At 37.8% G+C, this 108524-nt stretch overlaps 4 protein-coding genes and 1 pseudogene across 5 annotated transcripts; 2 read left to right on the top strand and 3 right to left on the bottom strand.

The window, feature by feature from the left end:
• Window positions 1–915: 915 nt before the first annotated feature.
• Window positions 916–7121, bottom strand: LOC140241347 (V-type proton ATPase subunit e 2-like). The gene is made up of 4 exons (XM_072321081.1): window positions 6947–7121; window positions 6057–6104; window positions 4694–4784; window positions 916–2795 (listed from the first exon to the last, which is right to left on the bottom strand). The coding sequence occupies exons 1-4, from the start codon at window positions 7042–7044 to the stop codon at window positions 2784–2786; spliced, it is 249 nt and encodes an 82-aa protein (XP_072177182.1). The 5' UTR covers window positions 7045–7121; the 3' UTR covers window positions 916–2783.
• A 32925-nt stretch (window positions 7122–40046) lies between these two features.
• Window positions 40047–41562, bottom strand: LOC140241803 (uncharacterized; annotated as a pseudogene).
• Window positions 41563–50829: 9267 nt separating this feature from the next.
• LOC140241542 (pyridine nucleotide-disulfide oxidoreductase domain-containing protein 2-like) lies at window positions 50830–69015 on the top strand. The gene is made up of 14 exons (XM_072321276.1): window positions 50830–51073; window positions 52572–52665; window positions 53842–53915; window positions 54554–54709; window positions 55645–55798; window positions 58270–58331; window positions 59277–59374; window positions 59685–59826; window positions 60524–60731; window positions 61894–62050; window positions 62527–62681; window positions 66426–66532; window positions 67290–67410; window positions 68850–69015. The coding sequence occupies exons 1-14, from the start codon at window positions 50891–50893 to the stop codon at window positions 68912–68914; spliced, it is 1776 nt and encodes a 591-aa protein (XP_072177377.1). The 5' UTR covers window positions 50830–50890; the 3' UTR covers window positions 68915–69015.
• Window positions 69016–74432: 5417 nt separating this feature from the next.
• Window positions 74433–80088, bottom strand: LOC140241611 (large ribosomal subunit protein uL24-like). Of its 2 annotated transcripts, none has more exons than XM_072321347.1 (4): window positions 80007–80088; window positions 77525–77697; window positions 76739–76879; window positions 74433–74755 (listed from the first exon to the last, which is right to left on the bottom strand). In XM_072321347.1, the coding sequence occupies exons 2-4, from the start codon at window positions 77690–77692 to the stop codon at window positions 74621–74623; spliced, it is 444 nt and encodes a 147-aa protein (XP_072177448.1). In that variant the 5' UTR covers window positions 77693–77697; window positions 80007–80088; the 3' UTR covers window positions 74433–74620. The 2 variants fall into 2 exon arrangements, with proteins under 2 accessions (XP_072177448.1, XP_072177447.1); XM_072321346.1 differs by having other exon boundaries at window positions 77525–77730; window positions 80007–80024.
• A 2230-nt stretch (window positions 80089–82318) lies between these two features.
• Window positions 82319–104537, top strand: LOC140241647 (short/branched chain specific acyl-CoA dehydrogenase, mitochondrial-like). The gene is made up of 9 exons (XM_072321388.1): window positions 82319–82361; window positions 87105–87335; window positions 88371–88577; window positions 90347–90517; window positions 92331–92456; window positions 94632–94724; window positions 95454–95543; window positions 99865–100102; window positions 103507–104537. Exons 1-9 carry the CDS (start codon window positions 82329–82331, stop codon window positions 103584–103586), a joined length of 1269 nt encoding a protein of 422 aa, XP_072177489.1. The 5' UTR covers window positions 82319–82328; the 3' UTR covers window positions 103587–104537.
• The last annotated feature ends 3987 nt before the right edge of the window (window positions 104538–108524 follow it).

The raw sequence follows: 108524 nt of genomic DNA, 5'->3' as shown, positions 1-108524 counted from the left end.
AACCATCTTATCAGAACCACACACAGGTTGTTCTGCCAAGCACATGAAGGTATACTTGTCAATATGAGGATGATTGCAACAACAGCAAAAATCTACAAGAATTGTAATTGCATACAATATACATACAATTATGTATTATCAAGGGGCTACTGTAGTAAAGCACAAAAACTTGTAGTTTTTGATAATACATGTATATAACTTTTATTTACCATATACAAAACATTCAAGTACATAATTAACTAGTAACATGATAACTCACAAACTGCTTTTAGACATTTGATAGAGGAATATATCACACAAATATCTATTACTGGATTTTGCAATTTCATGTAATGTCTACCATAGGATCATTCTAAATCAATTAATCTAAATCATGTTAACACACCAAATTTTAGATCTTTTGGGATGTGTCTCAAATATATGAAAGATGTCACAAAAATGCATACTACAGTGTATCGGTTGAAGGGATTTCTACTTCAATGGCAAACACAGAAGCGTCTATGCATGGAAAAGAGATGGGGCAACACATGGATGACTAGCCTCTTGACAAGGCCTCGTGTCCCAGAGGTCTTTCTTCCATACTGTGGCACGTACTTGAAAGAGACTATATAACCACTCGTGAGACAAACACCCAAGTCATGAAACTTAAAGCTATAGCATAAACTGTGTCCAACGGCACCAGTTCACATGTTGAACCTCACCATCACTGCCCTCCTCACAGCAAGCTAGTCTCTTAATTTTGTTCGTGCTGTGTAGAATAAAACTGTTACCCTTGAGGCTTTGTCAAAAGGCTATTGCCAGGCTGACCTTGCACCACTCGAATGGAGTGAGTGGATATCAGGAGGTTGGGCAATCAAAATTCTAGATTGCATTTTCTTTTTCAACACTAGTGTTTCTCTTATTCTAAACAAACTGTAGCTGCGTTACCTCCCAACATTTTATTCAGTTTCACAACCAGATATGTCTCTTTCATGTTTGACAGTCATCATGCAGTAAGACCAATCAAAGTACATGTAGTAAGATTCATCAAAGTTGATCATTGGTTGATTTCCTATGATGTAATGAACCACCATGAATAATTTACAGAATGACAGTTTTGGCAGAAAACACAGGGGAAAGAAATCACAGAACTTATTCCACATTAAACATCAGTACTGAATATTGTCATTATTATTGGGCAGTTTACTGCCATATGACGATGGAAGGACAAGACAATATTGAGATAAACATATATATTGCTAAAAAATGCAATAAACTCTGTCCAAATAGAATCTTTCACATCTCCACAAACACGGGTACCACCGTCAAAGTAAAACAGAAGGAGGGTACTATCAAAGGAAAGCAAAGAGAAAATGTTATGCCGACAAAAGTTCTTAAGCATCATCGCACTATTCCCAAAACCATATCAATCAAACTCAATAGTATTTTTCTAGCAACCATTGTATGCCCTCTGGTAATATCCCATCAATGGTGTGGGATGATAGATCAATGAGATCAGGTGAGTATCTAAATTTGTCATGCATTCTGCAAAAGATAAGAAGCACAAATGAGTAACTTGTAAAAAAGTAAACCAATGACATGTTCTCTCCTATTCTCATCATCTGTATCATTTTAGTGTGCTGTACTCAATCTGGGGCATGTCAGAAGTCCCATAAACACTTACGAAATTCCTATAACAGCTTCTAATGTACTTCTCCTGAGTGAAACAATGAAGTCTTGTAATCTGAGAACAACATATCGAGCAAATAATGCCATAAACTAAATTCCAATTTATCATGTAACTCACATAATTGCACCAAACATTTAGAGAATGTTAAGAAAAATGACACAAACATGAAATATACCAGAAATTCCAGTCAATAAAATGTTCATATGCCACAACTTGTGGAATAAAAGTATGACAAACAGAAATTGAGGAGCTGTAAAATGATGAATAAACACGCAAAGAAAGTATTTCACAAATTTGGAGGGGGGAAAGTATCAATAACTGTAAGGAATGTTCGTGTGCATTTTAATTTCACGAATTTCGCGAGTGCCAAGTTTCGCGAAATTAAAATGCACTCGAAAGTTCTCGCCTACACCATATGCTTTGAATGCCAGTGGCAGTTCGCGAAAATTTAATGCCGCAATGAAGGCCGTTGGTTCCAATTCGCGAAAAAAATTCATGTCGCGAATATATCCTGTTTTACAGTATACACTAAGCAGACATATCTCTACCGGGATATATTGATATGAGGAAGAACCCATTATTCTGATGGTTGCAGCAGCTGAACATACAAATGTGGATATGACATCTGAAGAAACCAGGTAATCATTTCCCTTTCATGGAAAGGGTTAGGGGAGGGGGGAAATAAAATTTAGTGTAACATATTCCTACTCACAGCTTAGAACATACAGCACTATAGAGAACCACAAGGGCAATAATCTATATACAAGATTGTAGTGGGTTTGGGGTGTGTTTTTTTTTTTTTCTTTTTCTCTCCTAGAACTCCTCAAACACGTCCACAGATAATCAGCTGGCTTGTCCTGGATTAAACGGCAAATCTCCATACGACGATGGCAAGGAATGGAAAGTAACACTATTGGGGAGAAGTGACTCCAAGGATCTGCCGTTTTAATGGGGTGGGCGTGGGGTTTGAAGATGACACAAGAGGCTTGCTGAAAATATGTCTCCATCTGAGTTGCAGGAAATATCCAAGGGAGGTCTGTGTGTGTGTGTGTGGACAGTTGCTGCCAGCTGGCGCGTTGATGTGGGGGCATTTCTACTCCTATTTCTCGTGTCCTCATGGTTCTCCCTGCAGGAAAGAGAGGAAAGAGAGGGAACAAGTTGGCCCATCATAACAATAATGCCTCAGGATATCATAACAAACACTCATTTCATTGGGCACATCTAGAGCCACAGTACAAGAAAAAAAAAATGCTTTCTCTTTCAAAACTCGATAATAATACCCCTCAACAGAGATAAACTGCCTTCAAATTTATAATTGTCAATAAAATAGTAATATATTGTCATTATATTCTTCTGTTAGCATTCAATCTAACAGGCTCAAACTCATAAAAGACATCACAAAGACTTTCATGTGATGGTAAATTTTAGTAGACCTACCACACTTGAAATGCCCCTGAAACCTTTATACATGTACCACTAACAAACACACAAATATGTCTGCGAATGGAACAGCATCATGTCAATTCACTAGCAATGGTTTCCTTTCACATATTGTATGACTGGCAATGAAGGTACACAAATAACAACACTAAAACAAGTGTGACAAATAAATGCTCACAAAAACATCTGCGCCCAGTGAATCACTGTGCAGGAAGCGATACTGTATCTGCAAACCTAGTCCTCTGCCTACCACAGGAAGTTACACTACTCTGTAGTGTACAACTTCCTGTTAGATTTGACTGTACAAACTCGAACACTCATATCTACTTGTAGACACACTCCAGATTTCATTCATCTAAGTAGTCATACTTCTACACAACCAGAACTGATAAATATTGACTCAGTTACACACGCTCATACAAAAGTGAACTCACTCCAGAATAAATTAAATTACATAGATTCAACTACAGTAGAATTTCTAACATCTGTGATGGAACCACAGCCGTGGCTGATGTTAGTACCGTGGTTAAATAAAATGAATGAATGAATGAATGAATGAATTAAGTGTATTTTAACAGAATATGCTTAAAAAATCAATGAATATACACAAATGCATGCAATGTGACTGCTTCAAATTCAGCAATACTGAAAAAATAGATCTGAAGATACATACGTTAGAAATTATAATGCACTTTCTTTTCTTAAAGATGTAAATAGCCTGTATTTTCAAGTCAGAGCATTTTTAATACCCTCTGTATTTGAATGCATGTAGGTCTGGTTTCACTGTATCATTTTCTATGGTGCATGAATGGTGCTAGATCACATCCTGTCATAAAATCATATCAGTCTGAAGAATTTAATAGTCAGGGATTAAAAGTGAGCGTTATTCACCATTTCCAACCTTATTTGATTAAAGGCATAATTTACCATTTGCAGATGAAAGCATTAGTGCTTTAAAATAGTTCTAAAATGTGAGTTAGGGATAGAAACAACCACTGTCAAAATTTGAATCCGTATAATCGATGTTAAGTGTTGTTAAATACACAAAATGTGAACAATAGTTATAATAGAAATGTTTCCAGACTAAACCGTATACAGTTACGGTTTACTGAGAAAAACCCTGATATCTCCTTACATTTTAGGTTTTATTGCAAATATTTCATATGGTAGGATGTTTTATGATACAACAGACCTACACATATGCATCAAATGTGTGATATCTTGAACATTTTTGAAATCACTGCTCCCAAAGGTAAACTGGACCTTTAAATTCCAACCTTATTTGATTAAATTCCAACCTTATTTGATTAAATTCCATGTTGACAGATACAAAACTGAAAGATTATTGACTTCTCCATCATAAAGATGCCCCATATCTTACAGGTAAAGATCAGGCAATGACGTGCATCGCGCATGTGTCAAGCAATAAGAACAACAAAAATCTGTGGCTGATAATTAATGCCTTTTGTTTTGGTTCTATCCCTTGCATAGTGAACAAATAATATTATGTTATGAACACTGTAACGAGGTAAAAAAAAAAAAAAAAAAAAAAAAAAAAAAAAAAAAGCAAGGCTGTGAACCTACCTCCCATTCCCACTTGATGGCTTTGATCACCTTTGTTTCTAATTCAGGTCCAATTAAGGGGTTCAGTTGCATGAGGAATGTGCATAACCACCTGTTAAAAAAAGAAAGAAATCAACATGGTCTTACACATATCAAATTGTTCTATGGCAACATTTCACACTTTAAATATACAATCTTAAAGGGATGGTATAGTGTTAGTTGAGGTGAGGATTTGGCTTTTAACTTTTTGTGAGATACTTAACGACAAACCACTTAATGACATGTTAGAGAGCATACAGTTACAAGAGGAATTCAAAGTTTATTTCATGAAAATCAATTCTGAAATGGCTGAGATATCCAAAATCAAAGTAAAACAAAGTGATCCTATTAAATAGAAGTTTGGTCCCGCCTTTTATTAGGACTGCTTTGTTTTGAATATCTCAGCCATTTCAAACCAATTTTCCTCAAATAAACTCTGAATTTCTTTTAGAATTATAATAATGTTCATTCATATTTCATAAAAGGATTCTCATTATCTCAACAACAACAAAAATCATCATAAAAAAACACTGGAAACCGGAAGCCCCATCTCAACCGAACTGAACCATCCCTTTATCGACCATAAAATTCAATTCTGTGAGCAACACATACTGTGCATACATGTATATATAGTGTACGGTGTGTTGACTCTTAATATCATTCATACAAGAATGCCGAGACTTTAGTATGGAAACCTAAAATGACAATGTTTTAGATATGCAAATGCAGGTCCTTTCCTGTTTTTCTCATCTCCTGTAAGTCTATTGAGACAGTGGGATCAACAACAATCATTTCATTGACTTGCCATTTACTATTCTGACATTCAGTTCCGGCAGTTGTTAGAAATGTTGAAAATTCTTGATTTGTGCGTCACATTGGTCTCAAGCAAGAAATATTCCCCATAGGCGGCTAACTGCTATTATTCATTTTAATATTCAATCACAAAATGCCCACATCAGGAACAATGACCCAAAATGACAAAGGTAGATTAAATTCAGTCCATGTATGATATGCTAATCTGGTCTGTGTAAACATACGTCAACAGTTTCGCATACCTTGTATGTCGACAGACATCCACCAATGAATATACAGTGATATGTATTACTATGGGCTGGCATGTCAAAAGGTACGCTCATTTGGGGTTGTTGTTGTTGTTGGGTCTGCCAAGTACCTGAGTCTGAGAGTAGTTGTACTATCCATGTAAGTTTAGTTCAGTTTTGTTTAGTGTTGGATGTGCTACGTGGGATAGTGCGATTAGTGGTAGATATCGCGTACACCCAATGCAATGCCAAGGTAGTATGTGGCAGGCATTGTCTGCAATTGTCCGTTCATTTTCTATACTTACAATAAGTAACAGCAGACGGCGGTCATCACCAACATAGTCTGGATGATTCTGGGAAAATGAAATAAGCAAATTTGATATGAAAAATCATTCCTGGTCAACTGCATTTCATATATCAGGGCTCCACACTAACTTTTATTTTTGGTGGCCCAAAGGCAAACATCCGACCTTTTTTGGTAGCCCGATCAGGCCACCAAATTCTTCATTTCTGAAATTTTGGTGACCCGACATGTGTTTTTGGTGGCCCTGGGCCACCGGGCCACTGTTAGTGTTAGTGTCGAGCCTTGCATATATTATTATAGGCCTACTACAGGTGTCTAATGTTAGACTTCTAAAAGAATTTCATCGAATTATGTAGGCACCTACCCCCCGACCCCCACTCAAGAGTCAAAGGAATAAAACCACACTTAAACCCCAACCTTTTAACTCAATTCTTACGCATGGTAAATCTGGCTAACAAGCATTTAATCATGTTAATAATGTGGATAGGATGCTTTCTTCTTTCAATTTTAGTGGGGGTGCATTGGAATTCTGGCCCATTTTCATACCGTGCGTGCTCTGTCTTTTTGCTGGTGTAAAGAAAATGACACTCTAACGTTACACTCACTGTACCTTGCAGGTATTGCTGAACACAATTCATCCATGTCAACATTAAATAATTTGATTCTTTACAAAACAACTTTTGGGCTTCCAACATATTCAAGCATCGAATTGAAGCTTGCATTCCACAATCACAAGGTTATCAGGCCAGGGAGTCATAAAGGCCTAGGGCCTACTTTCAGCAGATTTGTTAGAGAGATTCTACAGTGCACTCCCCCATTGATCACACCAGTTTGATCACTACACTACACACTGTCACTGTCAAATGGATCACCAACTCGTCTGTTACCTACCCTCTGTTTGGACCTTTCGGTATAAAGAATGGTATGATTATACCGACAATGCCCCAGAAGCCAGTCAATACAATCACTGTTATCCACGCTGCCGCCATTTTCAGGGGTTTGATGGAAATCCTGCTGCTCTCCTACACCAGCAATACGTGGGCCTTGCAGACAGTCGACTTTTAGTAGTGTTTCGACTGATTACGACACACTGCACATAGACTCTAGTCTACAAGCACTGCACTGGTTCCGTACGCGCGTATGCTACACTGGTACTATACTGCACTGAATGACGAACTCCTGTGAGAGCGTACAGTATAGTATAAGTAGCAGTAGGCCTACAGTTTTCGCGTCATGTGATACATGTACTGGCTTAGTCTTTTGTAAGTAAGGCATTTATTATTTTTTTCACTCTACATGAATTTCATATATCATTTTACAATATATCTGTACCAATTTTAATTTTTTAATATATATCATCTTATTTCTTTATCAAATTTACAATTTTATACATGAAAATTGAAAAAACGGAGGATTGAATATATTCTATTGCTTTTTCAGCATGTGACAAGGCTACAGAATGGCTGTTCTCTCGTAAATACTCAATCTTGAGTGATACACGCCATTAAAACCAAAACAACAACAACATCTTCTGAACCCCGCATCGAAAAAAAAAAGGAGGCGTAAAAATTAAAAATTATAAGTATGTATTATAGAATATAAAGAGTTTCATTGCAAAATGTATATCCATCGTCAGACAGAGCAAAATAAAACTTTTCCGGTGATGCCTCACTTGTAACATAGCAATTAGGAATACATGTATTCTAGAAGTTATGATGAAAAATATCCCATATTTTCTTATTATTTCTTTGTTTTTAGCAGCTTTAATCACAAATATCTCAACTTAACAAGAATGGAGTTAGCTCACTTAACGATAAAATTCTTCATATGTATAAATCATCTATATCCGTTTGGTATATATCCGTCGGGAATATATAGTTTCAGTGGCGGATCCAGAGGGGGGCGCAACCGGCGCACGCCCCCCCTTTATTTTTCGTAAAAAACAAAAGAAATAAAAAGAAAAACAATGAAATGAAACCCGGAAGTGGCACCAGAAACATTAGTCACGCCCCCCCTTTACAGAATTCCTGGATCCGCCCCTGTAGTTTGTTGAGGATTGAAAAGTGCTCAATGCTGTAGACACCGGGAAAGAAAAACCATCCATGCATCAAACCGATCCACCGCGCCACATGAGCACAGAAACACAACGCTTTGTCAGTCTGCCTGAGGATCGCGACAGCGTGAAACCGCCGGTAGCAAACAAGGCACCAAAACACAGGTACGCCTATATATATATATATATATATATATATATATATATATATATATATATATATATATGTATGTATATATAAGATGACGAAGTAGTAGGATGGTAATGCATTTCAGTCCAACAGTGCTATCTATTCAGACCAAATTTTCGACTCTATAGAGTCATCTTGTTTACTTTCAGAATTGTCTGAGGAAGACGAATGTATTCGTCAAAAATTTGGTCTGAATATATAGCACTGTTTGACTGAAATGCATTACCATCCTACTTCGTCATCTTTTCTGTACTGGTACCAACACGCGGACTACAAGTATCATTATATATATATATATATATATATATATATATATCAGATATATAAATATGTATATGTATATTAATGATAATAAACATCAAATAAATCCAATAAACAACAGCAAGGAATGGTTTGATCGCCCTCAAGGTGTCCGCCCGGTCCTCTACCTCCCAGCTCACACTTAGGTCTACCACTACATGGACCAAGAAGTGAAAAGGAGGGTTTATCGTCCTTCCTTATAATTCCTTCCTTCCTTCTTTCAGGCCCGATAAGTAGGATTTTATGGAGTGTTCAAATTTTGAAAAAAGAAGGACCTACACCTTTCCATAAAGGAAGAAATATGAAGAGCTTTCACCCAAAAGACGCTATAAATCCATTGAAAAGTGATGGATTTCACGCCTTTTGGAAGCAAGCTCTTCATATACATTATATTTATAAACTATATAAAAATTCTAACTGGTCTGCCGAATATCCCTCACAATCAGATTTATGAAATAAACAAGCGAGCGCGCAATCATTTAAAATTTTGTATTTTTAGCACTCAATAAGCTTAGTTGAGAGGTAAAGCCTTTTGTTCATGCGAATGGAGCGAATTAAGAAATGATAGAAGGGCGGATCTTGTTTTATCTTTCTGAAATAGCAAAATTCCATACAGTGGGAGAAGTACATGTACCAGGACATAGATAATATTTTATGTATGCATCAAAGCTGGGGCTGCGGAAGGGGGGGGGGCGGTGGTTGTAGCCCCGCGGGTCCCACTATTCCATAATGTCACTGGGATATGTACATGGGTAATATATTGCTGCACTCACTGCATATTATGATATAGTAAATGTATTATGATATAGTAAAAGTTTGTGTAATTAGATACCTACATATTATGTATAGAAATTTTGTGAACAGGACAATGATAGAGATGAAAGGCAATGTTTAGCACCTTACTGTATCTTATTACTATTATGTATGTACACGTGGAATATGTTATTCATTTGAAATATGGCTACACATCAGTGAAGGCATTAATAAGAATTGATAAGACTAAAATTGATTCAGAAAAGGGCCTTGTCGATTATAAATCGTGCACATTTTGTTGGATCATACTGATAAATTGTTTGCTTCAATTAAATTGCTCAAAATTTCTGATTCTTGTATCATGTCGAAAATTTTATGTATAAGTTGAATATTGGCTATCTAATGACAATGAACATTGATACTTTGTACATTCCGTAAACTTTATTACATTCTCGACATATTGTATATTCTTGTATGTTTCGTCATGTTTCGTCATTGACATTGTACTAAATGCTTGTATCAAAGTTTGTACGATTTTTCTTATAATATCTTTGGAACCGACATCCTAACCAAGCTTTGCTTTTTGATATTACACATCACTTATTATCATGTCCCTACACATTTGTGCATTTTTTCTTTCAAATTGACTGTTGTATTAAACTTGTTTTTTTTTTCTGAAATCAAATGGATTACAAAACTTGTATAAACTGTGGAACATGGAACGAGAATAAAAAAATACCCACAAGAGGTATTTTTTCCACTTCAATTTTCAATTCAATACAATTCATTTCCATCATCAACAAAAATAGTACATAAACGTATGAGTGAACTTGTTGGTGCATGATACTGAGCAATTTGAAAAAAAAAAAGAAATGCAAATCATGAGACATGATAATAATATTATATACATATATTCATATATATAGATAATTATACATCGGGAAAACAAAGCACACTTTGCAATAGAAACAAAGAAAAAATGAAACAATGGATAAAAATGATCTAAGAATTTGCTCAAAGGGATGCTATTCAGCTTCGGTTAAGATGGCCGGCTTCAGGCTTCCAACATTTTTGTGAGATAATGAGAAACCTCTCATGACATATGAAAGAGCTGAGATATCAAAAATATAGCTATTCTAATGAAAGGTGTGACCCACCTTTTATCGTTCTTTATCATTGATTGCATTGTTCTCCTTTGTTTTTTAGATATATCTCAGCAGCCATTTCAAAACTGATCTTCATCAAACTTTAAATTCCTCTTAGAATTGTATTATGCTTTTTCATGTTTCATAGGTGGTTTTGTAATTGTCCCACAAAATTTTTAAAGCTGAATCCCCACAACCAAATCCGTACCATCCCCCCCCCAAAAAAAAAAAAATGGTAATGCGGCTATACACTGCATGGGAGGTTGGAAAAGCACAAGGCCATGACCTCTCCTTGAGATCGCTTGAAGCATGCGATTATATAATTATTTTGATTGACGCCGAGTTTTCTTGAGCATCATAACTCAGAACCAGAATTTACTAAGCAGCAGGTAAGGATGTTGTCCATTCCTTCTTGTGCTCTTATTTCTTTCATAATGATTTTTAATTCAGAAATTATTGGCTCTTTAGCAGACTTTCTACAACTTTTTAATAGTAATTTATCATAATTCTTGTTTTAATAATCGAAAGCCGTACAACAAACATGTAAGTGTTTTGTGCTTTTAGTACAGTAAAAAGCCTTCTACCTTTATGGATGATTTTGCAATGATAAAAATGTCGTTTATACGTATAAACAAAAAAAAAGGAAAATTGTCAATTGCGTGTATGTGTGTGTTGTGTGTGTGTGTGTGTGTGTGTGTGTGTGTGTGTGTGTGTGTGTGTGTGTGTGTGTGTGTGTGTGTGTGTGTTTACCATTGACAATGGTTTAGTTAACTCCACAGAATGCTTATTACAAATTTCTGTCTTCCGTATTCTCAGCGTTAAGCATCAAGACATCTACACTGCTTCAGTATTTCTTACTGGCTGCGAGTAAAAATAGTTTAAATTTTGCATTATGAAATGATTCGCAAAAGCCAAAAGGCATAGATTTTTTCCCATGATTATATAGATGCTGTTGTAATACAAACATACTGAACTACGTGTATTATCATCTCTGAATATGATTAATGCCTCCGCCAAACAGCGTGCACTCTAGAACCGTGAGTATAGAAGGTAATGATCATCTTCACGTCCACATATTCTAATTGCAGTGAAAATTAGTATCCACAGGTGTGAATTCATGGACTGGCTAGCATCACAACACAATGATGGAGGGAAAATGTTGATCATTAGATGAATTATCTTTGTAATGCGAGTGTAATAAAATGTATACCTGAGTTATTACGAAAAATATATGTAATGTAGCATTATGAATGATCTTACAGATTCACACATAAGGAACATTGTTATTATCATACATTTGTTATTATTCATTTTCGTTTATTCAACATTTCAACATAAAATACAAATAGAAACTCATATTGTATGTTAAAGGACAAGTTCACCTTCATAGACATGTGGATTGAGTGAATGCAGCAATATTAATAGAACACATCAGCGAGAGTTTGAGGAAAATCGGACAATCCGTTTAAAAGTTATGAATTTTTGAAGTTTCTGCTTAGTCACTGCTGGATGAGAAGACTAGTACAGCTTGTGATGTCACATGTGTACAACGATATAATGAAAATATAAAGAAAACTCAAGATATTTTTACTTTTCTCGCATAATAAAAGAGCACTTGACTTCCCTCTTTCAGGAGGCAAGGGGAATAATATTACCCATAACACACGTCAGTGACGAGTCGAGGAAATGCGCACTTTTTTCAAAAAAGTAAAATTTTGTGAAATTCTCTTTATATTTTCCTTATATCGTTGTACGCATGTGACATCATACACTGTGGTAGTCGTCTCATCCAGCAGTAACTGTGCAGATACTTTAAAAAATCATAACTTTTGAACGGATTGTCCGATTTTCCCCAAACTATCACTGATGTGTTCTACTAATATTTCTGCATTCACTCAATCCACATTTATATGAAGGTGGACTTGTCCTTTAAGTGCATACCACTGGTTGCTAGGAGAAGAAAAGGCAAACTTAATCACGGAGATCCGAGCCTCAAGCATTCACATGAAATTTCAACAGGGAGAGAAACCTTCAATCCATTCAGTTAAATAAAAACATCTGAAATCTAATCCTCAAACACTCAATTTATCAAAAGTAGAAGAATTTACCATTTACATTTTACAAAAATTATGTACACGTGGCAGCATGTCATCCAACATTGAGTCGAAAAATATTTTAAACACAAATTTGCATGTTCATCTTATTGGAGTGACATTTGCTGAATTTCTTGTCACGAACAAACTTAAAACCTATAAGGAAGTCGCCTAATCGGGTGCTGTTCGTTATTCCGAATGTTCGCTATTCCGAAGGTTCATTATTCCGAAGGGTCGTTAATCCGAAACACGCAAATTTCCTATACTTAGAGGTTCGTTAATCCGAAAATGAAAAAGGGTTCGTTAATCCGAAAATTTGTGGCGTTATTCCGAAGGTTCGTTACTCCGAAGATTGGTTAATCCGAAAATGGAATTCGGAACAATGAACCTTCGGAATAACGAATCTTAGGAATAAAGAGCCTTCGGAATAACGAACCTTCGGAATAAGGAGCTGTAACCGTTTAATCTACAAGGTTTAGAAATGATTTTATGGGAAAAAATGTTACCGTAACATCATTATTCTTCGACATTGACGAAAGAAGCATGTATGTAGGGGCCTACATTGTAATTGCGAATCTGCATGACTGTGGAGCTGCATGTGCTAAATATTAAGTCAAACACTCCAAAACTGAGTGAGTTAGTTAAAGCCACAATAGTAAGTTTTCATGGTTTTCTTTCAACAAAGCTGTCACTGAATGAAAGCAAGAGTTTATTAAGCAGAGGGGTAAAGGTTGAGGCATAAATTTTCTTCAATTTTGTCTCCCTCTGCAAATGAAATGTGGAAGATCGCAGCTGCCGATCTATTAACAAACGTGTCGGGAAAAGGGAACCACGGGACTCGAACTTGTCATATGCAGTAGATGACAGATTCGAGTACCGTGGTTCCCTTTTTTTTCCCCGACATGTTTGTTAAGTTATATGGATCATCAGTTGCGATCTTACGAATTTCATTTGCAGAGGGAGACAAATTGAAGAAAATCCATACGTTAAAGTTGTTACTTGTTACTTGTTAAAATAATGGCAATGTTTTCTAATAGATCATTAACATCGACGAGTGATGAAGGTGGCACATCTAAAAATTATGTTGGTCACATGTGCTAAATTTAAAGTGAAGTGATAAAAATCTGAGGGACAAATCCACAATACCATTGCATGAATCTTATTTTTAAAATGCTGTTGCAGTAACGCATCGTTCGACATTTATATACCATCCACTATAATATGGCAACTCATTTAAATCCATTCAAATTTCGTTTGGCGCGGTTATCTTAGCCTGTTATATCATACAAGCATTTGCTTCTTTCCCCAAGTTCATAGAATTTTGCTGCACTCTTTTCTTTTCTTTTCTTTTCTTTTCTTTTCTTTGTATGATATTATGCAGTGTACCCGAGAGATGCTTGTGTGATACCTTGTACCATTTAGGTATTAAATGCAGTGAGTGTTAATGACAAATTAAATCTATGATTTAGTGTGGTGTAATTACCATAATAATCAACACACAATTCTGTATAAAAAGGGATCGTATGCTTTTGGTTGAGGCCTAACTTCTGCATGGTTTCTGACATTTTTGTTGGAATAATGAGAAACCTCTTATAGAATATGAAAGAGCGCATATAATTCCAAAAGGGTTTCAACGTCTATTTGATGAAAATTGGTTTTGAAATGGCTGAGATATCCAGAACAGAGCAATCCTGATAAAAGGTGTTATGGGACCCACCTTTTATTAGGGTTGCTTTGATTTACTTTGTTTTGGATGTCTCAGTCATTCCAAAACTGATTTTCATCTAATAAACTTCGAATTCCTATTAGAATGGTATGCACTTTATTTTCACAAGTGGTTTCAAGTGGTATCTCACAAAAAAATTAAAAGCCCAATTTTCATCTCCACCAATGCTATACCATCCCTTTAATAGATGGAGGCCATGAGGCATTCTCTATACTTTCAAATTAATCAAGCGTTTATGGCGATGCATGAACACCCGCCTTTAATTTGTGTGCGATGCGCATGATGGATTGATATTATAAATATATTGATAGAGGACACTAGTCCAAAATAGATCGTGCTGATGCGATAAGATTCTGTCACTGGACATTTTTCTAGAAAGGCCTTATTGGCCATCCTTTGGGCTTTCCTTTTGATGTTGATGCAGTTGTTGTTGTGGTTTTTAGACATAGTCTTCTTCGTAAACCTCTACAATGTATGTCATATATTTGTAAGCATTAGATACACACGTTTCCACCCTCGATGTACAGAAATAAAAAAGGTTTCTTAATCATAATCATGTTACCTTTTAGTTTTTGGTTTGAGACCTGTGGCTGCTGGTCAATTGCCCCACCAATCCCAAAAGATTTGGCCCCTCACAGTTACTGGGGGCACCCTCCTCCTTATCAAAAAAGAAAAAAAGAAAAAAAAAAAGATGCGCGTCAGCCTGACCCCTGGGAGCTGATTAATCCCCAAGCCCACCTCCCCCCCCCCCCCCCGGAGTTCATGGACCAAACTTGGTATAAAAGAACGTCCTATAAGGGTGCATAAAAGTATGTATACAAAAAATGACAGAATATCTGGTCGGGAAAAGGGTTGTCAGACTCTTTTTAACCTTTTCATGTATTTTAATCTTTTTTGTGTGTTATTTCTTATATTGTGGTAAGTGTATGCTGTAATAGTGCACACACACACACACACACACACACACACACACACACACACACATATATATATATATATATATATATATATATAAAATATATATATATATATATATATATATATATGTATATACATTTGTTCAAATATGACACCGTGTACATGCCGGTACACAAAACGTGTCACGAAATATAACGAAAGTCAATAATATACATTTCAGACTGCAATTTTTAATCAATTTTTAATTTAATCAATTTCAATTTTTTAAGCTTTATATTCATACGGCTAAAATATGAGATTTTGTCATTTCTGTATAATATTATGAAGTGAATAAGAAATTCTTAGAGCATGATATCGTCAACTTGCTCATTTGAAAATTCACAAGGCCTGGTCGAGAAATTTTTTCTGAAAAGATGTGAAAATTCAAAATGTCAAATCTTCCTTATTGCTTATCCGATTTTTGTGATTTCTTTATCTTCCTGTAGGGAATATTTTTCTTTTTCTTTTGAAGGTTATTTATTTTTATGGGTGGACTTCCTCTTTAAAAGTGACATGAATACACACGAAATGATGACTGAGAGGTATGTAAAGAAAAGAATTCATCTTTGCCAAGGTACAAGGAATAATCTTCATAACGACAGAATAAATGCTATATACAGAAGATATCAATGAACCATGAGAGTGGGGTAATTGGTTCAATATAGTATAATTGCTACAAGTTCATGTCAATATCGATATCATCACAATCTCATGATGGGTTGATGTCCCTCGGATAGGACATAAAATGTAGGTCCCGTGTAAGAGAGAGTAACAACTCATGCACGTAAAAGATCCCGCTTCATTCATTCATCGCAAAGAGCAGGGTGTTTAACCCGGTGAAGTGGTCCCACCTCACACCCAACTGGACCCCATGGAAGACCAGCTTAACGTAGCTGAATATGGGCTATCCAGCCATCTTCACAGATGGAAAATGAATAAAAAAAATAATAATAATGAATGAGAGTCTGGCGCGATAGTGAAAATTACTCGGAGTATGAAAACTGTACACCCTCTTGATCGATTTTTCAAAAAATCGCATTTGTTTTATACTGTAAACACAAACACACACACAACCCACCCGTTGCCGATTTTGGAGTTTCATTGCACTTTGATACTGAAAGCAATTTTCTTGATTGCACATTACAATGTATTGTCTCAAAACAATATTTCTCATTTACCCTCTTCCTTATATAAGTGGAGAAGTGTAGTGCAATGTTAGTTACTCTCTCTCTCTCTCTCTCTCTTTCTCACTAATTACCCAAATTCCAGGAGTAAACTGCAATTTTCGAGATGCAAGTTTTTAAACGACTTCCTATCGAAATGCTGATATGCATCATCGCCTTTCAAAGAGGTGAGTTTGTTAACTTCCTTTTCATAACTTTATTGTTAAAAAGCGAAAGAAAAAAACAACAACAAATAACTGGAAATATATGACACCAACTTTGCAATGTCAAACGTTCATTAATTTCACTGATTGAATTTGCGGTCATAATTATACAAGGCTATTTATACACCTTCCACCTTGGAAAGATGGTGTTTGCACAACTACAGACATACACACAAAGCATCTCCTTTTTGTTCTCCATATATAGCATAAATCATGTATAAATGTGTGTGTGTGTGTGTGTGTGGGTGTGTGTGTGTGTGTGTGTCTGTCTGTCTGTCTGTCTGTCTGTATCAAAATATGTAGGCCTATAACGTGTGCACTCAAAATATAGTGCATGAAGATAAATCCATAACATGAAAATGGAATAATGCATTCTAGTACTCCACAACACCATGACTTTATCTGCAACGGATCGTCTTTTGTATCAATTTTGTTTGTTCATGATACTAGTAGTCGAGTTTTTCTTTAATTCTTTTTAATCAAATTTCTTACCAAGTTCCAATGACTCTGAAGGCATGCTTATGTTAAAAAAGAATCACGTATGAGGAATAGGTATGAATGGTCTGCCATTGAATATGTGGTTTATATTGAAGGTTAGTTTTCACATCAATACCTTGGCTATAAAAGATAATAACGGTCTTCTTTACCTAGGGTAGCCTCTTCAGTTCAGTATTGACGCACTGTTCTACCTGAAGGTCCTGCCATTATTATAACCATAGCTTGTCAGGTATATAAGCCTTGGTCGAGAGGGACATTGTGGGTAAAAACATCGCGTCCAAGAACGTATTAAAGCTCTTGGCTGGAATTGAATCGGGTCCAGCAACTATCAATATTTAGCAAATACCACACATTAAATCGATTTCCTAAAATTAAAAAAACAAAACAAAATGCAAAACTCCGTTTATCACTAAACAAGCATTCTTTCAATACACATCATATCACTATTTAAACTCACTAATGTTCAACATTTTGCAAAAGTCCTTTACAAAAAAAAAATGCAAAAGTCCGTTTATCACTAAAACAAGCATTCTTACAATACACATCATTACTAACTCAATGACGTTTCACATTTTGCAAAATTCCTTTACGACGTACACGTAGATTGCTGCGCAAAAACCGGAGAAGACACATGCCGGAATGTGGCATTAGCCCATGAAGATCTTTGTCCGGTCATTTTCTCCGAGAAAACGGGAGGTCTTGTCCGGTCCATACCCAAATACATCTCACGTGACCATCCTCAGTATGACGTCACAGTTCCCGATGCAGCAAGAGGAAAGACCAACCTATACTGTGCCCATCCTGGTAAATTGTATACAGCTTGTATGCAGTACTCATACTATATACCAGAGAAAAGAATACTCACATGCATGTTTTGGGGTTGTTTTTTTTCAGAATCTTACAGTTTGTTTTTAACCCCTAATATTTTGAGGATGCTGAACACGTGAACACGAATCTGGTTTGTGCCAAATTTAGAAATGCCATCTTTAGCCATTGCCATTGCAACGAATAAGTTTCGTTGTTGCTGTTGGAAAAATGTTTTAATTATACAGTATCAGAATATAATATAGGTGGCTAAATCTATTATGTATATATATATACATATATATATATTATATATATATATATATATATATATATATATATATATATATATATATATATATATATATATATATAGGGCCCTGTATAAAGTTATCCGTTCACTAAAATAAAATCCAAGTTATTTAAGGCCATGGAATGCTCGAAAGTGGGCGTTGCATTGTTAACGCTTGGATTTAATGAAAACAACATACATTTTGATGAAAAAATGTAAAGACATAATTGAAGTATATCTCTTAATCTGAGTATTTCAGATTTATTTGTCCGAACAAAATCTCGGCCATCAATAAGTCACAGTTCCCCTATAACACGGTGGTTGCTATGTAGCAACGACTTTGTGGATATTGCTATTTGAAGAACACAAAATAGTGTTATAATAATATGTGACTCGGATAAGCAGGGGAAGAGACACCGCCACGGCGCGAGATAGAACTTGCCAACCAACTAACCCGTGCGAATCATCAGGTCTCTTATTCAGAGATATTTTTGAAAAAAAAAAAAGATATTAGTTTATTATCGAGTGAACAGTTGGCTGCAGCTTCAGAGTGTCCAACTATGATTTTAATGATTTTACTCCAAATTCAAAAGCAAGGGAAAGAGAAGTAGCGGGGGAAAAAATGTATACATTCATTGCATTGCACCATGGACGAATAAGCAAGCAACGGACAACCGGTCTGAGAAGACACAATATAATTTTTATCCAACAGTGCATTTGTGTAAATTGTGTCGTATCAACATAGACCAGTTCACAGTTCCACTTTGCGCATGAGCAGAAAAAAGGGTGTTTGTGTAACCATGAATAGCGGTTTTTGATTTCACTGAGATAAGTATCCTCGACGTTGTGATTATTGGATTGTTATCCCTAATAATGATGCTTGCTAGCACATCCACCTGACAGCAAGCCTGCTGTTTGGCACTACAATTAAAATCCATTTTATAGATCGAATATGCGCATGAGCAGAAGAAGGGTAATTTCCTACTATAGGCATGTTGGTTTAGATTGACTGAGATATGTAATTATTGTTCATGTACTAATAATCCATAATTTAGTGTGTGCTAGTACATCCACTTGACACCAACAAAGTGTTCATTAAAGCCTAGAATACGGCGGTGGGTAATAGAAACAGTTTTTTTACTGCATACACTCTTAAAATCTAATAATGAAATGGTAAATCAACATTGTAAATGTTCTTACTCGCCCTTACCTTTTGTTATGTTACATTTTCTTAACATCTTAAATGTTTGAATGACAAATTCTTTATTTTCAGCTAAGAAAAAAAGAAATGAAAATGTAAGTCCAACATTTTGAGTATTAAATCTAACATTTTGAGTGTTAATCTAACATTTACAAAATGTTCGAGGAGCGATAACATTTAAATTTTGGGATTTACCATTTTTCTTCTTTTTTTTTTTTAGAATGTATATAGGAAATGGTGCTTTACCAATTGTTGATTTAGAGGCTTCTTTGGGCACCTGAGGCATTTCATGAAGCTTTTTTTTTTTTTTTTACTGACATATACAGTTGAACCTCTATTATCCGGCCTCCCTTTATCCGGATCTCTCTATTATCCGCACGCAATCTCGCCGTGATTTTTTAATCTTTTTTTAATAATTACGGGAGGAAAGGGGGATTCCCAACGGATACATTTCTTAATAATTATTTAGGTAAATCATCCCAAGAATTTATAAAAGAAAATGATTTCATTCTTGCAAACACGAACCTCTATTTTGGGGTCTGTTACTGTGTGTAACAATGAAAAGGTTGCAGTATACACATTACTACATGTGGTACTACAATGGGCTACATCAGTACAGTGTACATGTGTATGTATATGTAGACTCTACATGTATAAAGCATTGAGTCTCCCGTATCCGGCCAAATCCCTTATCCGGACGAGCCCCGGTCCCGACTTGTCCGGATACGAGAGGTTCAACTGTATCGGTCGGACAAATTTGCTCTTAGCCAATCACATGCAAGGATTTTAAAATATCCAACCAAAATGCGTTCTCTGCAAAGTAAATTCTTTGTTTTAGCATGAATTCCATACATTGTTACGTAACCTTAATAACCTTACATGCGCTCAGTATGTCTCTTTGAAACTAGTGAATTGCCTAACCAATGAGAGAGAGAGAGAGAGAGAGGGGGGGGGGAGAGAATTAAAGGACATTTTCCGAAATGTGCACATGAGCTAATTATGAAAAGGTGTAAAGAAAAACGTTGTTGCATTCCATACAAAACAATGAGAATGATTTTTTTTTTTTGCCCTTATTCAACAAATTTTTAAACAATGTACAACAAAACACAGAGGGAATACATAGAATATTAATCCTCTACAATGATAGCTTTGAGTTACATGTAGACAAACTGTATAATCAAGACGAAAACTTTAACAATGTATAACAAAATACAACACATAACACACAAAGTGAGTACATAGAATTAATCTTTTACAGTGATAACTTTCAGATACATATGTACACAAAATAGATCAAGATGAAAAAAATATATATCTTACCACATGTATGTTTAAATTAATCAGAAATATGAAAAAAAAAGAAAAAAAAAGTATATTTGCCAAAGTGCCATGAGGTATTGACAGACCATTCTGGTCACCTGGTCCATACTCAAGTTCATTCTTCGTTTGAGCATGAATTCCATCATTGATACGTCGAGCAAGCTTATGCATTGTACCGCTATGAAAACGAGTGAAGTTCCTCATAACCAACTAAGAAAAATAGGAAGATTATTATTTAATCATTGTACTGATGTGCACATTATGAGCTGACTGTGAACTGGCTTATTGAAGCTGTCTGTGAAAAGACAGGTTTGCCCGACGAAAGATAGGGATTACTATCCATTACACATGCACGAACAGGTTGTGAGCCGAATCCCTGTTTGAATGGAGGAAACTGCTCGGAAACTTTGGAGGACTTCAGCTGCACGTGCCCAACTTTATTTCTCGGAAAGCAATGTGAGGTGTTTGGTAAGTTTACATCAGTTAATTGCAGTGGCGGTATACTAGGGCAGGTTATAATAGGGTGTACAACTTACTTCGTGTAGGTTGGTAGAATTTGTTGCAGATTGCAGAAGTGTGCGTATAATGTATGTGCATGTGTTGCATATGCTGTGATAATTTGCGTACACACACACATCTATACATATACATATATATGTATATGTATATATATATATATATATATATATATATATATATATATATATATATATATATATATATACATATATAAATATATGCATTTATACATACATATATATGTCTGTATATAATATATGTATGTATCTGTATAGAAGATATATATATGAAGAGTTTAAGTGGGAAAAAGCTTCTATTTTTGCTAATAGCCTATCGTTTTATTATTCAATGTGCTTAAAAGCAAAGAAACAACGAAATATATATGAGTACTCTGTACTGCAAAATATTTCCTGTTATGTAACGAATTCAGTGTCATTTGGAAATTTTTTATATACTTTAAAACATATGGAAATGGCGTTTATCTGTTATTGTATTTTAATAAGAATTATATTCTTCGTATACTTTTGTACATATTACAGCAATCACGATGTCCCTCTTCATAACCAAGCCTGGATGTCATGGATGACTGGCACTTACATGACAGTTAAAATGGCTGGAAATAATTCAATAAAATGCTGAAGAAAATGATGTCTTGCAAAGACCATTGTTATTCCAACTATTCAAATATGTATCTTTTCTTTACATTAGTTTTGCAGGGTGCGTATTGTTAATGGCTACTATTATTATTATTTTTGTCCCGTGTGTAATCCAGATGGTGTCTGTCCTGGGGATGCGTCGTCTCCAAACTCCTGCTATCTCTACCGCCCGGTTCGCCAGCTATGGGAGGTGGCGCGGGATGAATGCGTTGAACTGGGAGGGTATCTGGTCGCCATGGAAACGCTAAGCGAATTGTCTAGCATTCGAGAGGACGTGCTCATCTCGCACTACGGAATGACGAGTTTCCCAATGATGTGGGTAGGCCTGAATGACAGATCGTCCGAAGGGGTCTACACTTGGGAGGGAGTCGGTGGCACCTTACCCGTTTCCAGCAATATGTGGAAGTCAGGGCAGCCTTATACACCCTCTGAATCTAATCAAGACTGTATATACTTCGATGGATATGGACTGTATGATGGAAATTGCCGCTATACAAAGAGATACATCTGCGAATTTGTGTTTTGATTCCACAATGTCAGAATCTACAAAATATGGACATTCTCTTTCAACAGTCTCTGCATCGAATATATATCCCCCTCTCTCTGTTTCTCTCTGTCTCTCTCCAAGCTCTTTCTCTCATTATTTATGTGTCTCCTTGTTGTTTGCTTTTTTCTTCAGATTATTTCGCAATATCATCACCATTCCCTATCCACCAACAACAATGTCTGTTTTAGGGCATTTTTTACGGCTAACCCAAGAGGAGTTAGGAGGGGCTACACTTCCCAGTTGGTTAAGACTCTTTACTTGTGTTTCTACACGGGCTGGACAGGCAGGGGAAGATCTTATTTTCTGATAAATCTTAGCTAGATGCTGCAGCTTTGGCAGAAACAAAGTTGATAATGTCCTCTAGTGTTTGTCTATAGTTGTCCATCAATATAGGTCCCCAGCCTACGAAAAGGGGGGTCATCCCACTAGACCGACACCCACAAGTCATACAGCCCACGAGTTCGACATTGAAAAAAGGTTCATGAGTCATACAGCTCACGAGTCATACAGCCCTTGAGTTCGACACTGGGCAAATAAAGCCCATGAGTTCGACAGATACAACACGGCGTCGGTCTCGTGGGCTTTGTTGGCTTAGGTCGAACTCATGGGCTGTATGACTTGTGAGCTGTATGACTCGTGGGCTGTATGACTTGTGGGCTGTATGACTCATGGGTGTCGGTCTCGTGACGTGCACCCCGAAAAGGTGGTGTTGGATATGAAATTTCATTTCATTTCATTTCATTTCATTTCATTTCATTTCATTTCATTGAAATAACTGAAATAATCAGTTCCAGTCGGTGGAAGGAGTTGCAGTGAGTTGTCAAGATTTGGAACAGGGGGTGGGGGGAGGATTTCCTTCTCACTCTCCCCTTCCCTATCTAACGGAAGGTGGATACACTCTCGGTTAATTTTGTTGTTGAAGACAAAACTTATATTTTCCCGAACGGGAAACACTCCTTTTCATCACACCCGTACTAACTTTTATAGGGCAAGTTCACCTTCATATACATGTGAATTGAGAGAATGCAGCAACATTAACAGAACACATCAGTGAAAGTTTGAGTAAAATCGAACAATCCATACAAATGTTGTGATTTTTTTTTAAAGCTTCAGTGCTGCCATCGCTGGATGAGAAGACTACTACAGCTTGTGATGTCATATGTGACGAACAATAAAAAAAAAAATATAAAGAAAACTCAACATACTTTCACTTTTCTCTCATAATAAACGAACACTTGACTTGCCTCTTTCAGAAGACAGGGGGAATGAAATCACCCTGAACATATACGTCAGTGACAGGTCAAGGGAATATACTTAAAAAAAAAAAGAAAATCATTTTTTTTTTTTGGTGAAATTCCTTTATAGTTTCCTTATATCGTTCTATACGCATGTAACATCATCGACCGTAGACTTCTCATCCAACAGTGACTGCGCAGAAACTTGAAATATTCATAATTTTTGAACGGATTGTCCGATTTTCCTCAAACTTTCACTGATGTGTTGTGTTAATATTGCTGCAGTCACTCATTCCACATGTACGTGAAGGTGAACTTTTAACCCTCTGTGAAAATTCGAGTAACACTCTTGAGCTATGATTCTCACGTCCGACAGTAGCCTGAAAACATTTCAAACTCCTTCAGTCCAACTTTTGTAATTTTTGTGTGACGCTGCGGAGCTTCGGAAAGCCTAGTCTAACTTCGAACTCCCCTATTACGATGATTGCGATATCGATAATCGATATTGCCTGACCTTTTTTAATTTGATATGGATGTGCATTACTTTTGTACTTTTGCAAAAATGATGAATTGCTTTGTTTGTAAGCATGTTTGTGTTTTGCTTTATCTGGAGTGTACCCTTGCACATTACTTAAGTGAAATCCCAGAAGCAAACGTTTTTGTTGATTTGCACCGTAATTTTTAGTGCAACTTGATCTATTCATGGTTATTTTGTTTCCATTACTAGAAACAAAAATTGTGACACAGTTATCATGGTTTATTTGATACAACTAAAATTGTTTTATGTTGTAATGCTTGACTTTTTTACCTCTTAGTCACAGCACGTTGTTCTTGAAGCTCTTAATATCCCTTCGAATGTGGACTTGATTATCATGATTTAAAGTCGGTTAGATTGTTGTTAGATCATTAAATTCATTCTAATGTCTTTCTTAAATTTTTCGGCAAAAAAAAGTTAGTGTCGATCGAGCCTTGTATTTATGTATAATATGATATTGGATGATAATTCTGTGAACAAACCAATGATACAATTTTGGCATCATCGCTACATCTATAGGTAGATGCATAAAAAATGATAGATATCATTTTGTTTTTCTTTATAGTGGAAGGTATCTATATAGTAAGAAATACCCATCACCCATGAAGGTACCTTTCGAACAGTCGAACAGACCCGGCGTTTGGAGTGTTTCGAATGTGCCGCGTGTGTTGCTGCATGAAATGATGAAAAAGATCATTGTTGATTGACAATGACACGTGCCTCTGCACGGCAGCTATGTTCGCTATAGTAAACAAAACTATGAATTCTCGCCCGCTCACGTCATATAGGCCTATTTGCCATGCATCGTGAGTCACGTGGTGATCTAGTGCTTAATTATGACAGGCCATTATACTTTGCTATAATATGATAATGACTGGTCAAAAGCAAAATTACGTGTTAGGCAAACTGGTCACTTACGCTCTCAACCAACCATTTTGATCGGGATCTGCTCTATCATTTTACATTAGGAACATCTCATAACTTTTCTCTAGTTGTTGGTCTGATTCGATTAAAAGAAAATAATTACCTGTTTACTACTCTACAAATAATTTGTCAAACACATAGTAGAATTTGAACAAAAATGTTTTCAAAATAGTTCTGAGAACACCAATCGCAGTTATAGCAATTAAAATCTCAGTGACAATCGGGGGCACCGGAACTTTTGTTTCTCATGTGTGTGTGTGTGTGTGTGTGTGTGTGCATGTCATGCTTTTTCAAATGGAGGTTTTCCTATCCTTCTATCCCATCAGGTCACGTGGTGATGTTGATCTATATAGAAGTGAGTGACAAATTACTATATTACAATTTTTACAAATTACTATACGGATCATCGGACCATTGCTGAAACTCAGCCTGAGTGACCTTGTGTGTGTGTTTATTTGATTAATGGTGTGCGGTTTTTGTTTTTCTGTCACAAGCTGATTGCAATTACGTCGAAAGTGCTCTTCCTATAGTTATGATTGATCCATAATCATATTGTATTTCTGTCTTTGCAAATTACTGGATCGTTTCTTGTTTGTATGCTTGTATTTTGTCTTATCTGGCGTGTACCGTGCACATGACGCAGAAAATCCTAGACACCGAAATTTTTGGCGGTGTATTTTTTTTCAACATAATTTTTACTATTTTTCAGATATAAGTAGAAACAAGAAGTTTCTCGTTTGAAAACTTTGTTTTTGAAATATATAACTTCATATAAGTCAGTAACAAAATTTGCAAAAGTTCTGCAATCATACATTATTTTATTACAGTATCTTAGCATGGAAACACATTCTGGAAAGTTAGAATAATCATTGTTATGTAGTCAAAGTTGTTACATACATGTAGTCGAAGTTATATTGTTATATAGTTGAATATTAAATTGTTGTATAGCTGAAAGTTATAATAATTGTTATTGTCGGGTTACAGATTTCAGCTGGCTTAAGAGATAATAAACTTCAACTTTATATATATATATATATATATATGCTGGAAATTAATGTCATTTAACCTGAACTTGAACCTGAGAATTCCCTGTCCGTTATATTGGCATTGTTCGTGTGTGTGTGTGTGTGTGCGTGTGTGTGTGTGTGTGTATGCGTGCGTGTGTGAATTTATCCCTGATTTTGGGCATAAAGAATTTATCCAGTTGCTTCGAAACTTGCTCAGTATAATTAAAGTATGTTTTGAAATTCAGAGATGCTGCTATAACAATGACAAAAAAAAAAAGACATATTCTGCTGTAAATCTCCTCCCCTATTCTTATAGGTTAATGATTTTTTTATCACAATATATAGTTGTACATAATATACTTATGTACGTAAACCCTTATATTCATGCTCTCTTTTGGATGAGGAAGACTGGAACTCCTAGCAATTTTTTTTTTATTCTGTTATCACTTCACATATATCAGGTGTCTTACATCTATTGATAAGCGCCGATTTTTCAGTCACAGTAAAAGCTTTGATAATATATCGTTGATTCCCCAATCACTGTTTTGTGTTTATTTATGCGCATTATAGACCTACTACTGATAGTGCTGGAAATATATATTTCATTTTTTTTTTCAAATAATGTCTATTCACTATCAATCGAAGAAAAAAAATCAATTCACCTCCGTATTCGTACCGTACAAACATAGGAGAATAATTCTTTCAAAGATAAAATGAAATGATGTACATTTTCACGTTTCAATAAATGGCAATAGTACAGCAATTACCGAAGAAAAAATTTGAAGTATATTACATCTAAAATGAAACCCATCCCCAGTACAATTTTCCCTAGCTAACCTAACTGCCCTTCCGAACTATCAACATACACAATCATCCACATCATCCATCACACGCACACACACACACACACACACACACGCACACACACACACACACACACTCAATTTCGATAATCATAGCGCTTTTTCTTTGAAATGAATGAAATCGCATATACGGTCGACTTGGTTTCTTTTGATATGTGTGTGTGTGTGTGTGTGTGTGTGTGTGTGTGTTTTGTGTATGTGTTTATTTTTAACGTCTAAATCATCACATCAAAGACTCATCATAAAATCAACGCCATCTTTTTTCTTCGCATTGAGTCATATTGAATAGCGCAACCGTTCTCCCATTCTCCCTGCTATGTAAATTTGTAGCTCTCTCAACATCTCTTCGTTTCTTATTGTCTACAGAGGATCTTCACTGTTGTTCTCCATTCAAACTAATAGTTCATCTGGCAATTCGCAAAATCACTGGGAGAAATTTTCTTCAGTGTGTCAGGGATTTTGTCGTGGTGATCCATCCAAAAATCCGATTTTAAGTGAAACGCAGAACAGAACTATCTAGCATAATTGTAATGGTGCCATTTTCAAAGCTATTGAATCTCATTGTTATCGGGGCGGAGTAGTTTCAGAGGCGAGTTGGTGGCAAACAATTCGCCCTCGAGAGCTTCAAAAGTGGTAACGCGGCTCTGCCGGCCCTGAGTGAGAGGTATGTAATAATATAGCGCACATCTGGTTGAGATCGCTTGAGGAGTGCGGTACGATTTAGTTGACGTCACGTTTTCTTGTGTGTTGTAACTCAGAACCAGGATTTATCAAGCGGCAGGTAAGGATATTTTGAATTCTTTCTTTCGCTCTTCTACTCTTTATATTCATCTCAGTTCAGGAATTATTGGTTCTTAAGTATAGACTTACTGCACCGTTTCCTTTGTCGTCCCTGCTCGTATTATATTCATCCTTAATATTGCCATATTTAAGTTACGGTATTCTCGCGTGGGGAAATACATATAAAACATTCTTAGATAAATTACTTTTATTGCAAAAGAAATCACTCCGTGTTATATGTCATACTGCATTTTTGTCCCATACTGACCCACTATTTTATGAGCATAAAATATTGAAAATTAATGATTTGTATTTGTTTAATCTAGGACAATTTATGTATAATTATAATAAAAATAATCTCCCAAATATATTTGAAACAATGTTTCAAAGAAATCAATCCATTCATAATTATCCAACACGGCGATCAAATGATTTCCATTTGCCATTCATGAGAACTTTGTTGGCTCAAAACACATTTATTTACGACGGGCCAAAGTACTGGAATTCACTTCCCAGTAACATTACTACAGCTCAATCTCTGAATTCCTTTAAGAATAAATTAAAATCATTTTTATTGAAACTTTATAACATCCAACAGAGTTAGTTTCCCTTTATCATCTCAGTCAAGTCATCATTCTTTTTTACATAAGTCCTTCTATTAAACTATGTCCCTGTTTGTGTTCTAAATATAACGATGTGTTTTTTTTTTTCTCCTGCATTCTTACCAACATAACTACGTATAAAAAATGTTTTGCATTACATTCAATCCAGCTTGTATTTTATCACTTATTTTACATTATGAAATCCAGATTGCTTGCGTCCACGATGGCACATGCTGTAGTTCCCTCTTTTTTCTCCCTTTTTTCCTCTTTTTTTCCTCTTTTGCTTTCCTTTCCTTTTCTCTCTTTTTCCTCTTCCCAATCATTTTGATGTCAGTTGACATCGGTTCGTTTATTGTGTTTTATATTGATGTTTTGTGTATTTTTCTGAGGGTCCCATATCGTACAAGCTTTGCTTCTTAGTGGGACCCTCCACTTCCATCCTCATCCTTAGTTGACTTGTATTATACGCTTAATGTATTTAACAAAGATGTAATCACATCTACTTTTCATTTTCATAATTTTCTTATGTACCTTTTCAAATTTTGTTCTATATCACAAATATCCCGTGTATATGCAATGTAAATAAATTTCTTTGTTCATTTTGATGGAGGTGAAAATAAAGTTGAAAGTTGAAAAGTTGAAAGTATATAGGGTTATTATTTTATTTCTTGTAATGAAATTATTGGAAAGGTGTACAATATCCACATGAATGTTTTGTGCTTTAGCTACACTATAGGCCTTCTTCCCGGGCTGGTTACTTTTCAGTTGTAAAAATGTGCCTTATAGGAAAAACAAAAAAGAAACAAAAATAAAGCAAATTACCTTTCTCTGTGCTTGTCTTCGTCAAAGGTTTATTCGCTCCACAGAATGCGTATTATAAGTATTGTTGTTTTTAACCTATGATTAACGTTTAACACTGGACATCTAAACTTTAAAAGTGACGATTTCTATATGCTGTGAGTAAAAATAGTTTAGATTTTGCATTGATAATTTGATGAATTACGTTGATATAATTATATTCATTCCATATAAAATTTCAACAGAGAGGGAAAGACACTGAGAGAGAGAGAGAGCTTTAATTAATTCAATCTATTAAAAAAAAGAGTTACCATATTAATACAGAGTCCAACTTTATAGAACAATACTGTATCTATAACGCACACATAATCCTTATAGCAGTGACATGCGCCAAATCTGGAGTCAAATCTACAAATTAAATTTATAAAATAAATGCCCAAGATTCTTTTAACTTTCCTATTAAAAAAAAAAAAAAAACCATGACAAGTCATCATCCAACATTGACCCCCCCCAAAAAAAAAAAAAAAAAAAAAAATATATATATATATATATATATATATATATTTCATTTCATTTCATTTATTTCACCGCGGATAAAAAGCCCAATCAGCAAATATGTTATTTTTCAATGGGGCCGTGAATCAATGTACAAAAATCATATTAACATGACAAGAAATGATTTAAGTAAAAACAAACAAAAACATCGACATTTGTTGCACTACATCCACAAAAGTAAGGTTTAACATGATGATTTTCATAACACAAATCTACGCAATAATCACAGAATGAACATAGATATAACAAAGATATCACCGTCCCACCCTCCCAGATCATGTATATACCCCCCTCCAAACATCCAAAAACATTTACCATTAATGTTATACCTAAAATCCATTAAAATATCAATATAAAATTATAATCAATACTTCAAAAAATTATATATGACTTATCTGTCATGCCATTCTAAACAATTTCTTATTTTTTTTCTTGAAAATAGATATGAATCTTATACTTTTGAGATCAGTGGTTAGATTATTCCAGGCCACTGCTGCCCTGTATCCTAATCGTCTTTTCCCATAGTTTGTTTTGACTCGAGGAACACAGATGCTATATTCTGACTTCCGTGTAACATAATGAGGATTTTGAAAAATAAACCTGCGACTTATATAATCAGGAACCACCCCGTATAAAGTTTTATGCATGAAGAGTATCATTCTTTCATTAATCCTTTCTGTGACTTTATTAATCTTGAGTTGGTGGAAAAGTTGTTCAGTTGGATATCTTGTATTCACCATAAGCACAATCTTAAGTGCTCGTTTTTGTAACAGGTTTGACTGTTCAATGTACCCCTTTCCAGTGTTTCCCCAAACTCCATCACAATAATCCAAATATGATATACATATTAAGCACATGTCCTTCTTATTGGAGTCACCTTTTCTCTGAATTTTAAGTCACATAAACAAACTTAAAAAAAAATAAGGAACCTGGTTAATTTGCAAAGTTTGTATAGTGTTTTTTTTTAAAGGTTACCATGACATCACATTGTTGATAGGTGGAAGACGTATCTTGCGAATCTGCATAATAGTTCATAGTATAGTGAACTTGACACAATGTGATTAATATCAAGCCATTTCAAACACTCCAAGATTGCATGAGTTAGTTGAAGCTACAATATGATTCATGGTTTTCTTTGAACAAAGTTGTTCCTTGTTACCATGGTAATGCATAGATTGATGTCTATGAATGATGAAGCAGGAACACATACAGATTATATTGGGTCAACTCACAATGTGCCAAATTTCAAGCCAACTGCTGAAAATCTGAGTAGAATAGATAAATCCACAATATTATTGCATGGTTTTCATTTCCTAAATGACGGATGTTAATGACAAATTTATGCACTCTTTGATTTGAAGTGGTTTCATTTCACCACTCAAATTATGAACGGGTTAAGTAGGCTATGTGTATCTCGTGTGAGATTGTGAGATGTAAATATACAGATACAGTTATACATTCTAAGATATACATTCCAAACTACTTTGTTGATGTATATCACAAGTATTTATATCTCTTGTTAGAATAAATACTCGGGGCTTCTCTGAAAGTGACCTGAATGCACAATGATGACTGAAAGGTACGTCCAAAAAAATCCAGTGAATATGCCTAAATACAAAGGCACATTGCAGCTATCATTACATTTATCTTTTCTACAGAAAAAACAAACAACCTTCATACGAGACACAATAAATCAATACAGTACAAGACATCAATAAACCGTAGGAGACGGTTGGAGAAGGCATTAAGATCTCACGAATAATCGATAAATCGATGGTTAATGCCGATCGATATAATCATTGTCAATCTCACCTATCACACACACACACACACACATAAACAAACAATTTCTACATAATTATATCTCATATGATAATATTTATTTAATAAACCACGTCGTCGGCTCCTGGCGTTCCGCTTACTGAAAGTATAATTTTCTTGATTGCTAATTACCTGTAATGTCACAAACTGGTCTAATTTTCCCTCTTTCGTCCGTAAGAGGAGTGTGGTGTGATGTTAGTATTCCTCCCTCCCTTGTAATACCCAGATTCCCGGAGTATACTACAATTTCCGAGATGCCAGTTATTAAACGACTAATTCCTATCGAAATGGTGATATGCGTCCTCGCATTTCAAAGAGGTGGGTTTTTGTTTTTGTTTTTACCTTTATCATAAGTCTGTTAACAAAAGTGAGATAAATGCAATTTATATACGGCTACTAGGTTTGTGTGTGTGTTTGTGTGTGTGTGTGTGTGTGTGTGTGTGATATGCTGTGTGTGTATTTCATTAGTCATACAAACATCAATATTTCTTAATATAATGTGATTATCTGTTGTATCCACTATTAATTGAACTCCACAGTATACCAGGACTTCATATTCAACGGAATGTTGTTGTTTTTTGTGGAATTTTATTGTTTGTTTGTTTATTACAATCAAGTTTATTTTATCAAATTTTTGTTTACCAAGCCTCAATATCAGTTCATTAATTCTGCAGGCATACTTGTGTGATTTGTATATGTATATATGTATATATATATATATATATATATATATATATATATATATATAATATGTATGATATATAATATATATATATATGATATATAATATATACATACATATATATATATTTGTAATATATCAATCAAAATTTTCACATCTCTAATGTGTTTTTGCTGTTTTTGAGTTTTGTTTCTGTACTATATGCTGTAGTTATCAAGTTACATCTGTGTGCTAAAGACTGCAAGACTCTGTTTACCATTAAAATACATTATTCTAATAATACACATAGAAAAGTGTTGTTATCTCCAATACTCAGTGATGTTAAACCTCTTAACATGTGGCTGCAAAATTCATGTCCAATTTATAATATAGATTGCCGCGCAGAAACCAGAGAAGATTCATGTCGAGATGTACTATTAGGAGCTGAACACCATTGTCCAGATATTTTCTCCGAGAAAACGGGGGGGTTTTGTGCGGTCCACACCTAAGTACTTCTCACGTGATCATCCTCAATATGACGTCATAATTCCCGAAGCAGCAAGAGGAAAGACCAACTTATACTGTGCCCATCCTGGTAACTTATATTTTGTCTTCTGCATTCACACTATACGAATAAAGAATACTCACATGCATGTTTTTCTTCTTTTTTGATCTCATAATTTGAGTTTTAACCTCTATTTTGAGGGTGCTGAACAGTAATGTGGTTGGTGCCGAATCTAAAACGTTGTCTTGTAGGCCTATGCCATTGTAATGAATTATTTTGTTTGTTGGTTGGAAAACATTCTTTCTTTCATTAAAAAAAAAATCGGGAAAAGAGCACTAAAATCCCACAGTCATTCAAGGCCATACTACTCGAATGTGGCTGTTGAATAAAGTTCACGCTAGAATTACCAGAAAGCAGCATATATTGCAATTGATTGTCAAATTGCCCTATATTGACGTAGATAAGCACTGAATTTTTTATCATGGCTACTACTAAAAAAACTCTGATCAATTCAGTGCTTATTTACGTCGATGTAGGGCAATTTGTCAATCAGTTGCAATAAAAACACCTCGACGGAAGAATTTCATGAATTTGAATAAGAAGCATATAAATTATGTTTGATGAAAAAAAATGTGTGAAATTTATGATGGAAGTATAGTATTTCAGTATCAAGTTAAAATCTCATTGGCTCGTATCCATTCTTGCCCATCATGGAAACAACACGTTTCTGTACGAATAAATAACAGAAATGATCAAGACAGTGCACAGCGAAACCAAATTTTCACATTTGCTTCTTATAATAGTCTAGATTTATGTCCGAAAGGTAACGAGAACGCCTAATAGGACGGTTGCTATGGTAAATCCATGCCGGAAAGGCCGTAGTAGATTGCTTGGGTTGCACAATCAATCAAGAGTGTATAAAAGCGCTATAATTTTTGTGTTGATTTATCACTGTACTTGGAGGGGAAAAAAAGGAAATACAGGTCATCAACCGAACGAAAAGTACATTAGCCTAATGTACTTTTCGCTCGATTTGGTTTGATCTGTAGTCTTTTTTTCCTCCAAGTACAGTGATAAATTAACACAAAAGTTTTACAAAGTATACAAACAAAAAAGAGAAACAAACAAATCAAAATATATATCATCATCGAATTCGTAACAACGCTGTCATTAATAACAATATGAAAATAGCAACAACCATAAACTGTAATCGTACGTAAACAAGGGAGAAATAAGTATACGGGGCCTTGACCGTCATCGCGAGCAGCGCTTGGCGAGTGATGGAGGGGCCGTATAATAATACATTTACATTGTTTACCATTACAATCATGTAATGTACAGTACACCCGAACGAAAACGTCCGACCTAATTCACGGTATTCCGTTATTCAAAAACACGCCAGTGGAATTTCGTTGGGAGAGTGTACCGCGCGATGCATTTCCATTAAATTCGTTAAAAGCGTCCGGCGCCTTCGTTAACTTCGTTGAAAGCGTTCACGCATGACATCGTTTCCACTGAGATCGTTAAAAATCCCCGACGCTCCACAAGATGTAGATTGGACTGTCGATGAAATACACTAAAAGGGTCAAAAAGCGATTGAAAATGAGAAACGAAAACGATGTATGAGTTGGGATTTCTAACGATTTTACTATCCCTTGGGGAAAAAAAAAAATCCGTCAAAGTTCGTTAAGGCATGAATATGGTGAAATGCGTGGAAATGCTTCATAACAGCGACGCATGTTTTTATTCTCAGAATTCCATTCTGACATTACCCTTTTGGCGAATTTTTCCCCATATGTATGGGGGAATCTTAATAAGCATCATTTTCTTCAACCCTCATCTTTTTTTTTTATTTACACCGTCATTTTCATTTTTTCCATAAATCACTGTATGGGCAAGTTGATGTATCATGTCGCTTGGAATCGAGTGAAGTACCTAACCAACTGAGAAAGGTCATTTTTGTACCCGTGTGCACATGAGTTATCTCCGAACTAGCTTATTGCATTGCACCATGGACAGAGAAGTGAATTAGATATACAAATGCGACAATGCAAGAGAACCATCCCATAGTGAATCTGTGACAATTTGTCGAAATGATTAATTATCAAACGAACAGATTGTGAGCCGAATCCCTGTTTGAATGGAGGGGCCTGCTCGGAAACTCTGGAGAAATACATCTGCAGGTGCCCAATGTCCTTTGGCGGAAAGCAATGTGAAGTGGGTATGTTAACATTAATAATGTTCTTGGTAGAGTATATAAAACTTCATGTAATTATGAGGTTGGTAGAATCATTGCATATCAATTTGGGGTGTATGTATGTGTATTTTGTCCAGATGATACATATCATATACATGTATATTACGTTGACGATGATCTTACTTTTAAAAAAAAAGAGAGAGATAGTGGTATTTACTTTTTTTTTTTTTAATTCAACTCCTCATTAAATTAAGCACGATGTCCATGTTAAAAATTCAACAAGCCTTCAAAAATAATGACTGGCATGACTACACTTTCGCGGCAGTTGTGCTGACTAGCAAATACTTGTTTAGTAGGATACTAAAGAAAAATAAGTCCTGTAATGAGACCATAATTGTTATTTCCGCAGCAAATAATCGATTTTTTACTGTTTTGGTATGTATTTCCATATGTGTCAGTATTCATCGTTTTTTCATGTCTTTAGAGGCATTTCCATGTGCATGTGTTTTAACAATTTTTATCCCGTGTGTAATCTAGATCTCGTTTGCCCTGGCGATGCGTCGTCTCCAAACTCATGCTATCTCTACCGCCAGGAACCCCAGCTATGGGAGGTTGCGCGGGATGAATGCGTTGAACTGGGAGGGTATCTGGTCGCCATGGAAACGCCAAGAGAACTTACTAGCGTTCGAGAGGACGTCCTCACTTCCCACTACGGAATTAGGAATTACGTAGGGATGTGGATAGGCCTGAATGACAGATCTCGTGAAGGAGTCTACACTTGGGAGGGAACCGGTGACACCTTACCCCTCTCAAGCACTATGTGGGTGGCAGGGCAGCCTTATGCACCCCCTGGATCTAATCAAGACTGTGTATACTTCAATGGATATGGGCTGCATGATGGAGAATGTGACTATCCAAAGAGATACATGTGCGAATTTGAGTTTTGATTCCACAATGGCAGAATCAACAAAATATGGAAATTCTCTTTCAACTATCTCTGCATCGAATTCATATTACAAATCCCCCTCCATCATCTATCCATCTAGTTTCTTTCTTTTTCCTTGCGTGTCTCTCTTCTTCTTCTTGTTTGCTTTTCTTCTTCCGAAATGTTGAACATCATCGCCCATAAATCCCTCCCAGCGACAATGTCAGTTTTAGGGCCTTTTTAACGCGGAGACAGTCAATTTCCGGGTTTATATCCATGATAACCAGGCAAACATTCTTCGAAAAGATGCTTTACTCCCAATAATCCTCTCTACATAATCTACATAATCATTATGTGTATTGTTAACTGTCATGCCTTGCGATATTCTATGTATGTGCCAAAGATCCTCATCGACAGCAGCACAGCCCTGGAGAGGTGACGGTAACCCTGACCCCAAACCGTGAACTTGAACAAGTAAAAAAAAAAATTAAAAGATAATAATACATATATATATATATATACTGCAAGAAGATCTGCAAGAAAATCTAACACAAACCAGTGTCAATTTACAAGACCACACCGACGGGTGTGGAAATTATGCTGTGTTGGTGTTAAAAAGTATTCACCTGACACTTCGTGGTGTTAATTTGACACTGTATAGCTGGTGATATTTTGACATTGCGCTGGTGTTAATTCAACAATGACACTACATGGCGTTGATTTGGGAGACACGACATTTGCTCCTGCGACAATTGCTCTTATTGTTTTATTTTCTCCAAGGACTTATGATTAGGATTAGGGATATGATAGGGTTTTTATAGATTTAGTTTGAAGTGACACCCGTGTGTGTTAATGTAACACATGAGCACCGGAAATTTAACACCGGAACGGTGTTTTGTATCAAACATCCTCCTTTTTGCGGTATGATATATATATATATACATATATTCTCTGGTTGCCCGTTCGGACAACTAAATCATTAAATCTGAAATTTTGGTGGCCTGAAAATGCATGTGGTGGTCACAAACAAAAACAAACGTGATGATCTTTTTAAACTTATATAGTTGTCCGATCGGGCCACCAAAAGATAGCCATTTGTTAATTCTGGTGGCCCGACATCAAGTTTTAGTGGACCCGGGCCACCCAGCCTCCCATAGTTACCGCTAATGTCGAGCCCTGACCCCTCGTCATCTTTTATTGATTTTTGGGATTGACAAACCTTTTATCTAACTCTGATTACTACTAAAAATGTTTAGGTCTTGTTGTTGTTGCTGTTGTTGTTGGTGTTGTTATTATTATCATCATTATTATCATTGTTGTTGTTGTTAGTTGTTGTTGTTGTTGTTGTTGTTGTTGTTGTTGTTGTTGCTATTATTAATATTATCACTATCATCATCTGTAATCATTATAACCATTAGTTTTAGTAGTTATTGCAGCAGCACCAATCCGATTATTCAATTAAATCAAATTAAATTTTATTAACTTCAAACACTGTTATTGTCATCGTTGTTATCATTATGATTATCATCATCAGGTAAGATAATCGAGACTGAAATTGTATGAGGAAGTCATTTGATAAGAATGTTTATAGTAGAACTCAGCAGGTAGGATTAATTACAATTAAGGAAAACGAAAGTTTGCAGAATAGATGTGGTGAAAGCAGATGAGAGTGATAGGAGTATCAAAGGAAGAGGTTGCGCGGAATGGAGCAAGCAGTTGAGGAACAGTGGCTTGTTGTAGCAACCACTGACATTTATACATGGAGACAGTCGACAGGAATAGAGGCTCATGTGCATTAAAGGGGGGGGGGGGTACAGTTTCGGTTGAGATGGGGTCTGAGGCGTCCAACGTTTTTCGATGATGATTTCTTGAGATAATGACAAACGTCAAATGAAATAATTATGAAAGAGCATAAGAGGAATTTAAAGTTTATTTAATGAAAATTGGTTTTGAAACGGCTGAGTTATACAAAACAAAGCGATCCTAATCAAAGGTGTGATCCACCTTTTATTGGGATCAATTTGTTTTAATTTGTGTCTTTTTTCTTATTTTTGAGCCATTTCGAAACTGATTTTCGTCAAATAAACATCTAATTTCTCTTAGAATGGTATACATGTTTTTTAACATTTCATAAACTGATTTCTAAGTATCGCAAAAAGTAAAAAAGAAATGAATTCTCACCTCATCCAATACTGTACCATCCCTTTAATTCTTTTGTGTTGTTATTGTTTGATTATTGTATAATTATTTTGCTACTTATTGCATATTAAACGACAAAACTTTGCATTTCTTTTGAGGATGAACTACCTGTGTATAATTGTATTAATTGATGAACTAATATCTGGTACTTGGGTCAAAGTCTAAATGTCTGTGTTGTCACCATTATTGCTATTGTCATTATCATTTCTATCCCTGCAACACTAGCCCCCATACAGTATGTGAAGGTGGGCATACATTATCTTTGATTGACTGATCGTTTGATTCACAATGTTATTATATATATAATTCATATTATCGTCCTATTCAGGGCCTATACATACACTTAACATACACGCAGTTTGCACATAAATGATGGAATGATCATTGGCTGGTATGCCATATACATTTTATGCGTGAATCGTCCTATTCAAACCTTGACTGGCGCATATAGTAGATTTAACAGATCAGCCTACACCTATGTACCAAACATTGCACACACACACACACACACACACACACACATTATACATCAGGGCTCCATACTAACTTTTTTGTTTGGTGGCCCGATGGGGCCACCAAAATCGTCAATTTCAAATTTTTGGTGGCCCGCGAGAAAAATTTGGTGGCCCGAAAAAAAACCCCACCAATTAAACACATTAAAAGCTCTCTTTTTTTAATGAGTCAAATAATATGTTTATAAACACGTGTGTGTTCGTGTGTTAGAGTTGTAGAGCGTTACTAAATTGCATCCCTTTTTGCAATGAGTTCTTTGCATGTATGCATTCTGTGTAGTCAAATTATTCATGGTGAAGCATTAATTGTAAGAGATTTCTGCATACATGCGACTGGTTCCAAGCAGGGAGATGTTCCCACCTCCCTGTTCCAAGTCTTTACATATTTTTTTTTCCTTGCATATAGAAATTGATGTGATCATGCAGCATTAGTAAATGAAAACTATAGCTGCTATCATTTCTTCCTTGTTTGTGCATACAATGTATTTGTTTCTTTGTGCTACGAATACGAATTTCATATGATCATACGGAATTCGAGTAAAGACTACCCCCTCCCCCCCAAAAAAAACAACAAACAAACAAACAAACAAAACAAAACAAAAAAAAAAACCCGAAATGTATATGTATATGGTATATGTTTGGGTGTATTATCTTGTGTGCGTACATGTTAAGATATCCCTTGTCATTTGTCATTTGAAACAGGTACATTTTAGCCATGTCTTCATCCCAACGTACAATATTTGAAAATAATTTTGGAAATAACCCAGTCTTAGTAAACTCAAGCTTCCTTACAAAAGTACATGCATCATCGAGACTTAAAAACCAAACATGCACGCACACACACACACAAACACGCTTAGTCTTCGTCAGTTTAGATTTTTCTATCTATATCTACTGTCCAAAGCCTCCCTCCACTTTTCGCATCTCTAACTCTTGATAATTTGACCGTAACATGTCCTGGAGTCGGTCCATCTGTCACTCCCAAACACAAGATTGTATGCAAGTTGTCCATCACACTTTTGTATTTCCATCACCATCTTGTCTCTCCTTCTATTCCTCTCTCAATGTCAGGGATATATATGTTAACACGTCTTAGAAAATGATTCGCATTTACACTCTAAGTGATTATTCATACATGATGACATTTATTATACATTTTACAAACAAATGTATTCATCAGCCACCGATATACTAAATTGGAAATCTCTGTACTCAAGGTGTGAAAGGAAACGTCGTTTTATTTCTGTCTTTGCTTTTTGTTTGTGAGTGTACGTGACTTTTCAAGCCGCTAACCACGGTGGGAAAGAAATGTTGAATTAATGCGAGAACCAAACAAGCATGTTTTCTTGGACAAGCTTTTGATGGAAAACGGTGGGAAGGATTACAATAAGGAAAAATACAAGCAAGAACAAGAAAAACTATACAGTTTTATCATGGCATGAACCCTGCGTTGATTTCGGGTAGATCAGTTCCGATTTCATCAATTTCTCGCTCTCTGGTCTGTGTTGTTGGCTCGATGGTGGTGGGCATGTCCTCATCCCCTTCGGGTTTCCTGCCACCTTGACGGCCAAATGGACGACCACCGCGGTTACCATGGCGACCACCCTTGCCTGGACGTTGGAAGGGATGACCATTTCCTCCTTCGCCACGTCGCCCGCCATCCCATCCAGATTGATCACGTCGGTCACCTCGATCTGAGATGCCGTTTTCCTCTTCGGTACGACTACGTTTGCAGGGATGATGGCGACGACGAGATGGTCTACGAAATGGTGCATTCTCGATGAGAGTGTCATTGTTGTCTACTTCCCCATCATAGTCTTCGCTCTCATTACACATTGCATGGTGATTTCCATGGGGACGGAACCTGAAAGGGAAGACACTAGTACCGTTGTTATCTCCTTCTTCAGATTCCTCACTCTCATTACGTCTTCCATTGTGATGTTGATGATGGTGATGCTGATGGTGGCGCGAGTGATGCCTTCCGTGGTGACGACCAGGAAATCTTTCGTCACCGTCAGTTTCATTGGCTCTATCAGATCTCCTACCACCACCAAATGGCATCCGTGACATATCCCCTTCCGGTCCTCCTTGTCGACCTCCTTCTCGTCTTCCTCCCTGTCCAAAGAACGGTTTACCACCTCTCCGTCTGAAGTCCCCTTGTCCTCAAAACTCATCTTCTTCACCTTCCTCTACTCCTTGTCTCCCTTGGTCGTCTGAGAACTGTTCTCCTGGTCGAGAACGTCCCTCATTCCTACGACCACCATCTCGTCGTCCGCCTCCACGCTGCTCTAGATTAGCCACAGTCTGGCGGTCGCCGGGTCCTCGGCGATCCCCAGGACGATCAGAGAGTCGACCCTGCCCTCGTTTATTGTCTTGACCCCGACGACCGTTCTGTGCGCACACTGTGAAAGAAGCATTGAAAGACAGGTGTTTACCATGAAGAAATCCATGCCTGTTATTGTTATGATATTGATATTATCATTGCCCGAGTATCACTGATGGTATTAGGACAAATATCGCTGAAGAAAAAGTGCTGAAAAAGAAGTGTTGCACCTGTTATGTAGAAACATAGACACAACTTTTTAAAATCAACATCAATATCCAGCGTGAAGAGAGAGAAGTGAGAGGTATGGTGGTAAACTCCGTTGCCATATAAATTTACATCATACTTAACATTGAAATAATGTCTTTGTTTTTCTATCGAGCTGAGAATCAAACATACACCATTCTTATTATCAATTTTGAATTCCAGTGTCGCGTAATCTTTCTCCCATCCTCCTCAGATATTGAAATATCATCTAAGCTTCCTAATCTTAATGTTTGAATAGACAATAGAGAAGACATTATTATGAAAAAATAGGACTCGATGTGAAATGAAGACACTATTCTTACCTAAGGCAGTAAGTGCAGCGAGAAAGAGGACGAGCAAAGTTGATTTCCAACCCATGGTGATGAAATCCGTCTTTTTTGGTCGTTGCTTTGGAGTTTTCTGTCGTGGAAGCACGAACCCTAGAAATCTGAGGAATGCAGACAATTTGATCAACTTTTAAACTCTTTTCGCTAAAAATCGTCCCAGTCGGTGCCTGACAGTATACCAAATCCCCCGGTCTTACTCCTAATGAGTTGTCGTCCTGTTTTTATTCCACACCATATCCGACCGTGTGAGGCAGCGACTGAGACATGCGAATCCGGGGTGAAGAACAGGACTAGACGTAACAAAACAAAATAAAATGGCCTGAATTCACGACTCAACGGTGGTACAATAACTTGTCCATTGTTTAAAACCATGGACAAAGACCATGGAGCGCCAAGTGTCGCATGAAACATTTCGTTACGAAATCAGTCATTTCGTCGACGAAATGATTATTTTGTAACGAAATGGTCATTTTGTCGACGAAATGACTGATTTCGTAGCGAAATATTCCGTGCGACACTTGGCGCCCCATCAACTTTGTCCATCGACAAGATTGTACCACCATCGTCATAATCGTGAATTCGGGCCAAAAAGCGGATGCAGGCATCCATCATGCTCAACGGTTTGAAAGCCATAGGAGCACAAAACCAATAGTCTTGAGTGTATTCCACTCTGATATCAGTTATGCAAATTTCAATTTTACACCTGTTTAAGGATGATGGGATGATAATAAAAAATGAGCATTCTTCTCTTCAAATAGTCACAACTTGTACCAATGTTACATTTCAATTTCTCAAATCTTTGTTGTGTCTGTTTGTTTTTTTTTTTTATTATATAGTAGTAGTCATCTTTGTAAATCTGTTTTGCCAGATTACTTTTATCGTTTCCTTTTCTGTCGACCACACAAACATCATGAAATATAATGTTATACGTAAAGAAGAAGATAATATAAAATTTTATGTTCACCTTTGAGTGCAGTTGTATGTGTGGGGACGTGGAAGAGGATCATTAAAAAATGTCATTCAACGATTGATGAATCTCTGCTTTGTTTGCTTGCTTGTTTGTTAGGTTCTTTGTTTTACGTCTGACTGCTATCTATTGTTTTTTCTCTATTTCATTTTTCCTTTTCTCTTCATTTCCTTTGTATGATCCTACTCTTCGACACTTTAGAGGGATCGTATACAACATTTTTGGTTGACACCTAACTTCAGGTTTCTAACATTTTTTTTTTTTGTGTGTGTGCGTGTGAAATAATGAGAAACGTCTTATCAAATATGAAAGATCCTGTAATTCCAAGAGGAATTCAAAGTTTATTTGATGAAAATTGGTTCTTAAATGGCCGAGATACCCAAAACAGAGCGATCTGAATAACAGTCGGGACCCACCTCTTATTACGAGGGCTTTGTTTTACTTTGTTTTTTTTTATGTCTCAGCCATTCATCAAATAAACTTTGAATTCCTCTTAGAATGGTATGCTCTGTACTATTTCATAAGTATTTTCTTGGTATCTCGCAAAAAGTTAAAAGCCCAATCCTCACCTCAACCAATACTATACCATCCCTTTAATCATCGTGCATCGTTAGATAAAACAGACTGGTACCTGGTACCTGCCAGCAGAGATGGTCTTCCCAAGTGTAGCCCGACCAGACCCAAGTGCTGACTAACATAACAAACATGTGTTGGACCGTTATATTTCCTTACTGTCTGTGACGTAACAAGGCAGGAGGTGCCAAGGTACAACAAAAACCACAACAGTCAATGACTTACTTATAATCATTCTCATCATTTACTCCCTGGGAATGCATGGACAGAGGTCTGATCATTCTCAGCACCTATTTGACCTATGCATTATTGTTTGTTTGTTTGTTTGTTTGTCGTTGTAAATCTTTTTTAAGCTGGGAAATGGGCGTGCCTTTTTAAAAGTGAGAGATTTACTAAATCGTTATTGGAGTGATTTCTTGTCCCTGGTTAATAATTCAAATTACCGATATGAATAATGGAGTCAAACTGAGTGATGATTTTACTCTTTGCCTACTTGCAAAATAAAGTGAAAACATGACAATGATACTTCTGTTGCTACTATTACTACTACTACTACTACTACTACTACTACTACTACTACTACTACTACTACTACTACTACTACTACCACTAGCACTAGCAGTATAGCAGTAGTTATACTATAGCAGTAGTAGAAGTAGTAGTATAGTAACATAGTAACAATGATTATGATGGTGATAATGATAATAATGATAATGATGATGATGTAGATGATGATAGTAGTAATAATAATATTTCTTATCAATATCAATATCAACATCAATATCAATTGTAATAAACAAAGCAATGCAACTTACAGCTTACGCAGTGAATTATAGATGACTCGCTCCGTATACACCGTTTATAAAAACCACCAAAAGAACCTTTCAATTTACTCACTACGCAAAATACAGTTTTTTTCTTCAAGAAAATGACGTGGACTAAGCTTTATATCTTCATTTCCAATTCAATGAAAACCCTGTTGCTATTACATAGCAACAATCTATCTTTCCTTTGTTTACCTGGTCCGAGTGTTTTTTTGTTTATATTCTAGAGTCTTGTAACAATGAAGGAGTGATCTTATTTCTATTGACATCTTTCGGTATGCCTCTAACCAAAATGGCAGTTTGTTTTGTTTTGAGGGTTTTTTTTTTTTTTTTGTAGAAGAACTCAGTTACATTTCCTGAAAGGGATTTTAACCTCTTTTGTTATACAGCGTTCTGAATTATTGTGAGTTATGCATCTCGCAGTCCAAGTGTGTGACAATGACAAAAAACTTTCAAAATTCTATAAACCCTTTTGGGTATCTTTGCATGGACATATTCAAACTATACAGATGTTTTGCCATCTTGTGGTGTATAATGGAATATGCTCCATCCAAAGAAATTGATTTATGCGACAGTTACGTCTCATGTTAACTATTCATCGTCTTCTGTATCTGAACAGTAAAGAATCAAACCGATGTAAAGACAAGTGAAAGAATCGTTATACAAGAAGAATACTAACTGCTTGAGTCGATATCCACTTTAAAAAAAAAAAAAAAGGAGAAGAGGACCAGGGGCTGTGAGGAACAGATTTTCAGCCCAGCGTGAATTCGTAATAGACCATGATCCATTGTAGTTACATTATTATATCTTATACGAGCTTTAAAAGGATTGTACAGTTTCGGTTGAGACCTAACTTCAGATTTCTAACATTTTGTGGTGAGATAACGAGAAAACTTTTATGAAATACGAAAGATCATGTAATTTTACGAGGAATTCAGCGTTTATTTGATGAAAATTGGTTTTGAAATGGCTGAGATATCCAAAAAACAAAAAAAAAAAGCAATCCTAACAAAAGGTGGGACCCAGCTTTTATTACGATTGCTCTGTTTTGCTTTGTTTTTGGGTGCCTCAGCCATATCAAAACCGATTTTTATCAAATAAACTTTGAATTCCTCCCACAATGGTATCCTCTGTACTACTTCATAAGTGGTTTCCTGGGCCCCATTTCATGAAAGGTTGATATGATAGCAACTCTTGCTGGAATGACAATTGTCATAGTAACAACAAGAATCCAGCTTCCTGATTGGCTGTTGCTATTGGAAGTTGTCATTCCAGCAAGAGTTGCCATCCTAACATATTATGAAATGGGGCCCTGGTATCTCGAAAAAAGTTCAAAGCCAAATTCTCATCTCCACCAATACTAAACTATCCCTTTAAACATCACGTCACCGGAGATAATACATTGGTTAATAATGATTTAAAAATGTGAGCCACCGACCAATAGGGTTACAGCTCTGGGATCAGAGTGAATAAGCGAGAGTAACAATAGGTGTCAAAGAACTGCGCCCCTTTGATCTTCCATGGTATTTCCACAGCCATTATGAAGATGCGTGCTCTGATTGGTTGATCATGTCAAAGGAAAAGTTAAACAGCCTGCGTACACTGATGAATGGAGGGCGCTGGATCAATATGTGTGTGATACAATGCAATTTGAATGGGGGCCCACCTGGCTAACCATCAAAGAAGTTAAAACGCAGTGAGTTATTATTGTTCCCAAGTTTCTACGGATGGAGGGCCTGGAAACAAAGACAGTAATCATGAGAGCTTGAAAGAGGCTGCAGGCTTTAGAACCAGTTGTTCCGCCGAAAAAAAAAAAAAAATAGAAACAATAAAATGAACCACAGTTGGCATGACGATTAGCCCAACAACTCTCAAAACCGGCCGAAAACCGAGTTACGATGTTACGAATAAGTAATCAAATATATAATTCATAATAGTATTCGTAGATTCTTAGATAGATAACTAGCTTGGTTGATACATGTAGATAAAAGAAGAATAAATGAATATAGTAAAAATTAGCAGAATATGACCTGGGTGGATGGAGAGATAAAATACAGAATGAAGAAAACGAAAAAAAAAGTGCCCAGGATTTTCGGTGTGTGTGTTTGTTTTTATTTTTAATTCCTGGATAAACAAATTTGATAATCAAAATGGATAACTAAATACGACTATTTGGTAACAGTTTTAAACTGATAGTTATAGTAATTATAGATTATTGTTGCCATAGTCAATGCTATGGTTGTTATCATTATTACTAAGACTATACTTAATGTACTGGCAAAGAAGCTGACAATGTTGATACAATGTACTTCTATTTACTACTACTACTTATACTACTACTACTACTACTACTACTACTACTACTACTACTACTACTACTACTACTACTACTACTACTACTTCTGTAGCCAAGGATAATTGCAACTAAAAGTAACGAAATTATATTTCATTAATTGATCCACAGTCCCCAAGAAATCCTACATATCCAACAATTCAGAGATTTCTCATTCTGAAATCTTTCAAGGCTTCCATGGCGGTAGAATGTTGGGTGGTGCACCACGTATTCTTTCTTGGATATATTATGTATGTGATTCTCTTGAAAATGGCAGGAACATCCACGCTTGCCGAAATGTCGGGAGTGGGTTGGCCCTTTTGGTGCCTTCTACCACCCAAATTTCTCATTCTCTTCTATTAATGATCCGACTGTATCACATGCCGTAATTAGAATTACTCACTACGTCGAAAATACAAATTTCTACCAAAAAAAAAAAAAATGTCTAAAGATTATTTCTTGCTTGTTGACTAACGAGACCTGGCAGTGCAAATGCGTACAGATTTTGATTGTAGAATTACACATGTCATACACAATACTAGTCACAGCCAAACATAAATCCATATGTAAATCTTATGAATGAGCCACGTATTATTTTATACATTGTATCATATTATATTATAAGTTATATATTTACTTAAGAAATTTTGTTTTTGTTTTTCCTTGATGTTTTATTGATTTCATTCAAATCATTAATAAATCAACCCATTCTGGGTGTAACATGAACATAAACGGTACAAATACAATTCAAAACGCAAACAAATCCATTTGTCAATTTATTTTGCAAATCATCTCTCTTCAACATAAACAACTCGATTATATATAAATCAACCCTATACACTGACAATTTCTTCACGAGAAAGTATTGACATTTACCAAACAAATATCCTTTGAATATACTGAATCATATAACTCACACTCAGAAGGGCATATACATAAAAAAATAACAACAAATACGTTATACAAATCTAGAATGAAATCATTCGTAAAAGAAATCCAACCAACCCTTCCCCTCAACCAAAACAAAATTACATCTATCCTAATTATTAAATTCTACCAATATCTTTCATACAATTTATAACTATCCTTCTTCAACTCAAATCCCCATTCCCACCAACCCCCGATTCACCAAAGCCTACACCACACCCACAACCACAGCCACCAACCCACATACACACCCTCATACACATCACACACCAACTCACATAAACACATACACCACCCCCCATACACACAAAACGATACCACCTTCCTTCCTGATGAAACGACTTTTAAATATTGATACATAAAACATAATGGACCGTATGCAGAAAAGCAGCATTCGCCCGCACACAAGCACCGCTCCAAGTTCAATTACAAATCCGTCAGACAAAACTCATCAAACTCCTAATTGCTGATAAAAATTATATAAACTTTATGCCAACAAAAGCTTACCCCTTTCCAATAACACATTATTTAGCCTTCCCCAATGATAACTACTAAAAAGACTAAAAAAGAAAAAAAAAAACAATACTTAAGCTCCTGTTTCAGAAACATTTTCCCATTTCAGCAAATGTAATCCCAACTTATTCCTTTTCAAAGCAATTTCTTTTTCTTCATTCCGAAACCTTAGTATTCTTTTATACATTTCCTCAAAAGTAGGAATTTTCCCCTCCGATCTATAGATCTAAAATTGATATATTTCAAAATGAAAATTATTGTATTATAAAGCTTCATTTTTGGGTGCCTTCCCATTACACCAATATTACAAAGTCTATAACTTGTATGAGTGCAAAATATAGGGCAATAGGTTTGTATCAACCGAAATACAGAATGCAGTATGTTTGACATTTTAACGTAAGTCGCACAGCCAATAATTCAACTCCTGGTCACCGTTTCTTAGTAATTTTATGAAATGATCCATGTACCTTATTGTCTATCGTGCATATAATTATGGGGTCTAATGTAGTGTATTAACCAATATACACTGAATAAGTTCTTTTTGAGACCTTTGACCCAAGTTTATACAGCCAAGATGGCGTCTGATCAAGAAGTCATTTTGATGAAACAACCGTTGTAACATGGTCCATTACATACGGCTTGGATTAACCATAGTAAAGAATAGGCCTACAGTGGAAACTCAGTAGGACCTACATGTATAACAAGATCCTTGGGACCAAGACAACTTGCTCTTTGTGTCAGATATTTTGTTATATCAGTAGTCAATAAACAATACCAAACAAAGGAAATCAATTCATTGGGACTGGAGAAATAAGTTTGTTTTAGCAGGTATTTTGTTATATCATCAGATTTCTTCATAATTGAGTTTCCACTGTCATGTATTTTTGACCTTTGACCTTCATATTCACAGCCAAGATAGCATCTGATCAAAACGTTCCTGATTTGTAAAAGTATGATTCATGTAATGTGGACTGCGTGTGTCAAACATGGAGGAGATAAGGCACGGGTGTCAGACACACGCTAAAACATTTTACTTGGTTAATATTTGGGATAATACTTTGTTAACAGAGCAATAGGCTTATACAGGCCTACTCTATTTTTATTACTGTCGGCCTCCCGCGGATCTTTCCGCTTTTATTTGGTTGCGGGAGTGTATATACCGATCAGTAATTGTGTTGGTTGTTGTTGTTGAGTTGGTACTATCCTGAAAATCTCTTTTGGGATCTTCCAAAGAGGTTACCTCTTTTGGGATCTTCCAAGGGATCTTCCCTCTCACTGCACTGCACGTGCCCAGCAGGAATGGTTATATGAGACGCCGTATGAGCTTGGACAGTTGACAGTGTTTGTAAACAACACCGTCAGCCTTTACGTGATATGTTTCCAAATTCCAGTAAAACTGATGTATGTAGTACACATTGTACTACACTTGCTGGTTTATTATCTTCTAATGCCGAGGATTCTGTAAATTTTCCATCATACATATCTTTTCTGAATACAATTACAGTATTTTGATTTATTACTGGCGCTCCATACAAGTAAAGCCAACCCACTCCCCACGCTTCCCTGAGGGCCTGTGTGTATTGTTTACACTGATGATGACATGACAGGCATAGGGATGGTGCGTGTACTATATAACCAACGTTTAGTGGTGGAGAGAGCTCTAGCGCTATAGCAGCAGCGAGTGGTACGTCCAGCTAAAAACCCAAACCATACACTTCGCAGAGCTAAGGTAGGCCTATGTCCATATAGATTTTTCCCATGTCTGTCTCTTTTTCGTTAGACCATATCATCATATAATATGCCCATATCATATTAATACGTCGCACTCGTAGCAACCACGGTCAAGGAGATTCAAGAAAGGAGTGTCATTCCCTTTCAACCTTCAAGCTTGGATCGCGCTTTTAAATTTATAAACTCTAACGTTAGATCTGTTTAATAATAGTGTACTACCCTAGATCTACATCACAGTCCCATTGTTCTTCTGTAGGGCCTATATAGAGGTCTACCTGAAATGAGGAGACTCCCACAACAAGTAGATTTATTATTATTATTATTATTGTTATTTTGTATAGAAATTGTTCAATTCGGTACTTATATGCTTAAAAGGATAGTACAGTATTGGTGGAGATGAGAACTGGGCTTTTAACTTTTTGCGAGATAGCAAGAAAATACTTATGATATAGTACAGATCATACCATTTTAAGAGGAATTGAAAGTTTATTTCATGAAAATCAGGTTTGGAATGACTGAAACATCCAAAAACAAAGTAAAACAAAGCGATCGTAATAAAGTGTGGGTCCCACACTTGATTAGAATTGCTCTTTTTTGGATATCTCAGCCATTTCAAAACTAATTATCATCAAATAAACGCTGAATTCCTCATAAAATTTTAGAATTACATGCTCTTTCATATTTCATAAGAGGTCTCTCATTATCTCACCAAAAAATGTCAGAAACCTGAAATTAGGTCTCAACCAAAACTATATGATCCCTTTAAATTTACATGTAATAAGATTTTACTTACATAAATTAATTTTCATCCATTCAGTGTTACATCACTATTGAAGATTGTCCAGAAAGACATAATTTTGAGCATTGCCCAAACAAAACTGTGGTCAAGGGTGAGTGCATCAAGTCTGGAAGATATGACTGACATAACTTTGTAGAAAGCACAATTTTGAGAGACATCTCGCAAATTGCTTTATCTAGACTATCCTTTGGCTTTATCAAATAGTAAGTAGGGCCTACAGTGTAATTTGTGAGATATATACAGCCATGTAACAATAAACATCCTTTACTAACGGGTTTTACTAGCCAACAAAAAAGAATAATGAAACACTTGTCTTTACCCTACTTTAGAATCAGCAGGCTTCCCACAATGTATTCAAAGTTTATTATTGATCTACGTGGCTTGTTTTTTTTTTTTTTTTTTGTATTTATTTTTCCCTCCTGGAAGGTGTGAGAACTACAGCATGACTGCTTGGCAGATGAGTGTGAGATGGCTTGCTAGAGCTTGAGACTCGTGCCTTAGTTGTGCTTCAATAGGCATGAGACTTGGTATATTCGCTACTGCCAAGAACGTCGGCAATATACAGTAATATAATTGATATATAAACCATCAGATCATGCTGCCATGATTGCCTCTTCTCTTGACTACTTGTTTGCTTGGCCATCATTGCAAAAACAGGTGGAATTAAGGTTTGACGAAATCCAGCTTGCAGGCATGATGCTCACCACAAAGCTATGGGACCCTTTAATGAAGGGGCGTAACTCTCTCATGCGACCTCTGACCCAAGTTTCACAGCACTTTGGTTCCTCTTCTGTACGCTGCCAAAGAGGGGGTGACCCCCTCACGAAAGAGTATGACGCTATTGTCATCGGGGCGGGACACAATGGTCTTGTTGCGGTGAGTACACGTGCCCCATTCTTCACATTGTACAAATGTTGGCGTACATGGACCCAGCACACATCATCACATGCCTTATTGAACTCCTTTTTCTTTTCACTTCTTTTTTTATTCACATAATGTAATTGTCTCTTGTCCAGTACTCCTCATATGAGTGAGGTCCTCGTATCATAAATGTGAAACATTTTGTAGTGGATAAATTAATTGTCATGCATTTTGAAGTACAATCCATAACAAAGGTAAAAAGATGTGAATACGAGTATTTGCAAGGAGGTTGAAGAGATGGAGTAACAACAGAGTTATTCTCTTTGATCTATGTTCGAAGCCGCCGCTCAAAAATATTTGAAGCATGTGCCAAACAGGATCTGCCGAGCCGATACGAAGACAATTGACTCGTGTCTCATTGCATAATCACCAGCCACTTTCAAAGAAAGATATGTCTTTGTGATGGTAATTACTTTTCGCTATCCCTTCTTATAAAAGGTAGGTGGTACAGACACGAGGATGCGCGAACAGAAATTGAGGAAAAAATGCTGAAATGAAGATGAAAATTACTCGATTGGGCATATGCGGGCACTAATCTGATATATCTATCAATAAAGAATTACACTTGAAGATTATTACCTATTAGTTTCATTTGGGGAAATGAAGTCGAAAAGTGATAAAACCAGCTTTCCAGGATGGTACAGTTTTAAACATTTTCAGATAATACAGCTCTGATTTACACTTACACTGTATACGCTAATTTCTGAACGGAATTGACTTTTGTTTTACATGCTTTATTATTATTGTATTAAGTGAAATTTCATTTCATGTAATAAATACATAAGCAAAATATGGCCAACATTATGATAACGTTCAAAATGAATCTTCAGATTGCTCAGCAAGACGGCGGCTTGGAACATCGATCATCAAAGGCACAAGTGCACCTGTGGAATTCTTTTGTACATCAGAAATCTGACAACTGTTTGAATAATTACAGCCAGTTGGAACTCCATGTATAAAACCTCCTTGGTATTTGTTTGTTGTTCATGTTAATCAGTGGTAGTATATTCTGGCATCAAAAGCCAGTAAAGTGAAAACATACTATGCAAAACTCATCTTACTTTGCTCATTAGTTTAGTAATTTTTTTTAATGCAAAATTTTCTCATTTTGATTTATGTCAACTTTAATATTGAGCAATTAAGGTTTCAAGTTAATGATATGGAAGAAAATCACAGGGGAACCAGGTATGCCATGAACAAATTTCAAAGGGAATCACATTATGTGGGAGGCAATGGCTTAATAACTGCATTGTTCAAATACTTTTCTTTTTTTGACTGGGGCTATGAATTTTTTTTAAACTGTTAGCACTGAAATTCATTTTAAGTTTTCACCATGGGTAATAGAGAGGACTCGATGTTTGTGATCTTATTGTGAAACTGATCCAAGAAATGAAAGCAGTTACCGAGTCAGAGCCGATGCTAATAATTTGATTTTTTTTCTACTTCCATGCAGGCAGCATACCTGCAGAAAGCTGGGCTAGACACCCTTGTCCTGGAAAGACGCCATGTCATTGGCGGAGCGGCTGTCACCGAAGAAATTGTGCCAGGTTTGTTACCTCCTATCAGTAGTTTGTAGATGATGTCATTTCCATGGTTATGAGGTCTTGATTCATCTCAGGGAACACTACTCAAAATCAGCCACTGAAAAGTGATTTGGTAGCTGCATTGAGTGATCTAAAATTCATTATAGTTTGTATATAGCGACAGTGTGTAACATTGTATTAGCTTTCAGCCTGCATTTTCCAAAATGCAAAGAAACAGAGAGACAGACAGACAGAACCATTCTGCTACGGCAGTTACATATTGTGGTTGTGTGTCCTTTTTTTTTTTTTTTTTTTTTTAATGGGTAAGGGTATGGGTGTTGGCGATAGAGTACTGTTTACACAGTATATTTCACAAATTTTGCAAGTTAACTGATATTCATGGAATTAAAGGGTGTGTATAGTTCTGGTTGAGGTGAGGATTTAGCTTTTAACGTTTTGCGAGATATTCAGAAACCACTCTGTGAGATGTCAAAGAGTATGCAATTCTAAGGGGTATCAAAAGTTTATTTGATGAAAATCGGTTTTGAAATGGCCGAGATATCCAAAAACAATTTGAAACAAAGAGATCCTAATAAAAGGCGTTGCCTGTCACCTTTTATTATTATCACTTTTTTGGATATCTCAGCCATTTGAAAACCAATTTTCATCAAATAAATGTTGAATCCTTCTTAAAATTACATGCTCTTTCATATTTCATAAGAGGTTTCTCCTTATCTCTCTTAGGGTTGTTATAAACCTGAATCCCAACCTCACCCAGTACTGTACAGTCCCTTTAACAGGGTTGGGAAAATTGCCTTCCATTTAAGTTCATTATTGTCTATCATATCTGAGGTGAAAATTGCAACATTTCTCTTGAGAAATCATTCCATTTTGAATGCTAATTTAACCACTCGCAAAATTGTCTTACATATTCCAATTCACAAAATATTATACCATCAAAATATGTTGCATTAAAGTATATGAAGCATTATTAGAATAATGCATAATCACTTGTGAGGAGAATCCATGTTTTATTTTCATTTATGATTATTACATGTAGTCATATATGCAATGTATTTAGATTTTTTTAAGGTTTAAATGACTATGCTGATGCTGTTGCTGCTGCTGATTAAATGCAGAACTTTACCTCCAAAGGTACAAGTTGTATTGAACAAAGCTCCGTGTGTTTATCCCATGTAGGATTCAAGTTTTCAAGGTGCTCCTACTTGCTGAGTCTCCTGAGGCCTACCATAGTCAAAGATTTGGAGCTTAAGGTAAAAGATTGTTTTCAGGATGTTTGTCCATTCCATACCATTCAAAATTTAGTGTGGAAATGAGAAAGTAAAGTTTTAAAAGTGCAACTGGGAAAATTTGGACAAAATTGCATTAAAAGTAAGGAAGTTTAAATTTTACAGATTTGCCAACTTTTTCAAAAAATTGTTCTTTAATAGTTGATATGAATATGCAAGTGAGTGAGCTGATGATGTCACCACATCACAATTTTCCATTGATTGTGTAAAAGATTTAAAAAAAAATGATGGAAATTCAATGTAAAATTTATGAGTATATGGATATGGATATATGAATGTAAGTATACATGTTATGTGTCTTCATGTACCATGGTATGTAGGGTTTAGACATATGGAGGATATGATATACTCAGATATTATGCGTACGACAAGCACGCAAGGAGGACGTCCAATTCAGACGATCTTTGGGATGGGAGTGAGGGTTTTCCAATATGCAGTATGGGTTCTGTCTTATATGTAAACAGGACAGTGGAGGTGGTACTTTTTTAAGCAGGAGTAATGCATTATTGATATTTTATTCACAAGATAAACACATCACAGAGTGTAGGCAAGGAATGTGCTTATCTTCGTCACATGTGAATGGTTCTCTTCTATCTCTGTAGAAGCATGGTCTAAAGGTGTACCTGAGGCCAGAGCATGCCTTCACCCCGCTCCTGGAGGAGCCGGGGCCCAGCGGAAGACCCCGGTCCCTCCTCATGAGCCGAGATGAGGAGTTCACCAAGCAACAGATTGCCCAGTTCTCTCAGAAGGATGCGGAGGTACAGCTTTCTTGAGAGAACATACTGTACAAGCTGAAATTTTCGCGGTGGTTTTATTTTCGCGAATTTCGCGAATCGCCTTTAAACCCCGAAAATAACAACACGCGAAAATAACAACCCGTAAATAAGTAAGTTCAGTTAGACCCTCACAACCGCGAAATTAGCAACACGCGAAAATGTCCTCCAAGTAGCAATTCGCGAAAATATCTGTATGCGAAAATTTCAGCTCGTACAGTAGTTGCCAATTCTGCATGACATCACCACTCTTTTACTCTCATGTTCTTTCTTCAATCTGTATAAGATTTTGATGTTCCCATTGTATGTTCGTTTAGCAACCCCAGTGTGGTGAATGTTCAAGGTGAATATGAGTGTGATAAAAGTTTGTCACTGCAGGAGATGAATCATGCCTAGCATTTAAAAAATGATTCCCTATATCACTAAACATGTCAATTTGGAGAAGTACAAATTGTAATAGACAAATTTATGTTACTTTTATTTATTTTATTTTTTTTTTAAGGGGATGGATCAAATGACATTGGATCTCTAATGACTAGGTATGAGACTAATGTTACAATACATTACTGGTGTGTAAACAACCATCAAAGTTCCATACATACATTGTATAATTACAGTTGAGTCTTCAAATATGTAACGCTTTTTATAACTGGGTAAGTTAGGCGTAAATATTTTATGAATAGCAACGTAACATTAGGATAAAAGAAAATGTGTTATTTTATTCAGTGTCAGAAGTCAAGTTGTCTACGTTTGGCCCAGTTTGAAAGCACATTATTTTTTTTTTCCCTTCCACCATGCATTTTCAAAGATTGCATTTTCTAACAGTTGATTATGGATTGGGTGTGACTATTGCTTTACTGCTTTGTAGAAGATCAGCTGAGGTACATCATCTTGAAGGGCTCCCTCTATCTTTGTTTCAGGCTTACTTCAAATTTGACGACTACCTGAATCGGATTGCGTCAGCCATCACCCCTCTCCTTGACAACCCTCCCATTGATCTCAACCCCAGCAGCAGAGCCTCCATGAAACAAAAGATGCAGATGCTGGACACAGTCAAGTCCATTGCCAAATCAGGTTTGGGGTTTAAAACTTGCTACAATCAGTGTTCACTAATGTGTGCATCGCCTGTCATGTCCTTTTTTTTTTTTTTTTTTCTCCTACCAGTACTGATGTGTTAAACTAATCTTTTTACGAAGTAGTGATGTTTTTAAGTTATCCCGCAATTTAGTAATCCAGCAATCCCAATGGTATCACAGTGACCTTTCATGGGGGGGTGTAGGAAACCATGGCATTGTTTCACCTTGGTGCATTTGACCAACTTGTGTGAAGGCCAAGTGTAAATGGGAGATTGAAATGAATGGGCAGTGCTTTGCAAACTAGAAATGCACTCTGAGAGCACAGACCTCAGCGAAGCAGCTCATTTTCACCACTGATCTTGTTTTTCCGCAGAGATTAGTGAATTCCACCCATACGTATGCGTGCTGAAAGTCGCCCGATTTCCCTATATAGAAACCTTTTGTTACGTCATCAACTTCCAGCTGCGCGGCGTGCCTCACCTTAGCAGAAACTAGAGCATGCACATGCACTTTAGTGTGTGTATGGAAACCTAAAAAATGCGCAGCTTTAACTCCCAAGTTCATTGACCCTACCTGCCAAAATATCGAAAATCCTTCATTAAAATCCACAAAAATTGCTAGATCACTATCAATACTTGTGTCATTCTCAACCTTTCCTGTAAGTTTCATCCAAATCCGTTGACAGCTTTTTGAATTAAACTGGACAGCAAAAGAAAGTACCCACTTCTGTCAAAGGCTACACACAAAAATTCACCACTTAGAAATAAACAATTTTTGTACACAGGTATGCTGCAATATCCATTAGTAATCACATACCCAATAGCAAGTGATTATCTTTATTACAAAGAAAAAAAAAATGACATGCACAGCATCTTGGTCACTGAATCAAAAGTCACAAAATGTAACAGAATGAGCCTTACAAGCCTAGCAAGACGTGGCATAATTTTCCTGATGGAAGCTTGCTTAGACCAGAGTAAAGTACTGTACGAGCTGAAATTTTCGCGGTGGTTTTATTTTCGCGAATTTCGCGAATCGCCTTTGAATCGCGAAAATAACAACACGCGAAAATAACAGCGCGCAAATAACTAAGTTCAGTTAGACCCTCGCAACCGCGAAATTAACAACACGCGGAAATGTCCTCAAAGTAATGTCCAGTCTATAGAGCTAACTGATTTTATTCTGAGAATTAGCGTAATCAGGAAGGATAGCATCTCTAAATACAGAATACACTCATTAACATCATTTTGACAAAACAGGTGTTCACTTAATTGACATATTGGCTGTTTAAAAATGTTATCCATTCAGTGGCCATTTTTGCATGGTGGAAAGTGCTGTTGTGTGGGATTTTTGATTCATTGACCAAGATGCTGTGCATGTCAAGTTCTTCTTTGTTATGAAGACATTCACTTGCTTATGTGCATGTGATAAGTAAGGGGCATTGTAGCACACCCGTGTACAAAAATTATATATTTCTAAGGGGGTGAATTTTTGTGTGCGGCCTTTCACAGAATAGGGTACTTTCTTTTGCTGTCCAGTGTATTTTGCACACAGGCAAACAAACCAACAAATGCCAAAGAAAACATAACCTCCTCCCTTGGCAGAGGTAACAAGGGCCACATTGCTGTGGGACAAGCTGCATCAGTTAAACATTATGAATTGTGTTTTCCAGAGAAAAAAACAAAAACAAAAACAGGGCACATTTATTGTAGATTGAATGAGTGCCTTTATATGCTAGAGGTGTCACATAAGTTAATGAATGTTGAAATATGATGCCAACATGAAAAATAAATCACCCTTGCTCCTAAGGTACTACATGTAGGTGCTGTACTTGGTAGAGATGAACATATGTTTGCATTGTGAAAATTGAAGTTGAAAATCGGGTTAGGGCTGCTACTTTCAATGTGATCACATATTCTCAGACAATAATGTTGCATTTTCATTTCATATAACTTTTGTAGGATATGGCATATACTGTATCAACATTTAATGTTACATTGTATCAACCGTCAGCTGCCTGTGTTATTTGATTTTAACACTGTTTGCATTATTCAGCAAAATTATATTAATCCCCCTTTTATTAAAAAAAAAGTTCAAGTATATCTTTTCTTGATCATATCAAGTTTAGTTTGCCCTTTGCAGAGCCAATGCAGGTAAATATTCATATCAGAATTGCCAAGTATTCCTGAAAGATGAAACATCTTTTTATGCCTTGACAAGAATTTAGAAGCTTCCCTGGTTGAGGATTTTTTTTTACCTCATTGAGATGCATATATCACACAAGTATCTCCATGATTGCTTTTTGGACTCCCACAACTTTCATGTGTGACTGTTGGCAGCCCTGCTTTAACATTATTGTATCTTTCATTCACTCATAAATATGAATTTCTGCACATTTGAAATGATGCTTGTAAGATGGCTGTTGCATCAACTATGATAATGATCTTCACATTTTGAAATTTGGAATTGCAGGCAAGATTCTCGGGAGAGACATTCCTGCATTCTATGAGTTACTGACTGCACCCATGAACAAGGTAAGATCGTACTTTATTGTTCATTCACAAGATGATTGATTATTTTCAGGGTCAGAGTTCAAGTTAGTGACCCTAAGAAATAGATTTCGTCATTGTAAACCCCAGACAAAGCCAAGGATTTAGGCATACTTATTAGAATCTTTGTGGGCCAGTGACTTGTAAGAGATCCTGAGTGAGTTAGATGTGTTTAACTAACTTCTGCGATAACCCATACTGGACTTGATGTATGTGTTGCCACCTTTAATTTGTTGAATGACATACTGCCCAACAGTACCTCACATGCACAGACACTAAGACACTAATTATAGACTGCTATTTTCTCACTCTTCTGCGGAAGCCATTTGAACAGAAACAATGCATGTGATGTTATTATAGAAGTTGATCTGCTGACCTCCTAACAAGAACCTTCCTCTTGTTTGTTTGTTTTTTTAATCTCTCTCTTTCTTTGTTTAGCCACATGACATTGTTTGAGTAAGAATTAATGTTCAGCTTGTCACTCAACCCATTGCATGTCATTTTGAAGGTGATGTCCATAGATCACTAGAACTTGAATCCAAACATTCCAACCACATTTTTCCTCTGTACCTCTAGCATGTCTGCAGCCTAAAATTGACAACATGAAGCACGGGAGACCCACTTTAAGGAGATTTGAACAAAGCAAGACTAAAGCAGGACTCAATATTAACTTATTTGTCTGAAAGCCCACTTAGATCTTTAAATCTGAAATTTTGGTGGCCTGAAAAAGATATGAAGTAGCCAAAAATGAAAGCAACAGTGACAGTCCATGTTCAATCTTAGTCAATTGCCCGATCGAGTCACCAAAAGATACATTTGGTGGCCCGACATCACTTTTTAGTGGCCACAGGCCATTGGGTCACTGCTAATGTTGAGACTAAAACATAACAAAATAAAGCAAATACCTGTGTCCATTATTTGTATTGTCAGATACTGGATCGCTGGTTTGAATCTGAACCCTTAAAGGCCACCTTAGCTACAGACTCTGTGATTGGAGCCTTCTTAACCCCAGACACCCCAGGCAGTGGGTAAGTCGCCGCTCATCTAAAAAATCTCTCTATCTGTTTGCTGTGTTCTTTTGCCTACTATTTAATAGTCAAGGAATTTAATGATTCAGATGATATGAATATAGGATGATAATATAGGGTGGAAGTCACAATGTTAATGGAAATGAGCTGCTTGGCAGAGATCTTTGGAGCACTTTTCTAGTCTATGATTATCATCATAATCAGTATCTATCTATTATCACCATTATCATGCAAGAGTAGTGCTAGCGTACAAAGTGTTTATCGTCAAAGTTTAATAGCAGTTCCCTAGCTGTATCATCATTTTCTGCAGCTATGTCCTGCTGCACCATGTGATGGGAGAGGTGGATGGAGTCAAGGGGGCGTGGGCGTATGCCGAGGGGGGCATGGGCGCAGTGTCTGCCAGCATCGCCAACTCTGCCAAATCCCATGGGGCAACCATTCTGACTGACAAGGTATAGTGGATCTTGCTCTAATGCAGAATGTAATTTCAGGAGATTTTGTCAAGTTTTCCCTATCCTATGTCACTCAGTTCATGACAAGTGTCAAATCCCTTCATATTGAGTAATCCTTGTGATTGTCGAGACTAGTTTGAAAGTATCTTAGTTTGCTATTAAAGAAGTCAGTCAGATATTTGTGGAAGTGGTCCTGTTTTGTGCGGTAATTTAGGATCATTATTTTCCAGTTGCGTAATACAATATTCCAGATGATTTATGTCAAAAGAGAAGAGATTAAGTAGATTAGAATATACTGTGATGATGTGAGGTGTACTCTGTATAAATGACATGAATTTAGGGATTTAATGATGGATCAGCAATAAGATTTATGTAAAATCGGTTTATAGTTGGTGAGCCATTGGCCAAAAATAGGATTCTCAGGAAAATACCAGCATTACATATATGAGGCAATGAGCTCAAAACTTGTACTTGTACATATGGTTACACAATTATCACTGTACGTTGAAAATATGTGAAAAAAAAAATAATCCACTGCTATGCCCAATTTTAAAGAAAACCCTGCTGTTCCACTGGGTTGATTTGTAGTCTTTTTATCAAAAGTAACCTGAAATGTGGTTGCAAATTGCCCTGAAACCATGTTTCCTGAACACTAATGGTGCATTCTGCCTCTTACATTTCCGCGTTGCCATGGCAGCCTGTCAGCTCCGTCCTCGTGTCTGGAGACAACGCGGCTTGTGGAGTGGTGTTGGAGGATGGGACTGAGATCAGGAGCAAAGTGGTCCTCTCCAATGCCACGCCCAAAATCACTTTCCTGGACCTCCTTCCCTCCGGTCTCCTACCAGCAGAATTCGTCCAGCAGGTGTCGTCCTTTGACTTCAAGTCCCCTGTGACTAAGATTAATGGTAAAATAATTTTTGTGTCTCCTTCCTTTGAATAGCTCTCTTACATGTATGGTCTCCTAATCTTCATTTGTTTTATTTCTTTTTTGTTTTATGTATGTTTTCATCTTTCAGTTTCTCTGAATCTGTCCTCTCTCTCTCTCCTTCTCGATCTATCTATTTATCTATCGATCAGTCTGTCTGTTTATCTGTCTGTCTGTCTGTCTATCTTCCAATCTATCTCTATCCCTATTTCTTGGGTAAGTAAGGTCAATTATGCCTTTTGAAATGTCATGTTTGTTAAATTTTCTACAGCATGCTGTAGTTAGTATCTGCTGTAGGTCCGAAAACTTTCTGTTGTATCTTTTACCATACAGTTTGAGGAGAGGGAATGTTTTGTCTCCTCTTCCTCACAATAAAAATAATCATGTTAATTATGATTATGATCAAATTTACGGTAGTTTTTATATCATTATTATCATTCTTATTATTATCATTATTATTATTATTATTATTATTATCATCATTATTATTATTATTATTATTATTATTATTATTATTATTATTATTATTATTATTATTATTATCATCATTGTTGTTGTGGTGGTTGTTGTTGTTGTTGTTGTTGTTGTTGTTATCATCATCATCATCATCATCATCATCATCCTCAGCATGAGTATCATGTCCATTATATATAAGTTGGTCATTGCTTTTCCAGGACTGTAAGTACAAATTCAGGGGCTTTTTAATGATTGCACCCAGTCCCTGGGCAACTTTTAATGTTTTTTCCACCTCATATGCACCACTTCTAATCCTCCCTAGGGAAGATAACCCAATGGCTGCTACTTTACAAATGACATCCCACAGGGTCTCCATCAGCTCCTAGTTAGAGAATGCTGTTGTAAAATCAATATTGTGCTGCGAAACAATCCAAGGTGCTGTATTACCAGGGCATTGAACCTGTGACCTTGTGATTTCAAGTCCACTGTTTTACTGCAACACTGTACAACACCTTCCTCTCCTATTCATTAATGCTAAAGTTTTGTTTTGTGTTTTTTTTTTGTTTTTTTTTTTACGAATTCTTATATTTGGAGTTTTAGTAGAGTTTGCCCTTTTATACCTTCCACAAATGTTTACTGATATATCATTTTTGTTTGCTTTGTTTGGTTGCCCCGATGACTTTCAGTTGCCGTCGACAGACTTCCTAATTTTGCTGCCCTGCCCAACAAGAGTGACGACACTCCTGGCCCCAACCACACAGGCACCATCCATCTCAACTGTGAAAAGACGAGTCTCTTGAACGATGCCTACGATGATGCAGTTAAAGGAGAACTGCCAACCAAGTTAGTTGACACATTTCTATCTTATGTAGCACCATCCCTATAATATGAGCTTCTCACAATTTTTAACAAGTTTCATGGTGTACCTGTTTCTCAACTTTTACTTAAAAAGCCTTTATTGTTTTAATGTATGTTTTGTTTAATTGTTTATGTTTTTCCCAAAGTATCAAATTCATGCATCTATATCTCCAAGGAAGGTAATTAAAAAAAAAAAGGATATTAAGCAGGGAAATTAGTAGTAGAGAATAGAGCAGCTTACTGTGCATGACCATTTCTCTTTGTTGGTTGTGTGATGGAATGTATCACTCTCAAAATAGTATTTTGATGAATTGGACATTTCAAATTTACAAGTAATTTCTCAAAGATTAGGTAGCTGTTTCACCTCAGTGTGCCCATCTCGTGTATTCTTTGCTACAATATCACATCCATCACTAAGTCCCTCTAATCAAGTGATCTGTCTTTCCTTTTAATTCCCCCAGGCCCATGATCGAGATGTGCATCCCGTCGTCACTGGACCCCACCCTGGCGCCCCCGGGGTGTCACGTCATCTCCCTCTTCACCCAGTACACTCCTTACGAGCTCAGCGGTGGCAGGCAGTGGGACGACGCCACAAAAGACACATACTGCGACAGAGGTGAGCTAGTCCATTTGACAAGACCCCACTGGCAGCTGATGCATAAAGTCTGGGTCATGTGACCCAACATTTGTACTTGCCCTCTCCTGTATTCTGAATTTGGAGGAAAGAATTGTTATATCTTGACCATCATCAGTCCATTTTTACGGATTGTCTCTCTCGGTATCAACAGAAGGCGGAAGACACATAGGGGAAAACGAGGTGGTCACTTTTGTTTTGATAAAAATTTTAAGTTAGGTGTTTTGAATGCCCGTTCCCTACGTAATAAATCTTCGGTATTCCAAGATTTTGTTACCGATTACCGTTTAGACTTCACATGTATCTGCGAAACCTGGTTGTCCTCGTCTGATGATGCAGCTATTGCCAATCTTCGTCCGAGTAGCTATACCTTCCATCACTGTCCAAGGGTCTCCAAGCGCGGAGGCGGAGTTGGGTTTCTCTACAAGGACAATCTTCAAGTTGTCATAAACCCATCACGGAAATACACTACCTTTGAGTCAATGCATGGAACTGTTTCAAATGCACACTCCTGTGTGGACATCGTCGTTGTGTATAGACCTCCTGGAAATCATTCTTTCTCAACATTTCTCGACGAGTTCTCACAGTTTCTTGATGAGACTATGTACAGACCATCACCTCTGGTGATCACGGGGGATCTGAACATCCATTTTGACAATACTTCATCCCCAAATACGCTGAGGTTCAATGATCTCGTCAGTTGAATGGCATTTCCCAGCTCGTCTCATCTCCTACCCATGATAAGGGTCATATTCTTGATGTCATCATGGTGCGAAACTCTGATAATGTTCTCTACTCCAGCCCCAAGGTCTTTTCCAGTATCTGAGACCATTCTGCAGTTTCCTGCTTGCTCAAGTTTGTAAAGCCTTCTCGTGTTATGTCTGAATTCATCTGCCGCAATATCAAGAAAATCAACAGGACAGCATTCGCCGAGGATATTGTCAGCTGCAAATTGATGCCTTCCCCAACTGACAGTGTGGACTGCGTTGTAGAAAATTACAACTCAGCAGACTCCTCAATATACATGCTCCTGCAAAGACTCGAAAGATCAGGAAACGCACTGACTGTCCTTGGTACAACTCTGACATTGCGGCGGTGAAGCGGAAACGTAGGAGACTCGAGCGCAAATGGCTTTCCAACGGTAAAAGTGAAATTAACAGGAAATTATTGTGTGCTCAGAAGAATGTGGTAAACTCCCTGCTGAAGAAGGCCAAACGATCTTATTACGTGGGCCTCATCGAAGACTGTGGCGAAGATTCCAAACGGCTCTTCTCCGTTGCCAACCGCCATCTCAATCGAAAGCAATCTTCACCATTACCATCCCACACGGACAGTTCTGCAATGGCCGAGACTTTCATTGATTACTTTCGGAATAGGTTAGAGACTATCAGTAACAGTCTCTGTCCAGACGAATTGGCGCAGGAGCCCCTCACGACAGCTTCCCTTGAAACCCTGAAGCCCACTGATCCCGACGAGGTCCAAGCTCTTCTTCGCAGATTACCTCCCAAGTCATGTTCTTTAGATCCAGTCCCCACTGTATTGATAAAAGATTGTTCATCCATTTTCGCTCCTATTATTTCAATGATTGTGAACCTAAGTATTGATCAGTGTTACGTCCCCTCATGTTTGAAATGTGCATATATAACACCTCTTTTGAAAAAACCTTCCTTAGACCCAGATTCACTCCAAAATTACCGCCCCGTCTGTAACCTTCCATTTTTGTTTAAAATTCTTGAAAGGATTGTTTTCTCCAGACTTACAGATTATCTCTTGGTTAATAATTTATTTGATCCTTTTCAATCCGCATATCGTCCTTACCATAGCGTAGAAACCCTTCTCCTTAATGTGTCAAATTTTATTCTACAGGAAATGGATCGTGGAAATGTTACTGCTTTGATTTTACTTGATTTGTCTTCCGCCTTCGATACTGTTAACCATGCAATTTTGTTAAACACCCTCCAATCTCTTGGTGTAAAAGGTCAGGCATACGAATGGCTTAAATCTTACCTTTCATGCCATTCACAGGCAGTGTGTGTCAACAGTTGTAAATCAAATGCTATACCTCTCAAATGCGGTGTTCCACAGGGCTCTGTGGGCGGGCCCACCTTGTTTTCCATTTATCTTATTTGCCTGGGAGACGTATTGCGCCAGCACAAAATTAATTATCACATATACGCTGATGACATTCAATTTTATTTGTCTTTCAAAACTAACCAGACCGATGCCTTACATGCTTTGAGTCAGCTTGAGAATGCAATGAACGATGTTTATTCATAGCTGAACTCACATTTTTTGAAATTGAATACTGATAAATATGAGTTTTTAATGTTTGGTTCGAAGACACAATTAGGTAAACTTGACATAAATTTCTTTTCCTTTTCCGGCATGTCAATTAGTGTGTCCCAAACCTGTCGCAACCTGGGTGTAATGCTAGATTGTAATATGACTATGTCTCATCAAGTTTCTAGCATTTGTAGATCTGTAAGATACCAACTTCGCAATATCGGCTTCATTAGAAAATATTTGAACCGATCTTCTACCGAAAAATGAGTCCATGCTTTGATATCCTCTAGGCTCGATTTTGGAAACTCTGTCTTATTTAACTTACCACAAACTCAGCTCTCCATGCTACAGAGGCTTCAAAATGCGGCAGCACGCATCATTACACTATCCAAGAAGCACACTCACATCACCCCTATTTTGAGATCACTTCATTGGTTACCAGTCAAAGATCGCATTATTTTTAAGATTTTACTTCTGACTTTTCATTGCATTCAGGGCGCTGCTCCTCAGTATAACATTGACTTACTCCGTAATTACATCCCTGCTAGATCTCTACGCTCATCCAACTCCGGTTCTCCGTTCTCTGATAATTCCAAGATTCACTACAATATGGGGCACACGTGCCTTTGGCCATGCTGCTCCCACCTTATGGAATAACTTACCTTCAGCCGTAAAAAATTGTTCTTCATCAGACTCTTTTAAAAGCAGTCTAAAAACTCACTTGTTTAAAGCCTCAATTTGATTACTCATTACATGTATTTGATATTTGTATGTCTTTATCTCCTTCACTTTCTCTTCCTTCTGCACCTAGAGCACTCTGCAGAGTGGATTTGGCGCTATGTAAATCATATCAATTATTATTATTATTATTATTATTATTATTATTATTATTATTATTATTATTATTATTATTATTATTATTATTATTATTATTATTATTATTATTATTATTATTATTATTACTATTATGCGGCATTCCGTTTTTTTGTTTTTGTTTTTTTTTTTTGGGGGGGGGGGGGGAGTGTGAAGAATTAATACAGAATACCGCACTTTAAAATGTGATATTCTGAAGTTTCAACAAAGTGTTTCTAAATAGTCATGTTGATAGGTTGGAGACTGTATGCTACTCTGTCCGTAGATATCATATGATAGGTAGGACATGCTTTGGTATAGAATGACACGAGTTAGTTTGGTATTACTGGTATATGGATGGCTTGGTATGGTGTGGTATAATTTGGCTTAGTATCATATGCATTTGCATACCACAAAATGCACTTTCCATTTCATTTGGCCATAAGGTCTTTAGCAGCACATGTTTGTAAGTCAAATATCTGTAGTATTAATCTATTAAAATTGACATTTTTATGAACTTCAGTGATTACTGCTGTGAAAACAGGAGAAGAAAGGATAGCAGCTCTGATGATGACTTCTTTCCATTTGCAGTCTTTGACTCCATCGAGGCCTATGCACCCGGATTTAAGGACAGCGTCGTTGGGCGAGACATCCTCCCTCCTCCAGACCTTGAAAGAATATTTGGCCTGACAGGAGGGGTAAGAGTTCTCCTACAGAAGGCATGGTAAAACCAGGCCCGAACACCTCCCCCCCCCCCCCCACTTTTTTGCACAATACATAGGAATACAAGGGTTGTAACTGCACCCCACTTCTTTTTTTTTTTACCCCGACAGTGACAACAGAAGAAATACAGGGGAAACTCGATATAACAAGATGGTCGGGACCGAGTCGTTTTCCTAGTTATAGCCGATATCTCGTTATATGTCAGGAGGCATGGAAAAAAGCATGATATTAAGACATTAATTTGCACATGTGGGACTACCCATCACCTTTCAATCAAATTGGGACCGAGATAGTTTCCTCGTAATAACGGATATCTCGTTATAGCAGTGTTCGTTATATTGAGTTTCCCCTGTAGAATGTAGTAAGCTTTTGCCGATTGCGAGTTGTACCAGAGTGATAGGAGCGGGAAAGGCCGTTTTTGTTTGTTTGCTTGTTTGTTTGTTTGTTTGTTTTTGTGTTTGGTGGGTTTTGTTTTTGTTTTTGTTTTGTGTTTTGCTTGTCAGCTGAATAAATCTGGAAGTGTACAGTGCTGGCTCTAAAATTCACCTTTGAATTTCAACCTAATAACTATTTGTAGGCAATCGTTAACATTATAACAAATAGCCTCTCAGCGAGAATGGCTGATCATATATATAGCTAAATAATGATACAGTTTTATCAATATTGAAAAAGAGTCAATTCATTTTTGTTTCCTCTCTGGTGTGTTTGTGTGTGTCTGATGTATTCTGACAGAATATCTTCCATGGAGCCATGTCTCTGGATCAGCTCTACTTCTCTCGCCCCTTCCCCTCTTGTGGGAGCTACCGCACACCAGTCAGGGGGCTCTACCTGTGTGGCAGTGGGTCGCATCCTGGTAAGAAAGACCATCAAACTTCAGTCGCAAAGAGCATCCAAACTTTAAAGGACAAGTTCATCTTCATAAACATAAGGATTGAGAGAATGCAACAATATTAGTAGAACACATCAGTGAAAGTTTGAGGAAAATTAGAGAATCGATGCAAAAGTTATGAATTTTTAAAATTTTTGTGTTGGAACCGCTGGATGAGGAGACTACTACAGCTTGTGAGTCATATGCGTACAACAGTATAAAGAAAATGTAAAGAAAATTCAACATATTTTCACTTTTTTCGCATAATAAAAGAGCACTTGACTTGCCTCTTTCTAAAGGCAGGGGGAATAATATTACCCATAACATTTGTCGGTAACGAGTTGGGGGAATGTGTACTTTTTTCAAAAGATGAAATTTTGTGAAATTCTCTTTATATTTTCCTTATGTTGTTGTACGCATGTGACATCTAAGTTATTCACACACTGCAGTAGTCTTCTCATCCAGCGGTTACTGCACAAAAACTTCAAAAATTCATAACTTTTGAACGGATTGTCCGATTTTCCTCAAACTTTCAATGATGTGTTCTACTAATATTGCTACATTCTCTCAATCCTTATGTTTATGAAGGTAAACTTGTCCTTTAAGGGGAATTCGAGACCAGTCAAAAGTTCCATTTGTGATTTACCAAAACTGACAAAATAAGAGTGTAAAGCATTATGTTATTCCTCACTGAGCAACTGAATAATGAGCAGTAAGGTACATTAGCATTTTAGACTGGGGCACAATTGCATACATATAAAAAGAAAACTTGAAATTTCAATTCTTAAATTTCAAACTATAAGGCAAGTTGTGAGGCAATGGCATCATCAACTTATCATTTCCATATTCATGTTGACTGTTCAGGAACTGTTGTATGAACGTTCACAAAATGTCACAATCTTTCTACTTCCTAATTTGCATCCACTTTTGGTAAAATTTTTATGGTTATGTTTGTAAAATTGTATCCCTTCTTTCCAGACTCATCTTAAACTGGTTCAAAATTATCCATTTGTTGCCCATTATGTGTTGCTTGTAGCCCATTGGGCCATAGATCAAATGTTTTATCAATTTCAGATGACTTCATGCTATACACAGTGTATGGAACCAAGACATCAAGTCTAGCGTGGTATTATGCGGTTAGATCAGTACATACAAGATAGTACATCCCACATGACAAGTTCTTTCATGTCACAAACCTTTCATTCGGGATCAAGCATTTGTTCACTCAGATTATGAAATAGCATCTCCTCAAAAAAAAAAAAAAGTACTATGGTAACAAAAGCTTTTTAAGATATAAGTATCCTTTCCTAACAAATTTCTTTGGAGAAAAGATATAAGAAGATATTGATTTTATCAGGGGGAGTAATACAGATGGATCACTTGACTAATTGTAACTTGCCGTTTGATTGGTTGCCCCTGGTCAGGTGGTGGAGTGATGGGAGCTCCAGGGAAAAACGCAGCGATGGTCGTCAGGGCAGACAGAATTTGAGCCTGCAGCACCTCGTACCCATCGGTCAAAGTGAGAGAGTCATAAAAATCAATGAAATTGCGCAGATATACTTACAGTTTTAAATAAAGATAATATATATCACAGTATGCAATTATTGTGTAATGCTATATTTGTATAAGCAATCTTTCCAATACTGAAATTGCTGAAAATTGCTGTATTATTGTAAAGCATACCAAACAAAGAATAAATTGAATCAAATCGAATGGAATCGAATGAAACCAAACCAAATAGAATAGTACTCACTATGTAAATTATTGTTTAATGTCACACTGCTGAGCAGTAATGTAACTATTACATTTTGTGCAATCTGCAATGTTTGATTCAGCCAGACTGGCTGTGATTATATATGGACCAAAGAGAATATTTTCAGTAGACTTTTACTCGGGATGAAGGCAATGATGATAAGATGTATGGACAGATATCTATCATTGAAGCCAGCGAGATTAGCTGAAATTTGGACAGTGTAGGAGAACATTCTCAGGTAGTTTTCTACTCAGTATGAAAGTGATCATGAGGGAGAATATTAAATGTACAGAAATCATGTTGGCCAGCCAGATTGGCTGAAATTTGGACAACTAAGGAGACAATTTTTAGTCCATTTACAGGTCTGCCAACATCCCCACAGCCAAATCAGGGAGATTCCACACAGCAATCAAGGAGATATCTGTGTGTTACATGCATTTCAATGGGCGAAAATAATTCCCAAATCAGGGAGATTTTAATATTCTCTTATTCAGACATGAACAGATTTTGATATTTTCAGGGAGACTCCTGCAGAATCAGGGAGACTTGACAACTCTGCATTTACAGTCAAACCTGTCTATAGCGGCCACCCAAGGGAAACAAAAAAAGTGGCCGTTATAGACAGGTGGCTGCTATAGACAGGTTATCCAACTTTGTGTGCCTTGCCTCATGTACATGTATTATCGTTGTATACATCTGTAAAATTTACATGTACATGTATATACATATGCACACGTGAGTTTCATGCATTTCAGTGCCGGCGTTATCCCCGGTTGCACGGTATATGACAGTAGCATGTGTGCAGCCACGCAGAAAGCTTAACACTAGTGCATTATTATGACTGAATGAGCGATGAATGCAGCTGTGGCGATCACTGAACGTTGCCCATGAATGACTGGCACGGTTACAAACCAGAAAATCATGCTGAATTACCGGCTCAACTACGTCTCCATTGGGTCTGTGGCTGCTATAGACAGGTTAAAATCTACCACTGGAAACAAAATTTGTGGCCGCTGGCCGCGTTAAACAGGTGGCCGCTAAGGCAGGTTTGACTGTATTTTTAATCAAGACAAAGTTTATGAACGAATGTAAATCATTGCAGGCGCAGTGGAGCACCCCAATTATCTTGCAGAAATCCATCGGCAGCCGAGCCTCATTTGCATAAAGTGAACAATATGTACTCGCGTAGTTGAGAAAAAGTAAACAACTTCTCAAGCTAATAACAATTTAAGGAAACCTATTTTCGGATTAAAATTGAGTTAGTCTGAATTTGAAAACATGTCCGAATATGTACATATAACATATTAAAGGATTTGATAATGATAAAATGTGAAATTTAGCGAAAACCTGGCGAGCAAAATTACCCAAAATATGCCTCGAAAATCATCCTAAAATTCACGAAGTGTGATTGCGGAACCAAAGCGCCATTCGAACAAAGTACACCGAAATTTATTTATCTGCTTGCATTTTAAATTTCATACAGTAATATTCCTGGCCATGGTTGTGTTGGAAAAAAACAGAAGGTGATGTCAAAAATGACATGAATTCAAAGCGTACAGGTCAGTCCCATGTATATATAATCGCGTCACTGTAGTGTTGCATGTTACAGCACACACAATGCATTGCTGCATGCAGCGTGCGCGGCAGCAGCTGCTAAGCAGTCCCTGCCGTGCGACACTCGGCAAAATTGACTGCGTCATATGCAAACCAACAATGAGCACGAAATCCTGAATCTCACGTACCACGCATGCCCAATATTACGGGAAAAGAAATGACGTCATTTTCAAATGTTTCGCTGACTACAATTTTCTATTCCAAACCCTGTAGAAACAAGTTGATTTCTCAAAAAGTACAAGTGGAACCAAGCGAAAACTTTCACCATATATGGATTGAGGCCTGATGAACTTATGTTGCCAATTTCGGACACATTGGAGCCCGGCCATAGTCCAGTCGGAAAAAAACAGAGAGCATGTTTTGCGAGAGGTGATTTTCAAAACGCTTTAATATCTCAAGTTCTAGTGCAGCAAATTTCATAATTTTTTCATCAAAAGGAAGGTTTTTAAAAACTTAGATAGTGTGAGAAGTTTGAGTTTACTAGCGGCACGCATAGCGGCACAAGGAGAAGGTAAAGATTTGAATTTTTCATGCACACAGTTTCGGGCAGCCGTGGATGCCCGTTGGAAATTCAAATAGAACGGGGCGATAATGAGATGCAAATTGGGGTGCTCCACCGCGCCTGATTGCAGCCAGCCAGATTTGCCGAAGTTTGGACAACTTCGAACATTTTCAGTTATTTCATTCTTTCTTTTTTCCACTCAGGATAAAGGCAATGATGATTAAGTACATAAATGACAATCATTGCAGACGAGGTTTGCTTGAAAGTGCACTTGAGTTACTTCTTTCACAAAGCAAGGGAATAATATTATGATGGTGACAAGTCAAGGGAATATGAAATTTTGTGTAACTCTTTTTACATTTCTTACAACTATTTTCCATGTACAGCTGTATGATATTTCACTCAATCCACATGTACATCAGGGTTTCATTCCCCTTTAATCAGGACAGAGGCCCTTCTCCCAAGTCACCTCAATAGAGTACCAAAGTGATGATGTCACAGTCTTTAGTTATAGCTTTCGTTGGAATTACAGATGTAGGTGAGGCTGTTTAGAGCCAGTTTCCATGGCAACGAATGATTATGACATCACACTTTGGTCTGCTCAATAGTGGTGTTGACTTTTTTGCATGAACATGGTAGCTAATGGTGATACACGTGTAGGTCAAAATTTATGGTCATAGGTCACTGAACTTTGGTTAAAATGTCGATTTCTAGCTGCATCTTTTGCTAAAAATGTTGAATGGTACATACATATAATGCTGGGGATACAAATTCTTGAAAACAATTAGTTGTCTGAAATGATAAGGTCACAGTTCATCAAACTTTAGCTAAACTATCCATCTATTGATAATGCAATTTGATGTAATGGAGAGCAAAGAGGTGGAAAATATATTTCCTTCATAGGCAGATGGGTTCTAAGTTCAATTCTCAGCCAGTTGTCAAGATCGATGAACTTTGTTGAGATGTTAAATGACTGATTATGTACTTCTGACAGATAAAGAGATTGGAGCAAGAAGCAGAAGAATCTTAATCCGCCGTGTGCAGCAAGTTGAAATGCCTTTGTTCATTATTGGAACATATTCTGTGTTTCTGACGTTTCCGAGTCACAGTTTTGATGTTTTTGTAATGGTCAAGACACAAGCAAGTAATGCCTTGGTTGAGTATTATTATGTAACTCAATTTTTATACAGAGTGAATCTCCATGGCAACATTATCTGTGTATTTTTGTACTCTTCATATGATAAATCTACGTAATGCTTCTTTATTTTTATATGCATTAATATCAATATTATGCAATAGGAAGTTGGCATTGTGAATGTGGTGGCATTTCTTTCAGGCCATTCATCTGAATGTGCATACTGTGTGATTATTTGCATTACCATTTGGTGCAAAGCTGTGTATGTACCAACATTCCAGCCAAAAGTAAAGTGAATCAGTATTTTGCTTCTTACTGCCAGGTGTGCTAGTATTATGTATATGTGTGTGTCTGTGTGTCTACCGTGTGTGTGAGCTTGCATGTCATTATGTGTCATGCTGTGCATTTACTTGTCTCCTGTGGGAATTTTGCTTCAAAAATCGATGCGACTTGATTTTAGAATACACGTATGTATTTGGCCAGTAATATCAGTTGTGTTCATGTAATGAAGAATTTTCTGCCCAACACAATAAATGAGCAATTGAAATTATCTTGTCATACACAGTGTTTTCTGCATGCCACTGTATAACTAATGTGTACTATTAAAATATATATGAGCTTAAAAACAAAAGTTCCATGTGATTCTGTCCTTTGGTGTCTTGTATGTGTCGGACTGTCAGAAGTATGAGGGGTAGTTTTGAAAATAATGTTCACAATACAGCTGTACATGTATCACAACATTTGGTAGAGTATGTCTGTTTGTTCAACACTTATTACAGTTAAAGTGGAAATTTTCGCACATTTGGCACGACCATCAACTAACGCAAAAATCAAAGCACAGGATTATTTTTGCTTACTATATGCATCACTATGAAATGTTTTGATTCCACAGAATTAAAAACATGAAATTCATCTTGTCCGGCTCGGCACAAAAAGTTACTCATGCGAAAATAACCACTTTTACAGTACTCTACACTAACTGACAGATGAATTGTATTTTTATGAGTTTGAGACACGTTAGGGGTAGATGCATGGTAACATGATGTAATGACATTAGCTGTCACAACTTTCTTCATATGTGCGTGATTTTCCATTTTCACCTTTGGCAGGTGTTGATGCACCCTTTCTAGCTGTACTAGTCTCTGTGGGAAATGTCTCTGTACATGGGGAAACATTGAAAATTTCCACAGTCATGTACAGTGCACTCCCGTTATAACGAATACAGTTAATAACAAAATTCTGGTTACAACAAAATAAAAATTCAGGCCACGACATTATATCCACTCTATGTATTTTTGTGTTCATTAGTTCAGTTGTAACGAAATTTCAAAATAACGAAAGAAAACTGCCAGTCCCAACGACTTCATTATAACGGGAGTCCACTGTAATCATGTTTATCTGGTTTACTTGCTGACTGGTACTCTGACTGCCCCAGTTCTCACACACAGTGGAAGGCTTTGCCACATCACAACACAATATTCATCACTGATCAGAGCTCCTTGAAAGCACACAAACCTGACATGCCATCCACATATGACTTTCAATCACTCAAATTTAACAGATATGGTTCCATGATGGGTTTTGGACAATTACCCTTGGACCCTTCCCCTGGCCCTAATCCTGAACCTAATCTTAACCCTAACCCAAACTCCTAACCCTAAACCTAACCCTAATCTTTACTCTAATGTTACCACTAACCAGAATTTAGCCGGGGGGTAACTGCCCTCAGGGGGTAATTGCCCCGATAACGTACGTCCATGACATTTGCACCTGCGACAATTGCTCCCATGAAATATCTGCACGCTAAGCAAAATATAAATCATACCCACAAGCATAACCCTAATCCTAATCCTCGCATCAAACTACGCCTAAGAACTTACCACAACTCTAACCCTAAGTCCCTAGAGAAAATAAGACTGGAGCAACTGGTGCAGGAGCAAATGTCGTGTCATCAAAAGATATTGATACAAAACTCAAAATAATCACAAAGAAAATGAGCATCGTTGAGTGTATGATGTTGATGACCAGACATTTATTGGCTTGAGTGAACTTTTAACCCCTGGTCGCCAGTCCTTGATCGAGGGAAAATTGCAAGCTCTTCAACCTGAACTGTGACGTGGTGAGAATCTTGTGGGGAGGTCCATAAGCAATGGAATTGAGAGTCTTGGTAAAATGAAGCGGTCGATAGTGTCTATTCTGTAGCCATGGCAACTGATTCCTCTGTGTGCTTGCCCTTGGCCTTGTCCGAGGCCAGCTCGCGGGTCTTGGCCTTGCGCTCCAGGATTTCCTTGCGGTTTTTGTCCATCTTCAGCTTGGTAATCACGACCTGTAAGTGCAGATAGATAGGGGGAGTTAACTTTAAAATTAATTCATACACTACCCAGACACATTTTTGGACACCTTACTTCTATCTCTTCGCTTGAGGGCGGGGAGTCGTAATACATATTAGGTTGACGCATATGCCAGAGCAGGCAACTCACAAATGATACATGTGAAAAGCAGTAAGGATCTTTTAAAAACAATATGTAGATCATGATGTAATGTTAGAGGCCTTGTCCATGTGTCAAATTTTCTCCCTCGTCTGTCACCAATATACAGAACTCCATTTGGGAGACCACAGCAAACTGGATAGCTTTCCAGCCATGAGCCCCTATGTTTCATGATGCACTCTTGACAAAATAGTTAGAAGCAGCTGAAAACAGTCATTATATTAACATCTTTTGTAGAATTGCAAGTACTGATGAGTGATGTAAGCCGAATGAATTTGAGAAAATTGGGAATATGTTGACCAAGAACAAGTGACTTGTCACTGCGCCATGAATTTTACATCAAATGTAGTAATGTGAGCAGATGAAGTAAATGGTCTCATCACGTAGGAAATGACCTAACCTCACCTTCAGCACTTGATTCAATAAAAAAAAAAATAGTAATAATACAAAGAAACTACATTTCTTGAGTGCCCTTAACCCTAAAAAGACTGGGGGGGGGGGGGGGGCCTAAAAGGCCCCCCTCGACATTTCGCGCGATTACTCTGCAACACGCAATGCTCTCGCCGCGATGCTCTATGACTTTTTTCTTTCGAGTTTCCCGCACATTTTGACACCAAATTTGTGACGCCCGGGGGTATGGTTCTGAAGTTACATAACTTTTTGTACATGCACGTGAGGCCGAAAATGGCTCAAAAATGTGATTTTGTGTACAAAGTCAATGCAAATTGAATTTTTTCACATGGCTCATATAAATATGCTAATTTTTACTCTCAATGGCTAAAATTAATTTGTTTTAGGAGTATTATGCTTCAAAAAGTGTCTGCCACAAATTTTGTTGAAAAAAACAACAAAAACAAAAGGTCGAAAAAACAAAGAAATACATAAGAAATTCATAAAACAATAAAATAGATAAGAAATTAATTTTGATATCGAATTTTTTTTTCAAGTACATTTGCTAAGAATGCCACTAAGAATAATTAGACCAAAAATGAGCACTTTTGGAGCTTTATTTACTGATTTAGATCAAAGAGTCTGATTTCTCGCATAAATTAGCATAATTAATCAAAATAAAATAAAAGAAGACTATTTTGTAAAATTTGAATATACGATCTTGTAGATTACATCGCACACTACCATTGTGCAAATTTTCGCGGCGATCGCGCGATCCACGGCCGAGATCTTAAGGGGGGGCCCTTTAGGCCCCCCCCCCAGTCTTTCGAGCTACCAAAATAGCCCAGTCTTTTTAGGGTTAAGCAGTTAAGTCCATCTACAAATTTGGAATCCCCTAAATCATCTAATCTTTCTAATACATGAAGATGGGATTTCTTGATCCAGCATCAGTTGATAACCTGAAAGTCACTTTATGGTGAAAGAACAAGAGACTTCAAAGCTGATCCATGTTAACAAAATACATTCTGCGGGGCAGGGATTAAAACTACACTCTCAAGTCACAGATACTAATCTGTTAGCTACAATTTCAACAAATTCTTTCAGACATACTAAGATCTAAGAAAATGTTTCCCATAAATACACATCTATCTAGATAAACCCTCTATACACTGTACTTGCCATGAGTCTAGGTAAACCCCCTATACACTGTAACTGCTATGTGAAACAACACATAGTAACTGTCGACAACTTGAGAACTGGGCTCACAGATACAGAAAACAGTAGCTCTTCAGCCAGTCGTTGTGGACTACTCTGTTATGTTCCCTCAGTTTAAAGAGTGTTTGTTTTAGTTTGTTTGTTTGTTTGTTTTTGCCTCTTTTCGTTCATTGGTAATCAAAGACCAATAGCTTGGAGTTGGTTTCAACCCTCACCTTGCTGGGGTGGATACCGACGTAGACCTGGGCACCGTTGGCCTTCTCACGCTGGATCCTCTCGATGTAGATGACAAACTTCTTCCTGTACACTTGGACGACCTTGCCCACCTGCTGACCCTTGTAATGTCCACGTGAAACCTGCAGGGAACATTCACACACAAGTTTAGTCCTCTGTCCCACTCCACAGAGCCTTTTTACACACACCACAGAGAGCCAAATTCTCCAAAGACCACTGGGTACAATGTTACACCCTCTACCAATGCCCTGTACCATCCCATGAGCCACTGAGGGTGGTTACTAGTAGATTTTGACTCCATGAACTTTTACGGTGAAAGTTCCCATGATGAAATTTGCTCCATTATTTGCCTTTATTAAACTTTTACACAAAAGATGACAGAAATTTCATTAAAATTGCACACAAATAGGAATATTATGGAAACATAATTTTCAAATATTCTCACAAAACATTGATGTTGGTCATATAGCCACACGCAAACTAAAATGAGTTGATTTTCTCACCCTAAAAACTCTCTCACCGGCTTGTACACGTTTTGAGACCATAACGGCAAGTAATGTCCACCTTGAGGGTCATCAGCAGGAGGTTATTACTGCTCTACAACACTTTGATATGAAGGATACAATCTGGATATTCACTTTTCTTCAATTACAGAAAGAAAATACAATGAAGATTTCTATGAAGGCTAATGGGAGACTTTATCATCTCCTCTGAATTTAGAGGCATTTTTCTTAAAAGAGATCAACCGACCAAAACTGCAAACTCACCGAGACTTCGTCATCCTTGCGGATTGGGATGCTCCGCACATTGTACTTGGACCTCAGCTCCTTGGAGAGGGGCGCGCTCATCAGCTTCCTGCGGATGTGCGACGGGGCATTGAAGTAACGCTTGCGGTTCTTCCTCCGGGAAGAGGACACGAGTGGGTTAAGCTTCATGGTGTCTGCAGAAACGAAAACGACAGTCATTACATCAACTGAGCAAATGAAAAAACAAGAATTGTATTAATTTAGTTGAATGATTGTCAACAGAACTGTTAATTAACCCAAGATGCCCATAATCGTCTGGATAATAACACTATCCAAAGTTTGACCGCCTACATATAGAAACCTACTAGTATTGCATTATGCTTTTGCGCATGGTCAAACCTGGCACAGGAAGTCGAACCTTGGTGCAGGTGCCGATACTGACAACATATCACATCCATATGGTCAGCCACAGCGCCAGGAATCGCACCTCTAATTTTAAACTTTGATACAGTTTAATTGGCTTTTATACACATTGTAAATCTTCAAACTTCAATTATTATGATCAATGTGGTATGACTGAAAGGTGAAGTGGTGAATCCATAGTCCCCCTAAGTGGTCTATCTGGCACAGGCCTGCTCACAACATTTTTGTTTGACTTTAACTATGGGATGCATACATATGTCAATATCAAATATTCAAGGACAAATCTGTAACAGCCTCCTGATGTAGCATGGTCTCCAGTCTATATCAAGATGATTTATGAAGAATAGCTATTTCTTTTTAAACTCAATTTTTTTTTTCACTTTTAGTACGAAAAAAAAAAACACCACCATTTCACTGTCTGCGTGATAAGTGTGATGTGTCAATCAACCGTTGTTTAGCTTTTATTCTGTCCAGTAACTCGTGATTAAGCAATCAAAAATTCAGCTGCCTATGCTTGATTACCAGTAGACCATCCATTTAAAGTGATAGTCTTAGGCACTAGCGTGTGGTCAAACTTTGGTTCACAAAAATATAGAATTGCTAAGATATTCACATTTCACCTCAGATTTAGATGTCAATTTATCACAAGATTTTATCGTGTAAATTGTTCAAAATATTCATGTTTGACCTTTTACCGGAAGCCCTACAATATGAAATTTGAGCAACGATTGCAGTTTTTCTGTCGTCCGCTCAGTACGAATGTGTACAGTGAAATGTAGGTATGAACAGTGATTCTGTAGCAAGAATAAGATGTGAAAAACATTGATAATTACTTTACAAAAGTCATGTATGACTTTCTATTTTGTGGACCTTTTGTTTAATTTTTTTCCAGCCATCCAGGTTTACCTTTTTAGTATCCTTTCATTTATTTCCTCCCCATTTTCTATCCTATCTCTATAGATCTATTCTTTCACCCATGTCTCATAATCACATTTTTCACAATCTTCTTTCATTCACACACACACACACACACACACACACACACACGTACTCACTCACACACAACACGAACAGCAACCCCAAACCTCAATCAGTCACCACCTCAAAAGATTTGGTACAAGCTGGGGGAAAGGCGGAAAAACAGATTTATCTTTTTAAAGATACCACAGAAAGACTTGCTGTTATCGTAGTATGAGATTGCTACATTCATTGTTCAGATCAATTGCAGCGCTTGCTGCCGCTGCCGTGCCGTGAACATGTTTTTGCTACCACCATGCGTGTGCTGCGCCATCTGCTCCTGTGCAATGCATCTATCACAGAGCAAACTAGCTACGATCAATTTATTCTGACAAGAGAAGTGTAAAAATGGGGAAAATTACATTTCCGCCGGACTGGGCCAATTACGTCTTGCTCTTGGGTCTCACACAGATGCAAATATTCATGGCTGTTGGCTAACTACAAGCGCGAGTTTGTGCATGATTTGAGATCAATTGACGATGAGGCACACTAGCATCATATAGAATTCTAGAGTGTGTCAGTGTGTTTAGCGGTTGGTACCGAACGTGTTTAGACGCTCTACCTGCCGTGTGAACGCACAGGCGCACAGCACTCGGCAGAAAACTGCCACAATTCCAGTCAACATGTTGAAATACAATTACGATTTTTACGCATTTCCACATTCCTTAGTAAAGTTTAGTCACAGAACTTAACATTTGAAGACATGTAGCTTCATAGTCATTGTCATCTAGACACTTGTTACCGGCACACAATTACCAAGATTACTTTTATACTGTCACAGACGATACATCACTGTCCCATGTCCCACGATCACAAATGCATTCTGATTGAATACTAGTAATAACAGCGATCTACGTACACGGGACTACAGAACTACACAGAGCCTTCTTTAGTCAGTGTCTAACTTCATATCCGAAATACATATAAATCATTTCATAAGTTCCATCTTCTTGCAGCCTTTTTGTTAGATATAAAATGTATATGTATGTAGGGATAATCATTGAGCGTTGATGGTCATTATTTGTAAAGATCTAAGAGGATTTGATGTACGACGCACACACACCTTCTTTCCCAACTTTCGGCCACCGTAAAAGAGACCGTAGGATTATACACTCTGCTGGATCTCAAACATCTTTGACCGTAGCTCACACACAGAACTCAATACACACAACTGTGTAACTGTGTGTTCTGTGGGCTCACACATTGGATGACGTCATGCAACTAGTCTCGATCAAAGTCGGTATGTTATATTGACTAACGGACCCGAGACTGTAAGGACACGTAACAAGGGAGGTGGTAACATCTACGTAACTGAATGAATGGGTGAAAGAAGTAATCATTAATCTACTATATCAATTCATCTATCTATTTCACCTTTTTATTTCTTTATCTATTTATTCATGTATTTGATTATTCATTTATTTGCCAAATTGAAAATAGGGCCTATTAGCTATTATAGATACAGAAAAAAGCCCAACACAGTAAAATCGAACAATTTGAGCATAGATATACTGTAAAAGTTGACATTTTCACGCATTTCGCACAACCAGAATCTAGCGCGAAAATAAAAGCACACAAATATTTTTTTTTTTGCTTGTCATATATTCCAACAGTTGATGTCTTGATTCCGCAGAATTTAAAACAGGCAAAACTCTTCCTACCCATCAGCCGAGCACGAAAAATTAGTGCGAAAATATATACTTTTACAGTACCAGCAATATACAAACGTTATTAGTAAATGGGAAATAACAATAGCACAATCACTTATTGGGATAATAGTACTGTTAAAAACTATTTATGATGAGAAAACACACACAGACTCATTCTAAATCATCAATAAGCCCTATATAGCTATCATTTACATCACAAATGAAGTATAAAAGGTTTAAAGATTTGACATGGGCCTATAAAACTGCAGCTTTGCTCACTAAATACAATGCATGCCTATCAAACACCCTACGCACAATATAATTATGTACTAGCTTCACCAACTAATCTCCATATCATGATGGATGTTTATACCCACTTTGTGCTACTAAATTTTATCTAAATATGTTCAAAAATCAAATGACTTTTTAAAGGGACTGTACAGTACTGGTTGAGGTGAGGATTCAGGTTTATAGCATGTTTTGGTGAGAAAATGAGAAACCTCTTGTGAAATATGAAAGAGCATGTAATTTCAAGAAGGACTCAATGTTTACTGTAAAAGTGGAAATTTTCGCGGTGTTGAAATTTTCGCACATTTCGAGCAACCAGAAGCTAGCACAAAATTAAAAGCACGCGAATATTTTTGCGTGCCATACATTCCAGTCGTGGATGTCTTAAATTGATTCCACGGAATTAAAAACACGTAAAACTCTTCTTACTGGCACAAGCACGAAAAATTTGTTGGGCGAAAATATCCACTTTTACAGTGTTTGATGAAAATTGGCCTTGAAATGGCTGCCTATCCAAAAAAAAAAAAAAAAGCGATCCTAATAAAATTGAGAGGCCACGACTTTGATTATAGGATCTCTTTGTTTTACCTTGTTTTTAGATATCTCAGTCTTTTCAAAACCGATTTTCATCAAATAAACCTTTGATTCCCCCTAGAATTTTATGCATGCTCTTTAACATTTCATAGAGTGGTTTTTAAATATCTCGCAAAACGTTATTGAGCTGAATCCTCACCTCAACCAGTACTGTACAGTCCCTTTAAGCTGTTTTTCAAGGTAAAAAGACAGACAGATACTTTGACAAACATTATGTGAAATCAGTGTCTTATTTTTCTCGAGGCTTCTACACTATCTAAAGTGGCATAAATTCTCATCTTGTTTCATGTGATCAGTGGATCTGGTTTATTGTTCTTCAATTTCTCTTTTCCTGGAGATTTCACTCATTCACATAAGGACATGGAAATAAAGGAATATAAAAAGATATGAGCTTATAGTGAATGATTGAAAATTAAATGTACCTCCCCGGGTATTCCACACTTTGATAAAGACCCTGATGAAATTACTATCTTTATGATTCAAACTTTTATGTACATTGTATGAAGTAGACTATAACCAAAGAGATTTTTCTCCTGCAGTCACTGGGGAAAATCTATGAGTACCCGATCGATAATCTCCACACTTTACTCTTTGCTCCACACACACAGCATACCCAGTCATTGGGTGTCCGGACAGGTTGTGGGACCGGTGGACCGGACGCGTACTGTAAAGTGCATCTGGTTTGACAATGACGCGCCTCCGTAAACAGTTGTATGAGTTATGTCATGTCAGCTTCAGTGACGGAACGTGATCGGTGGTCGGTCGAGGAGCTGAGCCGCGCGTAAATGCGTATTCAAAGTACACTAGTAGAATAAGCAAGTCAGTCAACCCCGCATCCTACAAGTTTTGTGATCATGGCCTTAAATCGAGCTCTCAGCAAGAGTTTAGTAAGTTGCTTTTTGATGTTTTGCTGTGAATTGTTATTTACCAACAAACAGGTCATGTTACCATGTTTTCGATATATAATTTCAAGTTATTAGCGTGATCTGTTTGTATATAAGGAACCTGTCTGCAGTTAAACGTTAGAGCGGTACGGCGCGGTGTTTCTCTTGAGTGTAGATTCTGCACATTTTGTGTATAGAGCTCTACGTGGTGGTGTGGCTGCTGTGATCCAAGAGCTTCTACATAACATTGTATGGTAGCCCTTATCTACTACATATCGACCACCCTTCTTGAAACCGACCGCGTATAATTCTCGCACTGAACACTTAGTACGCACTTCTCTGCGCGCAAAGCACATAAAAATGGATTGGCTTTGAATATAGATGGTGTGGGAAAACGCGATAATTCACTGTTCATTAATGGTTTTAATCAAGGACAAAATTTCGAATGAATATTTTCACCGAATCGTAATGACAGCACAATGTAATGTCTATGGAAGTTTCTAAAAGGCTTCTAAAAAGCTTTGTACAACACGGTGTTCAATACAACTCGGTTTACGTGCATTGTCAATGCAAAATCAGCGGTCGATCCTAAAGACGCGATTTACCGCGGGGAGCTGAAACGAGGCCACGCAAGTTCGTCGGCGATATTTTTGCACTGAAACTTCGAATCGAAAAGGGAACAACGGCATTTGATAGAGCTGGATTTTCTCAATCACGTAGGTCAAGTTTTTTACGTGAATTTCAGTGTTAAATATTCTTATCAAGCAAATAAACATTAGGCGGTCGATTAGTAGTAGGTCCAACCCTACACAGCGAATGCAATGCTTGCTTTCCCGTCGCAGGGATCGGTTGAGTTACGTAACCAACATGTGACTGTGTCTCACGTAACATACATAATAGACATCTATACGGTAACATACATAACATACATAATATACACGTAACATACATAATCTTCTTCTTCTTCTTCTTCTTCCGATAAAGTGCTGCCCTCAAATGGTCGAGGATGAACGCACTGCGAGAACATGCGCATACGCTGCACCGGGGCAACAGAAATTTGAAATCAGGTGAAAAATATTTACAGGTGCGAGTAAAAATCTCTGGATGAAGAGTTACATCCTACAGAGTTCCCTCAGCGCAGTTTTGAAGGCGATGAGGGATGGGTATGTGGCAGGATCAACAGGCAGGCTGTTCCAGTCCCGGATGGTGCGTGGGAAGAATGAGTTGGCATACGCTGTAGTACTGGTGTGGGGGATAGTGAATCGGGAACAGTGTCCTCTGGTAGATGTTGAGAGCTGGGTCAGGTAAGTCTGCCAATGGATGTCAACCAAGTGATATCTGATCTTATACATCATCAGCAGACGATTTTGGGAGCGACGTTCCTGGAGTGGAGGCCACTTGAGATGATCCAGCATGGCTGTGACGCTGCTAGATCTTTCGAAGTCGCCTATGACAAATCAAGCTGCACTTCTCTGAACCTGCTCAAGCTTGTGTATGTTCCGTTGTGTGTGCGGATCCCATGAAGTCGCTGCGTATTCGACAGTTGGTCGGATGAATGTTGTGTAGACAGCTTCTTTGACTTTTTGGCTGCTATGACGTAGGTTGCGTGAGAAGAAGGCTCGAGTACCATTGGCTTTCTTGGTGACGGTATCCACATGATTGTTGAAATTCAATCTTGAATCGATATGGACACCCAGGTATTTGGTTCAGGGTGAGCGGACAACTTGTAGTACATGGTCATGAATGGTGTAGGAGGCAGGAACGGGATTCCTCTTGTTGGTGACCTGCAAGACCTGACACTTGGTAGCATTAAATCGCATCAGCCATTCTTGAACTGCATCTAAGTCCCTCTGCAAGCGGGTTGTGTCAGCAGGTGAAGAAATGTGCCTGTAAACCACACTATCATCAGCGTATAGTCTGACAGATGAACTTGAGATGCAGTCCGGCAGGTCTTTGATGAAGACGAGGAAGAGCAGGGGGCCCAAGACACTTCCTTGTGGGACTCCCGATGTAACAGGGGATTCCCTGCTCTCCTGGCCATCAACAAGAACAGATTGTGTGCGTGAGTGGAGGAAATCAGATATCCAATCTGCTGTTTTACCATACGTAACCCTAGATCACGAGGCTTTGCAGCTAAGGTTAGACCTATGTTTTGGATGGTTTGTAATGCAATGGTATCTACTGATTAAAGTCAGGCATAACTGGAGAACGAAGCAAGCAGGTTTATACTTAACAGTTAGCATGTTGAACATTTGAACTGTTCAAAAATGAAATAGCAAATGTTATTTCATGAAAATGCTGCTCACCCTAAAGAAAAAAGAGAATTAATGTTAGATTCTAGTTGTCTAGAGAGACTATAATTCAATAAACAATACAATATCCACATTTTCATTTTTCTAGCGTAGCCAAGACCTAGTCTAGAATAAGATCACTTATGTTAGAAGTTAGTTCCAACATTCAACTCCTCCCTCTTCCCTTTTATTTCATCTTTCTCCTAACGATGTCAGAACATCCTACTTGATTCTCACTCTATTCTTCCTTACCACTCTCTCTGTTCCTTTCTCTACCGTCTCCACTAGTGCAACTTCAACTTCTAGCTCATTCGACATTACTGTCCCCCACTCTTCACTTTTTGCCCTCCCTACAACCCCCATATGTCGCTTCCCTCTTCAATTCTCCTCTTTCGAGGCTCTTCTGCCAAGCAACGATCCAGTTAACCCGTTGAGGACGGACTGATTTTGCTACAACACGCGTTTCCCATAGACACCTGCCCGAGTATACTCGGGGACTCGTCCTCAACGGGTTAAGGACTACATACACATGGTGTCACCGCAAATCTTTCTCCCTTATAAGATACCTACAGTATACAGTGTATGTCAATATCAAACCAATCAGAATGTGTTCGTTAGAAAATGAAATTTTGTGGGATTCTATTCGTACAGCATGGTTTACAAATTCTAGCATTTATACAACAGTTCATAAAGCACAACGGTGGGACTTTCTTGCACAGTATATGTATTGAATAGATCTACTCGTGAACAGGCCCCACCAAACAGCATTTACGCGAGATTGATATAGCGGAAGGGCCAATTTCCACTGCTGCATTGGTTACCATAGCATTTTCTGTCCTTTCCTCTCCTTTTTTTCTTCCTTTAAGATATTCTTGGAAAGACTACCAGTACCTTAGAATTCAATGTCCCTCCACTAATTTTACCATAAAAGTACAACTCTACACTACCCTATCCTTGCTTGCTCACGCGTGGGTGCATGCACTACCTGACCTGTAGCCCGACCAGACGCCATGCAAAGCGACACTTGTGTACAGCGACAGGGCTGTGTATAGTTACCTGACCTGCAGTGGTGCCTTTTGCACAATTTTGCCGGAGAGTATATTTTCTTTAATGTGATTTGCCCTGCTGTGTCTGTGACATCAGAAATTGTTCAATCCTATCATGTGACAGTGATGCCTCTGGTCACCTCTCTCACACTTAAACACCTGACAAGCTTTTTCTCGTCACACCTCAAAAAACACCACCTCAGCCCTCCCCCATTAAACAAACACACACACACACACACACACACACACACACACTTGGATTTCCACCTACCAAAAATGTCACATTTTGGAACAATCTGTTTTGTTTTTGTAGTTTTTTGTTTGTGTCTTTTTTTAAATCAGAACAAGCCAATATTGGTCTGCATGTATTATATGTATGCACAAGATCACATGATTTACAGCTGAAAAATACGGAAACTCCGTACTCTCTCAGAGGTGGAAAACCCACTTCCCACATCCCTCACTGCAGAATCTCTGACCTCTGATGACCTAATTGGTATCTCTTGATTGTTGTCATCTTTTTATCCAGCAACGCGATGACCGCACATAGATGTAACAAAAAGCTTTTAAAATTCAGAACTCTTGAATGGGTTGTCAAGCTTTCATCAAACTTCACTATATGTGTACAACAAATTTGTGTTTCTGCCGTCACTGAACCCACATGTATAGTATATTTCAGGTACACATTTATATTCGCTATAAAATTTATAACTGTGCATTGCCCCAAGACCCCTGCATTGCTGGTATATAGATATTAAACACTTCAACAAATCTTGTGTCACCCTATATTGTTTGTGTATTTTATTAAACAGCATATCTAGAACTTTTGAGTTCTTTATTGTAGAGTGTGCAGCAAATCATTTAGTCATTACTGTTAAAGTCTGGAGGCAAGTTCTGTCTGGATCTTGAGGAATTAAGTTTGATTTCACACAGTTATCACATCTATGTATACAATAACAGACATCTGTCAATAGATACCAGAGTGCTTTATTCTTATACAGTCATCTTACAGAAGTAACAGCCTTTTGCCTTCTGAGGTTGTAATACTAGTATGCAATACATTTTGTGGTGATGTTACCTGAAATGCAGTGCAACCACCACTGTTACAACAAATTTACAGTATACATTGTAAGAGGATGTAACATTAAAAACAGGGAAATACTGCAATGTGTTGTGGTATGAAGGTAGTATATTATGTTACATGATTGCAATGAAGCTTTCTGGCTACAGAGGGCATGCTGTTTTCTTAGTCCATCCAAGTCACTTGTAATGACCTACTGAAAAAGTGGATATTTTCGCGCTTGGCCACGTAAGAAATCAAGACATCAACAACTAGAACATAGGGCACTTGCGCTAGCTTGCGGTTGCGTGAAAATTTTTACAGTATCCTTCTATTTTCCACTCAACAGGCTCTGCGAAATGTCACACGATCCCTGCTGGCGTCCCCCGCCCTGCGATGCCTGTCCACGGTCCCCTCCCCGGACCTCTCCTTCCCTGTCACTCACCTGAGCGAAGAGGAGAGCATGATGAAGGAGGCGGCGGCCAAGTTTGCCCGGGAGAGAATCGCGCCCTTCGTCGCCGAGATGGACGCCAAGGGGGAGACACATCCAGAAGTTTTGGAGGGGATGTTTGAGAATGGGGTAAGCAGTTCTGTATCCCCCAAAAAGAAACATTTGCGGCAAATTTAAAGCAGATGGTGATGGTGCAATTTTGTAAATGGAAGCAGGTGGCCTTTTGTTTCAGCATGAAACTTACATGAATTGTCAACCATGAAAAAATTATGAGGATACTACAGTAAACATTTAGGGTGCCTACCAGTAATACAGGGATTTGTTGAACACTCACTACTGGTCAATATAAAACACAACAAAACTAAATGCATACTACTAAACATGTGTAGAATATTACTAGTTGTGTATACAAAAACTTTTATGTGCATTTTACTTTCATGAGATATGGCCCCCTATGAAATTTGCAGAAGTTTTGTGCACACAAAATTTTCTGGTTAAACAGTAGCTCCCAGACCAGATGTGCTCTGCCATTACTGTGAAGTGTACAAATATACCAAAGAAGTGCACTAATTTGACCACATACTGTAAAAACTCATGTATACAGCACGCTTTTTTGTGTTGGGAAATATGTTTTTACAATATCACTCTGCAACACCAATGTATCTATGTGTACTGTACTGTACTGTTAGTCCTTCATGTGAAACAGTACGAAGGGTTTCATCCCTAAACAGACTAAATTCTACTTGAACTACAACCGACATTATAAACATCTCAGGTACATATTGAACAATAAAGAAAAATAATTTTTATATGGAACAATAAACAAACCCTTTGCCCACAATTGTTTGCGACTGATATTTTTGCAAGTCATAGGAAACATGCATGATATGCATGTGTACAGAACGGAAGTGTATCTAGATATGGGCTAACTTTAGCCCCTTATGCGGTTTGTAGAGCAGCCATCTAAAATGCACCCTATTTTGTAAAGTGCCTAATTAAAGAAAATACTACCAACACAGAGCAATAGACACCCTTTCACTTCCAACTGTAAAATTATAGTAATGTAAGTGATATGTACATGAATCAGGTAGTCGTGATAGATGGAGTGTATAGATTCAGAAAAGAGACAATAAAGTATTTGGATCCGAATCATCTCCTGCATAGTTCATGGGAATTGAAGTGGAACCCGAGTATGGTGGACCCGGATCGACGTTCGCCGTTGCCAACATGGTGATCGAGGAGATCTCCAAGGTCGATGCCGGCATCAGCGTGTGCTGCGACATCCACAACACCCTCATCATCACCGCACTGAGGAAATATGGTACCAAGGAGCAGAAGGAGAAATACCTTCCCATGGCCATCACAGACAGCGTAAGTCAATCAAATGTGTCATATGAAGTGATGGAAGTATGAAAATGCAATAAAACAGAAGCAAACGAAGCATATATCACATTGAGGGAGAAAGGTTTGCAGTAAACACCATGTGTATACAGTCCTAGCAGGGAATGTTGCTTGGCAGAAGAAGAGCTTGGAAAGAGGAGAGTTGAGGAGGGAAGCGACATAGGGAGAGTATAACGAAAGCAAATAGAGACAAGGGGGGGGGGGGTAGCAGTGAGCTGAATATTGATGTTGCACTAGTGGAGACAGGAGAAACTAGTGCAACTTCAACACAAAACTTCCAGCTCACAGCTTACTTCACCATGTAAACCTTCAAGCAACACATATCACATTGTGTTTGACTTTGATGGATTTCATGTAAATGTTGTATATTTTGTAGGGGTTATTTTCTGTTTTTTTAGATTTCACATGTCTGCTGATATTTGCTCGAATTAAAACATTACAAGAGTGCTATGTAAAATGTTTCAAGGTGGTAATGCTCTTAAACTGAAGGGATAATGCTTTATGTCTCATGCTGTAGTTGTGCTTCTGAATTGCTAATTGAATCATACACAAATAAAGTTGTAAGGTCCAATCTGTGAACTGTTATGCTCACAAAAGATATGATATACATGTACACAGTACCATATGTTTATTTGTTACCTCCGTCAAGGGAGGAGGTTATGTTTTCATTACCGTTGGTTTGTTTGTTTGTCCATGTGCAAAATAACTAAAAAAAGTTGTGAATGGATTTGGATGAAACTTGCAGGAAAGGTTGAGAATGATACAAGGAACAGATGATTAAATTTTGGTTGTGATCCAGAAGTTTTTATGGATTTTATGAAGGATTTTCGATATTTTGGCAGGTAAGGTCAATGAACTTGGGAGTTCAAGCTGCGCATTTTTGAGGTTTTCATGCGCGCACTAAAGTGTATGCTCTAGTTTCTGTTAGGGCGAGGCGTTGCGCAGCTTTAAGTTGATGACCTAACAAAAGGCTTCTATACTGGGAAATCGGGTGATTTTTCAGCATGCATACATGTAGGTGGAAATCCCTGATCTCAGCTATGGAAGGAACAAGATCAGTGGTGGAAATGAGCTGCCTGGTGGAGGTCTGCGCTCTCAGAGTGCTTCTCTAGTTTAGTGTCAAGTGAAATGCTTCTCTCCTGTGCTATACAGCTCATGAACACAGTATCTAAGACTACTAAAGTTGTGGTTTATCCCGAGCTTTACTTCCACTAGCACTAACAGCTGTAATGAAAGGTACATGTATCAAACGCTCTAGAGGTATGAGAACAAGCTCTCGCTTTCACAGGTAAGTTTTGTGTCCCCAATTTAAGAAGCACTTGATTAACCCTTGTTTTGCAGAATATATTGGCACTACCAACAAAGCCAATATTCTGTTGTAGAAAAAGAACATCTTGTTCTACAGCCTTTACACAAGAGTATGTATTTGACAGATGAGCTACAGTGTAACAAATTGTTCTACGGTCATCGTTGTCGTCACTATTGTTGCTGTTGACATTATTCAGAATTTTACAATCACGTACATGGGGTGGTGTAATCTTAAACAAACCAAAAAAAAAAAAAAAATCGATCAATTAAAATCATTGCCAAGGATAGTTTGCTGAGTAAATGAAAGCTGTTCAAGGTATTTCCACAGCTTGAAAGGAAGGATCATTCCCAGTATTCTCATATCTGCCTGTCAATCCTATTAATGAAAGCCTGAGTGTACGTATGTGTGACTTAATTTCTTTCTCTCACAGGTGGGCAGTTTCTGTCTCTCCGAGCCATCCTCTGGAAGCGATGCTTTTGCCATGAAGACAAGAGCGAGGAAAGACGGTGACGATTATGTCATCAGCGGCCAAAAATGCTGGATCTCCAGTGCTACCTTTGCCAAGATCTTTCTAGTGTTCGCAAACGCCGACTTTACTCAAGTGAGTGTACATACATGTACATTTCTTGGAGGATTCTTGGTTTAACGATCTTCAGACAAGGTAGACATGAATGCTAAAAGGTTGTTAGTGACCCAGAGAGCTTGTGAAGGTAATGTCCCTATTGGTCGTAGGCGACAGTTTTGTCATGCACAAGGACTCTTCAACAACAGTATTTAGCTGGCCCCTCGCCAGTCTTATGATAGGTCAACAGTCACGCAATGATTTTTCATACAGGCAGCTTCTTGTTCATATGTTATTAGGCTTATTATAGCCCGTCGGGACATCTTCCACCATTAGGCCAAAAAAAAAAAAATTGTTGCATTGGCGTAACATGAGATTTTCAAATAGGGTCGGTCGGGCGGATTTTTTTTTTTTTTTTTTTTTGCTACCTGCATTTTACGTGTAAAACTCGTGCTCAGCTCAGTAAACAGTTAACATTAACTTTTACAACTGCTGCACCGAATGTGCTGTGTTCATCTATTCTACAAATCATTTATGAGGCCGATATTACTGGAATTATATCCCTTCACAGAATTTAAAGATGTTGAAATCCCTATCCTGAATGTTTTCACTTCATATTTTACTATTTTGACTTAGATAAGATAGATGCAAATTGACCCATATGTACGATCTTTTCATCGCACACGGCGATCTCTATTACAGTCCCACATATACAGATTCGTGTAAGTTCTCCACACAAGAAACCTATGGCAAAACTGTGCACAATACTGGTACATCGCAGTCTGAATGCTACGTACACACTGAATAAATCTTGTTAGAGTACGTGTCCGTGTTGGAAACAGATGACGTACTGATCAAGGAAGGCTTATGCGAGGCGCTAGATCTCTCCCTCGTACATCCGATATCCCCAGAGCCGTTTCCACTTCCGGGTTTGTGCGATCGCGATCGCAATCAACAAGATATTTGATATCGATAGCAAAAAAAATAATAAAAAAACATGGGGTCGGCGGAATTTTTAGGGTCGGGCGGGTTACGCCAATGCAACAATTTTTTTTTTTTGGCCTTAAAGATGTACCATATCTTTCAGTCTGTAGTGATTGAGTGAAACACATGGGGTGTCCTTAAACGTTGATGCAACAGTGAGATACTTGAGAGTTTATTTCAGGAAATCTAAACTAATTCACAAAGTGTCTATTTCTGTTTTGCAAAGTCTTTATGAGCAGTTGAAGCTATGGATGTAGACATACACTGAATTATGATGAATCATTATATCATATTAAAGGAAATTTGCTTACCAAATCTAGCTTTGTTGTGAATAGATTCCAATGGCAGGCAAATGAAATCACTTCAATTATTTTGTAAGAAACTGATTGTAGTCATTGAGAGATAATGAATATGACAGAAAAGACAGAAGCCAACAGTTTTCTTCGAATTCACTAAAATTGTTTAAGCAAAGATGTGTGATCGAGAAGCCTTTCACTTACGTTCTTTCCCTGAGTAAAAAAAAAAAAAAAGAAAAGAAAAGAGAAGAAGAAGAAGAATGTTTCAAATCCTAGCAGACTTTTGTCACAAATTGGATATATTAGGATATTTCTGAATAATAACAAAGATTTTTTATGGCCATTGTTCATATGACATTGATTTTAGGTGTTGTATTCTTTCTGTACAGTTATGAAGAATCCATATTGCTATTCCTTTTTTTATTCAGTGATAAAGATAATCATGTACATTGCAATCCTTTAAGTGCCTTGAGTGCCACTTGGCACAGGAAAACCCTTAGCATTTTACATTTTATCCGAAGACCGTGGCACAGAATGGGTTAAAGACGAAACATATCCTTAACCTCATGCAGGGATACCGAGGCATCACAGCGTTCCTGGTTGACCGGGACACCAAAGGTCTAGTGATCGGAAAACCGGAGAACAAGCTTGGTATCAGAGCATCACCAACCTGTCCAGTCTACTTTGAAGATGTCAGGGTGAGGTTCCATTACCCTGCTCGGGGCTAATCTTTTGTCTTCCACAACAAGAGAAGTTAATAATGATTATAATAATTATAACGTGCATTTATATAACAATCTAGGAGACTCTCTATACACCTACATAAACTTACTAAACATCAGGAAAAAAAAGGTTGTTTTTTGTTGTTGTTTTTTAGATTTTGCAAAGTGCTTGGTGACTGCTGCACCTCTAAGTTTATCTGGTGACCTATTCCACAAAACAGTGCGTCAGTGCAAAAGAATACTGTATACGCCATATATTTCGCGAGTCTAAATTTTCGCGAATCGGGAATTCCCAGCGATTTTGCGAGTGGTTAAATTCGCGATAGTGGAGTCCTGTACTGAACAGAGAAATGTACACGCATTCGTCATATTCACATTGGGATCACAGTCAATATTTTCGCGTGTCTTTAATTTCGCGAATAGCACCGAACTCGCGAAATTCGCGAAAATGAAAACCTCGCGAAATATTCGGCGTATACAGTAATCTCCATATGAACAAGTGGCTGAGGCTGGTACAGTAGGTGAGCACTTATCAGAAGAGCGGAGATTGCTTGTAGATACATGTATGTATGTATGTATGGAGTAATGATTTTCCTAGAATAGGAAGGGGATTTACTGAGTATAACCTTATGACATGGAGGAAGAATTTTTATAAACATTGTCTTGGCTTGACCCAACCAAACCAACAAACATACACAATGCCTCCATCATGGAATGACATGATGCAAGTGTGTGTACAGTCCTTGGTCCCTTACAAACTTTATAGCCTGCCACCAGTTCATATCGTAGGCAATCGCCTGTAGTCTGCCGGTGTGACTAGTGGTTCCACTAATCATTTCCATTTCCAATCTCTGTCAAATGCTGCTATCAATGTTGACTTTGATCTGATACTTACACAGATTGATTACACAATAGTCTTGATAGATTTATCCTTCTCCTGCCTGTAGTCCTTAGACTTACATAATGCAGCACAATGTAGTGCCCTGCTGCTGTTACTGCAAGTATTCTGATAGGTGCCTTCTGAGTTAGTGCAGTTCAGTGAGTGGCTCCACCAGTTTCCATGATAAATAAATACCATCATCATAACTCCAGTTTTAAGTGAAAGGACTTCTACCAGGTGCTTCTTGGTAATTGGTCCTATCCTAATTTTGTTGGCAGTAAATCTAGATGTTATTACCTCCTCATCAATGAACCTAAATTGGCCTTTTGTGCCTCTGCACAAAAGTTGTAAGTTGTCAAGCCATGTAATTAGCATTCAATCAATCCTTGCCCTATCCCCAACCCCTGGAAGAATGAAAGTTAGTAGTGCTAGTGAGCAATCTATTCAGTAGCAAGTCAAGGAAATGTTAAATTCTTTCTACATTTTCCTTTTTATTATTCTGCCATTGTGACATCACAAATTGTTGTGAAGTTTCCATTGGGAGAGGGCAGCACATGGAATTATCCCCAAGCCTTTAAGACTTCAGAACTCAATGACAGGTTGTCAACTTTACCTCATGCTTTCACTGATGAGTGTTTTGCTTTAATGGTTGAGTCTCGATGAATTGGAAATTGGTTATGCTATGAGTGCCCTTTGTATCACATTGGTCTTCACGTGAGATTGTTACATTGTAATGCCTTTTTAGGGATTTATCTAACCAAGTTGGTGTATTGAGGGTTTTTTTTTTGTTTGTGTGTGAGTTTCTTTGTGTGTGTGTGTGTGTGTGTGTGTGTGTGTGTGTGTGTGTGTGTGTGCTGGGGGCAGGGGTTGACCAAGTGTAGACCTTCCAACTATTCTTAATTTGGAAGAAAGAATCTGAATTTTGACAATTTGCAGCTCCTGTTTTAATAGGAGTTTCTTATTTTTCTAGATGATTCTACTACACATTCCTATTGGAAAGCTCATTCTTTCCTTCATGTACTTTTTAGCCAAATCATCCCTATTTTTCCAGTCAGAAAGGTCCGGAGATCTGCAAGAGCCAACAAAGAAACTTTGGAAAAGAAGTTGTAGCAAAATGTGTGGGCACATTATGGTGTTGTTGTATTCCTGTGTATTCATGCATAAGTGGATGAGGTATTACAGCATACAGAGTTTACATGCAACTGCAGAATGATTTTTGTTCGGGATATTAGCCAACATAGTTTTGGTTTCTCTCTGTGTGTATATGCTAGGTACCAGCCAGCAATGTTCTTGGCGAGGTTGGCAAAGGCTACAAGATCTCCATAGAGCTGCTGAACGAGGGAAGGATTGGTATAGGAGCCCAGGTATGTATGTATGAATTGGCATATTTATCCAAACTCTCACTCTGCCATGATATCCCTTCATCAAATGATAAGCAGAAAGTTTTCTGAACTTGCATGGGGTCCCTATGATCTCAAGGTTGTAAAAGAAGGCAAAATATCCACATGTGAGACTTTTTCGGCAGGAATTTTATGTTTAGCTACACTTTTGTTCAGTATTTTTTTAAGAGTTCTTACTGTACTCATCAATGGTTTGTGAATATGTGTAAATGCAGATTCGTTCTGTTCTAGCATTCACAGTGAATTAACAGTCTAGTGTATCATCTGAACATGACTGTGTAAGTGTATTTTTGTTTTTACTTAATGGCATATTATTATCCTCTAAAGCACCTGATGCACAAATGTGAACAAGTGGAACCCTGCGACTGTTGTAGACATGCAATAGGAGTAGATGTTGTACTTGTGTGAATTCCTATCCCTCAGACTTATTGGCCCGAATTCACGAAGGTGGTACAATTTTGTCCATAGTTTAAACCATGGACAAGATTGTACCACCTTCGTGAATTCAGGCCTTTGAATGTATTGCGTGCATGTGTGTGTTTATGTGTGTTTGTGCTGTGTGTGTGTTTGTATATGTTCATGTATGTGTATGTGTGTGTATGTATACTTTCTCAGTGTACATCCGTTTGCCACGTTACCCTGGGAATTCAGTGCAAAGTACTAGTATCTGTTTTGTCTTGTATCGTGTGACAGATGATTGGACTAGCCCAGGGCTGTATGGATGCCACGGTCCCATACGTCATGGAGAGGGAACAGTTTGGGCAAAAACTTTGGGACTTCCAGGTAAATTTCAAACAAAGATCCATATAAATGGAGAAAAAAAAAACAACAACAACAACAACTGTAAGTCACCGGAGTACATTCTATTCATAATGTCTGCAATTAAAATCTGACAAGACTAATGTTTGCCAATTTTTTTTTTTTTTTTTTATGTCTGCATTTGTGTTATCTCTCTATCCTCCGTCTGTCTGAAGTGTACTCTTACTTGTAGCAGAGTACTGTATCTTCCTATATTTTGTGAGGCTTTTATTTTTCATGAATTTCATGAGACAGATGCTTTTTGAAAATTTGAACACAAAATAAAATAGTATCTCTGATCCCGACATGAATATCACATGCTCATGTACATTTCTTCAGGTTTTGTTTGTTTGTTGTTGTTTTTTGTTCGAATGCAATTATGCCAGTCTCAAATCCTAATATACCTGAATGATCATTACTTCTAAGTTATTAAGCCAGGAATTACATTATGTTTCACACATTTGCAGCAGAAGAATTGTTTTTGTCAGTTTTTGTATATGATCAATGGAGAATTATGAGGTGATGACATCATCAGCTCACTCATTTCCATATTCATATTGACTGTTCAAGAACTGTTTTGTGAAAATTAGCAAAACTTTGCAATTTCATTACTCCCCACAATTTTATCTAATTTTAATCAAATTTTCACTTTTGTGCATGTAAAATTATACTCTTTCTTTTCAGACTAAGTTCTATGTATCTGATTCTGGTCCGGAAGTCTCTTTTGATACAGGATGAAATTGCGTTTTAAAGTTTAAAATATATTGATGGGTTGTATTCACAGGTTTTATGAAATAGATATGCAGTTTGCCTCTCTTTTTATTTTTCCTCTCTTTTTTTTTGGGGGGGGGGGATGGGGCAGGAGTAGATATTTTACCCCTTTTCTTTGCCAAAATATGATGTTATTCCCAATGAATAGGCATACCTGTAAAAAATATTATGATGTCAAATCCCATCATGTTCATTCCTCATCAATGGGCATACCTACAGAAAATATAATTAGGCCCCCCAAAAAAATGGTTTGTTTGCCCTTCCCGACCGACCGAATCATCTTCTGCAAATTTGTGAACGGTTCCAAACCCAAAATTATCCATTTTAAGCTAAAGAAAGAATGGAAAAAAAAAAGTCTAAAAATGTTTTTTTCATCTCATCGACCCGTCGTTATCGTGTTCGGGCTGTGCGGGGCCGCAGGCTACGTTTTATAGCATGCATTGCATGCTAGCTACCTTTTTGGCTCACGTGCATAGGTAGTGCGCTAGCTAGCTAGCTACCGTACTAACTGCGACCAGCAGCCCCATACGCATAGCGTAATGAGGTTGGAGACTGTAGCATTCAGGATCATGACAGAGTAGTATCGCGGACAAATATCAACTTAAAATCGAAAGATTTCTTCAATTTGAAGACTTACCAGTGAAGTTGAAGTATTGACAACAGGGTTCGTGCAACGTTTGGTTCTGCCAATAGTCCTTTTCTGTTCGAATTGATGACTTAATGTGACTCGGTCGAGAGGAACCTGGGAGAGCTACACTGAATTGACGGCCAGTGCATGCGCACAAATTTCAAATCCATCGACTGGATAAGATGTCTGTGTGCGCATGTGGGGCTGCTGGTCGCAGTTAGCTACCGTACCGGCCGCGGCGCAGCGCAGCGCGACTGCCAAGATGGCTACTTTTGCAGCATCCGTTACCAGCTGTCATGGCACCAAAACTGTTTGGAGTTCAGTTGCCAGCATCTCACTGGAAGGTACTTTTTGGAGCTGTTTGCAAAATTTAACAAAGATGAACGTTATAAGTGTTTGTCAGTGAGTGTTTCTGCCTCGCCTACTGGGCCCTGGCAAGACGTAAATTTGAATGAATCCCTTGGGAGTTTTTTTGCGCCACATCCTGTACAAAGTTGAACTAAACCGTTAGAACTCGGAAGTATTGCCAGAAGGATGAGTGTGTATTACGAGATGCCCTGCCAAAGTTACAAAATTACATGGGTAAAAAGGGTATTAAAAAAAACCAAAACAAAACAAAACAAAAACACAAAAAAACGACCTACCGACCCTCTTGGGTTTTGACAGTTAAGGGCAAACAAACACTTTTTTTTTGCCTTATGTTGTATCCCATTGTGAGAACAAGGAAATGTTAAAAGTATTTTGATTTATAGATGTTTTTTTCAGGTGGTCTGAGTAATGAACAGTTCCTCCTCCTTGTTTGTTGCTTGTGTGGATCTTAGGTTTTATAATGTGAGTCTGAACCGGTATGCTTTTTATGCCTCCGCCACGAAGTGGTGCCGGAGGCATTATGTTTTCGGGTTGTCCGTCCGTCCGTCCGTCCTTCCGTCCGTCCGTCCGTCCGTCCGTAATGAATTTTGTGGACAAGGTAACTATCGAAACCTGTTGAGGTATCCTAATGAAACTTGGCATGTATGTGTATTAGGGGTGAAGTTGTGCCTATCAACTTTTGGGTGCACATGCTCAAGGTCAAAGGTCAAAAGGTCAAGGTCAAATACATAAAATTTCACTATTTCCACCATATCTATTGAATGCCTGAAGATATTTTCTTGAAACTTAGTGTATACATGTATTACCCAATTAAGATTCTCTGGTGAAAGTTTGGGTCATGAAGTCAAAGGTCAAAGGTCAAAAGGTCAAGTAGAAATATTAAAACTTCTTTTTTTTTCTCTGTACCTTGGAAAATTGTTCAAGGTATCTTCATGGAACATAGTATATACATGTACTGACTGGAAGTGATTATCTAGAGAATGGAGGGTTCATGGGGTCAAAGGTCAGGGGTCAAAGGTCAAGTGCAAGACTTCAAAATTTTACTATTACCCTCATATTTATGCAATGCCAGCAGGGTTATTTTTTTACACTTGGTGTATGCGTGTGTAACCTAATAGAAATTCTCTGGAAAGTTTTTTTTTCTCTCATTTTGCCTCAAAGGTCAAAATGTCAAAGATCAATTGAAAGTGCTGAACTAAATTTTTCCTCCATATCTCGGAAGTGGCTCAAGTTACCTTGAAACTTAGTACATATTATGCATGTTCTACCTGAAAGTAATTATCTCATGAATTTTAGGGTCAAGGGCCAGATGAAAATGGTAACAATTTACTATTCAATTCAGAAATTGCACTTTTTCTCCACACCTGTACCTTGAAAATTACTCAATGCCTAAATGTATGAATGGTTCAAAGTCAAGTTAACCCTAAAAAGACTGGGGGGGGGCCTAAAAGGCCCCCCCCCTCGACATTTCGCGCAATTACTCTGCAACACGCAATGCTCTCGCCGCGATGCTCTATGACTTTTTTTTTTCGAGTTTCCCGCACATTTTGACACCAAATTTGTGACGCCCGGGGGTATGGTCCTGAAGTTACATAACTTTTTGTACGTGCACGTGAGGCCGAAAATGGCTCAAAAATGTGATTTTGTGTACAAAGTCAATGCAAATTCAGTTTTTTCACATGGTTCATATAAATATGCTTATTTTTACTCTCAATGGCTAAAATTAATTTGTTTTAGGAGTATTATGCTTCAGAAAGTGTCTGCCACAAATTCTGTTAAAAAAACCAACAAAAACAAAAGGTTGAAAAAACAAAGAAATACATAAGAAATTCATATAACAATAAAATACATAAGAAATTAATCTTGATACCAAATTTTTTTTCAAGTACATTTGCTAAGAATGCCACAAAGAATAATTAGACCAAAAATGAGCACTTTTGGAGCTTTATTTTCTGATTTAGATCAAAGAGTCTGATTTCTCGCATAAATTAGCATAATTAATCAAAATAAAATAAAAGAAGACTATTTTGTAAAATTTAAATATACGATCTTGTAGATTACATCGCACACTACCATTGTGCAAATTTCCGCGGCGATCGCGCGATCCACGGCCGAGATCTTAAGGGGGGGCCCTTTAGGCCCCCCCCCCCCAGTCTTTTGAGCTACCAAAATAGCCCAATCTTTTTAGGGTTAAAGTCCTTAAATCTCTAGATACATGCTCTCCTATTCATCCAATTAAACCTACGTCAAGGAAGGTGAACATTCAACACATTTGTGACAAACTTGTCATTCCAATATTTTGCCAATTTTGTGAAAATGTAATCACACAGTGTCCACATGTACTATCTAGACCTATTGGGAAAATCATGCATTATGGCGGAGGCATACCAGTCGCCAAAGCGACATTTCTAGTTCTAGTTGTTGCTAGGTTGGACAATGGTCAAACAAGCTCTCTAGTTGTCAGGGAAATCTTTGGTTCTCAGGGTCTACATAATGTTTTAATGCATCCTCAAATTCCGTCAACCTTCAACTCCTCAGAGCATGCAGCACCAGGTAGCGCACGTGGCCACACAGATCGAGGCAGCACGCACCATGATCTACAACGCCATCCGGCTACGCGAGGCCGGGCTGCCCTTCATCAAGGAGGCGGCCATGTGTAAGCTCTTCGCCGCCGAGACAGCTGCCCTGACCACCACCAAGTGCATGGAATGGATGGGAGGTGTGGGATTCACCAAGGATTACCCTGTGGAGAAATACTACCGAGACTGCAAAATTGGTGAGCATTCGTCAGCTGATTTTTATCTATTTTTTTATTACCCCCGCCAAGGAAGGAGGTTATGTTTTCTTCAGCATTTGTTTGTTTGTTTGTCTGTGTGCAAAATAACTCAAAAAGTTGTTAACCGATTTGGATGAACTTACAGGAAAGGTTGAGAATAACACAGGGAACAGATGATTAAATTTTGGTAGTGATCCATGAATTTTTATGGATTTTTGAAGGATTTTTTATCTTTTAGTGTATAAGGTCAATGAACTGAGGAGTTCTACCTGGGCTTACTGGACGTTTACATCCGCGCACTAAAGCATGTGCTCTCACAGCGTTAACAAGAGGCTACTATATTGGGAAATTCCATGCATGTTTTTGTGGAAATGAGTTGGTAGTTTGGCGGAGGTCTGCACTCTCCGAGTGCTTTACTAGTTTATTATTTTGTTAAGATGTTTCATGATTGCTTTGAGTCTATTAGTAAACCACTTCTTTAGCTAACTGCTCAAGTGGGTTCATGTGCAGTATGTTTTCCCCTGTCATGTGTCTCAACTCATCCAGATGCTGAATTTGTGTTTGCTTTTGTTTTTTGCCTTTTGTTAGTTTCTTCTTCTTTGTGACAGAGCATTGGTATAATTTAAGCAAAATTGGAAAAGACTAAAACAAGTGGAAAGGATTCAAAATTCATCACAGGAGAGAGTGGCTCTGCCACAAACAAATAATAATTATTTATTAACTTGCTTGATAATTGTCCCAAATTGTTATGCAGAATATACTGTCATAAAATTGAGGCATGATGATGCCAAGTTGATGTAGTATACAAATGCTTTTACAAACTTGAAAAGCACTCTGAGTGCGCAGACCTCCGCCAAGCAGCTACTATACTTTCCACCGAGGAGATTTTTCTCCTCTCCACTCCTGGGGAAAAGCTCTTTAGGCTTTTCCATAGAGATCAGCGATTTCCACCCAAAGGTATACATGCTGAAAAATCGCCCGATTTCTCAATATAGAAGCCTTTGTTACGTCATAAACCCTCAGCTGCGCGGCACGCCTCGCCCAGCTGCAGAAACTGGAGCACGCACTTAAGTGCGCGTTTGAAAACCTCAAAAATGCGCAGGTTGAACTTCAAGTTCATTGACCCTACCTGTCAAAATATCAAAAATCCTTCTTTAATTCCCCCAAAATTCTCGGATCACTTCCAAAATGTAATCGTTTGTTACTTGTGTCATTCTCAACCTTTCCTGTAAGTTTCATCCAAATCCGTTAACCACTTTTTGAGTTATTTTGCACAGGGACAAACAAACAAACCAATGGTAACGAAAACATAACCCCCTCCCTTGGCGGAGGTAATAAAGAATATATACATTTTCTCTTGAGTTGTAGTAGAATGAGCCAATTTGATCACAGAAAGCTGGTCAAATCATTTTTTTTAAAAAATCTGTGGATGTCATTATTGAAATTTGTTTGACAAGGGAAACCACCAAATTTGAATACTATTAAGAGTAAGCACTATGAAATATTAACCAATTCCAAACAATGTTAGTTTTGTGTCTGCTGTCAAATCAGTATAAACACAATGTAGTGTGAAATCATCATATTAGACATGTTTTGATGTAGCAAATATGAATGTTAAAAGTAATATCTTTAAACTGATAAAAAATAACTTTAGAAATCATGTTTCAGTCTAAAAACAAGCTTGATTTCCTGGATGTGAAAACAATAAATATATAGATTTGCAATACAGAAACCTCAGAAATAATGAGCTGAAAAAAGTAACACTTATGAAGAGCTAAGCTATTCACCTAACCTTTCAGACTCGTCCAAAGACACAGTGAGCACATATAACCTGCCACGATATTTATCAAATTGGAGACCCAATGCTATATCTTAGCCTTTGGGTGTTAAGGTACACTACCGTAGTCATGCTACATTTTCACACTGGAGCTGTGGTTCATAGACTAGTCTTTACATGGATTTGTGGGGTTTGTGCCTGTTTTGTTTTTGTTTTTTAAAACCACAAGCATGTGCCAATATGCACCCCCTCTTTTCACACTGCAACACCGGTGCATTAAACTCCCATTTAGGCCCCGGTAAGAAAAGGCCTTCATTTCCTCTCGATAGAACAAATGTAATTAAGAAGGTTGCCGCGTGAAATGCCAGAGGTGATGTCTCTAATTCATTAAGTGCTCTACGGACGCACCGTTTGCAGCTGTTTGGCACATGCACGTTTATGCCCTGACACGCCCTGGCCTTGATTTGAAGCTAGAGGAGCTATGTTTTGTGATGGTATTTGACATTAACCCTTCTGTTGCCAGGCCCATACATCATTATGATCCTGAGGGTGTGTGAAAGTGGGTAACACGACATTTGCTCTTGCGACAATCGCTCCAGAGTTATTTTCTCCAAGGACTTAATGTTAGGGAGGGTTGTGATAGGGTACATTCGGTTTTAGTTTGATGTGAGGATTAGGATTAGGGTTACGGTTATGTATGTGGGTTGAGTCTATGTTTGGCTTAGCGTGCAGAATTTTCATGGAGCGATTGTCGCAGGAGCACGTCATGGAACTGAGAGAATGATACTTGATTTTCAATGTAGAGAGTTAACGAAAGAAGAAGAAAAAATAGATGCCATGTTAATTGATATACATGCTCATAATTTCCCTGCTGAGCAGCAGCTTTCACAGGTTTTCCTTATTGTTTGAATTCCTTTCGATTGATTATGAGAATTTCATGAGAAAATGAATAATGTATGAGAGGAGTTCCACAATGTGGTAAGCGCACATACAGTACCCAAGTTCTATTTATAAATTGAATCAGCATAATGTATGCCTGTCGAGTGGGCAGCCATAGGCCTGTCAGTGAATTTAATTAATTTAATTACCTGTAGCTTTCAATCTATCCAAATTGCAAATTGAAGAGGGTGATCCAGCTACTCCAATTTTCTTTATCCAGAATGAAAACTAACTTTGACGTTTGGTCAGTGATAATGCCACTAACTCTAAAAGAAGGTATTGACATGAAGATGGTCATTTTGATGAAATGATCATCTCATCAATCTTTTAGCCATTTATCTTACCATGACCATTAATGAGACCAGATATGACTCCCTTTGAACTCATATTCATGCCCACATTTGCAAGCAGAATAAGTTTGGGCTTTATTTTTGTATGCAGTGCCTGACGTGTAAAAGGCCTATCATCTTGTCACTCCTTGGTTGCAGAAACCAAACAAATAAGTAAACTAACAAGCAAACAAATTACACAATCACAAAAGAACAAAAATGCACTATCCCATTGAATGTGATGTACATGTAGCGTGGGAGCAGCAGCCCCAGTTTGTGGTGATTACTGACCCTTTCGATCTCCCATTACACCCATCCTCTCTAGTAATTCTCTTCTCTGCTATCATTTTGCTGCACAGGCTCAATTTACGAGGGAACCAACAACATCCAACTGTCGACGATAGCAAAGAAGATCAGGGAGGAATACTTGAAGCGATGAGGGTCTAACCCATCTAACCAGGTCTCCAGCATTTGTCTTCATATGTGCTCAGATGCCACGCCCACCAAGACCTCGACCTCATGGCCCTAAATCTTCAATTTCCTTGTCTTGCAGTAACTCTCTTTGTAGAGTACCAAAGTGTAATGTTATAACCATTTATCGCCATGGAAACTGGTTCTAAGCAACCTCACCTGGCCCGGTCTGTGAGCACTATTGTTGCTATAAACCATACTCGCATCTGGTTCCAACCCAAGTGGTTCCAACCCAAGCTATAACAAAAGACTGTGACATCATCACTTTGGTACTCAATAGGTATTATGAACGAGGGAATAAAGAACACTTTGGGTTTTATTTTGTCCTGAAATTGGAACAATTTTTTTTAAAGGTATTTGTATGTCCATTAAGTTATTTGGAGTGGTCAGGGTGAAAGAACTGTCTGTGACGGGCACTCTGATTCTTCTTCTTTTCTTTTAATTATGTGGTATAGCCAAGGGATAATGTGCTTTCACAATATATTGTTAGGGGCATTTAGAGTGTGCCCTGCACTTTGTAAAGCTGGTGGGTTCAGGCTTTATGATACTTGGTTGTGGTTTCGTGGCATTATGTGAATGATATTATGTGTGGAATTTTGTAAAAGATGGCTGAAGGTGAATTTGCATTATGAGAGAAACGTCTTGATGACCAACAAAAGCGTCAGCGAAATCAGATGGGAATCCCATAGATTGTCCACCTGTCTGAATGTCGATTGAGTTGTCTCGAATGTGGGGGGCTCAATATTGCAATCTTCTTTCTGTGACATCACTTGCATAGAAATCTCTATTTGTTCGTGGATATGATTATAAAAACTTAGCAGGGGGTGTCCTCGTTTTATTGTTTGGTATGAAGGAGTGGAGATCCTCTCTCTATGAGTCCATCTGACCTAACATCCTGGGAGGGGCTCAAGATTGCATTGGTGTGTTTTTTGTTTGTTTGTTTGTTTTTTTCTTCTGCTACATAAAACTCCCCACATAAATCTTGTGTATTGAAATTGTTACGACCAAAATCACTCTGAGAATGATCGCACAAAAGAAACAATCAACTGATGTTCAGGCGGTTTATTAACAGTGATATTGTGGGTACAGACTCGTAATCGGTTCTCACATCAGTACAATAATGATCACTATAAGCAAATATAAGTCAGTAATGGAATCACTTACTAAATCACGAAATCCCTACAGTTTTCTGGTAGTGTCCAAATACGATGCTTGATGCACAAATGAATGATCCGTGATGCACCGATGAATGATTCCTTCGACGTAAATCCAGAGGCACAGGTTACAATAGTCCGCGTTATAAATCCAGGGTATAGTCCACGATAGATGTTCACGGCGAAACGCGCAGAATCCAAACGTTGTGACGACCACGTCCAGTTGATGCGTTTAATGATGATTCACTTTATAATGTCCAGCGAGGAATCCAGCCCGTCACAGCTTTGCCGTAACAATGTCCGTTGACACTAAAATATGGAGTCTATCTCCAACGTAGGCAAATTAATTCTCTGCAGGCAAAATGTCTCCCAGGCCTTATCTCCACAAACACAGTTTGTATAGCAGGTCAGCAGGTAACACAGGACTGACTATAACAAGTCGCTTCAGAGCCAGAAGTGACGTAACTCTCAGAGCAGAGGTGTTGGGTACTCTGCCTACCTCAGAATTTCTCCTGCTTATATACTATCCATTCACCCCTTTCTAGTACATTCTGTAATTTTCTCCAACCTGGGGCCACATACCTGAACATACTAGCAAGTCCAAATTCCAGGAATCCTGGATGACTCACTGCCTAATATGTGCATAACATCATTGCCAAAATTAACTACCAATCACATTGGGTTACAAGGGCAGTGCCTCTCTCAGCCAGCACTTCCTAGAATTTTCTGGAATGGGTTAAATCATTCTAGATTGAGTGAGCTATAATGTATTTCCTGTCACATGCATACATGTACTGTAGCTACATTGTATACCATGTAGAAAATTCTCCACTGATCTGGTCAGCCTGTATGTACTATATCTATATCATATAGAATGTTCTCCATTAATCTGGTCACCCCGTGTACATACACATTAAACAACCATGCATACAGCCTTGATACATGTACATAACTACTTGTGTGTACATTTGTGACACCATCCCCCATGGGAAAAAGAAAGCCTTGCCGTAGCAAGGGTTTCTTTTACCTTCACAATTTCTCAGTGTTATTTACAACGAATGTGAGGTAAAATCCAACTCAAACAACCATAATCACATACTATCACATGCCTTTTGAAAAGCTGCATTGATTCCATGTTCTCTTTTCATGGATACCAGTTACATTGATATTGCTTGGATTCTCGGAGCTTATACAATCATGTCAAACTGTTTTGCATACATTAATGGATATGCTAAACACATACAATGTACACTGTAAGTGATATGCGGTGAAAACTTTTCACCTTTGATACTCTCTTCATGTTACACTCTTGACAAAGCGTCAGCAATTACATTATTTTTGCCTGCCACATGTTTGATTTTGAGAGCATATGGCTGCGTCATCATGCTCCATCTGAACAGTCTATTGTTCTTCATTTTGAACCGGTCTAAAAAGACCAAGGGGTTGTGGTCAGTATAGACCGTGATCTCCCCTTTGCTATTTGTCAAGTACACTTCATATTGCTGGAGGGCAAGGATGAGACTGAGAGCCTCCTTCTCGATAGTTGAGTATTTCTTTTGGTATGCATTCAACTTTTTGGAAAAGTAGCTAACCGGTCGTTCAGTGCCTTCTTCATCTTCTTGGAGCAAAACCGCTCCCACTCCTACATCACTAGCATCGATTGCCACTTTGAATGGCTTTTGGAAGTCAGGAGCTGCCAGAACAGGCTCATTAGCAAGGACTGCTTTTAGTTTCTCGAAGGCCCTTTGACACTCATCAGTCCAGGTGTACTTTGCCTTACCCTTCAGCAGGTTTGTTAGGGGGGTGACTACAGTGCTGAAATTTGGCACAAATTTCCTGTAGAAACCAGCCATGCCCAGGAATCTGAGCAACTCCTTCTTGGATTGGGGAATGGGAAAGCCTAGTATAGCTTCTACCTTGGCTTCTCTTGGCAATACCTGTCCCTGACCGACTACATGCCCGAGATACACCACTTTGGCCTTTGCAAATTCACTCTTTGCCAGATTACTCACCAATCCGGCCTCCCTGAGTCGATCAAAGAGTTGCCGCAAGTGTGTAATGTGCTCTTCCCACGTGTCACTATACACTAGGATGTCATCAATGTATACTACACAGTTGTCAAGTCCGGCAATGATTTGGTTTGTCAGCCGTTGGAAGGTGGCCGGAGCATTTTTCATGCCAAATGGCATTACTTTGCATTGGAACAAGCCATCTGGTGTGGCAAAGGCAGAAATCTCCCTGGCTTTGTCGGTCAAGGGCACTTGCCAGTATCCCTTTAGAAGGTCTATTTTACTGACATATGCAGAATTTCCGACCCTGTCGATGCAGTCTTCTAGTCTGGGAATGGGGAAAGAATCTGTTTTCGTCACAGCATTTACCTTTCGGTAATCTATACAGAATCTTTGAGACCCATCCGGTTTGGGCACCATGACGATTGGGGAGCTCCAACTGCTTTTACTCGGTTCTATTATGTCATTGTCTAGCATGTATTGAACCTCTTCCCTTACTTTTTTCAGTTTGCTCGGGTTTAACCTGTAAGGGTTTTGCTTGATAGGGTCAGCATCTCCTACATCAACATCATGTACAGCCAGAGGGGTGCAACCTGGTTTGTCTTTACACACTTCTTTGTACTCATGTAACAGACTAGTCACATCTTTCCTCTGATTTTCAGGTAGGTAGTTCAGTGCCTCATCTACTTTCCCTAACATCTCTGAGTTAGACAACCTGGCACTAGAGGGCTCACTTCCATTCTCATCTTGAGCTTCTCCCTCTTCATCTACTTCCTCTTCTACCACCTGAGCTACACCTACAGGCTGACTAGCCTTTCTCTCATAGTACTCTTTCAGCATGTTTACATGACACACCCTCTGATCTTTTCGTCTGTCTGGCGTACTGATCACATAGTTCACATCATTGAGTTTCTTTTTGACACAGTATGGGCCACTGAACTTGGCTTTGAGTGGTTCACCTTGTATGGGCAGCAGTACAAGAACTTTGTCACCTGGTTTGAAGGTTCGGGCTTTGGCATTTTTGTCTGCCTTTCTCTTCATTGAGTCTTGTGACACTTTCACGTGTTCCCTAGCTACCTCACAAGCCTTTGAAAGCCTTTCACGAAACTTTGACACATAGTCAAGTAGGTGGACCTCATCATCCTTAGTCATGAATTTCTCTTTGATGAGCTTCAGTGGGCCCCTAACTTCATGACCGTACACCAACTCAAATGGGCTGAAACCCGTCGACTCATTTGGGGAGTCCCTCGTTGCGAACAGCAGGAAAGGGATGCCCTTATCCCAATCCTCGGGATATTCCTCACAAAATGCCCTAATCATTGTCTTTAGGGTCTGGTGGTAGCGCTCCAACGCACCTTGGGATTGGGGATGATAAGCTGACGATTTCAGCTGCTTCACACCCAAACGATACATCACCTCTTGAAATATGCCTGACATGAAATTTGACCCTTGGTCAGACTGCACTTCCTTGGGCAGCCCATACCTAGTGAAAAACTGCACTAGAGCATCTACCACAGTCTTGGCAGTGATATTTCGCAATGGGATAGCCTCTGGAAACCGTGTAGACATATCCATGATTGTCAAGAGGTACTTATGACCCGACCTAGTCCTAGGCAAAGGTCCAACACAGTCGACTAGAACCCGACTGAATGGTTCTTCAAACGCAGGTATCGGAATCAATGGCGCCGGCTTCACTGAATGCTGTGGTTTACCAGCCACCTGACATGTGTGACAAGTCTTGCA

This window comes from Diadema setosum, chromosome 18 (assembly GCF_964275005.1).
Source record: "Diadema setosum chromosome 18, eeDiaSeto1, whole genome shotgun sequence".
In the NCBI taxonomy this organism is placed as follows: Eukaryota; Metazoa; Echinodermata; class Echinoidea; order Diadematoida; family Diadematidae; genus Diadema; species Diadema setosum.
Note: the sequence above shows the minus strand (reverse complement) of the source record. Positions and strands in the feature narration are given on the sequence as shown.

What these genes read in the sequence shown, in the direction of transcription:
- LOC140241347 (XM_072321081.1), bottom strand. Translation starts at nt 7,044, where the DNA reads ATGGCGGCAGCGTGGATAACAGTGATTGTATTGACTGGCTTCTGGGGC. An exon ending in CCGAAAGGTCCAAACAGAGG is followed by an intron (nt 6,105 to 6,946) that starts GTAGGTAACAGA and finishes TCATTTTCCCAG; the next exon opens with AATCATCCAGACTATGTTGG. An exon ending in GCCGTCTGCTGTTACTTATT is followed by an intron (nt 4,785 to 6,056) that starts GTAAGTATAGAA and finishes TTTTTTTAACAG; the next exon opens with GTGGTTATGCACATTCCTCA.
- LOC140241542 (XM_072321276.1), top strand. Translation starts at nt 50,891, where the DNA reads ATGATGCTCACCACAAAGCTATGGGACCCTTTAATGAAGGGGCGTAAC. An exon ending in CACCGAAGAAATTGTGCCAG is followed by an intron (nt 52,666 to 53,841) that starts GTTTGTTACCTC and finishes TATCCCATGTAG; the next exon opens with GATTCAAGTTTTCAAGGTGC. An exon ending in CCCTGTGACTAAGATTAATG is followed by an intron (nt 60,732 to 61,893) that starts GTAAAATAATTT and finishes GATGACTTTCAG; the next exon opens with TTGCCGTCGACAGACTTCCT.
- LOC140241611 (XM_072321346.1), bottom strand. Translation starts at nt 77,722, where the DNA reads ATGACTGTCGTTTTCGTTTCTGCAGACACCATGAAGCTTAACCCACTC. An exon ending in GCAAGGATGACGAAGTCTCG is followed by an intron (nt 76,880 to 77,524) that starts GTGAGTTTGCAG and finishes TGTTCCCTGCAG; the next exon opens with GTTTCACGTGGACATTACAA. An exon ending in TCGGTATCCACCCCAGCAAG is followed by an intron (nt 74,756 to 76,738) that starts GTGAGGGTTGAA and finishes CTGCACTTACAG; the next exon opens with GTCGTGATTACCAAGCTGAA.
- LOC140241647 (XM_072321388.1), top strand. Translation starts at nt 82,329, where the DNA reads ATGGCCTTAAATCGAGCTCTCAGCAAGAGTTTA. An exon ending in GAGCTCTCAGCAAGAGTTTA is followed by an intron (nt 82,362 to 87,104) that starts GTAAGTTGCTTT and finishes TCCACTCAACAG; the next exon opens with GCTCTGCGAAATGTCACACG. An exon ending in CAAACGCCGACTTTACTCAA is followed by an intron (nt 90,518 to 92,330) that starts GTGAGTGTACAT and finishes AACCTCATGCAG; the next exon opens with GGATACCGAGGCATCACAGC.